This window comes from Pezoporus flaviventris, unplaced genomic scaffold (genome assembly GCF_033815535.1).
Source record: "Pezoporus flaviventris isolate CSIRO_AGI_PZ_B2104156 unplaced genomic scaffold, CSIRO_AGI_Pfla_v1 ptg000002l, whole genome shotgun sequence".
Lineage (NCBI taxonomy): Eukaryota > Metazoa > Chordata > Aves > Psittaciformes > Psittacidae > Pezoporus > Pezoporus flaviventris.
This window is the reverse complement of record NW_026892550.1, coordinates 88,516,368-88,636,572: the sequence shown is the minus strand read 5'-3', so window position 1 is coordinate 88,636,572 and position 120,205 is coordinate 88,516,368. Positions and strand designations below refer to the sequence as shown.

The following is a 120,205-nucleotide window of genomic DNA, read 5'->3' as shown; positions in this document are numbered from 1 at the left end:
CACGATCATAGATAGGTGCTCCTACCTCTTTTTTCTCCATTTTGTTATAAATAAACTGATCTCAGTATCATATGAAGTTTGTGGAGTTTAAAGTTTGATTTTCTTCACTTGGTTGGCCTGCCTCCAGGAAAGAAATAAATACTTCTTTTTGAATGTCTTGGGTTTAGTTGTATTCTTTCATAATGAACGGACTTCCCTGCCACACTGTTGCCATCCGTTCCTCAAAAAAAGCCCAGAGTAATTCCTGTAAAGGCAGCTTTTCTCTTTCATCTCCTGAGGTGTGGCCTGCTGTATGGGTAGTTAAGGATAGTGGTATCACCCCAAACTCCCTCGATCCCTTGGAAGACTTTCCTTGGCTGTAATAATTAAGACTAATATAGTACTTCTTTAGTCTAATTGAATTCTGGTGGCCAAGGGCCTATATTTTCATATGGAAATTTTGTCACCTATCTTTGCCTGCTTCTTTGTGAATTACTGCAAGAACAAAAAGTTTGGTACCGAATGCTAGTAGGTTACATGTAACAGAGCCAGGAAGAATTTCTTCATTGCTACTTCTGCCCTTGTGCAATAAGCCTGGAAGATCTGTCTTTTGAATGAAGGTGTTAATGACTCCTTTCACTGGCTCCTCATGAACCTGCACAGCAAAAGTAATCTGCTCTGAGACTGTAAGAATGCTTAAGTGCTGGATAAGAGATAAATGCAGCTGTACTCTTTGGGATGCCTTCCTAAATAAAGACAAGTGCTTTGAAGGCTATGTGCTTAGCAGCCTTCAAGGGCTTCTCCCATATGAATATTGAAGCCTTGCTGCATTAAATAGATCTGGAAGAAAGTATCTAGCAGCTTTGGTCCAGGCACATAAAATAATTTTCCTAATCTAATATAATCACAGCATAAGTCTGGGGAGTTTGTTTTTGCCATAATATCTGATGAACGCTGGATTTTGGCTATCTGTTCTCTAATTTTCTGCCCCATGGAACATAGGAAAATTTTAAATAAAGGACTTATACACAAAAAAGAAATGGAGAAAACAACCATTCAGAGCCCACTTCATGAAAACTGAGACAAAAGTCTACTGATTAGATTAGATTACATTAGATGGAGGAATATCAGTCATGCAAAAGGGTGTGATGCAAAGGCTACCTTCGAAACTTTCCATTCAGCAGTCCTTATTGTTGAGTCTGGATACATGATCCAGATCAGACTTCGATAGTTCTGATTGCTACCTAATGAGGTAAGATATGGTTTTTGACACTATTGCAACAGCTAGGTCAAAGATGAGGTCACAGATGCAGACTGGACTGATGAAGACAGCTGTCCAAGACTTCTACATCTGCAGCCTTATGAATGCTAAAAACAGCCTGCCAAATCTGCTGGGCATTTCAACAGTGTTGCCATAAAGGTATCAGCAAGCTCTTTCGTGAAGCCTGTAGCTTTTGGCAGAGTGTAAATGAGCACAGAACTTATGTTAGCTTTGGCTCTTGGTTCTCTTGCAAATTAATTCATTTTTATCAGTCTTGCTTTACATGAGCACCATTTCTGGTTAAGGCATTGAAAATGAGGATAAATGGAGTGCCATTTGTAATCTGCTAATTAACCCAGCCTGTTGAGGTGGATAGCCCAGGGCACATGGTGCCATCCAACCTGATCTCTGTGACACCCTTAACGTTATATCATTATATAGTGCAGACAGTTAATTCTTTCTGGAGAAGCTCATTCTTATTTGTTGTTTCACAGCAGTGCACACAAGTCATGGCCAGTCATTCAAACATACCTTGGCCCAGCTATAAGCACATATGTATTTGTGGAACTAAGGACAAAATTTAGTTAATACCTTCAATTGCTGGACAGGTGCTGACAAACAGGAAGCAGCAATTAGACAGACCAGCCCCACCAGTAACATATGTACTGAGTATTTCACAGTCGGTTCGTAAAAGCAGTATTTTTTTGCTGTTTACCTGCCTATTAAGTTACTGTCAACCAAAAACAGCAAGCAGGGTAGTTTTTCTTCTGCAAATGGCTCTTGAAGGTTTTTCCAAGGTAGTTAACATTGAGCAGATAAGCGTGACAGGAACAGAATATGATTTAAATCCAAGTAGAGTGGACAGATGCCATGGATTTTGGTAATACTGAATGAGACTTCTCATAAACAGCCTTCTTAACACAGCAGCTACCATGTAGCATGGTTAAGAGATCTTGTTTTCCCTCTGAGGCCAAATTTAAGTATCCCCCGTCTCTTTTCCTTCTCTCCAATGAATCTGAAAGGGGGACTGCTGTAACCCACCGCTCAGCCTGGCTCCTCATCTCTCCTAATTGCACCATTATCACCCATAAGGAACCCATTTATGTAGAAGAGGTTTTGAAACCAAAGCCTCTCTTTTCAGAGCCCCAATCTAGGAATGCTTTAAGGGTACATGCCAGCTCAAGAATCAGATTCATTTTGGTTCTGGGAATCAAACCACAGCCTCTGAAAAACAATGGAATTTGTGGCTCGTTCCAGAAAGTTAAGCAACAGCCTCAGCTTTTTGCTAAAAGAAGGCTAATAAGGTTTGATGTAACATCAGAAGAGCTAATTCAGATCTAATAACAATGCTTGGTTTTTGAACACTTTAGGCTTAACACAAACAATTTCTCACTTCATAATTTTCCTTCCTAGGGCCTTGTTTTTGGAATATCCTACAGGCAGATGTCCTACTTAACAGGACACCCCTCATATTCTGCCAATTTCCAGCTATGTTTAAGTATTTACTGACTGAGAACATTTCAACCATTAGGAAAAGAATCCTCTCTTTCTGTGTGGCATGCCAGATGTCAGCTGCAATAGGATCTGCAGAAAGACACACTGTCTTAAGGCTACCTGGGCAGCAGTATGATGGCCTTAGTCATTTCTGCCTTATTTGAGACAACACTGTCCCTATTTAGAAGTAGGTGTTGGAACATAATGATCCTAATACAAAGCAGCATGTTATGCACAGAGCTGGGTGGCAGAGGAAAACTAGCTTACACTGCAGCAGCAGAAGAATTACCAAGAACAATATGGAGAATCAAAAGGAGCACCAAACATAAAGTGATCTCAAGGGAATGGATATTTCAGAATGTGATTTTATTTGTATTTCAAGTTCAAAAATATTCATTACAAAATCATCTGCTTCCATTGCTGCAAATATAGACACAAGAAGTAGCCAGCTACTCTGACCTTTATAAGCGGCCAGGAAATAACAGAAGCCTAAATCATTCCAGTTTGTTCTAGGATCTTACACTACAGTCCTGATAAGGGGTGGTAGGTAAGTGGGTGGGGGAAAGATGACACCAGGTGGTATCCTTTAAAAAGAAGCAGGTTTAAAAATAAATTCAAAATATAGAGGGGGAAAAAAAACAAAACTTGACAAAAATGTCTAGGTTTCCTGAAAGAAACTGGCACCAGAATTTGTGTTTTGTTTACAACATCTGCCGTAAACTTGATTCCCTGTAGCTTCCTGTTTATACCCCTCACAGGTCCAGTGTAGCTGTACACAGCCGAAACAAAGCTGGCTCTGTGTGCCTATTCATGCACAGCCTTGGAAAGAACACAAGCTGTAAATGAAGTTGGTTTAAGTACAGGTTTTATGATTATACTCTAATTAGTAATGAATCAGCTGGTCTCTGCTCAAATTTGTGCAAATCTGAGATGAGTAAGTTAGTTACAAAAATATTTTAAAATCCTAGGAAGTTAAAGGCACCAAAGTGGCCATAAATAAACGCTAAAGAGTAAAACTAGATGTTGAAAAACAGACTCCCCAGATATGCTGGACAAAAGCCTACAAAAGCCTTCAAAAGTATTTTCTTCAAAACACCATGAACGTTAACAAGAAACGCTCTATTGGAGACTTCATAATAATTATCAAGATGTTGTTCGGTACCTTCTGTGTAATGTGTTGCCTTGTTTAAAGAAAATTATACGGCCAATTCACAACAGCCCAAAAATAAATGAGCAGGGCAGCACAAATGCACGCTAAAGCGTGAGTTCGGATTAGCAATGTTTTACATTAAACAGTGGTTTAGCAGTAGACTAACAGAAATAGCCCCCATGCAGAGTGTCTGGGAGATGAGAGTTAATACCATAGGTTTGGTTGGATGAAGTATGACAGCACATTTGATTGTTCCTATTGCAGCCCAGAAACACAGGTAAGAAAAGCCATCTCTGCCCTTTTTTGCTGGAGTCTATCCTCTTCCTGATTATCAACACATGTTTTAAGATTTCATTACATATTATTTAATGGATGGTCATTTACCTTGTGGTTCTTCCAACTGCACCAGAACAGTTGTCTTCCCTTTCCTCCTCCCAAGATCAGCACTAGTCCATTATTCTGTATCTGGTTTATTTCCAATTTCACTGTTTTTCTTTCATCTTTTTAAAGTTTTATTTTTTTTTTTTTTTATTTCCAGTGATGGGTGTGGGAGTCCTGACTTAGGTTTCTGTTTTCCCATCTTGTGATGTGAAGGATTCTTGTGCACTGATTGTGAGACAGATGTCAGCCATCAGCTGCTGAGTGCTTGATTTCCGTCATAATCAAGAAACCCTCCCTGCATGCACAGTGACACATCTTTCAGAGACTCCTACATGGTACCAGAGACAGGAACAGATCACCACAAACATCTTTCCTATGTAGCTCATTCCTCAGTGTTTCATTTCAGAGGCTCTGTTCCCCTTTAGTTCAGTCATTTTGCTGGCAAAATTCCTGTGTTCCCTATGTGACTGCCAAACAAGCTGGTATCTTCCCACCAGGAGCTACATGGGGACCTTTACAAGCATGATCTCCTGTTATCCCAAATTCTACACTGAAGATCCACAGATGGGAGAAATCCTTCTGGCTCTGACTGATCCACTGCAATCTGTGATCAGCTACCTCTTATCCAGGTCCTGTGACTGCAATTACAGTATGACTTTGCTCCTAGGAAACCTACCAGGTATTGATCCTTAGTATCCATAAACTGGAGAAAAAATGCTTCCTGCTGCCTCTATGTGATGTCCTGTTTAGTGTAATTGATTGTATATTCATTACAAGATAATAAAGAGTCCTTTATGTTTTTCTTATATTTCCACTGAGGCCAGCAACAAGCGGCATGTTCATTCCCACAGGCTCTGAGGCAAACTCCCGTAGTCCTACCTTTTCCTTCTCCTTTTTTCTTGTATGGAGACTCTCCTCTTTCTTACCCGTTCTCTCAGCTTCTAAGCCTTAGACCTGTTTCTGAGTCTGCATGTCTTGAGAGTAACTGGCAAAACTGACAAAAACCACGGGGGAACTGCTAGTTCTGTGATAAGGTCACATAATGTAGTATTCCAGATGGTGACCCAACTCTAGCTCCCCTCGAAGAAAATTGAGAGATCACTAATTCCTGTTTTGCCATGCCACTTAACTGGTACCGTGATTTATGGGATGCTTTCAACAACCCATCCATGATATTGGTAGGATTTTGGTTTCCAAGATTTCTGCTTTCCCAAGCCCCAGAGATATGCACAAAGGCAGTGTTTCTATTCTTTCTAGAAAGCTGGGAGAGACTTATCTGTCCCCAGTCCCAAGACTTGATGTACAGCACTTCCTTCTCGCTGAATTACTGTGTGATTAGAGAGTCAACTCCCTTTCATCCCTCGGTCCCTACTCAAGAAGACTCAGTGGTCTACCAGACTGATTTTGTTATTTTACTCCAGAAATTGTTATTTGTCTGTTTGTGCATTTTTCCATATTGAATTTTTATCTGGCAGCACAAAGAACAGTTTTCAACCCTGTCTTTCTTTAGTTTCCTCTCATTCTCTTTAGTCCTAACATTGTTAAATATTTTTGCAACCAGAAGGTATTTTTGGAGTGAATATACTGCCATGACTCTCTGTTTTCAATGGCAATGCTCAGTTCTGGCTGCCATAAGCAGACACAAGATGCCATGTAAAACTGCAAGTTGATTTTCAAAAAATCTGATTATATAATGTTGTACCATTCCTTTTGGTTGAAATTCCAGGAAAGTAGCAATAGGGATTTTGTATTGCCCTAAACAGTAAGCATGTTTTAAACTCAGTTCAAGACTTAAAAAGCTATGTGAATACAACAATAATATTCAAATTTTAAGCTGTTTGGCAAGGAGGGGCACTGTCAGCTTCACCCTTTGACAGCACTGGCAGTCACCCTTTAAAATCTGCTAGAATACTATAATTACCCCAAATATTTAGTTTAAACACTTTTAAGCTAACCAGCCATGCCAGTTGTAGGTAGGATTTCAGTAGAAAGTTGATTTTGGTGGGCAGTCAGGTCAAAGAGCACCCATGACTTACTACCTGTGTACATTTAAATTCCCCAGACATCAGACAGAGACCACAAAATGGAGGAAAGTAAGGCTAATTTGTTGACTGTCATGAAGAAAGATGATTTCTGGAACAGAATAATAGAAACCACATCCTAATACTAACAGACTAGGAGAGTCATTTGCCAACACAATTTGTGTGAATTGAGAAGGACAGAGGACAAAGGGAGAAATAAGAAATGGCACCATCTCCATGCCCTGAAAACCAAGAGGAAGCCATGCCAATGGAAAGCTTCCACACCCTTGAGAAAACAAGTGCTTACTGAAGCCTGGCTCTGGGTTCCTCAGTTGCATTTAAGACTCTTACAGCTATGTGGGGGCTTCTTGGATCTTGCTACAGTGCCATGATCCTTACAAACAATGGCTTTTGCACTGAATTTTGAATTAAATACTATTACAGGCTTAATCAAAACTACATCCTTTTGCAATTTGTGGTATCAGTTCTAATACCTCAAGTTTAAACACTTGAACACTCTATTTCTGTTCAGTAAGAAAACAACTTAGATTTAAGGAGCAAGAGCAGAACAAGTGGAGAGTCTTAGAGCTTTACATCTCCTCTAAATAGCTTACAGAGAAATAACTTATTTTCCAGATTCATCCCTGGGGTTATTCTGCTGACTCTGGAAACTACTTAACATATGCACTTGATGAGGAGATCAGTAAATACTAGCAATTAAAACCAGTAAAAGGCTTGAATCTGATTTTAGTTGATATAAGATCATAGAATCATAGAATCATAGAATAATTAGGGTTAGAAAGGACCTTAAGATCATCTAGTCCCAACCCCCCTGCCATGGGCAGGGACACCTCACACTAAATCATATCACCCAAGGCCTCGTCCAGCCTGGTCTTGAACACTGCCAGGGATGGAGCATTCACAACCTCCCTGGGCAACCCATTCCAGTGCCTCACCACCCTAACAGTAAAAAACTTCCTCCTTATATCCAACCTAAACTTCCCCTGGTTAAGTTTTAACCCGTTAGCCCTGTCCTGTCACTACAGTCCCTAATGAAGAGTCCCTCTCCAGCATTCCTATAGCCCCCCTTCAGGTACTGCAAGGCTGCTCTGAGGTCTCCACGCAGCCTTCTCTTCTCCAGGCTGAACAGCCCCAACTTTCTCAGCCTGTCTTCATACGGGAGGTGCTCCAGTCCCCTGATCATCCTCGTGGCCCTCCTCTGGACTTGTTCCAACAGTTCCATGTCCTTTTTATGTTGAGGACACCAGAACTGCACACAATACTCCAGGTGAGGTCTGACAAGAGCAGAGTAGAGGGGCAGGATCACCTCCTTTGAGATGACTTTTCCTTTCAGTAAAGGTTCTTATTTTCTATTGAATTTTGATCTTCAAAGATTAAATAGCTGTCTATAAAAACAGAATGATAATTCATCAGAAGGAATTTTTGTATATTACATTTTGTCTTATGATCAAGAGCTATCATCAAAATCAGTTCTGAACAGTAAAGATGAGATTTTTATGCGCAGTCCTAGTTAAAGTTCAAATCTGTACAAAGTTATATTTGTGCCTTTTGCAAAGAAGAAAAGCCCAATTATTTTCCTTTGAAAAATTATCCTGGGGAAGAGACTATCAATTGTATAAAACAATAATACAGGTAACCCCAAAGTAATTGTTTTTCACTTTCTCAGGTGACCTAAATGAATTAAATCTAGCACAGTTTATTAGGAAAAAAGACAAAACAAAACAAAACAAAACAGAGGCAGCCTAGAAATGCTGGGATATGACAAAGCCTATCTGCATAAGCCCCTGTTTCAGATAATTTCATTGGAGCATAGTCAAGGGGTTTGAGTTATTTCAGTTTGGATATTCAAGGAGGAAACCGGCTGATGTGAAAAAAAAAAATAAAAATCCTTTGGATTTGTAGTATTGCTCAAGAATTGCATCACCCAGTTACCCACAGTCAGAAAATAGTTCCAGATTCTAGCTAAAATGAACCAAGATAAAGAAGAGCGTTTATGAACAAAGACAGAAGCTAAGGCACATATTATATCTCATTAGCAGTGTTATTTCCTTTTTTCCTGGTTAGAATTTCCTTTCTTTTCCACAAGACTTTAAAAAATAACTTTAAGCTATTGACTTTTTGCGTGTTTCTACCTTTGCCAAGCAAAACAACATGAAATAAAACCCTTACTGCAGACAGATGATCTTCTCATACTGACCTAGCTCTGTATGGAACATTGCACACTCGAGTGACACTGGCTGTGACCACCTTACCAAGCTGATGTGGATCTGTGCTCTGCCACTCTTCTTCTTCACATTGCCACAGCAAAATACTCTTGAATAATTCAAAAGGAAAAAAGTCCATGAAAACCATCTAATGTGTTTCAACTCTTTGATGCAGTATAAAAGGAAGGAAAGTTAGCTCTTTACAGTATCTGCCAACTGCTAATATCTCTGATGGAAGCAGGGCTACAGAAAGTCTGTTCCTGCAGATCTCATGATGAAAGTTTAGATGTTCATCAGAGAAACCATCTTTGAAATGCGCCTTCCACATACAATGAACTTATGAGCGTGTGTTGGGAGAGGAGTCATGTTGTGGAGTAAGAAAGCTCTACCATGTTAAAGATATCTATCAATAACAAAGTATTCACACTTTCTTAAAGCACTTTATATATTTACATATATAAAAAAAAATCCTTTCCACATTTCACGAGAGCTTTTAGAGGAACATCTATGCTCAACATGGCTTATTTAAGACCAGAAATGCTGAACTTGTATTATTTCAGGTAAAATAACAGAAGTTCAGAGGCCTGGATTATTGTTACACTTCACAGAAGACATGCAAAAAAAGCTATCCAAGTCTTTAATTAGGCAAGGAAATAACTGAAAACACTCTTATGATATGTGAACAAAAGTGGAGTTTAGATACAGCAGCTGCCTTGAATTTTTTTTTACAACCTCACATGTCACTGTTTCTGGGTGCAGAATGGTTGCAATTTTGAAATACTAAAATCTTGTTCTTTGGCTCATGGAAAAAAGGTCGATATTTTCTTCTGATGACACACTGAGAACTGACAAAAAGCTGTTGAAGATACTGAGTAAAATGCCTCTTCTTTGTAAATAGGGTAGGAAAAACTTCCTAAAGGAAGTGGCTTAATAATGACAACTGCAGCTTGCGCCAGTGTTAACTTCAGCAAGTGTCTCCTCTGATTTAGACAAATGACTTTAAATATTGAAGTTGCTGTGAAACTACATGTTGCAGTAGCAAAACATATTTACTTAGATTAAGGCAGGAAGGGATGGCAAGGAAACTTAAATCTGACTTGTTTTCCACAAAGGCATAATAAAAAGATTGTTTAACTGGGTCTCCAGATGACTATTAAAAATATTTAAAACAACCTACAAAACTATTGTATTCGCTAGCCTGAACATGGAAAATAAACCCTGATCATGCGGTCTACTAGTGCCATCTATTGTGTACCGGGAAAAATACAGATACAAAATGTACAAGTTGTCTGTTTTCTCTTCAAAAGGTGAGAAATACTCTTTCTGCATCACAGTACCAGCTAGAAAACACAGTCAAAGATCATAAATTGACTTCTGTTGTTTATGAGATACAAATATTATCATTTATGTTATTACAGCAACACGTAAGACTACCCACTGTCAAGCTTCATCATGTCAGTGCTGTTTGTGTATTGCATGTAAGGGCCATATGGACACATACACACAAATGCAGTGAAAGACAGACTCAGCTGTGATAATTTTAGTCAAAGTGACAGAAATCTTACAAATTAAAACCTATTGCAATTGCCTTAGGTTATGTCAAATTTCTCCCAAATAAAGAGATGTTAGCTCATCTTCCAAGGAAATCAACTTTGTGACTTTGTATTTACAGAGCAGTTTAAAATACCAAGCTCTTGAATGCCTACAAACTTCATCCTGAAATGCTCAAAACTCACTGACGTATATTGCCACAATGCCTCTAGTCTGCTTGAAAGTTTTGAAACCAGTTTTACCACCAAATAATAAACCCCTTGCCAACAAGATTGTTTTATGACTGTCAGAAAAACCATGCTTCTGTCACAGATAAGGCAGTATGCAAACAGAGCAGATCAGAAATGAAAATTTAGAATACCTTTTGAGAAAAACCAAAAGTACAGTGCATGGCAATCACTGGCTGAGCACACATGGGAGACAAGAGCAGTGGGAGAATCAGTGCCTTACGACAAAGCGGGGTTTAGGTGTTTTAAGTCAATTTTCATCCTTACACGATTTGCAACACGTCTTACATGTGTGATAGAGGCCACAGTGGTAGTATTTCATCAGTACATCAAGCTGCACAACCGAAAAAAACAAGGCTTTGCACTTTTGGAATGGGTAGAGAAATGATTTAGCATCACTGCTAAAAATAACAATTAACTGTCATGTGGTTTACTGTAGTTTATGCAAAAGAGTCAATCACGATGGGCTGACAAACAGAAAACATCATGTGGACTTGACAACGAAAATATTTCTTGCACAGCTCCCATGAAAAAATAGCTATTTCTTGTTGCTAAGAAATGTGGAAATATAGGAAAAAGAGTCTGTTGCAAAGCAACAAAAGTGTACTGTGGCATTATCTGTACTGACCTCTAGAGATACTTGGTTGTGAAAAATTGAAGTGTAATTTAACAGAAGTTACCTACAGCTAAAATAGTGCACCTTGCTAGAATATTTTTTTTTAAATGCTTGCAACTTTTCAACCAAATAAATCGTTAGGATCTTGACTGAAAAGCTGCCTGGATCTAGCAAATAATTGAATTGTTTTCAATAGTTGTTCACCACACAAATGAAAAGGTAACGACCCATTGTCTCTATCTGCCTGTTGGTGCATATCAATGTTTTTAGCCTAACAAATTAAATAAAAGGCAAACTGTTCATAATGCATTCTTTCAATTATAAATGGAAATAATGAAGCTCAGAAAAATGGGAAGGATTTCTTTTGGTAGTTCTTCAGTACTTGAATTAACACATTGAATTCAGCAAACACGATTATCTTGATTCAGCCACTTTCTCTGAAAAAACCACCCTTTTTTTCTGCTTTACAGGATACTTTAAGCATTCTAAAGGTTGGTAAGCTGGCTACAATTCTTCCTTTGCGGAGGACAGAGTACTAAGAAATTAAATAAGTGTGAACTTGTTACAGGAGCCTAAATCAGAACAAAAATAATAATCCTTTTCCTGTTTAAATATACTTTCAGTGAAATGATTCGCTGTAAATACACAGTAACATTAGTTAAGGCTGAACTTCAAGGTTAACATAATTTCTTTTATCCATGTAAAAGGTTTATTAAATTGTTGAACTGAAAGCTGACATAATTTGAAATAACAGCTTCAAGCTCCTTATACTTTAGTTTAAGACTGCTAGGAATAAAAAGCCATAAAAGTACAATGTTCAATGCACTAAGACACATGGTCTTTTCTTAACACGGCCTTCAGAATTAATGAGATGTCACTTTTTGTGGTTGTTATACATTTTCTACTGAGTTTCTGATCTTCACTTGAAGGAATACGTGCCCTTTGCAGGATACCTTATCAGCAAGACAGTTTGCATTTAGTCAGTACTAGATTAGATTTTTAACATTATCACAACTGAAAACCTCTGCAAGATAACCTGAGTACTGTGGAAAGCAAATCTGCCAGTGAAAAATGTTTTAACTGTTTTTATTTGGAAGAATTTATAAAGAAAATGCAGACTCCTTAATTCGTGAAACAGCTGAATTTAATACAGTTTAAAATACACATTAAAGGAAATATCAATAGATGACTGTCTTCAGACACCACTCTCCAAAACACTTTTTTTTTTTAATCTTATGGAAAATTAGCAACTGAAAATCATCAATATTTCTGCATAAACTGCGATAGACCATGGCAAATGCAATTTTCAGAGAACTTGATTGATAGCCAAGTGGTTAGTGCACAAAATGGAGGTAGTGGATCAGTCCACAGAATAGCCTTTTGCCTCCAGATACTTGTAACATCTGTCCTCTCAATTAGTTCTTTTCCCAGACTTTCATTACAGAAGTAAGTTTCTAGCAGCAAATGTGCCCTATTTTCACTATGGAAGCTCTCCAGGATTTTTTTTTTTTCTTCAGTTTTACGTATATATAAAACTGATACACATACAACTGAACAACTGAGAACTTATAGTGCCGCCTCGTTTTCCATTTGCTCCCAGTGACTTTTGTAGGCCCTCTTCATTCTGTTTCAACTGTAGGTTGAAACTGTAGGTTGAAATACAGCTGGAAAACTTCTGCCTTCTATTAACCAAGTTATAACTAAGGTTTCTCTTTAGTAGATCGTGCATTTAGTACATCATAAATTTACTTTCTATTCCCACTTCAGTTTCAAGCTTCCTATGGCCATCAGTGCATGAAGGGGGAAAAGGGGTAGACTCTTACAAACACACAGTGCAGTGATGATTAGACAACATTTTTCAAGCAGCATCGTTTAATCTTCTCCTAGGATTTGTATCTGTATACAGTGTCCACTATCGGAAAGATGTAGCATAGTGTTGCCATCTACTAACTGCAAATTTCTAGTCTTGAAACAAAGATGCCCAGTTCTGCTCACGCTTTCCTCCACAGCCCTTGCCAATTAACAGAACAGGAATTCAGCCTTAGTGTTTTCTGTTCTTTTTAGACTTTCCTAACTATTTGCAAAACATACTTTCTCAAGTTTAATGTTACCAGTCAGACCACAGCAAATGAAAAGGTACGGATATGTCCAAAAGCAAAGTGCTAAGGAAATTAGGTCTTTGAATAACTTTCAAGTGCTTCTGCAGATTGCTTCTATTACAGTATTTTTAATATACCAAACAGTATAAAAATTACAAAATGCAGAAAAAGTAGCAGGAACATTGCTGCAAGTTTTTAAAATGATCTAGTGGATGCTGTTATAGATGTTGTGGAGTTAATGGCATGGGTTCTCTATACAACTTTATAAAACCCTGTCCCTCTGTAATATTTTCTGTGAGTAAAAAGAAACCTATAAAATATTCATATATATAAAATATAATTTTTTCCACTATCAGGAGTCTTCATATATTTCTGTTGATATCCTTAAAGAAACTCTCTAGAAAGAGAAATAAAAAAAGATCAGCTGAAGATAAATTGACAGTTCTATATATAAGACAGTTTCTATATATAAAATATAATGAGATAAAATAAAAAAATGCATTTAAGTGAAATACATATTGTGAAAAAATTCTAAAGAAAAGAGAAGAATTATTTTTCTTAGAGCTTGGTGATTCTTTTTTCCGAATCAATAGTTTGGCTTTCTGTGAGCCCTGGCTAGGACAAAAAAACAGGTAGAATTTAGATTCTATCTAAAAATTTTATCTGTCACTGTCAAACACCAACATTGGATTTCATGCTTATTTTTAGCCTGTAATTTAAAATGTCTGCATTTCTACTTAGCTCAATTCCATTGTTTCTCTTATTTATTATGTTCACAATAGTTATATATATAGTTAAACTTTCAGTGTTGAACACTTTGGGATCTGTGCTCTGAAGCAGACTTAGAAACTGATTTAGCTGCTCTAAGGACTACAGTGTCATCTTCAAGTATGTATCTCCAAAGGAAGAGTCTCACTTTTGATAAAAGAGACACTTTTGATAAAAGAGATGTCTATATATGTAGACATCAGAGAATGATGGACTGCATTTAAGATAATGCATTGAGTAATTTTGAACTATTACCTTTTTTCCAAAAGCGTTTTGTTCTTCAGAACCTATCTCTGGTTTTGGTTTTTGTTTTTTTTTTAATACTGGAAAGCCCTAAGGCCATGGTCTATTCAGTACTACCAATCAAAAGTAAACAGGTGTAGAAATTCTGCTATCAAGTTAACAAAAGATATGTTAACTTGGAATCCTTAGACAAAAACTGATTTCTGTGTATTTTTATAGAAGCTAAGTATAGGTTCTATATAAGTATCAATCACTTCCATGCTGATCAAGCATATAAATGGAGAAGCAAGTAAATTAATTACCAAGTTTTACATGATCTAATTTCAAACTTTGGTTTTATTCCAGAGGACTTAGACTATTTGGTTCTCTCTATTTTAATTCTCTCTAATTTTAAAAAAGAAAGGAAACATCTGTGGTTGAAATGCACTGGATTGTTATGTTCAGTTGCACCATTTATTTTGGTGATATGTCACCTTTAGAGGGTCTCTTTCTACAAAAAGCTTGGTAAATGAGTAGAATGTATTAATTTACTGAACAATTTTCAAGACGCCTATTAAACCGATTTATAAAACTTGACTTTTATGTATTAAAAGCCAGGGGAAAAATATTCATTAGGTAGATAGAAATCGGTTCTGGGACTGATAAAATTTGTTTCCGGATAGCTTTGCTATATCTAGCTAAGATAAAGAATGGTAATTTTCTATTGCATTTGTTATCTACAATTCATAGTGCTTCTCAGTCACTGGTAAAATATGTAGATACCAACCTGAAAATCTCTAATGAATGTTAAAAAGAAGAAGACAAAACCAAAGGCCACCGTCCATTCGCAGATTGCACTCACAACATGATAGGTATAATCCTGATGAAATCAGACATAAAACCAATTTTCAGATAAAAGGGTTTCGCAAATTAACTGTTGAATGCTATAAAAATAGCCATATACTTTTGTAAATCCAACAAATATTCTGTGATTTATAATTCATCTTCCAAATATGCTGTTCTATAAAAGTCAATTCAGATTTAGTTTTTACAGAATAGTAAATATACTGATCAAATTTGCCTATGTCTAGTGTGAGGCATCCTTGCCCATGGCAGTGGTGTTGGAACTAGATGATCTTAAGGTCCTTTCCAATCCAAACCATTCTATAATTCTATGATTCTATGTTCCATTAAGCAACATCTTGTGCACCAACATAAATAATAGTATCAGAAAACTACAATCAGCACAAGATCAAAGCATAGCTTGAATATAATTTGCTTCTGAAAAAAACCTAGCTCTTATGTGAAGGATATCAAAGTGCCCATAGTCAAGACTTTTACACAGAGCCGCTGTGTTCAGTAGTACTATTCCACCCAGTAAATTCTCACAATGTTTTAAAATGAAGGGCTACCCTTATTTGACAGTTCCTGATAAGACCCTTGTTTTCAAGCAGACCATCATAAAAACCCTATGCAATATGAAACAAGCAGAATGTTGGGTGTTTCTTAACATGCCATCAACAAATATGTCATCTGTTTCAGTAAAAACATTTGCTCATCCTTGCATCTGAAGTAAAAACCAAAACAAACTTTAAGAGGTAGATATTACTGAAATTATCTAACTTGTGAAGATTTATCTCATAGCTGCCTTGCCAGTGTTCAGTTGGAGTACATTTGCTAAGTCTGCTTTTATTAAGCTTTTCCATCAGGATACACTCCTGCATTATTCAACCTGCTTTTTTATGCCCCATGAGACAAAGTTTGTTCAAAAAGAATATATACCTTTCATACCCATAATTCTGAGATGACTGAAATCAATTCAAATACCTGATATTGACCGTAGTATGCTTCAGGTCATATCCCAGATGTTTATCACAATTGTAAAGACTATTTAATAAAGAATGATGAAAAATGTTACCTTTTCATCTGGAGTCCAATCAATTTTTGTCACGGAAATTTTTGAAGCAAACACAATCACTGGGAAAAACACAGCGTAAAGGAGACTATAAAAGCTCAGTGAGTAACTGAAAATGTCTGCTTACAAAAAAAAAAGACCCCATCTCCTCCTGCTGTAACACAGGATCCTGAACAAACAGAATATGAAATCAAAGTATTAAGACAAGTAAATGAAACGCACTATTGAGAGGTAACTGATAGCAGCAATCAAAACAATTTTCTGCACAAATAAGGGTTTTTGTGGGTTCTTCCGAAGTACAGAGAGTAAGGGGAGGCATTCCAAAACTTAGGACACATTCATGAGTGAGAACTGTGAGGGCAGAGTTCTGCATTGTTAGATGTTGTCTTCCATTGGTCCACAATAGATGCCTTATTTGTACAACTTTCTCTCAGGACTAGGACCCTCTTTAAAAGTACTTTCATAACTGCTGAAACCAAACGCAGGCTGTAGCTGGCTGGCTGATGGGATGAGATCTGCTGCAACAACTTTTTAACACTGGCAGATCACCTAAAGACCAATATAATCAATGGGGTGATTCTAATTTCAGCAGGCTGTGGGAAAAGACAGTAAGTGTATTGAATGTGTCTCTAGGGGAGGCATTTAACGAAGGCAAGTTCAGACCAATATGATCAAAAATATTTGCTTAGGCTTGACAGAAATCTTGTGTATGCCACTGTATTTTATATGTCTATGCGTTAGGTTCATATTAGAAGCAGTGCTCCCCTTTCGCAAGCTTTTCTCTGTACTGCCCTTCAAATGAAGGAGGTTGGAAAGTTGGTCTAGTTTTATTATTGCATGATCCTATGGATAACACTATGACATTTGATTCAGATATACCACTGAAAGAAGACAGACAGCTTTTTAGAGGACCCTGAGACTCATCTTTATGCTATTAATGGTGTCTTGACATGCTATAAGCATTATGATAGCAGAAAAATTAAAGACTCCTACAGAGACTGTAACCTCATTTGCATCTTTTATCAGCAATGGTTAAACTTAAAATAAAGATTATGAACACATAAAGGGAAAACCGTGGGCTACACCATAAAGGATACTGGGAATGAAAGCAATACATGATGTTACAGATATGGCCATCCTTATGTGACACACCAGGTAAGTGTTCCATTGTGGACAGGACTTGTAAGAGATTATAGATTGAAGGGTAATGTATACAACACCGGAGCCAAATGCCACCAAAGCTCCTATGTCATGGACACTGGGAACAGACAGCTCCTGGAAAGAAAATCAGTGCAATGATTAGCTGCTACTATTTGTACAGTGGTATCAATGAGCCCTAAGAAGATGGTAGACATATGCTGAGAGTACACAAGCAGTGAGAACAGTCGCTTCTCCCAACAGTCTACACAGGGAAGATGAAAGAAAAATCCATGCTAGGGCTGTTCAGCAGTTGGACTATTACCGGTTAATATTTCCACAAACAGGAACCAGCTTGTGTTTTTCTTAAGACATTCCTATACTTCCTTTTTCCCTCTACTCTGCCAAAGATTTTCATCCTTTTGCATTGAAAGGCTAATCTGCATTTGTGTGGCCCTGCTCTAACTAATGGTAAAGTTTCATGGAAGCTGTTCTAAAGAGTGACTGCTATAGGTTCGTCCTTCACTGTCCAATGGCCAGACATAAGGCTCCAGGAAAAGTCAGCAGAAAATTAGTTACTTTTTTTTTTTTAAAGTGTGAGCTAAAATAAGCTCTTAATATGAAGGTCTTACACTGTCAGTCATAAGTTATTCACCCTTCCTACTCTTCTTCACATCATCAGCTACTTTTATTCAAGTTCCACAACACGTGAAAGTGTGTATACAATTCCAGTAACACTGTATGTGGCCTATAATTTTGTAATACCCTACCAATGGGAGATTCTCTCCTTTAAAACACGAATAAGTAGAATATTCAGCAACAAAACAGATGAAGATTCCAGAGAAGTTATTGTATTCTATAAATGTTTCAAAAAATTACAAAGTTGTGCTACCTTGGAACCCAGTATCAGACAGGAAAATCAGCTTTAAAGCTCCTTTCTGTCAGCTAACATGTGCTATGATCTGACCTACAACACTTCTATTTTAGTGATTCATGGAAACATACTTATATTCTTTCATTACATATTTTCATATATTTCCTGCCTGGAGGCCACTGTTTTCTTTGTCTTGTGATGGTGATTATGTTCACATGCTCTTTTAAACTCTTTTTTCCCATGCTTTTCTTTCTACACATTCCCTTCGAACTCTGTGACCTATTAAGTTCTGTCAGATTTTAAAGCATGTTCCTCACACAGGTATTTAAGTGACATTTCATCTAGACTTGCATTTTTTATTCCTCTGTTCCACTTTTTGCTTTCCATATAGGAATTACAAGATTTGGTATGGAAAGTATTAAGCAAGTATAACTGTTGGCTTTTGTATTTAGCCCCATACACATTATACAGAACTTTTCTAAGAACTTTTCTAACATGGTCTTGCACCCGTGAAAATGCTAGTTTCCCTAAAAAGACCATCACACTCAACCTCTATAGAACCTGGGAAATGTTGCTACTTCTGCTATAGTAAGCCTTCTAAGTTTCCTACTCAAAGACAAGAAGATACCTCTTTAATCATATGCAGTGTCAAACAGACAAAACCAGACTTGCTAAGACCTGGTTTTTTGCTTTGCCTTATTCATTAATGGCTACTGGATTTTTCCTTCCTTATACAATTATCTTCTTAAAGCTAACCCTTCAGTGTCTTTCATGTCTGTATTTTAAGCATTGTTCTATGTAAAAAAGAGAACAAACACCTTATTCATGACCGTTACTTATTTTATCAGAAACTCTTTCACTTTTAGAGGATGCATTACTAGTGTTTTCTCTCACCTCCTTTATCACTTTTGCTAAGTATTCTGAGACCGCTACCATTAAACCCCCCCATGCTACCTACCATATCTTACCCTGAAAGAAGGGTAAAAAAAATTTCACTTCAACTAATTACGCTACTTAAAAGACTAGCCAGAAGTGGCACTAGATTTGAGTAAATAAAAGCAAATCTTCAATATTTCCAGTATAATTTCACACTGAAGGCTTTTTATCAAACTGAATATTTTCTTTTGGGGAAACAGAAAATGAACTGATGCCAAATAGTGTTAATCAGCTCCATTACAGTACGCGGGTATGGTGTTAGCTCACTTTGCTGGGTACAAATAAGTGTTAAGAAACAAACAGATAATGCATACGAATGTGAATTTTCTAAACAACCCACTGATTAGATGGACTAGACAGAACGCTAAAGAAACAACTTGTAATTCCAGCTTTGCTTTGGTCTCCTGATGTGAAACAATCACCTGATCTTGAGCAAATCTCACAGCCTCTTCATGTCTCAGTTATTCTAATGGTAAATGGGGATAAGAGTTTAATGTTTCCCAGTAGTATGCTATGCACTTAAATGACTGAAGACTTGCAGCCACCATTTCAATCTTCCTGGGCAATTAAGAATGCTCAAAAATCAGCTAGACTGGGTTCTTAGGCTGATTAGATCCTTACTGTGTTCTGAACCCTTCCTACAAACTGCACTTAACATGAAAAGTGAGATCAGAGTAGAGGAAAGAAAATTTAGGTGAGGAAGGAGCTTATGAACAGGCAATGAAAGGCAATAAAGATTAGAAAAGAACCAATGCTATAACTGGAAACTTTAGGGTCAAACTTTCTGCTTCCCTGACTCTCCCAAATTATTTTGCATTCCTGATTTGTCTTTTCTTTATTGAAGCAGAGTTTGTTTTCTATTTCACTCAAGCAACACTGTTCTCCATTTTCTAATTTTTTTTTTGGTGAAACATCTAAATCTAAAACCTGGTCAATAAGAGTACAGATATTCAAAAGTAGAATTGCGTGTTTAGATAGACTAATGTGCCTGTAGTGTTTGCAATCCAGTCACTAGAACTAAAAAAAGCAAGATAGCAGTCTAAGGCAGTTTTTTGTCTGAAAAGACAATGTCGATTACATGCAAAATTGTATTGACTGCTGAAGCCCTGACAATCCTTATTTTTATTTCTCCATGTGTTTTCTGGTTATTATATGAGCACAACAGTATTTACCAAAATGCTCCCCAAGGGAGGCCATCCTTTCAAAGGAACAATTCGTCTGTTTCCACAGATTTAAAGGCAGTATCTCAAACTACCTGCCAATTAAACTTGACTTGATTCTGAGCTAAAGTTTGGAGAGAAGGGTCCAAATACTTCTTTGTGTTACAAGGTACCCTATTACCCACTTCCACACTAGAAAAGGTGAAAAGAATTCAATAAACCTTTCAATATCTTTCCTCTCTGTTGAATTTTCTTTCAGACACTGCGGGCTGGACTTCTTTGGTTTATAATAAAATGTCTTACCCTTTCTGGTATTGTAACTGGTAATTCTACATGTCTCTTTCAAAAGACTTTATATGTTGTTATGCCATCTCCTGCACATTCAAAACAATGGGCAAATATTGTGCTCAATGTTCTAACCTGTCAGATAAGTCTAGTTTATTCTGTAGAAAACGCTGGTAGTGTGCAGCTAAAAATACAGGTGCTTTTGCTACTCTAAGCTATTCTGCCCTGTAAGCAAACTAAACTGTGAAAAGCAAAGCTTTTTTACAGAAAGATTTTCATAGTAAAAATGACAGCAAAATCATCTATATCAAGTTTTTTTCTAGTGCAGACATGTTACAACACAAGCCCACACAAACTCCCTTACTAACATCACTGCACAAGCAAAAGACCTAGTATATAGGAAGAAAGCAAAGCTGTCTTTTTAAAGCTACTGAAAAAAGACAGGAGCAAGAAAAACATTCTTATTCCATTTGCCAAGTATCCACACTGCGATATTTGCCACTCTTATAGTTCTGATTTTTTTGAACTGGTAAAACAAATTTAGTTTCATTTATGATATGAAATCTACGGTCATACCTGAAAAGTTGCAACTATGCCCATTCCAGTACAGCCCATCAATCCAATACATAATGAAAACACATTGCATGAAGACCTAATAAAGTGCGACGACTCATTTTGCTTCTCTATTAATAAATATCTGATGCACATTGTAATTACACCTGAAAAACAAAAATTATGGATTCTTTTTCAGTGATGATGTATTGCTTATATTTAAACACCTTGCCATGTAACACATTAACATACAGAAAATAATACTGCCTTTAACTCTGCTGGGATGATGAAGGAAGGTAGTGAATTTCCCGTGTATTATTCCATATAGAACTGTCTTAACATCTTAGTCTTAACTTCACACGTTAATGCTATCTAGAAATCACTGCACAAGCAAAACCCTAATTTAAATCCCATTCTCCTGTGCATTTTAGGCGCAGAGGCATTTACATTCCACATCAGGAATAGATGTTAGAGGCAAATGAACCATAAACTGGAAGTAGGATATTTACTCTGCTCCTTATAATGGATGCTCTGATGAATTAATACATTTTTGAGGAGTGTAAATAGAAAAAAATGTAACTAACTGTGTATCCAGAAAATATTTTCAAAGCTTTTGGGCCAATTCTGGCTGCTCTTTAGTACAACAATGTCCCCAAACCACCAAACAAAGATTTTATTCCATCTGATGTGATCTCAATATGCCGGTCACTCCTGACAAGCACCTCTGCTGAATTAGAACATCATGGTTCATCAGGATACAGTAAGTTGGAGACTGTATTCCACAGTTCTATAGCACAGAATAGAGTTTCAGTCTATTTACAGCTGGAAAAATAAATCAGGTAACTTTGTCCAGGTGCCGTAAGATTATATGAAACACACCAATATAGTGACTGAATGAGGCTCTTAGAAAAGGTAAAATATATGATTTTTTTTCTTTGCATGAAGGCCATCATGGACTAAATGTATACAGGGACACACAGCTCTTGGTCTTCCATCCCCTAGAAGTAAATAGACTATTCCAAACTTCCTGATTCAAGGCCAGCAGATATTTAGCAGAGGAGTAGGCATTTTGCAGAGGAAACCAGGTGTTGCTTCAATACTGTTCTTCCCTTTGCTGCAGCATCCTAAAATCAAATGTCTTCCTATGCCAAAGATACATGTTTTGGCAAGTAATTATACCTTCCTTCTTCCAATTTTTATTTCCATATACATTGACTACTTCAGACAGATGAGGTGCTCTTCAGATTCGAAGTGCCTCTAAGCTTTCACTTACTGACTTTAAGGACCTGGTCCTCTAAATACTGCTTCCATCTATCTGATATTTCCATCTATCTGATATTACCATTTAACTGTGGAGCAATTTTTCTGCAGAATATTGTATGGAGAAGTAGTTTTTTTCCTGCATAATATTGTATGGGCTACAATGTAGAGAGATAGTTTTTGCTAGTTTTCATTTCTTTGTTGTGTTCAAACAAAGTACCTTATACATACCTAAAAGTGCTGAAATATTAATCATAAAACCAAAGATACCGCTCTCTGGAGGTTTAGTTCCAGTGTCACTAAAACAGGAAGAAAAAGAAATTAAAACTTAGTTGAGCTCCGTGAAACATAAATGAGATGTACACATGAAACCCCAAGATAAATGTAGCTTGTATAAAGTGCTGCTATGTGCACAAGACATTTAAACATTTGGAACAACTGGAACGTCATCTGCTGCACACTTTTCTCCTTCTTAGTAGCTGGTGCAGGGCTGTGGTTTTGACTTTTGGCCTGGGAACAGCACTGATAACAACGATGGTTTCAGTTGTTGCTAAGTCATGTTTACTCTGACCAAGGACTTTGTGAGCCTCATGCTCTGCCAGGGAGGAGGGGAAGCCAGGAGGAAGCAGAGACAGGACATCTGACCCAAACTAGCCAAAGGGGTGTTCCACACCACAGCACGTCATGCCCAGGATGTAGACCTGGGGGCAGTTACCCAGAAGGGCTAGATCACTGCTCGGGCGGGCTGGGTATCAGTTGGCAGGTGGTGAGTGGTTGTATTCTCTCCCCTTGTTATTTCCCTTATCATTATTACCATTGATGGCAGCAGCAGTGGTTTGTGTTATACCTTAGTTACTGGACTATTCTTATCTCAACCTGTGGGAGTTACATTCTTTCGATTCCCCTCCCCATCCCTCTGGGGCGTGGGGGGGGGTAGGGGGGGAGTGAGACAGAGACTGCGTGGTTCTGATTTACGGTTGGGCTTAAACCACAACAATCTCTATTTGCAGTATTGAATCTTTCTTTCTAGAAATAATTTTTTTTTTAGATCATACTATTTGAACTGTATTTCTTCTTTTTCTGTATGCAATATTTAGAGAAATGACAGAGTGATACTTTACTCATGAATGACATAAATGATCACATAAATGACATTTTAGAAAGGACATTTCTTTTATCTGCCAAATGAACACTGTGATAGAGTAAAACATAGCTAATGGCCCTCAGTATTCTAAGATATGTGAAAATTGGGCTTAATTTCCTGATTTGTTTGAAAGGACTATATTCCAGGAGAATAACTGCATTCCAATGCTTGGGAATTATCCTAGGCACGGTTTTATTTACTAATGTAGATACAGCTTAAGAGTACTTTAAACCCAAGGTGTTGTAAGTCTCTTCTGCTGAAGCAATTCACCCTTATAGGGATTAATTAGACATTCACTGGGACGGACCAATGGTGCATGAGCATGAGAATATCTACAGAATTTATCTGCACACATACATATGAAAACCAGCATATATAAATATATATTATGTAGAAAATGGAGTACCTTCATCATAGAATACTCTTCCCTCTTTTCCCTACATATGTGCCATCACCTATCCGCAAGAATGCCCTTTCCTGGCAGGAAGGACATACTCCTAGGAGAATATTCCCTCAAGCAGGACTCTTATACAAAATGAGTACTTCAATGACAGAAGAATACTGAGATGTATCACCTCTTTTGTCTAATGTAGAACCAGTTGACATCTATTTGATCAGACTCTGTTGGTCAAGCTAATGGAAAACAAGTAACTCAGAAGCCTTTACGTAATTTGGATGTGAGCTGAGTTTTCAGTTACTCAGCAGTACCAAAAGGCATGATTGTGTGTGTAAACAGAAGCACTCAAGGAACTCTGCAGCCAGAAACAAAAACATGTAAGCATTTTAGGTAACATCAAAGTCCAGTGGAAACTAAGCAAAGATTCTGAGGAAAAAGCTTTACTTAGGTGTAAGATGGGACAAGTAGGTACTAGCTAGAATTTGGGGGTTTATGCAACTCAAGGTGAATGCTCTTCATTCCAACAGTGAGGGTGGATTATTAGTTTTTGGTGCTAAACTTCTGAACCTCCCACTAAGTGCAGCCAAAACGACAGGCGCTCAGCATGAATGCTGTACTCTTAACACCCAAACAAGAAAGCACTCTCTACATAAGCAATCATTCTCAAAGATTTTGACAGTTTTGTTAAATGCAAGCCAGAAGAGTCTGACCATAACAAAAGATATATTGTTTTAAAAATTAATATTTGCTCTCAAATGCCTTCTATGTTACAGAAACATTTGTGTAATCAGTTGCTAAAGTGATATACCAAGAATGAAAGGAAGCTTAGGGTGAAGGAAGAATACTTTCCCATGAAGACTATGCAAAAAAATAGAGGAAAAACTTGAGTTTGATTTTTGGGGGGTTCGGGTTTTTTTCATTGTTGCTGTTGGTTGGGTTTTTATAGCAGATTGTTTCCAAATTCTCAGACAGCAAAAGCCTGGACCAGACTTTTAGACAAGTTTTTACAACTCCTCAGACATTAAGAATCCCTGTTCATCTGTATTTTCTTGCTGTAATGCTTTCTGAAACTTGCTCTAGCTTGTACTCCGTATTAGTCTTGTTACTCTTTGATAGTGGAATCAATGAAAACAGTACAGTGAACCTTTTTTTTTAATTTAAAAATCATTTTGACAATTAAAATCATTTAAAATCAACTTAATCCATGCTTCATTTAACACAGTTTCTAACCTTGAACTTCACAGCTTATCCTTACGTCTCTGGAGTGCTTTCATAAATACAACAAAGGACTCCATTTAAAAAGTGGTCAACTTGTGACCATCTTGAAGGACTTTTTCAAATCAGAAACTGCTCTATGCTAAGTACCTGACTGTAATCACTTCAAAGCTTTTGAAGGACTTTAGGTGAGAAGAAAATGAAATCAGCACATGCAAAGAAAGCCATCTGAAGTTCTTGGAACATTTCAAAACATAAGAGCAATCCAAATAACATGAAATTGCACTGAACTCCATTAAATCTTTAATTAAAGCTTTTCCCAAGCTAAATAAAGTTTAAGGGTGAATTTTGCTATTGTGTATTTTCAAACTCAATAATCTTAGATGTCTGCTTTCAAGAAACTTGAACCTAAGAATACTATATCATATCTACAATGTATTTACAAAGTTCTGCACTGCTGTATTGTCCCTTAAGGACAATCTTTTTAATGCCATATTTTCCACTATAAAATCCCTGAAGCCAAGTGAAGACTTAGGTATATTTTTGTTCTGCTTCTGGTCTCCTGCTTTGAAAAAAAAATAAAAAAGAAAAGAAAAAAGTATTTGTGACAGCTAATCTTTCATGAAAAAGAAAAAAGCAAATGGCACATATGAAACAAAAATGTGTTCATTTATTTGCTATGGCACATAGGTGAGCACAACCACCATGGAAACCACTGTAAAACCCTGCATGACAGGACTTGTGTATCCATCTCATGTAGCAGAATTCTACAAACAGTCCTCTGAAGAACGGAAAGACAAGAAGTCAGAAGAGACAGGGAATAAATATTTAAGGGCCAAAAGATTCATCATCATAACATTTTCTTCATAGCCATCATAAACTATTTCTCTTCAAACTGAAGTCCCAATTTTTTGAAGTGGGAGGGTAAAATTCTGCCTAAGGGGATTCTGATTGATCCAGAGGTACCATCTGGCAGCAAATACCTCAAGGAAAATTCCCTTACTCTTTCCCTGAGAATTCAAACCACCGAACAGCCACCCCAGCACATCCAAATTAGTTTGGATTGTGAGTAGTATGAGCAAAAGGACTAATTTGGGCATAACCTGACCACTTTTTATGCTTCAGCTGCTAGAAAACACAAAATCATATTCATTTTTATCTACCCAGAGATGTATTTATGTGGTTTACTTGACGAGACATTAGCACAGTTTCAATGACAAATTTAGATGTGGTCTTTCTCTCACTGTGACAGCTGTTACATGGTAAACAAGTAAAATTAACAAGTTACCTCAAGGCACAGATTGGTTACTTCAGGAATGCAAATAAGAATTACAGAAACTTTGAAATAAAATTTGTCGATTTTTTTCTCCTTTCTGTAGCTGGAATTTCCCCGTATAAGCTCTAGGTAATTTTTATAGTTTATTTTAAGATATTGCACAACTGATATGTTGCAACATTCTTCCTCTTTTTTTATCACTCTTAAGTTTCACTAAATCACATTCTTAATCCCATGATTCAACTTAGGCTAAAGAAATGACCTGCACAATAAGCATACGAACTATGGAATGACTGAGCACTCTAGAAGGAATCATCCTATTTCTCCCAAGTGCACCTTCAAAGAAGATTATATGCTTAGACCATGTGGCTTTCGAATTATTACAGATTGTTCACCAACAGTCAATGTATATCCTTAGTCCAAATGTGTTAAAAGGACACAAGACATCCATATGTTAAAAAACTTTATTAGCAAATGCAGAGGCCTGAAATGTGACTGGGTTATTGTTTGTTGTTTATTTGGAGTTTTTGAATGACTGACAGAGCCTCATGTATCTTGGGGGGGTTTAAAGTATGTGGACATTTATTGTGATCCCTTATTTAAAGCATAAGAATGTTGGGGGTTTGTTTTCAGTGAGGTGTTCTGTTAGACAGATATAACTAAGGCAGCTGTGACACAGTCATCAGAGTTATAGGTTTGGTCTACCTTTTTACATAGAATGACACAACTGAGATATCCAGGCTGTCAAAAACTTGCCTGCAAAAACAACTATACGAAAAAACCCTCATCCTATTCTCTCATATATTTTCTTCAAGGACATGGCTTCAAATAAGAAACATCTGTCAAATTTCTTACTAAAGAATCCTTCTGAGCACAAGCCATGTGCTAAGCCTGGACAAAGTTATATCAAATGGTTTCTTTTTCTTGGTTGGAATGAATAAATTACACTGGTTACAAGCACTTTTGTGTCAGTAAAATTGTGCATGCAACCAAGGAAGAGCATGAGTATAACCACAAAGGCAGTAGGGTATTTGTGCATGTACAAGAACAAGGCTTTCCAAGAGCCGAGTCCAGATTTGGGCAGATGATCTTAAAAAGTTTTGCTAACATAAGCATGAAGCCCAATTTTCTTTGGCTCAATTTGAATGAAGGTGAATTTTCTTCTGGGTTGCAGTGTCATTTGCACCATCTCACTTGCTTAGGATAGATCCTACTTTTCAATCAAATTTACGTATATGCACAAATCAGGTTAGCAGTCTTCTGGAACTCTGTGTGTTCATAAAGTCTTTCAAGGAATTAGGTCTAGATATTTCTTGAAATATGTAATTTAAAGTCTATTTTAGATCTTCTACGTATCAAACCACTTTTGGATTTCTGGTTTACCTTTAATCTACTAAGAACTGAGTAGTAGTGATTTCACAGCTCAGATTTAAGTGTTAATATCAGCAATGTATAAACACTTGTTTATGTAGAATTGTGCTTAAATGACCAAGGTTATAAAAAGGAGATTCCTTTCTACAGTAGAAAAGGCTCAGGGAGCCTTTTACACTCATTGCTCCTATGCTGAGATTTTAAAGATGCATTTTCTTGGGTGTGTATATCCCTCACAAAAGCTGTTGTAAAGCTTTGAAACCTGCCACCATCTTTGGCCCAGTTCTGGAGTTACACAAACAAAACCACATTTCCATCATTTACTCCTTAAGTTTTGCTAGTTTCGGGCCTGCAGCGTACTTTGGCTCCAGCAGAAAACTGTTTCAGGTTCCTTCTACCACGTCCATCCGCATTTGGTTACTGCTGCTCTCAGAGAGGCCTGGGTGCTGGAGCTGTGATGGGTGTCAAGCGCACACAGCACAGCGGGTCCCTGTTCTGCATCCCCTCCACTGCCACTGCTGTATCTCCCCCTCCGGGGAGGCCCACAGCCGCGCTGCGGCGGGAAGGAGCCGCGGAGCCGGCGGTGCGGCTGTCCCCTCGGACTTCCCATGGTGAGGCGCCACCTCATAGCTGGGTGTCCGCCGCGGCACCTCACCGGTTCCCACCGCCGCCCCAGCCTCACCTGATGTAGGGGACGAGGGGCTCGACGTGCCCCGCCAGCACGGCGATCACATAGGATGTGATGAAGGCGGCCGAGGACCAGCTGACGAGCAGAGCGGGGACGAAAGCCACGCCGGGCATGCAGCACAGCATCGGGGGCTGCTGCCTTGCCCGGGGCACCACCATCTGAGGCGGGAGCGCCCGTCCGGGCTCCGTGGCAGCGCCCTGAAGTGACAGACCGTGGCCGAGGACTTTGCGGGACGCATGCAGCGCACACACGCGGCCCGTTCCCCCACGTGTCTCACCCGCCAGGCAGCGGCGCTGCCACCTCCACTGGCGCGGGGATCCCCCGGAGTCCGCAACTTTCCCTTCGCTTTCGCTTCTCCTCAGCGCACGGCTGACGGGCCCCGCCCGCCGCGGCTAAAGCCAAAGGCAATCGTCCCCGCCGGCTCGCCTGTAGCGGCACCTCGAGCCGCTTCTGATGGACGACGGAAAGGCTCCCCGCAGCCGCGGGCCCGGCCCCCCGGCGGGCTCGGTGCTTGCCGGCTCTCGGGCTCTCACACTCCCGTTCGGGAAGCGCTCGGCGGAGTTCCCGGCGGCTTATGCGTTCATACTCATCTTTCAAAGAAGAAGGGCTAAAAATGCAGCCCGGTGCTCGCGTTTATCGCTGTGGGTTTCGTAGCTTGTGCTCGCTGAGGTGCCGGCGGGGCAGCGAGCCCGGCTAGCTGAGGCACAGCCTCCACTACTGGGGGCACAGGAGGTGCAAAGTGCCTCAAAAACCCTGGGGTCTGAATGTCTCATTGTGGAGTCCCACATGGTACAAAACCTGGGCTTGCATTTCAAACACATAATCTCACCCTTTATTTACAAGTCTCATGGGGGATTCACGTTTTCACACGCTCAGAGGGAAACCTCAGTTTAATTCAAAACCGCGCTGCATTCAGCATTTTCGCTTTGGTTTAACCTGTAGTTGCGGACAGTCTGTCAGGGTTGTTTCTATTATTTCCTTTGACTATTCATACTTATCTGCCTTCCAAGCTAACATTCAAATGCATGGACACCCTTCTGAAACAAATATGTGCATACTCTGCCTCTTTACCTTGTTTCCTTGAAAATTTATTGTGAGTCTTGTTTTGCTACCATGAGTATATAGTCCCTGTGGTGGAAGTATAGTAAGTTGGGTGAGTACTTTGCATGCCCTTTAAAATGTGAGGAGTAATACCTCTACTCCTCTCTCATGAGGCAGCTGCATTCAGCTCTGGGGTCCCCAACACAAGAGGGATGTGGACCTGCTCAAGTGAGTTCAGATGAAGGCCACAGAGATGGTCAGGGTGCTGGAACACTTCCTATGAAGACAGGCTGAGAAAGTTGGGGTTGTTCAGCCTGGAGAAGAGAAAGCTCCAGAGAGACCTTAGAGCAGCTTCTAGTACCTAAAGGGGGGCTACAAGAAACCTGGAGGAGAACTTTATACAAAGGCATGTAGTGACAGGACAAGGGGGAATGGCTTTAAGCTCAAAGAGAGTAGTTTTAGATTAGATATTGGTAAAAGTTCTTCATTAAGAAGGTGGTGAGACACTGGCACAGGTTGCTCAGAGAAGCTGTGGCTGCCCCATCCCTGGCAGTGTTCAAGGCCAAGTTGGATAGGGCTGTGAGCAACCTGGTCTAGTGGAAGGTGTCCCTGCCCATGCCAGTGGGTTGGAATTAGATGCTCTTTTAAGCTCCCTTCCAACCCAAACCATTCTTTGTTTCTATGATTCTATAAAAAGAGATAGAAATTTAATAAAATGACTTGGAACACTGTATTCTGGTTAAGTACAAAAAAAGTAATCACACAGATTTTTCTACTGCTAAGGCTGGAGGTACTGTACACACTATGCGTTTGAGCAATAGCATGTTGCTCACGTGCTTAATATATAACTTGAGTCTAATAGTTCACTGATTCAATGTTTACACTTGAACACTTAAAAAAAAGCCCATCCCTTTTTATAGTGGCCAATATTTTGGTACTGCTCTGAAAGGGAGGTATTTTAGATGTGGGAAAAGCAAGGGTTTGGGAAAAAAATCACACCCCCCCAATTCATACTTAATCTTTTCATAGCTAATCTTAAAGATGCAAAATTAATTGAATTAAGGTAATATTTCAGCTGCCAATATATGCTGATTTAAAGCATTTTGTTTAATTACCCCTTGATAGCAGGTCTCCTTGTTTTTTCTCTTGAAAGTGAAAATTGAAAGAAATACTGTAGAGGAACTATATCTGGTCTCTTTGGTAAACAAATGAACTGCAGAAACTCATTCATGTTCACTACTGAAATAGAATTTGACATCTGTGTGTCAGTAACACAGTATTCTGTTCTGGTTCCTTGTAGAAAGAGGATAGGATGCACTTTATTTTACTGTATCGACATTTAAGTCACATTGTTGGAAAAACGTTTCATCCACTGTTCTCCAAAATCCCATTATATTAAATATAGTTTTTGTGAATAGTAAATAACTCAATCTTAAGTGAGTGTTGAGTATTTAAATTCCTCACATGACTTTCTGCAGTGCCTGGACATTATTTGGAGCAAAAGAAAAAGACACTTCTTTGGCTTAAGCAGGTGGTAGCTTACTCTTTGGCAATCACTAGCAAAGGCACTTTGTTGCTATGTAAACATTTATTACAGCTCACATGATGTTTCTTTATACTTTTATTGCAGGAGGTAGTCAGTAACAACATATAATTTGGGCAGTGATCTTGAATTTGTTTTTGCCAGCAGCATTGTATGTTGTTCTTCAAAAGATTAGGAGCTGCAAGGAGTAACAAACGCATGTTGCTCACAAACTTGGGAGGGACTCATTTTATTTACTGGATTTGAGAACATTACAGTGATATTTCAAAGATCTATATATTTTTATTTATTGTGCTTTAGATAAATCATATTAAAACACTTGTAACTATGAACTTTATTGCGGCTTCACTGGATTTTTGCAGATGGAAGATTAGATATGAGCTGGCAATGTGCACTTGCAGCCCAGGAAACCCAGTTTCCTGTCCCAGTTGCGCTGCATCAAAAGGAGTGTGACCAGCAGGTCAAGGGAGGTGATTCTCCCCCTCTACTCCTGTCTCGTGAAATCCCACCTAGAGTACTGGATCCAGCTCTGGGGACCTCTGTACAAGAAAGACATGGGTGTATCGGAGCGAGCCCAGGGGAGGGTAGTGAAAATGCTCAGAGGGCTGGAGCACCTCTTCTGTGAAGATAGGCTGAGAGAGCTGGACTTGTTCAATCTGAAGAAGAGAAGGGACTGCAAACATCTCAAAACATATTGCATCTTTTCAATACTTAAAGGGGGCTTATAAGAAACACATAGGGAGATTATTTTGCCAAGATCTGTAGTGACAGGACAAGGAGCTGCATTTATTAATATGTAACCAGACCTAGATATCCAATGGGTTCCACTATAATGACATACCCTTTGGAATTCACAAACTTATGACTGCTCATAAGCAGAACTAGGTCTTCTCAGGGAATAAAATGAGGGAGAAGAGGAAGAATTTGTTGCTTGTAAAGAGTAAAGCAGCATGTGGTAAAATAAGGAAAGGAAGGTGTGACAGCTGTGCAGCAGTTGGGAACTGCTGTGGTAAAGATGGTATTGGCTGCAAAGAATGAAACGGTTGCCAGCACACGTTGTGCCAGAAGGATGTTTACTGGAAGAATCAAACACATTACCTGTAATTTCTGCAGATTACTGTGTGAAGGGTTCAAATTGGTTTGTGGTATCTCTTCCCTTCCTCTTTAGTCACATGCGGAATATCTATAACCTTCTCTCAGTAACTAAAGCACATGTAAGCTATTCTCACTTCTGACATGAAGTTCAGAATGGCAGTAATAACAGCTTACAACATCTTCGAAGTCTTATGCTGTGAGGTATTTATGGTGTTGCATTAATACTTCTGGCAAGTAATGTGATTTACTTGTGTTACTGCTGAAGTGAAAAGATGGTTTATTTTGCTCTATTTGATATATTTCTCTCTATAGTTAGCTAGATTATAGTATCTAACCAAATGTCTAACCAAAATATAAAGATGTCTCAGCTGTCAAAAAGAGCTGGCAAGTCAAAAATATTGACAACTCCCTTAAGAATGAAGAGAGGTAACTGACAGGTTGAATTTGAGTAGTTTCTCGCCAGAAAAAGGATAGAAGTTTCCTGTGGTGTGGCACAGATTTGGATCAATATCTCCCAATAATGCTGAGATCTCAAAAGTTTTTTTTGCAGAATTCCTAGAGAATATTAGCTCTCAAAACATATATTTTTAACTTCTGTGCTTTCTGTTTTCACTTTCTTTTCAGATGATGTTTTTCAGAAGGAAGTGTTTAGTGGGAGAAATATTTGTTTCCAGAATGCTTACACCTGTAGACTGATGTGGGCTATAATGGGCAAGAAAGAAACTGTTCAGTTGCAGATGAGCCATTCTGTAGTGGCTTGTTCTCCCTCACTCTAAGTGAGGTAGCCAACCCACTGAAGCAGCTAGTAAGAGAATTTGGCTCTAGTATTTTAATAATTTTGGCAGTACATTTTTAGAAAAGCACATTTTTAGGGAAAAGGAAATAACTCAAAGCAAAATTGTAGCTCTTTGTGGCCTTGCCATCTGAGATAAATACTTTTGCAGCTTTCTTAGTGGAACACAGTAACTGATGCTAAGTTGCTTTCTGAAGAGGAAAACAAAGTAACAAACCTCATGAACTTGAGTCCAATTAAGATGTGAAGTGGTTAAAGGAATCAGAGTCTAAACAGAAATTATGATCAATCCTAGAAAAGCTACTAAAATTGTCTTTTTCTCAACATCAGAAGAGCCTAATGATATATGTCCAACATAAAATCTCCTGGAAATGGAAAGTACCCACTGCTGAAAAATCAGTTCCTTATTTTCATATGTTAAACTAGATTTGCTGTAAAAATTTACAGATGTTGGTTTGTCTGCCTTTACCGCAGCATACAGCAGAATCAACAATTTCTTCCTGTTTATACTATGTTTTGCACATTTCTGGCTGCATTACTGTTTGCTCCTTTCATGAACTTCCTTCTTTTGTGTCAGGTCATAGCTGACTCCAAGGTCTTAAGATCACAGAGAGCAGTTTTGTATGCTTCAGGGTAGTATTATGAAATCTCTTTATGTTGGTACTTCTGGTTTCAAGCTGATACAAATGTGACAAACAGACTGAATTAGTAAAATGCAACTTTACAAAATCTAACTAAATATTTTGTCCAATTTCATCTTCGAACAGACTGTTTTCCATCCTTCCTTGGCCTTTGCCAATGTCCTTCATAGTTCTATATCAAAGATTTGTGCTGTGTAGGAACTCTGCTAAGACTGCAAATAATACGGAATAAAGACAGAAAGATTTTTCTTGTTCAGTAAAAGTGCAGTGAAATCAGTATTATGAAACATAAGCAAATACCCATCTGGCCGTGAGCACTGATAACCTGTGGGAGAAGAGCACCACTGCTTCTTATTTGGATGAGGAACTTTGGATGGAGGAAAAGCTGGTACAAATCTGGGAGTCCCAGAGAAAAGTTCATGAATTATACCTGGGTCTTGTCTGTACCAGCTTTTCCACACTCATGAATGGGAGTGGCAGATAGAGGCATCAGGTTTTCCAGTGGTTCGAGTTGCGCATTGTTGCAGGGTTCAGTGGGAGGTGGGTAATGGTGCCATAGGCACCACCTGAGTGGGTTGTTCTATATCATAGGGCCACCTGCTACTGCTGTGCTGGAGAAAACCCCCTTGGTCCTTCATCCTACATGGGCCCAGGGGGATTTAGATTGTTCCTTGGAGGCTCATGGAGCAAGAATTCAAAGTCTTTTTTTTCTGGGGATAACAGTAATTCACTGTAGGTGTAGGGTACATGCAAATAAAGAACTCATGATGAATTCTTGTCATGCTCTGGAATAAAATAGGAAAGCCTATTCATGAAGAACATGAACAGGCTTTCCAAAAAGATCTTGTAGTAATTATTTCCACTCTACTCTTTTAGGCTTTTTCAAACATAGAAAGTGTATTTCCAAGCAACAAAGGAAATTGTTCATCCTAAAAAGAACCTTTATCTGTTTCATCCTCCTGTCTGATACTGTCATCCATATCAGGTGACTGAGAACTAAGTAACCATATTAAAAACTCTTCTGATGTTCTCAGTTTCCATCTTGCTACTGTCATGTAAAAAGTATGTACCATGTGATACAGCCATAAAATCTTCTTGACCACTGCTCATCACTAAAGGCACTTCCATTCTTTTTCCTGCAAATTGCACTGCTGATCAGATTTAAAAGACTACCCTGGCCATTCTAACCATCAAATCAATACACTTTGTTCTCTATGCTACTACAACTTGGTAGGAGAAACAAAAGAAACAAAAGAAACATAAATTCCAGCACTCTTATGTAACAGTGACATCAATGTACTAAAGGCGTTTTGGTTTTAGTGTTAAAATACAAAGTAGCTTTTTACTCTTTAGAATAATCAAATATTTCAGAGAACCAGACTTTCTGTTCTATTTTGTTCTGTTTTGCTCTGACAGTTGAATATCAAGGATCATGAATTCTAACTGTATATTTCCCAAAATCATGATGAATTTTAATATTTTAAAAATAAGAGCATATCTATATAAAATCAATTTCAGCATACATATATATATATATTAAACAATGGCTCTGGGAGGCTCTTTCATCCACCCCATTATGCACTTTGGAAACAGACATCCAGATATGATTTGGTCTGAAAGCCACGATTGTTTAAATTGCTGTTGCCTGTTGCTACAAGCATATCCCTTTAAAAAGCAAGGATGTGCTATAAAAAAAGCCCAAAGCAAACAAAACCAAACCAAACCAAAACAAGAAAAATTCCAGACTCTGCACCTGGGACAGAGCAATACCTGGCACAACTATAAATTTGGAGAGGAGTGGCTGGAAAGCAGACCTGCAGAAAGGGATTTAGGGGTACTGGTTGACAGCAGACTCAGTAGAAGTCAAGTGTTCCTTGGCAGCCCAGAGGTGTTGGGGTGCACCCTGGGGTGCATCAAACACAGAATAACCAGTTGGTCAACAGAGGTGATTGTCCTGCTATGTTTGCTGTTGGTGTGGCCTCACCATGAGTACAATGTGCAGTTCTGGGCTCCATGAAGAAGGATATTAAGGTCCCTGAATGTTTTCAGAGGAAGGCAACAAAACTGGTGAAAGGGATGGAGAGCATGTCCTATGAGGAATGGCTGAGGACTTAGAGCTTGTATAGTTTGGAGAAAAGGAGAATAAGGGGTGACTAAGGTGCTCTCTCTACAACTTCCTGTAGAGGGGAAGCAGAGAGAGAGGTGCTGAGCTCTTCTCCCTGGTACCCACTGACAGGACACATGGGAATAGTTCAAAGCTACATCGGGGGGTTCACACTGGATATTAGTAAGAGTTTCTTTACCAAGAGGATGGTTAAACCCTGGAACAGGCTTCCTAGAGAGGTGGTTGATGCTCACAAGGCTAAAATTACTGCAGACTGATTTAGAGATAATCCATTATAAGACATAGCATCAGGGTCTAACATAATATCTAAGAAACTGATGAGTTACATTTATTCTCTATTTTAGAGGTAATGTCAGTGGGACTGAGTGTTATCAAAGGCTAAGATCCCTATAAATGAGTCAAAATGAGATAATTTTCTTGAAGGATAGAACACTGCTCATTCACTGTCTTCGGCGATTTAATTATTGCATTTGATAGACAGTGGTACTACCATGTTCACTGGGCTGTAATGAGCTACTCATTCCAAGTCAGACAATTTCAGACACATTGATACTGATATTAACATTCAGACATAGTTTTTTTGGAGGTGGAGGGGTGGGAAGTCCTAAAAGGACCTATTTTTTCAATTTTCTTTCCTAAAAAATGTTAATGCAGCTCTTCAAAATACTGACAAGCATACCAGCCTGGTTTGAGTGCTGTTTATGACCTAGCCTTCTGCAAAGTCCTCTTTGGCTCCTAGGTGCACAGAAGTTGCATAAATTCTTAAAGGAGCTGTTCCTTAAGAGTATGTTAATATAGTTCATAAGCATGCAAGTGTAGCAGAGAAACCTCTGAAGAGCTTTGGCAGCGAAGAAATGGGCCAGAGCTGTAGAGAGGGGCTGTATATCCTTGTTTTTTGGGTCAGCAAGTGCACTCAGCTGCTAAACTGTCATGTTGCAACTCAGCTAGTTTTAATACAGCTGCTATAGGTCATGTTAGTTGTGAAGATCTGGCAACAGGGCTTTCACTGTGGACTGTCAACTCACATGCTTCTTACCAGGAGCTCACATAACCTGCCCTGAATTCCACACTGGCAAAGCTTCACTACTAGTCATCTTCTGCTGAACAGGACAAAACTACCATTTCTGCATGATATAGAGATGTGATTTTAATACTAGGTATTGACAGCCTAGGAAAAATTTATCTTTACAGTTCCTTCCAATATAAACCATTCTATGATTTTATGATTCTTTGATTCTGTCGTTATGTTTATGCTAATAAAAATGCTTTTTTTTTTTTTTTTTTTTTTTTTACTTAAGTGTTACTGAACAGAGACTGTTTATACCAGGTGCTCAAAAGTAACTATGTAACAGGCATTGAGGCAAGTGTCTAGATTGCCACAAAAATTGGTAGGAATTTAGACACTTCAATAGGAGCTTTTGAGGACCTTAATACATCTGAGGATTTGCATTACAAGAGTGAGTGGTGCAATAATTGGCTGCTTTTTTCTCCTCTCCATCCTTCAGTGCATGGGGCGAACCTGTTCACAGCTGTGTAGAAGAACTTCGAGTTCTTTTACAAAAGTTCTTAGAAAATCTTTTGTGAATAGGGCAGGAATAGAAATTATGGCTGCACAATTACAATAAGCCAATATAAATTTGTCAATACCTTTGCTGCAAGACTCTTCTATGATGATAGCCAAATTGCTTCAAATAAACTTTCCACAGGTAAGTCATTACCTCTAGGTTCTCTACTTTTGCTTGCCTGACTTGAGACACCTCTGAATGCTCAGAAGTCCTGAGCATTTACAAATGCAACCAGAGTCCCTAAGAGCAAACTGCTGAGCCTTCAGACTGCTAAAAGTTAGTTCCTGTGCTCTGGAAAATCAGTCCTAATGTGGGAGCTGGCAGCAAACAGAATTTCATCTTTGTCTTTGTGCTGGGTAATATTTGTTTCACAGGGGTGCTACAGGATTAATTCATGTTTGTGAAACAGACCGTACAGTGATGAACACTGGAAGTGTTCATAAGGATGTTAATTTTATTTGCTTTAGAGCAAGATCCATGGAGTGTGCAGTGAATATTATTCTTGGCTAACAGAAAAGCTTGAGAGGTGAGTTTGATTGTTTTCTGGTCTTCTGCCTCAACAAAAAGATAATTACATTATTGTAATTACATATTTAGCTCTTACCCTTCTCCCCAGTAAATTAAAATGCAAAAGATTGTGAAAGATTATTCCACTATACTTCAGCTTTTCTAAGGAGGGAACAGTGTGAGTGATTGCTATTTTCCCAGCGTAGACATGAAGAAGAGTAGCAGCAATTCCTGCTTTTCTCAAGCCTTTGAACATTACAGGATCACCAGTCCCACTTAAAAGAAATAGTTATTGCTTTCCTTTTGAAAGTAGCTTCTACCTCTTAGAAAGAAGGCCTAACTGTAGCAAGAAAAACACCTCAGTTTCAGAGAGTTTTCTGAGCTCTAAGAGCTAGAAAATGTTGAAGAAGGAAACTTACAGAAAATCAGGATCACGATAAAGTGTGTTTATAATTATTTGACTGCTTGTTTAGATTACTTCATATTCCACAGAACACATGCTTTTGCTTTAAGTGCTGCTACGTGCTTCTTCAAGTTAATGCAAATACAAGTACAGCTAAGTAGATTATTCCAAGATCCCAATAGTTTACACGAATAGTGATTTGGCAAGGCCCTTAAATATAGTTGGATTATGACAGCAGCGTCTAATTTTTAGATATCCTGACACCTAGTGGAAGTTATTGCTCCTAGCAGAATATGTGAGTTCATCTGCTTGCACAGTGACTGGGGAGCATAGAGAAAGTTAAGCATCCTGTTCTTGGATACAATAGCAAAATATTCACCAGGACAGCTGCCTAAGAAATACATTAGGTAAAATGTAAAAATGAAGAATTTGGCCTGAGCCCTACCCATTTCAGACATATGCTCACAAAGCTGGCTGCAAAATGATGCGAGGTCCGTGATCTGGTTTCTGGTTTTGAGCTTGGAAAAAATTTCTAGTGACAGATGTAGAACAATCCACGCAACTTGGATTCAGATTTTCTCAAAAGGGATTTGAACCTGCATCTACTATGCGTACCTTAATAGCTTGTGATTAATTGGCCATATTTTCATTAATTTTCATGCCTTTCTGCGTTGGATGGAATAATTAAGCCTTTGATGGACTGGAGACAGCAACAGTGTATAAACCCAGGGCAAAATGGGAATATAGGGGAACATATGGAATATAGAGTCCTGTCTCATGCCACAAGCTGGCTAAGCTTGTGGCTAAGCTTTTGACAGAAGACAGGAGAACTTGTTTCTCAAGTCTTGATAGATATTCCTGCTATTCCTATTTCAAATATATTCCAGAACCTGTTTTTCTCTCCTTTTTGTTTTGTTTTGATTTAGCTGGTGACAGCATTGCATTTAGTTTAAATAAACTTCTGATCTTCACTCCTGTGATATGAAGAAACCAAAATCTTCCAGTGTTTTCTCAGAAGACAGGATCGATCTGGTTGTCTTTTTGGTGCATCTGTTTCAGTTTAAATATATATTCATTGAATATGAGTATTCTACGAGCAAGAACAAATACAGTCCCATCGTGATTTTTACAGTATCTTTTTACATGTGTATATCTACTTTGGCTGATACCTTATGGAATCATATAAAGATTCTGTGACTTTTAATGGCTTTATCATGTTGGCATTATATTATTTATTAGTCTCTATAAATGTATCACCCCACTCTGCACTAATTATTAATCCACGCCTTGAAGTCATTCAATTTTCCCTGACTTTTTTCTGTTTCTTATCTTCAGAACATTTTAGTCCATTTCTGCATGTATGCTGTATTCTTGAAAAACAGCATATATGCACAAATATACATATTATAGCACATACAGCGTATATACAGAAATAATGGCTTGGTTTCCATAACCTGCATACATGCATACCTCAGTTCTCAATGAAAACCTCAGTCTGCTGTCTCAGAATACCAGGGGTCGCAAGTACTGCAGGCACAGTGCTGTAGGCAGTGGTAAAAAGATGCTGCTATTCAGTAATAATAGCTCAATGTTAACAGGACAGGGATTGAACAGGAGGTGCAGGTGAGGGAAGTACCAGCAAACACCTGAAGATTATATTCCTCCAGGGTAGTACTTTGGCACAGAGAACATGTGAAGGAAGAAGACTTCATATGTCAGGGGAAAGTGCTGATTGCGTACAACAAGTGATACAAGCTCAGCTAGGGGCTTCTGCATATGGAGACTCGAGGGCTGGGTTATCATGAAGGGCAAAATAAGTATAATCAACAAATCACTGAATCATTAGGGTTGGAAGGGACCTCTGGAGATCATTCAGTCCACCCCCCCTACCAATACAGGGCCACCTAGAGCAGTTTACACAGGAATATGTGCAGCAGTTTTTGAATGTCCCCAGAGAGGGAGATGCCACAACCTCCCTGGGCAGCTGGTTTCAGGGCTCTGCCACCCTCAGTGTAAAGAAGTTCTTCCTCATGCTGATAACACATGATAAGGAGATGGAATACAGCACTGTGTGGTGGGCTCTAAGACTCTGATGATAGCCACTAGTGAATTTCCATCATGTCCCATGGCCCATTAAGAAAGTAAAAACTGTGAGACTTAAAGGGTAAATAGGAGTAGGGCTCAGTGGCTTGGGAGTGCTGTGCCAGAGAGCCATGCACTCTTGGACACTTCTTAGAGAAGTACAATGAGGTGCAGCCCTCTTACACCACAACTATGTAAATATACTAGGACAAACTTCTGGAAATAGTCAGGCATTGTTACTTTATAGAGGGAAAAGTAAGAACATAAGGATAATGTTTGTTACTCAGAAAAGTCACTGCAGTGAATTTAAGAACTACTTAGAAGACCTCCTGATGCAGGCATAAAGGACTACAAAGACAGGTGCTACTGTCCTTGGCTCCATGAGGGTCTATGACACCACATTTTTTTTTGCTCTGGTATCCAGAAGAGACTCTGCCTGATGAAATTTTGACAGTAGCAATACTAGCAGTGTTTTATGTAGGTGGCTGAACTTCATGTCAGAAACCAGACTGATGCAGATTAAGGACATGACAGTGCTGTCAGGCAATGACCTCTAACTAGTTTCATGTTATCATGTTTTTGTCTCAGGAACTGTCCTTGGAGAACTGAAAGAGGGTAAATTTACATTAGCTATTAGGAAGAAATCTTTTACTATGAGGGTGGTGAGGTGCTGGCACAGCTTGCCCAGAGAAGCTGTGGCTGCCCCATCCCTGGCAGTGTTCCAGGCCAGGATGGATGGGGCTTGGAGCAACCTGGTCCAGTGGAAGGTGTCCCTGCCCATGGCAGGGGGTTGCAACTGGACAAGCTTTAAGATCCCATCCAAACCAGCCCATTCTAGGATTCTCTGATGATTCTATAACTTCACAAATACCTTCTTCTAGACTGGTGGCTCCCCTTTCATGAACCTGTGCCCCTTCATTTCTGTACTGAAACACTCAGAGAAAGCTTAAATTAAATCTCAGCACGTAGCTCTGCTGTATCTTTAAGATATCCAAGAATCCTCTGGATCCCTCTTAGCTAGGAAAAATAAATTTGCTTTGCAGCGTACGTGGAAGCATGGCAGGACAGTGCAGCTCTACCGCCCACAGCTGGAGAGGTGTTTACATGTGCAGAAACCCTGTCTTGAGGGTCAGTAATTTTAAGATCATCTACAACATCGCACATCAAAACTCTTATATTTTGTTCAACAGCCAGTAGGTCCTATGGGAAGAGTAACAAGTACGATTATGAAGTGAAACTCGTGTGACTTCATTCCTGGCCACATATTCTCACGTGGATGGACTCACTTTCCCTGTGCCCGGCAGAGCGCTGTCAGCAAAGCGCGGGAGGTGTGTAGGTCTGTTTTGTGGCCCACCTGCTGCAGACACAGCCCTGGATCCGGATTTATTCACCTGGATGACTTCTCACAGCGCTGCAGGGACAGTGTCTCCTCCAGCGGCTCCGCGCGGTGAGGGGCCTCGAAGCCTTGCGCCTGGAGCGCTCCACGCCGCGAGCGAGAAGCCAAACTAGTGACAACCTCACAGTCCGACCCCTTACTGCCTTCGGGTACGGAGCCCTTCGGGAAGGCACAGGAGAACCGCAGAGAAGCTGCATAGGGCTCACACGCCGCGCCATGACGGGAGCCCCCGGCTCCCCCAGGTGCGGCCGCGCTTCTGCCTCAGGCGGGAAGCCGAGATGCGGGAGTTGCCTCGAGACGGCCACCAGGTGGCGCCGCGGCGCTGCCGGAAGCGGGGCGGGCGCTGAGGGCGGTGGGACCTGCCTGCCCGCCCGCCCCGGCGCACGCAGCGCGCTGAGGCGAGGCGGGCCGGGGCGGGCCGGGCCGCGCCGGGCGAGGCGGCGGCAGTGGCGGCCGCCGGCGGGCCATGCTGCTAAAGCTCCTGCAGCGCCAGACCTATACCTGCCTGTCGCACAGGTATGGGCCCTGCCTCTGCCTCGGGGGCCTCGTCCTGATGATCGTCTCCGCCCTGCAGTTCGGTGAGGTCAGTACGGAGCCGTGCCGGCGTGGCGTGGCTGTCCCGCTTCCCCTCCCTTTTTCCGTCCCTGCGGGCAGCCCCGGCCGAGCTGAGTCGGCGGGGACAGAGGTGCTGCACGGTAGGGAGCGCGCTGGTGCGTGCTGGATGTATATGTATATATAGATATATGTATGTATTTACGACAAATTGAAACGATAGCGGTGCTCCCTTCTCCCTCTGGGTCGTTATCCATCGTGGCAGAGAAGCGACAAGAAGCTGCCCCGCCGTGTGTCGCGTTGCGGGAGTGAACAGCTGTAGGCCTGCCGTGGGGACGGGGCTTGTTCCCTGCCGCCTCTCGGTGCGCGGCGGCTCTCCCTCTTCCGTCAGCCGCGAGCGTGAAGTGACCCCCTGGGGGACAGGTGCCTTCCAGCAGTTCTGGCTGGCCCTGGCAGAGGGGAGCCGGGTAGAAATCTCCGTGCTCCACTAGGAACTGGTGATTTTTTTCTCTTGTGCAATTTTTTTCCCCTTCCCTTACCAGGTGATTTATTGGTGCTGTGGGTTTTTTTTGTTTCTTTAACTCTTTTAAAGCCTGTGCTGGATGCAGTCTCCAAGTGGAAACTGGGAGTGACAGGATCTTCCTCCCTTCCGGAGTTTAAAGAGTTAAATATAGCCTCTCCCCAAGCTGCCTGCAGCTCAGCAGTGTGTATTACATAGCTCCCTGCGTATTACTGTTTGTCTGCTATTTTGTAAATGATGCAATGCAACTTATACTTTTTCTATATGTGATTTTAGGTATACTGTGTTTTAGAGCTTCATTTCATGTTACCCTGTCTATTTTGGAAGTCATCAGCTAATGAATCTGGAAGAGGAAATAACACCAGTCTTACTTCAGTGTAGTGTTAGAGAATATAGTGAGTATTCAGGAAATTAAAGTATTTTTGTTAGTGTAAAAGGATGGTATTGCTAAATGTAAACAGACTGGAATTTCCTGATTCCTAAATTGTTAGGGTTTTTTCTCCCCCTCTTCCTTTTTTTTTAGTTCCCTGTTTTCTTTTGATGGGCTCTTTCTGATATAGAAAAAAAAAATGAAGAGCTGTAAAGAGTATTACTGAAACTCCTGAGTGTAACACGGTCAGAACTTTATTTTGTGTATCTCTACATCTTCTGTGCATAAAGTGCTTCATTCCTGCTGCCCTGCAGAGTTCACAAGTCCCTGAAACACGTGAAAGCTATCAGCAATACTTTAAGGCAGCTGTTTGTACATGACTACATGATTATCAACTTGGATTGGTGTATGTGTCTTGGTGCTGTGAAACTTTGATTACTTTCTTCAGAATTGGGAATGAAACCCAACCTTAGGGTTTCTTAGAAGCTTGAAGTTTTTTTAAAACACTTCAGTAGTTGTCAAGGTTATGGCTGATTTTGCTGAGAATCAGGCAAAATCACTGCTCAGAATTCCTACTAAATCTTAGTTTGCTACTTCCATCCTTTTTAGATCTGTTTGGAAAGCTTACATACTATTTAGACATTGAACAAAGAACTGGCAGACTCATGTAGGAGTAAATCTTCAAAATTATATGTTAAGATAAAAGTGACCAGCAGTGTTTTTCAAAAAGCCCAAACAAACCAAAACCCCAAGAAAACCCCAAAACCCCACCTTTATGGATTTTATTTTTGTTTTTTACAGGGGTGGTAAATGACCTTGGTAAAAGTTGTCTGCCTGCAGTTCGATTTTTACTTCTGTGATTTGAAGTGGTCTGTTTTCATAAATAATGGTAATTTAAGGATTTAGGAAATACTAAGCTTGTGGGAACTAGCAGTCGGACTTCTTCTGACAGCTGTAGTGGGAAGAGAAAACACTTCTCCAGTACAGAGTCTGCAAGTCAGCAACTAATAAATAACTAGTAATACAAAATAATAATATATAAATAATAACTATATAAGACTGTTTTGAAAATGAAACCAAGAACTCTTTCTACTTATTATCAGCTCAGTAATTTTTAAAATAATTTATAGGGAACTCTCAAGCAGTAAAAAGTAGCATGAGACAACGTTTTGTCAGACCCTTCTGTCTGAGCAGCATTTGCAGTTCTGCTTTTCCTCCACACCCTGGGCCAGCTTTTTTTTTTTTTTTTTTTTGTCCTAGTAGGCAAAATTAGATCTGCTTGCTTAGATTGATGCTAATACCAGTATTAATGGTGGCATAAAAATAGATGGCTGGGCCAAAAAAATTGAGATTAGTAATGGTATCCTCATAGCCTGAAGCTGAAAATGAGTTTGATTTCAAGAAAAAAACCTTGAGCTTAACAAAATAACAGTGCATTAAATTTTATTCAGGAACATTTCTGCAAAAACATAGAGGGTAGCTAGGTCTAAGCCAGTGCTGTGTCCTAGTTGTAAGATAGAGCTTTAAATTTTAGAACAGTTTGGTTGCAAACCCTTGTTGGCCACCCTTCTGTAGGTCGCTCAGCTTTGTAAAATATAACTGAAACATGCCAGACTCACAGCTACTACCTGTCTGATACAGTATCTCCTAATAGAGGGTATCTCTCACCCTCTTTTTGATGTTGTTTCCTTTGTGGTTTTATAATATCAGTATGTAAAGTTGAAGCAAAGCAGCCTCCAGGCATTATTGCAACATACAGAATGTGACAAGAGGAATTACAGAGGAAAAAGTATCAGGTGGGAAGAGCTTACCTTTTTTCCTGAATGTGTTTCTAACAAGATCTGTCCTGGGTCTTTTTGGTTATAGCTGCTTAAAGGTAAAAAGCAAAGGCTTGAACTGTTAATGTTTTTCTCCCAGAGAGCCATGTTATTCATATAATAAATTACATTCTTACCTGAATACTTCTCTATTCTAGAAGCAGATCAGTGTGTGTTAATTCATCAGTATCAGTAGTAGTAATTGTTACTGCATGGATATCTTTCAGTGTGTGCTGTATTAAACTAGTGTATTTGGCTGAAGCACGTAATGACTTGCATTTGAAAAATTGTGATAGTGTGTGGCATTTAAAAAAGTGTGTTAAAGGAAGGGGACTTTTATACTGACCTGGGAAATCATGTCCTTTGTTGTAAGGGGAATGAACTTGTACAGATGTGATCTTGGTTACAAAGAGACCATGTGCAGCTTTGGCAGGAATTGTGTGTATGCATGCACTTGTCATCCAGCCATATGATGTGGCTTCCCTTCTCTCTAGAAGGCTTTAATTTGCTTTAGTGGGCATGAGAGTATAGAAGTATATCTCTCCCTTCTTAAAAGGGAGTGTGGTAGTCTTTATGTTATGGTTTTAAATGCTACCTTAGAGAAATGGTATATTGCATGGTTCCAGTAATACAAGAAATAAGTAATAGTAAAATTAAAATCTAGGAATAGTGGTGTAAAGTAAATACTGTTCTTTTTCTAGTATTTTTTTTTAACTCTCCAGTACATATAAATATGTACTTAAACAGGTAAATAAGCCATGACACCTTCATCTCTAAAGCAGCATAAGATGCCCCTGTAGTTTTTAAGGTTAGACTTTTACTATAAAAAATACCATAGCAGGCTTATCTCCGAAAAGAACCTAAGTGGTTTGTATTATTTTGGTTCAAATTACTCATCCTTTTTTTTTTTCTTTTGCTATGTCAAAGCATATTAAGCATTTTTAGTGTTGAAAAGTCAGATTATTTTGTTGTTGTTGTTTAGAACCATGCTGTAAGATACTTTGTTAGTAATGGAAACCTAATTATGGGCCTTTATTTGTATGTGTATGTACATTTTGGAATGGAAGTGGAATGTAAAGTTGCAGCTTTCCAAAGTAAGACTTGGCTCGAGATTGGTTTCCCATTTAGTTAATTTAAGAAAATGTCCAGGAATGGGGATGGCTGGCAAAGGGCATTTAAGCAGGGCATAGCTTGACATTTTGGCTAAGCAGCCTTGATGGCTGGGAGAAGGTGGGGAATACAACCCTCCCTTCAGCTGTGTGTTCCCACCATTTCTTGTGTGCTCCAACAACCAATTAGAGGAAGATGAAGTGCTCTGGTTTTTGAAGGCTCATCTTTCTGTTTATTTAGCTCCATGACTTGGCTCACTGCAGGACAGGTGAACTCATTTCGAGCTAAAGGCAGGTGGCAGAAATGCAAGGGGATGGAAGACAGTCTGCAGCCTGCCGAAGTGATTTGCTCTTGGGTTAGTCTGGCTGCAGTATAAGATGTCACCTATATTGGCCAGGTCAATTTGCATAATTTGGTATGCCCTGGCCTGGCTGTTTGTTTGTAAAGCTTAAATTTCAGAGGTGTGTATACTTCAGTATGTTCCCTGTGAGAATAGAAAGGAAGACAAGCAAAGTTATGCTGGGGGGGTAGGGGTTCTCTGCTTGTATTGAAGTTTATTTGTTTTAGGTCCTATTTTTGAGAAAACATTCCTGAATTTTTAAAGGCTAGGAACAAGGGGGAGGTAACCTAAATGAACAGTAGCTTAAAAAATGTGTCCATAAAACATGGAATCCTTATTTGCAGAGAAAAAGCTAAGTTTAAGTCAAATGTGCTCTTAAGTTCTAGGTCTGATTGTTGGCTCAGTGTAATAACTTAATTTGGATTAAGGTCTGGTTAGTTGTGTGTTAAGGCATAGATGAATTTGAACAAAATTGATTGTGATTAAATATTTCAAAAAGAAATTTAAATGTCTAATTTTAGAAGGTGGTGACATTAAGTGTTTTTTGGTTTGTTTTTTTTTTCTTTACAGGTTGTTTTGGAGTGGAGTAGAGATCAGTATCATGTTCTGTTTGATTCATACAGAGACAACGTTGCTGGCAGATCATTTCAGAATAGGTAAGCTTTACTTGCATTTGACAGTATTGCACATTTTATTGTTGAATGAATTTTCAAATATTTAAATCAAATATTTTAGATGTAACAGCAACATACAGTTGAGTAGGATCTTATTGTAGGGTCTCTAAATCTGCAGTAAATTTAACACTTAGTGGCTTTAAAATTGTGAGTTAGTGCTTAATATCCGAGCTTGGAGGATGTTTGGCATTTGGAAGCTGTAGTCATATAACAGAGTTTACCTTTTAAATGCATTCAATTCACCCAGTCTCTAATGAAACATCAAAATGGTGATAATGTCAACAATGAAGGGAAGACATGATGTGTTCTCCATATTAAGATAGAAAAATATAAGTACTGTACTTGTGCACTTAGAATTATAACTTTCAGTGTTTTCAAAAATTATTTTTAATTTACATTACATTTTTCCGTCACATCTCATGAAGGACATTATTTAGTAAAGAAGTCACAAAGCTAATAAGCTGCTTTTTAAAGCCAAGTGCATGGGACATGTCAGTTGCAGCAAGTTGGAAACCGAGTCATAGGGATATTTGTTTCAGTTGTGTTAACTGCTACATAACTTCTTGTGGTTTCATTGTTTGTGTCTGAATAGTCATGGGGTCTGTTGCTCACGAAGTCAGTGGACTGAATTGTAGGTGGAAGAAGCTACTAAGGAGTACCATCTGACTCTGAAGTGTTGCTACACTTGACTGGAAAAACCCTGAGAGCAGACGCTTAATCTGCCTTGAGGTTTGTTGAATCACAGGACATGAGAAATGATCAGATTGGTTTGTCAATTTTTTAGCTGGTGCAAGATAACTGTAAAAGTACATTGTGTGGTATTAGTGAATACTATGCACTTTTATAGTCTCATCTCTTACTTCCCTCCCATTTTCCGAAGGGTGGCAGATGAAAGCAGAGCGATAAAGCTCATATGAACGATTAGCATAGTATTTACATGTTTCTGCAGTGCTGAAGTGAAAGCCTGGCAGTTTGTTCCTGTCAGTACTAAAATACCTAATTTTGTGATAATTAAGTACAGTGCTCTTATAAAAATGAGTTTGTCCAAAACAAAATCACAAATCTTAATGTTGTGATGTAGGTATAGCCACTTCCTGTTTCTGCAGTTTGTTTTCTTCATTTTGGTTGTGTAGAGTACTCCTTAGCTAGCACTGATTTCTGTTAACTGTGAGCAAAACATCCAATGCCTGGGAGAGATTATTGGCTGCCTGAGCAAAAGCTGAATGTTTTCATAATGGGTGCTTAAGTTATTCCAGGTCACCCATATGTCTTATGGCAGGGAGGTTTGTTGTGATGTTTGTGTGCCGATACCAACTTCACGTTGAGACTTACTTTTGGAAGTCCCTTGTAGGAGGTTCAGTTTGTTTTTTATTATCAAACTTCATGATTGCAGTAACGGACCCTGCCTTGTAGTATGCAGTGTATCGTCAGTGGTTTGATGAATTTAAAGCTGGTGTCAATGCAACATGTAGGATGTCACATGGTTTTTACATAAATTGAGGATTATGGACTTCCAGGTTTGATCCTAGCTTATCCACGGATTTTAATAAGTTCTTATTTTAGTGTTAGAGGAAAATGTTCAGAATTGGAGAACAAGAAGCTTGTTGGCTTGGAAATTAAGCAGTCACTGCGTAGTAGAAAGCGAAAGCTGTACAGCCTTTAAGAAATATTAATGGACCTTCAGATGAATTAAAGTAGTCTTATCTTCTATGAGCTTTGCAGGGGAACATCTCTATTCTTTTCAAACAGTTGTGTTATGAACTTTCATAGAGAAAACCACAGTGTAAAATGTAGACAAATTTGTGCATGTGGGCACGCTCCTTATGATTATAAACTCAAAAACCTCTTCCTGAGTGACACAACACCAGTGATGTTGCTAGCATCATTAGATACAGCTACAGAGTGCAGGCCAAGTTGCCTTGAAGTTTAGCAATGGCTTTGGTTTGCTTTTCCCTCCTGTCACTTGTCCTTTGGCATCCCAGCTGCTATGCTTTCCAGGTGGTCACACATCAGCTGCTAAACATCCTACTTATGTTGCCCATGCTCCTTTTGTAGCTGTCTCATCCAAACCCATTTTTGAACGCTTGCTTAGTTTTGATGTGAAAATAAGAAGGGAGAGATGGAAACTAAATAATGGAGTTGCTTGCATGAGCGTCTTGGATGAGAAATGTATGTTGTTAGTTTCCAGCAAATTCTGCATTTTAGCAAATGCTTAAGTGTAATTTTGCTATTTCAGGACCTGTCCAAGTCATATTTAAACTCCAGAACATGTACAGAAGCATAATGTGAAGGAACAATTCTCAGCTTTTAAAATGTACGGGCTGATTTCAGTATGGTACAGAAAGTGACAGCCATCAGTGGTGAGGGAGTCATTAATTGCTGAGCAGAGTGAGAGCAGGGAGAGGAAAAGACATGCAAATTAGGGAGCCAAGAGGTCCTGGAGCAGGAATAGCAATGGAACAGCTAAGTTGCTGTTGGTGGGTAATCACTGAGATGTAACAAGCAGGAGGGCTCAGATGTTTACAGCAGGGAGCTTAAGGGCGTAACAGACTTGTACTCATTCATAAAGAAGCTCAGCAAGGTTGAGGATCACCGTATGGTATCTTGGGAGGGATCCAGAGGCTGCTGTACTTCAGCAACAGCAGATGCTGAGACAATGAGGCTTTGTTTTCTAGCTGCAATCTGGGCTGTGTGTATGGCTGTCGTATGTAAACAAGCGTCATGGGCATGGAAAATGCTTCCCTGCAGGTGCATAGGAGAGGTAACGTGACAAGTCTCCTGTCCTGTCTGGAGAACTGGTGGCTCTGGCTTTGCCTTCAAGAAGGATCTTATTGATGCTTTTACAAGTAAAAGGTTTACAAGTAAAGATTTACAAGTAAGAAATGGGTACGTTTTTGAAAGAGGAATTTCCAAACCAAGCCTCAACTTATTGTCTGGAAGTTTCCAAGGAAGTTTCCAAAGCCCATGTTTGCTGTAATTAAAATCAGTAGCGAGTGGGGAAACTGATGATTTTCTGTAGAAAGGTGTTAACATAATTCTTATTTAGGCAGCCAATTTTGGACTTAACCTGTTTGACAGACTGATATTTATGGTGAAGACCAAACCTGTAAATCCACATGAAGGAGGAACACAGCTACAGAATTTGAGGCAGAAAGTTTTTTATCTTTTCTGACCTTTAACTACTTGCAAAAGGCTCTGCATAGTAAAAATAGTCTTTTTACTAGTCTGAATTACCACTGGTAATGAAGAGTCAGCTTTCCATGACAGGGTAAATTCAGAGTTAACATGCCTGCATCCGACTAAAAATGCCTTTCCTCTGTGGAGTTTATTAGCATTTGGCTGTATGTGACATGATTTTAATAGTAAAATTTTAATAATAAAAATTACCGTAGCAAATAGTTATATGTGCTATTGAATAAAATCACACTTCTAGCAAATGATAAGTTGCGTAAAGCTTCACAGGTGTCTAAATGATCTAGTACCCTAGAAAGAGTTGGAGTTGAGGTTTTTTTGGGGTTTGGATTTTTTTTTTTTTGACATTTATGTTCAGTGAAGCCTGGAAGACCGAGGGTTGGACATTGTTGAAATTGGCTGACTTGAGTCTGTTTTTTCCACCTAAACCACTGTTGCCCTGGCTGTAGCATTCAAGAGACTCTTGATACAACAATTTAACTGATCACAACAAATGTACAAAAGCTGGAAGAGCTCCTGCTATTGAATTTCTACTCCTGTGGAGGAGTTCTTAATTCAAAACATGCCTTGTGTTGCACCTGTTAATGAACCAGAAGCTACTGTCATCTCTTGAGAAAGACGTGAAATAACTGATTGGAAGGGCAGTTGTGTTCAGTAACTGGTTTTGTTTTTTTGTTGGTTTTTTTTTTTTTTTTTTGTCAGTTGAGAGGATAACCTTCTGCAGGGTGTTGCATGTCAGAGGTGAGAGACTTTCTGGGTGGTGCTGCTGGGGAAGGCAGCCCTGCTTCTGTCTCAGAATGATGCACTGTTACCCTCTTACATTTTGTAGCTCAGGAACAGTGCTGAATTGAGCACAAAGTGTTCCTGTTTATTGTGCTGTTACCAGCTGCTGGCTGCCCTTTTACCAAATTTTGTGCTTCAGTGATTGAATCTCAGCCAGTAGCAGATGAAGCTGGGTAGAAGCTGTCTGCGTGGCATATTGTACAAGGGAAGGTGGAGGAGATGCTTGCCTATAAGCTCTATCTCTTTTTGAATGCTTTTTGAAGGATGCAGTGGGTGTGGAGGGAACACCTTTCCCTGGAAACCTTATTGTGTGACCCAAGGGATCTTAGCATTAGAGAAGTGCTCAGTGTTTGCTAGGCTATCTTTGGTTCAGGAAGGTATTGAATAACTTGAAACTAAAACTTTTGAAGATAATAGTTGGGGCATCCTCCTGCTATCTGGGACTGAGAGATTTAACTATGGCAGCAGCCTGGAGTATGCACTGAAACAAAGCTGTGGTCCTTGGAGAGATTATCATAAACAAATAGAAGAAAGGTGCCCAACCCCCTTTATTTTCTTCTGCCCCAGGTATGCTAGGAAATCTGTAAGGGTCTAGAAAAATCTTCAGGATATTAAATTGTGTCAAGAATGAATTTGAGTGCTGTGTCTAGAGTCTAAATTCATGTACCCTACTTAGGTTGTTTGCTTATGAAATGCTCTGTTAGTAGAATCTAAGAGTCATTCCTATAATAGAGACTAGGTCCTGCTGAGATCTTACAGGCTCTGTGAAATCAAATAATAGCAAGTATGATTTAAGTAGTTATACTTTGTGCTGTCCTGTCTAATTTAGTTGGTGAATTAAGGATGTGCCAGTTCTGATTTGTGAAGTATTTTATGGGTTCAAAGGAGTTGGGTTATAGGATAATGTGTGAAATTCAGAGCTTAAAAGTTCAGATTTCCATTAGTTAGTGAACTGTTATAGCCACTGTATCCTTTTTTGGTCTTATGTCTGTGATGTTTTGTCAAAAGCTTGTGTATAATTAAGAGATTATATGTATGGCTAAAGAGATGCTTTTTGCTTTGTCTTGTTTGCAGCTAAGACACCAAGTATTTCTGTTGTTAGACAGAAATTGCTATTGTAGGATGCCACAAACACTTGTAATATTAAACAGCTCATGTAGCTTTCATTTGAATTATGTAGGCTTTGTTTACCTATGCCAATTGATGTGGTATACACCTGGGTGAATGGCACAGATGTTGAACTGATTAAAGAATTGCAACAGGTCAGAGAACAGATGGAGGAAGAACAAAGAATAATGAGGTAATAATCTTATTTATTTTTTTCCCTTTAGCCAATGGAAGCAGTCTAATGCAGTACTAGTTGTCTTTGGTTTTCTCCCATGTTACTCAACATGGAAATTCAAAGCACGTTTTCTCACTCCTTCATTTGGTTATTCTCAAGTCTTGTTTCAGTTCTATGTTTAGCTATGATTTCCCTCATTGGAAAACTGTTTAATATACAAAGCATAATAATTTAAAGAATAAAGGCTGTTGTCTTGAATTTGCAAAATTCCATGTAAAAACCTGTGCTTTGTGTATGTCATTTTACATTGATTTCTATGACCTCATTTGTTAATAATTATAATGAAATTGTATCTCAGATGTGTAATCTGTCTTCCTCCTCAGCCCCCCCAGTGTATGTATATATATATATATTTTTTTTTTCTAACTGACTTAAAATCTTAAGCGTGTTTCTTAAAGGCTTTTTTTAAAAGTCAGGTTTGTAATCGGTCTCCCAAACACTGAAACTGAGAAAGAGGGAAAATAATTCATTCATGTTACAAAGGTATGAGTTGGCCTTCTAGCTAAAGAGGAAAAGATCTGTATTGATGCATTAGGTGTTATAGATTGTGCTATACAGTTCTGCAAAATTAGTGATCTAAGGCTTCAAACAGGCTGCTTCCAAGATACCTTGGATTGTGTCTTGTAACCATCTATATAGTTCTTAATTAGCAACTTTGTAGCCACATGATCAGTTTAGGCTAAATGGAAGAAAAAGTCTGCATTTTAAGGGTTGTAATATATTCAGAATCTGAAATCCACAAATGAGCAGATTAATCTGATTTTTGGCATTTTATGACTTGCAATTTAGGTAACACTGACAATGTAATAACAAGTGAAATTCTGGATTTTTTTTTTGCTACCTATTAGTAGAACTGGTAGCAAGAATTGGTTTAGTATTAGTAAAACTTTAAATCTTTAGACTTTGAAGTCTAGACATCTTAAACATGGACTTTGCTCTGAAAAGCTTTCAAATTTATACTGATCTTTCCCTAGCAGTTCATATAGCAAATAGCATGAGCGATGACAAAGCTAAAACCACTGATGTGATTCCCATTTTACAAAGGGGAAAAACATTTCCTCCTACCTCCCTTCCGCCTCCCATAATACTGATATGGAAAGTTGATATCAAGCTTATGAGTAAGACTTGTGTCCGTGCCATGTTCATTATCTACAGGGGCACCTGATTCTCTCCCATGTAGATAATTTTTTTCATGTGCTTTGAAATCAGCACTGTTGCAGAAAGAGGTGTTTCATGGGATCAAGATACTGCAAATCTCTGCTGATCAGTGTATATTTTTGTATTGCATAGAAAAACTCAGTAAGTTGTAACTTTGTGGTTGATATGCCTGAATGGAGTTAGTCATGGTCCAGGTGCTTTATTCTTTATTGGAAAGAGTAGCTTGCTGGATGGTGGTTCTCTTTCTTTCGGTGTGTGTAGAAGGGGGCCCTTCTGATATTACTGCTTAGTATCAGTACTTCACTACCTTTACATTAATCCTTATTATCTTCTACGTGCACATGGTAAATGCATGATAAACCTTGTCAGAATATGTATGTTAGGCAAAACAATCAAGTCAGCCTAGTTTCAGGTCACTTCATCCTGGTTTCTTACCACTGTTTTTCATATCAGCATCAGTTTTGTTAGGTAATCTAATAATAAGCACTGAAAATCCTGTTAGCAAAGAGTCCTGCTGCCACAGCTGTGTGCATAACCAAGAATTGTTGAGTTCCCCTGCACAAGGGTGAGCAGTGAGGGGCATGTGTTGACCTGTGCTCACCTTGGCAAGGTTAATGGCAAGGCAGTTTTATAATTTGTTTATCAGTGCATTCACAATGTGTCCCTGACTCAGTTAACAATCTGAAATTAGACTAAATTTCTTCCTGTTAACTCCAGTGTCATTTAATGACGTTGTTTTTAACTTGGTTATAGGGAAATCCTTGGAAAGAATGCAACAGAACCAACAAAGAAGAGGTGGGTTTTTGTGGGTTTGGGCATAAATTGGAATAAATGATGTCCTACTCATTGTTAGCTGAAAGCAGATGCTGGCTGGGAAGGTCATTTGGTTTTCTATAGCCTGTGAATGCTTCACTTCTGTGTTACTTCAAGAAAAGTTGACAGCATGATAATAGAAGTAATGTTATTGTGATACATATGAGTGAGCTTCTTAAAATGTGACAATAAGATCAAAAATTTGATCCTTGTCTCTGGTTAAGCATAGTACCTATTTTGAGTGGATTAATGCATATGTACCTGGAATTTTATAATTCAAAAAGCTGAAAACATTTTCAGCGTTGCTTTCACCCACCATTTGTATATGTGGCACTGCAAGTAATTGCTGTGAGGGCACAAGCCTCTTGCAGCTCTGCTGCCAGGAAGTGGCAGGGCTTGGTCTGTACCATTTGTCATTTGGCTTGGCTGTTGTATTATTTTAGAGATCTTTGTAAGGCCGTCTTTGTGGGCAAACTTTGAAATCTTGGATATGTTTGAAAAAAATTTAATGGAAATGAATAAGTAACAGCCAGATACTCACCTGCAACAAAATAAGCATGCTCTTGGTAACTTCCCTCTGCCCTAGCAGATGTTACAAGTAATTGATTAGATTTTACAAAAACTTCTCTCATTGCGTCTAACATTGATTTTTGTCTTAAATTTTCTACTGTTGTTAGATTTATACCTTTGTTATTTTGCTGTAGCGAGAAGCAACTGGAGTGTTTGCTGACACATTGCATCAAAGTGCCAATGCTTGTTCTGGATCCTGCGCTGCCTACCAATGTCACACTGAAAGACCTGCTGTCTATTCATCCTACTTTACAAGCTGCTAATAACATGTTCTTTGTAGCAAAACCAAAAAATCCTTCTACCAACGTGTCAGTAGTTGTTTTTGATAGCCCCAAGGATGGTAAGAATTTATTTGTCAGATTCCAGCTAGTTTTCTAGAGGAAGATTTTTAGTAAGCTACTGTGAATTTGTTTTTTTCCCTCCAATACTGACTGCCACTAAATTTTCTGTCTGACTTTAGCAAGTCATTCATCACCTCTTGCCCTCAGTCTGTTCCTCTAAATGATGACATTAATGATACTGTTTGCTTACCCCCCAGGCAGTTCATTACAGGTGATTAGAGTTTCATGCTTTAAAAAAACTATTGCAAAACAGGCTTGATATCTGAATATCTGTGTTGCACTGATAATCTCCGAATGCTGAGGTTTAGGCTGAAGAAGATTAGTTTTAGAAATCCTCTTTTAATTGCTGTGAAGTCTAGGTTGAATATTGTGCAATAAGTTCTGCCCTTGCTCAAAGGATTGCATACTTAAAATTATCCATGTGTTCAGCATATATAAGATTTTAGAGCATTAGATTTTGTTTAATATGTAGTGGCAGACCACTGCCACCCACTAGCCCAAACACTGGTGTTTGTTTTACCACCAAGAATTATTTACCACTTAAAGACAACTGTTCATACCATAAATACCCAACTTTTCTAATTTGTAAAAATGTATCTTGTTTACTAGAATATACAAAAGAAGTGACTTTCAGTTTTTGATTTGCAATGAATTTTATTTCTTCTAGTTGAAGCTGCCCATTCTGGAATGTTAAAAGACAACAGCAAACACATAGTGTGGAGGGGTTATCTGGTATGTACTTTTAAAGTTGATTAGCTTTCCAGTATCTTAAACTTTTTGTACCATTTTAAAAAGTGTTTCTGTGATATTCTCTTTCCAGAGTTTGTATGTAGTTAGAAATGAAAAGTTTTAAGATAACCCTTATTTCAATTTTGAAGCTTGGGTTAAGTGACAAAATACTCACTATTAAATCTGTCACCTAATGAAGGACTGATATATAAACTACTGTAAGTTTAAAAAGGTCTTTATACTCTGTTTTCTTGTTTCTAGACTACAGACAAAGAAGTTCCAGGTCTAGTATTAATGCAAGACTTGGCCTTCCTTAGTGGATTTCCAGCTACATTCAAAGAAACGAATCAGCTACGATCAAAACTACCAGAGAGCCTGGCCTCTAAAGTAAAACTGGTAAGGGTCTGTAGGAAAGAGTAACTTAGTTGTATTGATCTTTTGTAATGGTTCACATATGGGATCTCATCTACCTAGGAGATTTAGGATATTTCTGATAGTATTCTGCTTTTCTGTGCGACTCTTTTCTTGAGTTGTGAAGAGTAGTAAGTAGTGACTGAGATAGTTGCCTTCAAAAGACCAATTGACTGAGGCCAGGGAGTTTGTGGAGGAAGAGGAGTTAGCATGGATAAAGGGATGTCAGTCCATAAGTAATCTGTCATTGTTAGTTTGCCCACCTGTAGGATGTACTAATTCACTTTACAGCTTGTTCTTGGAAACAGTGTTGAGTAACCCCTAGCTGCAATTTAACACAAGCTGAATTTCTTCTTTCTTGTCCCAGCTCATGTTAGCAGGCTGTCTTAGAGGCTTGCTAACAAGTAAACATACCTGTACCTCTCTACAAGCTCTTAAGAGATAAACGGCTTAATAGAGAGCTCTTGAACAGTTATTTAAGCTTAAATAGTTCTTTTGTCACTGTTTATACCTCTAGTGTATTCATAGTGTGGCTATGGCTCTTCCTAGCCTTTGTTTTACTAACTTAATCAGGTAATGCTTATCCAATGGCATTGACTCTCCATTTCTCTCATACTTCTGACAGCCCTTCCCCACCACTTCTGTCATGGATTTGTCTGCCTTTGTCTTGTCGTGGTTTAAGCTCAGCTGGTAGCTCAGAACCATGCAGCCACTTCATCACTCCTCCCCTTTCCCACTCCCACTCCTGGAGGGATGGGGAGGAGAATCGTAAGAATGCAACTCCCACGGGCTGAGATAAGAACAGTCCAGTAACTAAGGTATAACACAAAACCACTACTGCTACCACCAGTAATAGTAATGAGGGAAATAACAAGGGAAGAGAATACAGCCACTCACCACCTGCTGACCGATACCCATCCCAACTCAAACAGTGATCTAGCCCTTCCAAATAATTCCCCCCAGTTTATATACTGGGCATGACGTGCTGTGGTATGGAATACCTCTTTGGCTAGTTTGGTTCAGGTGTCCTGTTGCTGCTTCCTCCTGGCTTCCTGTGTCCCTCCTCACTGGCAGAGCATAAGACTGAAAAAATGATTGATCAGAGTAAACATTACTTAGCAACGACTAAAGACATTGGTGTTATCAGCATTGATCTCAGACTAAAGTCAGAAACACAGCTCTGCACCAGCTACTGAGAAGGAGGAAAATAACGGCTACAGCTGAACCCAGGACAGACTTCAACATGATTGGCTGGAATTTTGTGTGAACCATCTACAAAACTTGTTACACAGTGAAAAATACTGTAGCACATAGCTAATGCAAGGCTGGCAGACTTGCTGTGTGTTACATTATGCTCATTCCAAATAGTGTTGTCACTTTTTTTACATTACCTCTGTTGCATCCTTCCTTCCTTGCTGTGTATTGTGCTGTTCATAAAAATTGTCTCTTGCTATCGTGAATCTGTTGCTAATCTGGGTGAGAGATGGCAGATATGCTCTGGTGCAACCAGAGCATCCTTCCTTTTGTTTCTTAGTGGCACATTAGTTAAATAACTGTAGATATTCATATGGTGAGCTTGCCAGTCTCTGCTTGTTATATGGGCTATCGGTATTTTTTTTAATTGCTTTAAAGAAATGCTGCTTACTGTGGAGAAGTAAGATTGTTATCCATCAGGAGATGGTACTTCAGTTTTGCTGTCTGAGATACTAGGTTCTTCATTTCAAGCTGGCACAAGGAATGTTTTTAGTTAAATACTTCCTGACTTTGAGCCATCTGAAGAATCTTCTTTGAGTGCAGTCATCCATTTGCTTTTGGAGCCTTTTATAGTTCCTTACCGCAGCTTAAGTTACAGGTTATGGGTAGTTTTAACATAATTGACTTAATGGAGCTGAATTGCTCAGAATTCCTTTGACTTCAATTACCAGCTCTTTTCATTTATTAAACTTGCCCTTTAGCATTTAAGAAATTTAGGAACAAGATATTCCTTAATTTTTTTTTTCTGTTGCAATTAGCAATTAGAAAATCAATTAGCCTATGTTTTCCTAACCTAGGGTTATATTCTAGGAACAGCTCTTCTGTAACATTCTCATTAATTACCGAATTGGTATCTGAAATAATATTGCCTCTATCAATTCAGATTATTTGGTGGAAGAGAAAATCAGTTTGCTTCCTCTTCTGGGAATATATCAGAGCAACATCCTAGGCAATGTTTGTTCTCTGGCTGAACATCATAGGTATAAGGTCTCATAGTAACGTAGTTGTGAAGAATGTTCCCCACTCAAACAACATTTGGAATTTATTTTCCTGGCCCTTAGCAGATGTTGCTTTATACTCTTTTTTTTTCCCTGATTTTGACTTGAATCAGTTTTATTATCCATAGTACCCCCTTTTTTTTTTTTTTGGAAGCAACATCCTTTGCCTGTTATCTTTCTACATGATTTTTCCTTACCCTGTCTTGGTTGTGTTTTTCAGTTTGCTGTCAGTCATGCGTCATCCAGTTGGTTAAAAAACTGTGCAAGTTCTCTTTTCATGGTGTGTTCTTATCTTTTTTGTGAAGATTGCCACTGAGATCAACTCATTATCTGTTCCTAAGAGCTCTTCTTACGCAATATGATTAGGCATATCATTTATACAGAGAAACTCTGTATAAACAGAGAAACTCTGTTTCATAGGCATATCATTTATACAGAGAAACTCTGTATAAACACTTTTTTTTTTTTTTCCATAGGTATCCACAGCATTCTGCAGTTTCTCTCTTCAGTCATCAGTGTTCTCTGGGTTTCTTTTCCTGGTAGTGGATGCTTAGAACAATTAAATTGGGATTATTGGTCATAGCATTGGACTCTTCCCCAACCCGTTCTCCACTCTTGATAGCAGCAGTTAATTTATATTACACCTACAATGGAATATATGTATATGAACGTAAGAAATGTTTTATTTGCAAGGATTAAAAATTTTTATGTATGAAGTGTTGATGAGGCCACTTCTGTAGAAGCCTTTACCAAGATCCTAGCTCAGAATAAGTTCTTCATTCAGTGGATGTTGTAGGTATGCAGTTACGGTAAACATAACAAAGTGTGGTTTTCTTTTTGCCAAAGTGATTGATGCTAGGTTAATGCTCCAGTCAAATAGATAAAAGGTTGGTTGTTTACAGCCTCCACTGAAATTTGCAGCAATTTCTCTGTTGTTATCACTTCTGGAATCTGACATCTGTGAAGTGATGTGAGATGTGAAGAGGAAGAGAGTTGCATCTGGGTTTAGGCTACAGTCGTGTCTCACTCATAACTACCTCCTGATGCCTAATGGGTGTTTGCATGCTCTAAGGGGCTGTTTCTTACCATAATGCTGGAAGTAAAGAAATAATAGTAAAAGCAGGTCGAAGGAGGTGATCCTGCCCCTTTGCTCTTGTGAGACCTCACCTGGAGTATCGTGTGCAGTTCTGGTGTCCTCAACATAAGAAGGACATGGAACTGTTGGAACAAGTCCAGAGGAGGGCCACGAGGACGATCAGGGGACTGGGGCACCTCCCATATGAAGGAAGGCTGAGAAAGTTGGGGCTGTTCAGCCTGGAGAAGAGAAGGATGTGTGGAGACCTCATAGCAGCCTTCCAGTATCTGAAGGGGGCCTATAGGGATGCTGGGGAGGGACTCTTCATTAGGGACTGCAGTGATAGGACAAGGGGTAACAGGTTAAAACTTAAGCAGGGAAAGTTTAGATTGGATATAAGGAGGAAATTCTTTCCTGTTAGGGGGGTGAGGCACTGGAATAGGTTGCCCAGGGAAGTTGTGAATGCTCCATCCCTGGCAGTGTTCAAGACCAGGTTGGACAAGGCCTTGGGTGATACGGTTTAGTGTGAAGTGTCCCTGCCCGTGGCAGGGGGGTTGGAACTTGATGATCTTAAGGTCCTTTCCAATCCGAACTATTCTATGATTTAAAAAAAATTCAACAATGATGCTATTAGGAGGGGAGAAAGGGAAGAAAATAGCTGTTGCTGTGTTGAATGTTGATAATGTTGTTTTAATTGGATTGCTTTAGTTTGATTGAAATAACTTCTAAATGTAGAGGACTAAAAATTGGTCTGACATCTGGGCCAGGTGTTTCTTCTAAAATCTCTGAGAAAAGCAGCTGAGCTCAACAAGAGGGTGTTAAATTGTGAAGATTTAATATATAATGAATCAATTTCCAAGGTGAATTATGCATGTTATGAACTACTGAATTTTTGTACTTGCGTCCTGCGCTCTAATGTAATGATATGGAAGTTTATTTCCAGATGAAAGGAAGCAGCAGTGTGTCTGTTAATTACATTTGTTGTTCTGTATTGTGTGTATTATGACAGATGTGGTTGAAAATTATATTTGGCTGCTTTGTATTTTCCATGCTTTCTTAATGGTGCATTCTTAAGCCACTAGATGGAGGTGTTACTCTGGTTGTGCAGCTCCCTCCTACTAAGCCGTATTTCTTTAAAGGCCATAAAAACGTTACGTTATGCCTATATATGAAGAACAATTGAATTTATTTTTTTTTTCTTTTCACTTTTCCCTTCTCTCCTTATCTAAATTTCTAACGAAAACTATTATTGTTCAGCTGGGGCCTGCGCCTTCACTGTGTCTTTTCAGCCTGCTTGTGTTAGAAGCAGAAGGTTGCCTGATCATACTGAAACTTGTGCATCTATCTGCTTGTTTTATTTTTCTGTTCTGTTTTCATAACATCTTTGGATATACTGACCTGTTTTGCCTGGATGAAGATATTTTCTAGAAGGTAATAAATATTTCAAGGGAAATTGCATTCCCACTGAGAGAGGAGGTTAATACCTGTGAGACATCAGAAAACCTGCCATGGAAGAATTCCATTTTGACTGTACCAGCAACAAAAAGCTTAAAGCAGAGCTTGCAATTCATTAGTATCTAGTTAGTTGTGTCACCAGATAACTTCACTGAAATCTAATTTTATTGATAGCTCTGCTTATAAAAAGGCTTATTTCTTAAAGAAAGATATTGATGGAAAAAAAAACCATAGGTAATAACCCCTGCACTGAACAGATTCTTTTTATCTTAACTTCGATGCTGAGCAGTGGAGCACATTTTTCCACTACTTTGTGTTTGTGCTTGAACTGTTACATATTTAAAAACCTAGAGCATGTATACTTTGTTAGCAGGGGGAAGGGGGAAGAGTTTGCACTAAATTTAGTTAAGAATCTGTAGTACAGGTACCTATTTTGTCGAGTTTGGTGGAAACATGTCGAAGAGAAATTACATGTTCTTAAATTCTTTCAGAGCTCTAGAATGGTAGTATTTTTTATACGTTGTGTTTTAAATGACAGATTCTGAGGGACTGTGTGACACTGTTGTATTCCTAAATAAAGCACATACCCGCTGATGGCAGCTTTGCAATCTGTAGCATTCTGATACTGATATTTTTGGAGGTTGCTAGCTGCAGTCCGTAACTATACCTCAGCCATTTAGCTACTGAAGCCATCCTTTCCACACGTAGGTTCAGATGATTCCCTGGAAGGTCTGGGATTTATCAGATTTTTCTAATGGCAGGCCTCATAAGTCAGATTGAAGGATCTCAAATAGCATATGAGTCAAAGCATCAACAGCTTTAAAATGTCACAAGTGGGACAGCTGGTCTTGCTAAGGAAAGGCATGCTAACTCTGGGACAAGTGTTGTTTGAAAATTAGCAGAAAGGGTCAGATTTAATAAAAAAATAAAGAAATAAAGAGTATTATGAGATAAACTGATGGTTTTGCTGGTTTTGAACATGACAGTATTCAAATTTCATTAACTTATGAATTGCATTTTAGATCTTGTGCAGTTGAAAATCTAGTAGATGTGCTTATTTGTCTTATGTTGCATGAAGGAACGAAAAATAAACATAGCACCTAATAAATACTGTTGATGGTTGACTGCATTTATTCTCAATCTGACTGTTGAATATATGCATTTGGAGAATCAAAGTGCAGTCCTGCATTTAGCTTGTTTGTGTCTGCTTACACTACTTGATACACTAAACACTGTGTTTTACTGGGTTATGCTATATTTTGAGTGAAATGTTTTGGTGCCTTGTAATTTGTAAATTATACTAGCTGCTCGAGAGGGTATGTAGTGCAAGCCCCTTCTTATCCTGTGCATTATGAAATCTGATACACAGGCTTACTCGTGGCAAGAGATAAAAACAGCAAACAGATCAAACAGTCCACAAGTAAGAAATGACCTTAACAGCGTATTGGCAACCATCATTAAGGACTTGGAGACCCACATGGATTAGTTCTGGAGCCCTTTGTATCTCGGGTTTCTGAGCTGTAGGTTGATCTCCAAACCATTCTGAAAATTTCATGCTCCTGACAGCAATGATGAATTGGTGGCCTTAATTTTCTGAGAAGAGCATTACTTAAGACTGAAAAAAAGTACGATTCCTTTAGTCATATAATAAAATTGTAGTAAAGTATGACTTCTGTTATTGGGGGTTGGAGGGAATGCCTGGGGACTTCACTACTCACTCCAGAAATACTTAAACATGGACAGCTTTACTGTTGCTAGATCATTGTGTAAAAAAAAAAAAAAAAAAGCTTTGGAAAGTGAAAACTAAACATCTAGAAATGTTCTGTATCTTTAAATGTTTTTAATTTTCCATTTGACTGCCCCCTTTTGTGTTCTTACAAAATTGTAATTCTTTAAAAACAGTGTTTTCCAGTTATTCTTATTAGTAACTCTAGTAAGAAAAATAATGACTAAAAGATGGAATTGGCAAAGACTGCAAAGAGGTAAACAGAGCGCTTCTGTGCTGCATGCCAGAAATTATTTTCTCTGCTTGTATAGTTGCAGCTCTATTCAGAAGCCAGCGTGGCTCTTTTGCAACTGAATAACCCTAAGGGTTTCCAAGAACTGAGCAAGCAAGCAAAGAAGAACATGACTATAGATGGAAAAGAGCTAATGCTTAATCCTGCTTATTTACTGTGGGACCTCAGCTCTGTCAGCCAGGTAGGTAAAATCTGTTACAGCATGTAAAGGTGTTACTTAAAAACTGCAAGTAGAGGCTAACTAGTCAATGACAAGGGACATGGGATTTCTTCCAGAAGCTTGGAAGTGTTAAGAATCCAGTATTTATTATGTTGTAAGAAAACATTACAAGAACATTGTCAAATTCTGAAATCAAGGAAGAAGGGGGATGAACAGGGTGATGTTTAATTGAAATTTTCATGTTCTCCACTAAGTGAAAAATTTTGCCCTCTGCTCTGATAAATTTGTGTGCTGTCAAGTCCTGAAAGGCTTAAATGATACTGACTGGCAGATAAGTAGTCTTCGGGGGGAGGGGAGCCTTTATTAAAATGATATCTCCTTCCTGGTATGTTTCTTAAACTTTCTTTTTTTTTTTTTTTGCTTTGAAGCATAGTATGTGCTGAGTAAATGCTAGTTTCTTCTCTTACAAAAATTTTGAAGACCTAGAATGCAGATGTTTGCAGTGAAAGGTTTACTTTGCATACTTTTGATGCAAGCAAGGATTTTTAGTTTAGCAACAGGAAATAAAATACCAAGGTGTCTGTTTGAAGATAAGATCTTGTAAAATCTGTTTCTTTCTTTCTCTCCTCCTCCTAGAATGTTAAATTCACAGTAAATGTCAAGTGGCATGAGTAAACTAAACATGCCTTCTCCAGTAAAACCTTCAGTCTGCATCCTGTAAACCTGACTTTTGTAGAGCTTTCCTTCTTAATACAAACCCTGAACTCAAACTTCATACTTCTCCATGTTGAAATTATGCATTATTTTGTAAATGGGTACTTAGCCAATGGATGCTGGTGTTGCTGAGATGTTTTCAGTTATGTTTTTGAGAACACATAAGCTGTGTTACTGTACATACTAGAAAAGGAGAAGATTTATTTACAGTTTGTAGAAGCTGTAGTGAAAATGTTAATTGTTAAATGTTCAAATTTTTTCTTGAGTTTCCTGTTTCAGTTGGTCATACTTCTGTTAGAAATGTTCTTTTTAGGCAGCCTTAATTGTTGTTTTTAGAAGAGGCCATTAAGCTCTCATAAATGGGAGAAGAAACAGATGATACAGCATCATGTAACCTAATTTTGTTATTTGCCTGACGAGTTTCTAATTAAAACATTTTCTTTTTAATAAAAACACGTGGAAACATTTAGCTATTCCATAGTGACTGTTAGGCTAAGTTTTGTTAATTTTCTCCTGCTTAAAGTCTTTAAAATAAGAGTGGGGGATGATTGAAGAGCTGCTACATCTTGACACTTTCACTGTATCTATATTAGATGACATTTATATATGGCTTATGATGCTATATTCTTGGAAGGCTTCAGCCTCTTAAAACTGGATTTCTGAAAGGTGATGTTACTGATTCAAAATGCATCTTGGCTTTTGGTTAAGGTCAGGAAATAGAGACTAATAATCTCAGGAAAGAAAGAAAACAGGAGGGTGTGGGTTTTTTCCTGGGGTTCTTTCTTCAAGAGCTGGGATCGCACAAGACACTGTTATCTTACAGTGTAGTCAGCAGATATCCTAATGACACTAGGTGGCCGGCCACTGATGTCAGAAGATTGCATTGTTTGCCTTGGTAATGTGGAAGAATATGGTCCTTTAAAAGAATAATGGCACTTGATCAGTGTATTTTGTACTTTCAAATGTCTTAAGTTCTCAAATGTTTATGCCCCCATATGTCAAAGCACACTGTTGTTACCTAGCTGGATCAGAGCCGGAATGTTCTATTTAAAAATCTAAGAAAGGATTTTCTCTTTTTATAGTCTAAACAGGATGAAGATGTTTCTGCCAGCCGTTTTGAAGATAATGAAGAGCTGAGATACTCCTTACGATCAATAGAGAGGCATGCCCCTTGGGTGCGACGTATTTTCATTGTCACTAATGGGCAGATTCCTTCCTGGCTTAACCTGGATAATCCTCGAATAACCATAGTGACACACCAGGTAAAACCCAAACAACAACAACAACAACAAAAAAAATCAAACAAAAACCCCCACCAAAACCCTCAACAAATATACCAGCATGAAAGTGCCACTAGTAAAGATTCCATGATTGCTTTGGAGTGCAGTTATCCTCTTTCAGCCAAAGATTGCATTTATTTGGAAGAAGTAACAGTTACTTCCCCATTTCATCCATATTTTTTTAAACTCCAGTATGTCTTTCTATTTTGGCGAAGCAGATAACTGAATATATATCAAGTCTTTGTTTAGTCCACTTTTCCAAATACTGAAACTTTAGCTAATGTACACCTGTGTCTAATTTCCTTATAAAGTCTATTTCTAAAAACACTCAAGAGGAAAAAAATGTAATCTGAATCCATAAACATTCTCTGAGTACCAGTAACAACCTAGTAAGCTTGCGTTGAGACAGGATGAATTGCAATTACTAGGACTAAGATGATGGCTGCAAAAAAGTAGCTATGCACCCTAAAAATCTTATTTAAAAAGAGAAAGGGAATCCGTCATGCTTTCTGAGTAGGTGAAACAAAAATAATAGCTTCTTACTACAATTTGAGAGTAATTTTGGTATCTGGATGTGCCATAGGAGACCTGAGCAACCTAAACGGTAACAAGATACTGATTCAACTTCTGTTGCTGTCTGCTTCTGAAGTTACTCAAAAGAGATGAAAGAATCTTGACATGCTGAATGCTGGAACACATTCAACTTGCTTGAAATTTTGTGCAGCCTGTACCATATGAGAATTATAAATATCTGTACACTGGGCTGAGCCAGTACATGGTGGAAGAGGAGTTTGTGTTTTTGCATTGAACCAGGTGCAGTTTCTTAGTTAAGCAGCAGACCTGAAAATGGTTTTGTGTGGGGAAAATGAATAGCAAAGTTTTTGTTTTTGCTAAAATATTTTCACTTTTCTTTCTGTCCTTCATATCTTTCCTTGTTCTAAGAAATTTTTGTTACTTTTTTTAGTAGATAAATGTCATGTATCTGGTGTACCTGGCCTTTTATGGTTTGGGCTTTTTCATGTATTTTTGCCTTCTGAAACTGCTTTGTGTTACTGGGGCTTCTTTGTTTTAGGAAATCTTTCAGAATGTGAGTCATTTGCCTACCTTCAGTTCACCAGCTATTGAAAGTCACATTCATCGTATCAGTGGCCTCTCTCAGAAGTTTATTTATCTCAACGATGATGTTATGTTTGGGAAAGATGTTTGGCCTGATGATTTTTACAGTCACTCTAAAGGTCAGAAGGTAAGCCATTATCACAGGATTTTTTATTTCCCCAGAAGCAGATGTACAACTTTTCTATGGCAATGTAATGTAATGCAAATCAAGGAAATCAAAGAAATGCTACTTTGAAAGGGAGATCAAATATAAGATTTTCTTTTGCTTCCCCACTCCTCCTTTTACCTCTAAAGATTTGTTGTTCTTAACTAGACAATTGTTAGCAAAAAATGCGGGGCGGGGAGGCTCTGTCTCTTTCTGTATGCGTGGGTTGCAGAATCACTTTTTTTCCATATATGCTCACAGGTTTCTGGTGGTATAATGGTTTCTCTGTCAGGCTTCATGCTTTAGTTTCAGTGTCATTCTCTAATTCTGCCACTTCCTGTTGAAGCACTGGTAAGACTGATGTGGTGTTTGGCAGCTGTCAGTCTTCCCTCCCTTGTAAATTCTTTTAGTGGGAAATATTCAAAGCAAAACAGAATCAATTCTTCTGTGGGAACACAGAGGACAGATTGCATTCAAAATTTACCATTAATTACCTCTGTTCCAGACACCCAAGTATCTTTGCCCATTCTAAATATAATAATATACATAACTACTAAAAGATATATTGTTGCGTGTTCATGAACATCAAGTTTTTCAACAGACACTTTATAAAAAACTGGGGTTCAGCTGAGGAAACATTAATAATAGCTGTGCATAAGGACTCTGGTTGCCAGCAGAATTTTAATCCATGAACTTGATCTACAAGAGTGACATCGAGCAAGAAATCGGATTTGTATTTATTATTTATATTAAAGCAATAAGTACACAAGATGCTAGAGACCATGGAATTAATTCATGCAGGCACATGTGAACACTTGTGCACACACACAGAAAGGTTGTACGAAATTAGTTTAAACTACCCTAAAATTACTGTTTCAGTAGTTGAGGACATTAGGAGGCTTTTAATCACTTTAAATCCTTCTGTGTGCATATAATTATAAAATCATATTGTTCCAGCATTTTTGTTGTTCTTCAGTTATTCCTCTGAGTTATGATGATAAAGTCAGCTTAGATGCAGTGTTGTTTGAAACACTTGCTGATCAGGTTATCACAATAGGAAATGTGCTGCTAAAATGTTGAAGCAGTAAGGCCTGAAGGAAAGTGTGTATGGTTTTTAATGTCTCCCCAGTTGAAAATACACCCCCACACTTTTTTTTTATCTTGTCTAATTCTTAGAATTATTTAAGTCATAGAGAGCCAGATGCTTTAGGGATTATGTTCAACATGTGCTGCTAATCTCATGACTGGTTCGTAATAAAGAAACCTTTTGAGGCAGGAGAATAAGTGGACTGCAAAGCTATTTCAGAGTTTAAGTTCACCCTTCTTACCTGAAAATAATATTTTATCTTTTGTCACTGGAATACATTTGCAGAAGTAGATCTGGGGAGTCCTGCTTTCTCTTTCTGGCCATCACTGTCTTGTTGTATGGCCTTGGGAATTCTTCAGTTTTTCCTTGTGTTTGAAAGAGAGAACATTTATTTCACAGGTGATAGTGTTTAAATGCTATTTGTAAAGCTTTGTGAATACTTAAGGCACTGGCAGGAGTTATTTTAAGCCTCTGTATTCCAAGAAGCAAGCTCAGCTGACTTTTATTTGCCAGTCCCTGTCTCAGGCTATAATGTTGTTCCAGGTTTACTTGACTTGGCCTGTGCCAAACTGTGCTGAGGGATGTCCTGGCTCATGGATTAAAGATGGTTACTGTGATAAAGCCTGTAATAACTCAGCATGTGATTGGGATGGAGGTGATTGCATTGGTAAGGCAGCAATGTTAAATTTAGAAAAAGTGAACTGTTTGTTTTTTCCTACATAAATAATTCTGAAATTTGTCATTCCATAACTACAAAATTTGCTTCCCTTAACAGTAATAATAAAGTTGGCTTACAGATGAAACCCTTGTTTCTTGCAAGTTACAAATGTCTATGGAAAATGATAGCAAATAGTAGGGCATATAAAATCTTTCTTTGGGTACCAAGTTTGACTATCTGAGAAAAAAAGGTTTTTAAATTTAAAAAAAAGTATAATATATATACAATATTATGTAGTATTTGGACTCAGAATCCAAATAGTAACAGGATTGTGAAGCTGCACTATTAGTTTCTAGATCAGATTTTCAGGACTGCGAGGTAGGAAAATTAAGTGGTACTTGAGTGAGAAAATGATACCACTGTCGGGGGCTATAAGGTCAAGACTATAAACACAAGAAATAATAAATCAGTTTCCTTCCTGCCTCTTTGAAGTTAAGAGAAAATATGTTGAAGATTTTCTTGCAATTTTAAGTCGGTTCCTAAACTTCTACAGTGAGGTGGTGCTTACTATAGATTTTATGGTAACTCAGAGAGGTCTAGTTAGCATTTGCCCCATTTTAATTTCACTGGTGATAAATAAGATTGTCAACTTCAGTCTGCTTTAATACTGTGGCTTAAAATGTGCCTTTCTTCATGAATAAAGATTTCAGATGACTGGGTTTCTTTCTTTTTTTTCCTTCTATCCCTGTAGGTAACAGTGGGGGTAGTCGCTATGTTGCTGGTGCAGGTGCAGTTGGAGGTATCGGGAATGGACCACCGTGGCAATTTGGTGCAGGCATAAGTGGTGTTTCATACTGTAACCAGGGCTGTGCTAATTCCTGGCTAGCAGACAAGTTCTGTGATCAGGCCTGCAATGTCCTCTCCTGTGGATTCGATGCTGGTGACTGTGGCCAAGGTAGGTATTACACATTTCTGATGAGCTTGCTGTAGGGATTCTCTTGAATTGCCTGACCTTTTTTGTTCATCATTACTCTTGGATTGGGCTAAGATATCTCCTACAGCATCATGGAAAAAATCTGCTAGCAGCTGAAAAGTCAGATGCTTCTTATATTCACTAATCACAAACTGAATCAATATATATATATATACTGCTTTATTTAATGAAACAGATACCAAGCATAGGTAGGGTGGTCGATATTTTATGCAGCAGCAAGCATCAAACTCCTTGCCTCAAGAGGCTTACATTTTAAACAGAGAAATTACATTTCAGCTATGCAAACAGTGTTTACTAGAGTAAGGACAGGTGACTTGATGCCTGTAGTGGTTAAGAAATTTAAAGAACTCTTTGATGCGGACAGTGTGAGTTCTAGTCTAGGCTCTTGCCAAAGACTACTTTCAGTAACCTGTGAAGTTGTCTGAAGTTTATTTTGTTACATAAGACTGGGAGGAGTGAATGAAGCGATTGAGAATGCTGTCAGGTATAGGCAGGGGACAGAAATGAAAGAACTTGGCCTTTTTGGAAGACTAGAGCGCCCCCTGCATCTCAGCTCAGACAGATCAATTACTGGCAGTTCCCTTGATGGCAGTGAGGTTTTGTTCATGTGAGAGTTACTGATAATCTCTCGTGTGCTGTGGGAGGGAGAAGTTCATTTCAGCCTGTCTGATTTGGAAGCCTCAGAGATGCTGTGCAGCAGTGAAATCCAGCTGTTGTAACATTCATCTACTAAAATGTGCCAAAAATCTATGGGCATGTAATCTATGGCAAAAAGTACAGGCATGTTACTTATGACTGATACATAAATTTCAGTGATGTGTGATAATGAGCCGCTTAAGCTCTTCAGGTGGAAACTGAAAGAGGGTTAAATTATACCGGCTTTTAGAATTATCGCTGGAATGTCTGGCAACTTAATATATTCGAATATGTTCTAGTCAGTTTTATTAAAGATAGGTGAGCAAGAAAATGGAGGCTACAGTAAGTATTCTTTCACAAAGCTGTCTCCCTGCTAATGTAGTGAATCTAGTTGGGATATTACACTTCAAAAAAAACCCAAAAGACTGAAAGCTTAGTGTCAGACTGCAGACTGACAGAAATTTGTTTCTTGTTTTTTTTTTCCCAGATCACTTTGAAGAGATGTACAAGGTGACGCTTCAGCTTAATCAGACCTACTATGTTATTCCCAAAGGTGAATGTCTGCCCTACTTCAGCTTCAGTGAAATAGCCAAGAAAGGAATTGAGGGTTCGTATAGTGATAATCCAATTATCCGACATGCTTCAGTTGCTAACAAATGGAAGACTATCCACCTCATAATGCATAGTGGCATGAATACAACTGTGATCTATTTTAACCTTACATTTCTAAATAAAAATGATGAAGAATTTAAAATGCAGGTAGCTGTTGAAGCTGATACTAGAGAGGAACCAAAACCGAACACAACTTCCACACAAAAATTGAACTCTGATTTTAAAACTGTAACTTCCATACCAGAAGCTGAAATGATATTTGAAGATATTCCTGAAGAAAAACGCTTTCCAAGAGTGAGGAGACGTCGAAATGGCACAAAAGAGATTATACATGAAGAGGTGATAATACCATCAGTAAACATTTCTCTCCTTCCTGAAGATGTTCAACTAGCATTGCAGAAACTGGACTTAAAACTATTAAATGGTGATATCACTCAGAAAGGATTTAACCTATCCAAGGCTGCTCTCCTGAGACCTTTCCAGTTCTTAACTACAGTAAAGAGTATCATAGACCTGGAAAAGAAGGTAGTGCATAATCGGTCAGAAGATCAGAAGAACCATGCCAGCTGGCAGAAGCCTTCTAAAGATGTAAACAATGGTAAAATAAAACCAGTTAAAGCAAATGAAGAAGTTCCTTCAAGACTTAAAGGAATAGAAGAAAATGTTGTAACAGTGAACACAAACCAACCTATATATAAAGTCAAGTCAAAATCCACACTTCTCTCCCAGGCCATGGGAAATAAAAGTGAAACTCGAGAAAAAGTACTGAATGCGCTCATATTAAGGGAAACCCAGAAATCAAAACATACTGTGAATTTAGATACTGGAGAAGATGCACAAGGAATGGAAGGAGGAAAAGGGCATTTGCAGATAGATACAGATGTAAAAGAGAGGCCAGTGGGAAGAAAACTACAGTCCTATGCTGGAAGTTACCAAGGCTTTTTGCCATGGGAGAAAAAGAAGTACTTCCAGGACCTACTAGATGTGAGTATCTTAATGTCATTGCTTATTGGAATACTTGCATCTTTCTGCATTTAATGGAATACTTCCAGTGCGATCTATACATTTGGAATGTGTCTTGCCTTTGAGGCAATTACGAGTTGTTTTTGTTTTTTTTTTTTTCAAAGCTTCTTTTGATTTTTTTTCATGTAAAATCTATTTTATGATCTGGGCCTCTCTTAGCTAGGTGAATAGCTTTCTGTTCCCTTTCTACTGCCTTTTTGTTGTTGTTGTCATATTCTCTTTTTATTCATTATATGTTGGCACAGTGCTATTGTTCAGATGTATATAGCACTACAACTGAAACCTTAAATTTTGTTTTGAATGTATTTATGCAAATATGGATCCAGTTTATTAAAAGAAAAAGTAAAGAAATGTGTATAATGGTCACTACTTGAGTTCTGAAATTTAAATTGAAAGTCTGCCAACAAAACTGAATATCCAGACCGTGTCAAGAAAACAATGCAGGAAGCTTCCTCTGCTTCCAGCCAAAGCATTTAGGCAGTTTTGAAAACCTCTAGAACATAAGGTAGATAACAGTGCTTCATTTGTTAGCAACTGCCTCGCACTATGCCAAATAGTGAAGGGGCAGTATTTTTAACAGTAACTTTTTCTGTTCATCTGAGATTGGATTTTGCATGCGGAATCTTCATATTTACAGGATTTCAGTTATTCCAATACGGATGAATAATTAAAAAAGGTGATATTACAAATAAATCTGATGGCAAACAGGTTAGGACCTGGCGGAAATGTCATTTTTTTTTTCTGTCTGCTTAATGTTTTTGTTCTTTTAGGTAATGTAACTTTGATTTCTACTTGTCCTTCTGTTTAGGAAGAAGAGTCATTACTCAAACAAATGTCATACTTTACTGATGGCAAATATTTTGGAAGGCAGCTGAAAGATACATTTGCTGATTCCCTTCGATATGTAAATAAACTTTTAAACAGCAAATTTGGATTTACATCTCGAAAAGTCCCTGCTCATATGCCTCATATGATTGACCGCACTGTTATGCAAGAGCTACAGGATATGTGAGTATGTCTGTGTTTGTAATAATGTAAAACTCCAGGTAATTCCACCTTTCAGTTGATGCTTTGCTATAGCTATTTCCAGTGTATTGATGGGTACTCATTAAAATTGCATTTCGCAAAAGGAAATAGGGAATTTATTACAACATGACAGTTGTGTTAACATAAAGAGACTTTTGAGGACCTCTTAAAATTCTGGTTGAGAATGTATTTTTAGGTAAGGAATGTTTTGCTTTAAGAAACTGGATTACTAAATTAGTTTATATTCTTACGTAGGTTTCCTGAAGAGTTTGACAAGACATCATTTCACAAAGTGCGGCACTCAGAAGATATGCAGTTTGCTTTTTCATATTTCTATTATCTTATGAGTGCAGTTCAGCCACTGAACATTTCTCAGATCTTCGATGAGGTTGATACAGACCAGTCAGGCATTTTGTCTGACAGAGAGATTCGCACGTTGGCCACAAGAATCCATGAATTACCATTAAGTTTGCAGGTACTCTTTCCTTACCAGTAACTTCTTGAGTAACTTCAGTTTTACAGTCCAAACCTGTTAAAATGAGTCAGATCTTTATTTATCTTTGCTTATAGTTTCTGTAACATTTGGCAATTCTTAAATTTTACCTGGATATAATAAAAATGTTCTACCTTAACACTATTCTATGGAGTCAACAGTTAAACTGAGTTCTAGCAGCATCAGAAAAATGGATCACTGATGTCAGAGTTCAAGAAAGCAGGTAGCGTGAGTTTGTCAGGAAAGCTGTTCACTGGTAAAAGTCACTGTGAAGAGTGGGATCCTGCTGTGCTTGCTCTTGCTCTTGCCCTTGCCCTTGCCGTAGTAAACCACTTCTTGCCCTGAGGAACTTGTGGCCTAAAGAAAGAACTGAGAAAAAGGGTAGCAAAGAACTCATACTATGACCATATACAAACCCTCACACTTTTGTTTCTTTAGGAACCTGATAAATAGAGACATAGTCTTTGTAGGACTTACTTTGTAGGACAGTCGGTAGAGAATGAAGTGTACTATCTCTGCTTTACAGAGAGGAATTAGCACAAAACAAATAATTTGTTCTTGAAACACCACAAAAATCATTGGCGTAGCTGGAACACAGCCTTGCTTTAGTGTGTTCCTGGCCTTGGTCAGAAAATCATCTTCCTGTCCTTCCAATTCACTTTTCTGTTTGTTTGCTCAATTTGGGATTTAATATGCCATTGCTGGTTTGGGAATTTTGTACTGTCCTGACATCATCAGTAAAGGGGTGTTTTTCATTTAAAAATGAAAATGACATTGTCATGCTTTATCTAGTCTCAGTTCAGCTATGCATTTCCTGTTCAGATGTATGGGGAGTCACACTGACATCAGCAGTTACTGAATTGGGTGCTATTGAATATTAAGTCTTCAGTTTTTGACAGTAGCATGAAAATTTCTTTTGTAGATACCATATGCCTGCGCACCCTAGATTTTTAGAACTATGTCAGTGAGAAAACAGGATTCTTTTTTTTTTTTAACCTCCTTTTCTTTCTGTTAGGATTTGACTGGTCTAGAGCAAATGCTAATAAATTGCTCTAAAGCTCTGCCTGCCAACATCACTCAGATACATATTATTCCACCAACTCAGGAAGCATATTATGATCCCAATCTGGTAAGAAACATTGGTCTCAAAAGATGCTTGGTTTCTTTTCTGAGCGTGTATTGACTGTGCTGGTTTGTTTTTGTGTTTACAAAAATTTCTACTTGTATGTACATGATGTAAGTGTTAGAAAATGAAAATTTTACAGGCTACTTCCTAACTTAAAAAGACATTCATTTGCTTCAGAAACAGAGAAAAAGGAGCTTTAGAATATTGTTTTATATGGGATTCAAAAAGTCATCGTTAGGAAAATTCACTGATGTGAACAAAAAAAGACAGTAAGCCTTTTGACTAGAATTTTCTGATAAGTCTTTATCTGAATTATAACCCCTGTTTTTAAAAACAAAACAAAATCCAAAAAGCCCCTAAAACCATCAGATGGATGGATTCTTAAGAGGTTGCTTCCGATCTAAACCATTTTGTGAAAAGTGAGGTCTTAAAACCAGATGTTCCTTAAGATTTAAGTCCTTATTTTCATTTTAGTGGTTAAATTCTCATTAAAACCTGCTGGAATGTAGGAATCTAGCATCTTCAAATCTGATATGAATGATTTTTTTTTTTACAATGAGAATTTAATTCCTGCATCAACCTATGCATTTGAAAAAATATGTGTGTACTCTGCTAAATTGATGACCTGGTGCTCTCTCACTTCAAATTAATACTGTATCAAAGCAAAAGTCATTTTGGTGAGTACAGATCATATTGGTGAGTATAACTTCTGGGTAGTATTTCTGGGTATATTATTGATCTCCAACACATGCAAATTATAATACAGAGATCTACAATGCATGTGTAGATAAATGTGTATGGACATGGACTTTTTTTCTTTTTATTTCTTCCCTCTGGACATCAGTCCTGCCTTGTATTCTTACCAGGTTATATTACAAGGTTATAAAAAGATTTTCCCTTAAGTCTGAATTCCAGCAAAGTTCTACATAAAGTCATTCTGTTCAGTCAGATTTTAAGAAATGGAAGTGTGAATTTGAGAGCCCTGCACAGTCTGAAAACATTACATCCAATATAGCTTGCCTTCATTTTGTCTTTTTATGCCTCTCAATTCAAACTGAGAAATTCTGTGAAGTAAAAACTTTCAAAAGTAATAATAAAGGATGGCTGCCATGAATATGTTTTAAGGTTGGGTTAAAAATAGTCTCAGTGGTTGGTGACAGTGTCAAATTACTTTAACATTTTTGGAGAGTTAGTAAAATATTACTAATCTAAGCAGTAATGCCCAGTGTACTAACAATATCTGTCAGGTCAGATAGTCACAAAATAGCATTTGTGCTTAGCACAAAGGCCTAATTTATTTTTCTGTTGTCTGCCACAGCTATATTTCTTAGAATGAGTCTACTATGACAGAAATATACCTTGAGAACAGGGATTTTACTTTCCAGAGTAGTTTCATCATAGGCTGCGATAGAAATAAGGCCTTGTCTGTATCAGCTGCTCTGCAGAGTTTGCCTGGCCAGTGTGACTGCTGGCCTCTGCCAGAGGAATGTCAAAGGCAGCTGTCAAATGAGCTAGAATTTCTGAATATCTTACTGACGATGAAATTTAGAAGTTGCAATATTTTTGCAACAAACAATCTGTTTTTTTCATATAATATTTGTATGCATAGGAAATTGTGATATGATGCACCTGTATCTTTTTGGTTTTGTTTTGTTTGGTTTTCCCTTCAATGGTTGATCAAGAAATTATCGCTTTTCATTCCAGGAGAGTAAAGCATATGCAGGCCTTCCTAGCTGTAACAGAACTTTTCTACAAAGTACATCTTTATAACAGACTAATTTTCAATAACCTATAATCTAAACAATCGGTTGTTTGGGTTTTTTCAGCCTCCAGTAACAAAAAACTTAGTAACCAATTGCAAACCTGTGACTGACAGGATTCGTAAGGCATACAAGGACAAAAACAAATACAGGTATGTTGTTAACAGTATGTTGTTTCAGTGCTAGATTCTGTAAAGCAGTAAGAAGAGATAAATACGTACATGTTAAAAAATTGTATGTTAACATATCTTAGCTCCATTTAACAGTGAAATTGAAGAAACATACTGATATCTGCTAATGTTTCATTTTTCAGAATGATGTGATTTTTTTTTTTCATAATTTCTTACGTAGTTGTCTAAATATTTCCATGCTACTTCTGTCATTGGACCAGATCCTAATTTCTGTTGTACCATAGTCAGCCCGAGTATCTTTAGATGTCTGTATAAATTGACTATATGTAGTGAGTGAGGGCATTCAAAGTAGCATAAACAGGAGAAAAGAGTCTGTTCTGTACCTAGAAGTCGTAAATCTGCTTCATCCTTCTTTCTGCTGATGCTTAAAAAGAGAAAAGCACTTTTAACACTACCTTGTAGGTTTCCTGAAAGGAGGAGAAGTGACACAGAGGTAGGGAGGCAAGAAAAGGGTTTCCATCCTGTTTTGGAAAGGGCAGGACAAACCATGACCATGACCATAGCTTTGTTTGAATAATTGTATTTACATAGATCTGCCTGAGATCAAGTTCTCTCATATCTTTTCTGAGACCTGCAAACCAATTGCATGCCACTGAGGCTGTTTGCTGGTATGGAGCTTACTGTCTTGTCTTCTGCCCATCACCTTACCAGAAGTTGCCCCAGGAGGGACTACAAAGCCAAATAAAGCTGTAGAATGAAAGAAAATTACAGGTGCTGCTTAGGGCAGCTTTTGGACATTATTATACATTAATACATAGCACTTCAAGTTGTGCTGTAAGCCTTATAAATAATTCCCTTCCCGGGGGAGAGTGTAGGTTAAAACTGAAAAGCTGATGCAACACATGAGATTGACAAATGTTGGAGTGGGGGCAAGAATTTGCTGTACTTAAACTGATTGCTAGTAATGTATTTATATCATTAGGATATATGCTCCTCTTTTGTTCTGTTGAGCTCTAATACTAAATTAATTTTGTGAGCTTTATAAATGCAGTAGGTTCTCAGGCGAGACTTCAAGAACAGGAGGGTTATTTTCTTGTAGCAAGATAAGAAGGGTGAACAATGTGGTACCTCAAGTAAGACAGCTACACTGGGGTCAAATGCTCCTTCAAACTCAAGACATCCTTCAGAGATGATATTATACTTCTGCATTTCATATACTTGGTTTGTTTGCTATTGATTACATGGGTTAGAGGTTTTCTTTGTATTTAATTTTGTAGTATTATATACTCTCTGTAATTCTAAGATTTTTCTGGGGTTGGTGATTGGAAAAGAAGAATGTTTTCTCATATCTGAAGAGTAATTATAAATTGCAATTCTGAATTTTGTTTAAAATACAAAACAAGTAAATAGTATGGTGTTATGATTACTCTCAGCTCGACTGTTGCTTTTATGCCAAAATTCGTAATTTATATACTTTGCATTAGAATTCAGTTCTTTAATTTTTGGGTGGCTACTAATAAATCAATAGGAAGCTCGTTCTGTGCAAGAGCATTAGCTGAAAAAAAGTAAATACAATGATAGAAAGCAAATGGCAAATTCTATTGGAAGTTGGTCAATCAGATTAGAAACAAGTTATTGAATAGAAGATTAATATTTATTGAACCTGGCTTTGCATTGCTTTATTAATGTAGAAATATTATTTGAACAATAAGGTTTGAAATCATGGGAGAAGAGGAAATTGCCTTCAAAATGATTCGCACAAATGTGTCTCATGTAGTTGGGCAGCTGGATGACATACGAAAAAATCCCAGGTATCCTGTTTCATGATTTGTATGAAGTTTTGAGGTGGTTTTAATTTCCTGCTTTGATTGTTTAAACTGTGTGTTGAAAAAAAAAAATCATTGCTGTGTATTTCTACACTGTGTTACAGGGCAAGACCAATTCTAATCAAAAGTACTTGTGATGTTTTCTATTTAACTAAAGCTAAGTGACGGCATTCTCTATGGTAGGGCTTATCTCATTAATTTTTGTTACATTTTTATATATCTAAACCCTTTGAAAATTTATGGATAAACGTCAGCTATTTTTGAGGCTCTTGTTTTTGCCATTCTAGAGGACTTACAGTTTATATTTAGGCAATTTTGTTTTAAAGAAAGAGCATTTTGATTTGCTTTATGTAGCAATTTTAAAATAAAACTTAGGTGTAGATTTTGTTCAAAAATCAGCTTTGCTTATCCATCATGTTTTCATGCTCTGTTACAACATGGCAAGATGTCTTAACTTTTTTTATTTTTTTCAAATACTTGGTGAGAAGCAGTCCAGAGCTGGGAGGTAGGCCTGTTTTTTCATTCTGCAATGGTGAAAGGTTTAAATATCCACATGTGAGAGTAGGCACTGAAGTGTTGAAATTAGGCTTCTGAAATAACTGGGATAAATGGGAAAAATAAATGTCGCGGACTACATTTCCCAACAGTGACCTTGGAAAGGAAATGATAACGTATTTGAGACTTCAGTCTGAATCTGCTTTGCAGAAGCACTTAACTGTAGTGCTGAGCCCATTGCATAAGACTGGGATTCAACCAGATGTGGTGAGATAATTTAATAGCTAGCTGACTAGTGAGACAGTGCTTCCACTGGTCTCCTTTCCTCCCTTGCTCTTGGTTGCACACTTCTACCTTGCATCTTGCTTCTGTCTTTAGAAAACTAGAGAGTTCTCTGCCAGTTTAATGAGTTTGGTTTCAAGGAAGAGTCTGACAAGTGTCAGAAAACAGAGCAAGGAGGAAAGTACATAAAGAGCAGTTTTTCACTTGCCTCTTACACTGTACTACTTGCTAGGTCATTCATTCAGAAAGCGGAATGCAAGCTTTAAGACATTTTGCAGCTGAGAGTGGTTTGTATCTCTTGCTCCTCCTTACAAGAGTTGCCACATAACCCCTGCATTCCGGTTCCCACTGTGACGCAGTTGAAAGGAAAAAGTGGGCACTGCCCTAACTCGTCCTGCTTCCTCTTCCTTCTCTCTTTGTATCTGTTTGTTTTAAATGTGAGTGTGATTTCAAGCAAAGGAGGGCATGTAACATGAGCTTCTCAACTTCAGTCTTCAAGTTCATGCTTGCAGTCACTGGCTTCTTATTTTGACGAGTGGTTGCTGATGTCAGGCTTTATCCTGATGCTGTGCTGGTTGTGGTATGAGTATGCCTAATGGATTGAGGCCTGCTAACAACTTAAAATGGAGCTGCCTGCTCTGTGGAGTGATTGCATCCTTAAATGAGGATGTGTTTGAGTGAGGGTGACTTATTTTGGGAAGTTAGGCATACAAGATGAGGCAGGTGAGCTGGTTTGCCTTGAATCTTCTCTGTTTTTCATATAAGGCTCTGGCATGCTGTTATGGACTCAGCTTGAGACTCTGTATATGCATACCCTTTTGGTTTTGTTTGGTTTGGTTTTTGTGGTGTTTTTTTATTCCTCTTAAGAAACACGGTGTATTGTAGACCCAGACTTTTGGCTGACTTGGGAAGTGAGGTTGCATCAATTGCTTGGGCTGTATTCCTGCTAAGTACAGTGCAGTACTGTAGCCGTATCTTGTTAGCAAAGCAGAGCTGGCATGCTTATGCAGGCATGCTATTTCCATCTCTTTGCCACATTTTCCCTGAATATAAAACAATAATTATACACAGTCTCTAAAAACAGATATTCAATGTCTCTCTTGGGATGGACTAAAAGTATTGTTCATTTACTGACGTTTGTTTAGTGCCTTTAAAGAAAAGTGAGTTTTAATTGTCTAAGCAGTATTCTGGAATAGCCAAAGGAATATCAGGTTTGGTTTCTTTTGGAGGGGTTAAAACAGTCTTTCCATTTGAAACTGGTTAATATCCTCATCACTCCTACTTACTGTGCTTTGGTTTGCTACGTGTAGTGTATTTCAGATGAAACTAACCAGGGATATATGTTCCAGGAGAGCAGCTAGTACATTCCCAGGGCTAATGAGCTGCCAGTCCAAGGGACAAGGTCAGGGATAGTCCAGAGTGAACTCCCAAAATGCTTGCAGTGTAGACATGATTGCCATAACCAGCTGCTTTGCATAGTATTACTTGATAGTGTAGACATAGCCTGCTGATCTTTGAAGAGGAGAGGCTTATTTTGTTCTTCTTAGATGTAGCAATTTGAATGACTGTTTATAATCTGCACATAATTGTCTAGAGCAAGGTTACCAGTTATGCTAGGTTCAGGACAGGCTGAGGAAAAGTGGTAATGCCCTGTGTAGGCCAGTTCCTGTGCTCTAGAATTCTGGTTATTTCCAGCTTCATGTAGGAAGTCTGAACTTTGCTCTTTGAAAGAGCACACCATAATATAGTGAATACAGCTGACCAGAACAACTTATTTACAAAGGTTAGCGATTACAAGGCATATGTCACCAGATTCAATTTCTCCCTCTGGGAAAAATGTAAGGGTCTTGTATCTCACAATATAAATAAAGCACATAACCTTGCCCAAATGTGGGAAAGGGAATTTTTGTTGTCAAGTACCAGGTCAGAGTGGCACACTAGCTGCTACTTTAGTTTCCGTAATTTATAGTAGCTTAGATAGTTTGTGTTTCTTATAATAGAAATAACTCTCTGCAGAGGCATTACTGGGAGCATGCTTATTTGGTCAGAGTGATTTCCATATAAATTCTAGCCAGGTGGTGGTTGTTTGTATTTTAGTTGACTATACACAATCAGCTTTGGGTCTGTGATTCAAGTCATGTCAAGTCATATACAATTTATATAGTGTTCTCAGTAACTCAAAGCCTGGCACCAAGCTTTGCCTTCACTTGTACAATCTTCTGTAGTTTTTATGTTGACTTTCTCTAAAGAGTGCAGCATACACAGTAAAATATTAATAATTTGGTATGTTTATGTCCCACAGTGAAGCTCACTTTGTTACTCATGATAATTTATGTAAAACTATAAAAGCCCTTACCCAAATTATAATGCTGGCCTTTTAACTTGCTGCCTGTATCCAGTGGTAGGCTCCGGGATAATGCGTACTAATGCCCATTAGATGGCAGCATTATATAAATAGAAGAGAGAGAAATGTGTCTTGGCATTGGATTCCTCAAAGGCCTTGACTCACTGTCAGCCTTGGTGTTCATAGAATTAATATCAAATCAATTTAAAATAATGCAACAATTAGAAGCTGATTGCCAGTTTCAAATATATCAATTTAGTTTTAAAAGGATATTGTATCGATTTTGTGTAAAAGGATTTTTTGTTCTTGGTTTGCCAATACCTATGTTATATTATTAAAGAAATATTCTAACAATGACTTCTTGTTTTCTAGAAAATTTGTTTGCCTAAATGACAACATTGATCACAATCATAAGGATGCTCAAACAGTGAAAGCAGTGCTTAGGGATTTTTATGAATCAATGTTTCCTATACCTTCCCAATTTGAATTGCCAAGAGAATATCGGAATCGTTTCCTTCACATGCATGAACTCCAAGAATGGTATGTTACACAAGTTCTCTTCAAGTTACTGTAGTGTGGTACCATAGAATTATAGAACATATCAGTACAAGCAGTCTTCCTCCCTCCTTTCCCCCCAGTGTTTTCATGAAGGAGTTAAAGGTGAAAATAATGTGATGAGATTTGAATGGACCACAATTTGAGATTTAAAGGATTTGGGTTTTTCTGGTGCTCCTGAAGTCATTAGTCATTAGCTTTTCATTGATTGACTCTAACCCACTTCAAGAAAAAGTTGTTTGTATGGGTGGCTATAATTTTAAGTAATTCAGGAATTCTGGATTTCTTTAAGCCCCCACTATTTGGAATGCCTGTTGCACAGGAGCAATATAAACTGTTCAGTTTCTCATTAAGGGTTGTTTTGGGTTTTTTTTTTAATCTGTCAGCAGTGATCAGGTGGATAATCATCAGAAAAGATACATGTGTCTCATTTTTACATAATGTGTGAAAATTTTGTGTTTACCACTTGCCATTTTATAAACAATAATTTCAGAAACTTCAGGGGCAGTTGATTTGAGAACACAAGCAAAAGGTTAGCAGGTAGAGTGAAAAATGAGACAAGAAGACTAGTTTAGTAATCTTGTTGCTGATCAGCAAATTATGAGAAATGAATGTTAGGAGAGAGAGAGAGATGAACCGTACAAAGAATCAGAACGACTGTAGGTGACAAGAAGAGGTATGGATTGTAGTGCTACAAGCTGTAGCAATGGCAGAACGAGTGGGAAGCAAACCCATTTCAGCAGTTAATCTCTAGAAATTTGTGCCGGAAGAGTAGACATATTGTTGGCTCTCTGAGGACATCCACTGAGACTTTGTTAGCTTCAAAAAGACACTTTATTTTGTTTGTTCATAGCCAAAGATTCCTACTAGCATGGGTTAAAGCATGCTCAAGTGCTGGTGGAAATCCATGTTTATCAAAACATTTTAGAGTCATGAAAGAGCTCAGGTCAGAAGGGATCTCAAAAGATCATCTGGCCATTTTGTGGGAAAGTGAGCCTAGATGAGATTATCTAGTACCCTGTGCAGCCATGTTGCGAAAACCTCTAGTGATGAGAATTCCGCAATGTCCCTGGGAATTGTTCTCACTGTAAAAATAATTATATCAAGATGAAACCTCTCCCAGTCAAATTGTACTTGTTGCCCCTTGTCCTCTCCGTGTGGCTGTGTGAAAACAGAGCCTCCGTCCTCTTCTAGCCATCCTTTCAGCCCATCTCATGAAAACTCTTTAAAATTTATATATTTGTATTTAAAATATATGAACCTGTTTTACTGTTTTTCTGTTTCCTTCTTTCTTTGTGCAGGAGGGCGTATAGAGACAAGCTCAAATTCTGGACCCATTGTGTTCTAGTAACACTTATTGTATTTACAGTCATCTCATTTTTTGCTGAACAGGTAAAATTAATACCTTATCAAATCTGTAGCACTTAATAAATTGGTGTTATCTTCAGAATATAAAATATTTTTTTTAAATGGGTTTTGAAGAGTATCTAGGATTTTACCTTCATAAAGGAAGCAACAGTGTTACATGACTAATGATTAGGTTGCTTTAAGTCATCATGTTGAAATTCCTTGAAAAGAGTCACATGGGGGGAAGGAAAGCAGTATTCCCTTTTCAGGTGCCTTGTGGCTGTCAGGACCATCATCAGTGTGCCAAATTTGGATGCTCAGAATCCGTAATTGTTTTTTAAATTCTTGGTCTGTTAACAAACATATTGGTAAAGGTTCAAAGTAAGTTAATGGGAAGGACATTTAAGTAACAACTATACTCTAGTCCTGAAGAGAATCTTAAAGTATCTAGAGGCCTTATCTAAATTTCATCCCTAAGTAATTGCAAAGACTTCAGTTGAATTCAAAAGGTTATGAATCTGACACAAAGGAAAAAGATGCTCCACTTCTGCAAGCATAAAATGGCTTTCTTGAACATGATTAATCCTGCTGAACTAAGAGGGACACAATGGAACAAATTGTATGGGTAATTCTTTGCAGGTTGGGGCCTTAAGTAACACTTTCCGTGGTCTGATGAAGAGGGTGTAAATCTTGAAAGGTTGGCTTTTAATTATTTTTTTCCCACCTGTAACTTTTGCATGAATCTTTCTCTTGATTTTTCAGCCTTTTCTATATATTAGAAAACTCATCCTCTGTTAGTAACTTGGTTTTGGAAGGGGGTCCTCAACTTTGTAGTACAGCTAGGTGTATAAATAATGCTTAAGGTGCCAGCTTCATGTTTATCTTTTAGAAACTGAATATAGCCTGGTGTTAATATAAATACACAAATTATCTTTTAAATAATCAGAATATAGGCATACTGTATTACTTACTTTCTGCTTGTATTCTGGTTATTGAGAAGTCCATTGGAAATGGGCACGCCTAATAGATGAAATGGAATAAATAACTTTTTGTGCAGTGTTGTCCTAATGACCATGGATGGTACAGATTTTGTAGATTTTAGGATGAAAGCCTGATCGACTGTGCACCTCTAGCCCAGCAGAAAAGTAATTACTGTATTTTTTGTTTTCTCTCATCAGCTAATTGCACTTAAAAGAAAGATATTTCCAAGGAGAAGGATCCAAAAGGAAGTTGGTCATGAACGAATCAAAGTATAGAAGAGCTTTATTTTGGAGATCAGTCTACCTCAAAATGTGATAAGCATTTAAGATCTCTCATAAGTGTCTTTTATGGTTTGATATTTAACTACGTTGAGATGAAGAAAAAAAATCATGCCTCTGCAGTTAGAATCTCTGCAGTACTCTTCATGATATACAGGCTGCTGGAGCTGTTGACAATGCAAAATGATGAAAACAAATACTTGCAGGAAACCTGTACTTAGGCAGTTTTCAACAGATCTTACTTTACAACTGGTAGTTCATGGCCATTTTATCCTTTTTTATAAAAAGGGTTACCTAAAGAAATTTAACTGCATTTATTGCAGTGGATGTTGCCAACTAGAGGAAACGTTGGGAGGTAGAGTTGTTTGGGATCAGCTTAACAGGTCCTTGATCTTGCATTCCAAATCTTTTTGCAAGTTTCTGTCGATGCTGCTTTTTTTTAGCCCTAAGGGAAAATTGAAGTTTATGTAACTCATTTAGATTTAGTATACATTTATTAATGTTGACATTCTTTAAAGCACAGTGTGATAATTCATCCCCCTATTTGTAGTATTTAATTGGGTATTGGAAGAAATATATGCTAATAAAAATTTACACAGTAACAGAACAAGTAATGGTTATTTGAAAGATACTTTATATCTGGTGTATTGTATTCCAAAGAATACCGTGGTGTTTTTTCTTGGCTTGATTACAAAGGGAGGGTTGTAATCAAATGAAAATGATCAAGGTATAGCATTTTACAAACATTGTAAATATAAAAACAAAAGTGCCTCTATATGAATGGGTAATGAATTGTTTCAATGTAGCAATGTATGGGAGCAGTGTTTCACTTCACAAAACAATATTTGTACTAACATACGAAGCTTTGGTGTTTTTAATTTAACAGGGTTCGGCCCTCTATTTTGCTGAGACGTCAGAATAGTGCAGTTTTATGTGGGAAGGGATACTGAATCTTTTCAAGCAGAAATTTTTGGTGTATCTTCAGCTATTTGTTTTAGCAGCAAAGAAAAAAGCATTATTTTTTGTAATCAGATGATGTACAAAACGTGTGCATATGTATTGTAAGATACTTGGTTTGCTTTGAAATGAACTAAAATGTGATAAAAGTTTTGTCTGTTGTTTCTGGTTTAAAGTAAACAAAAAGTCACCTATTTTGATAAATTAGCTTATGAATCATTATGTTAAAAGCTTTTTTCCCTTAAAAATCTTCCAACAGTAATAGTTTAATCTGAAGCACGAGTGAATTCTCAAAGTATAGCCGAACTTTTCAGCATTGTAAAAATGCAGGCACTTATAATTAGTAAGGTTATTTCTTGCTAGCAATACATATTATGCTGAAATGTAGAATATAAGTAGTTTAGATCTACAGTACTTCAGGAAAGCTAACTCCACCCCAGCTAGACCCAGTGAAAATGTAAAACTTGGTTAAGGAAATACAAAGAAGTTCTCAGATGGTTGAGGCTAATGAGAACACTAAAAACTGAAACAGCGTTAGGATTTTGTTGTATTTAGATTTTGTAGTTTGTCTTTATAAGTGAAGAGTAAAATACTTTAAGTGGCTGAGGACAGAAACTCCTGTGAGGACAGCAGAAAAAGCTGGAAAAAACAGAACCAACCCAAACAAACAAAAAACCCCAACCAAAACAAACACCACCACCCCCCAACCAAAGCAACTCAACAACTGAAATAATAAAACATGTAGTTTGTGAAATTGATCTGCCTTGAGAAATATTGCTGGTTTGCACTGACTTTAGGGAAAAGTTCTCCTTTTGCATCACCTCCTGGCCTACAAACACTAGAACAACTTATTTTGCGGGCTTTCTTTTTCTTTTACTATAAATTAAAGCCATTTCTATTAATAAAGAATGAAATCAGATAAAGGTAGGTGAGGTTAACGCTGAACCTGCACGCCGTGCCTGGCCCAGACCGCAGATACCGCTCCTGAGGGCACCGGGTGGGGGTGTGGTGTTAGTGCGCATGCACTCGAGCCCTGTTGTGCGGGCCGTACGCTTTCCCGCCGTTTCCTCAGGGAAGGAGGCTGCTGAGGTGGCAGTGCTCCCTGCCATTCCCGGCCGTCTCTGTCACCGGGAAGGGCGCGGGAGCACAAGGAACGCGAGAAGTTCTATAAGAGCCAGGGTGAGGGGTTTGGGTGCTCGCTCTCCCTGCCGCTTGGTGGGGTCCCCTCCTTGTGCGGAGGCGGCGGCTGTGATGAGTGCTGTGTGGGGGTGAACGTGAAGAAGGGGCCAATGCAGGGGATGGAAGGTGTTTGGGTGGAGAGTAAGGAATAAGGTTAGGACACCACAGTGGCTTCCCCCCCAAACCTGGTGTGGTGTGGTGCAGGCTTGTGTCCCTTCCTGCCCTGAGGTAGGAACAGGTGGGCCCCATGGTGAAAAGCCCCACACAGGAAATGCACACAAATGTTGGTTTATTTTATCAACTCACCAGAGGAGGTGAGTTTCTCTGAAAAGTAGTTGTTAAGTACACAACTGTAGATTGAAGATACTTGTTTAAAGCAGGTAGCTACACAGGATAGGTGTAGGATATGTGGGGTTGTGAGGCAGCAAGTTCTTTTACAGTCTATGGGGGGCTCAGAAGTTCTGCTTTGTATATTGATTTTCAGTACAAAGGAAACTATGTCAGATAAAATATACGAATGCGCTTTAAAGTTGCACTTTGTTTAGGAGCACAGAGACACACAGACATAAGAATGTACATAATTTACTTCCTTGTTTTTCAGCAGAATCAAGTATGTGCCTACTAGCCCTGGTATTTATTCTTAACATCACTACTGATGGGTAATCCTTTGGATTACCTTGAAACTAAAGTATTTTGACTGCTTGAGGGTCCTTACAGGTGAAAACTGTTTACAAGGGTGTCTATAACAGGGCAACATAAGCATGGAAACATAATTTATATTATGGGGAAAGGTAACAAATACAACATACTGCTTTGGTAGGAAGAAAACCTTATTATGGCTCCATCAGGAAGAAAGCATGGAGGAAAAGCTAGTAAACCAGCACAGGAAGATCAAGCCATACCTGCCTATGACTTTCAGGAGGAAAGAAAAGAGCTGAGTGGATCAGAGGAAGATACTAGAAAAGGTGTTTATGTAATTTTTTAGTATTTTTTTTGAATTTGAAGTTCATAGTATTTCTGACTATGAATGAAGAGACTTCTGTGTTAGCAAGTGCTTGTGTAAGCATGGTTCATGTTTATTATGAACCTATTGCCGATTGACCTCCTAGTATATAGTTTTAATAGAATTTTGAAGAGAACAAAGTAGAATAGCTCTGTCTATTGCACTATTAATGCCTTGAAATTACAGGTGGAGTCTTTAAGAGTAGGATTTTGTTACGTGATTTTATTACCTTATTTTAATGCCATATCCTTCTGTCACCTGGCTGCCTAGAGCATTGTGAGGTGAGGACTGAACAGAAGAGCTCCGCTTCTACGGAGTGCTGAGTTGGGTATGGTAGTTGGAGTCTTAATGCTGGCAGGGTTAAGAGTATTTCATGAAGAATCTGAGCTGAAGAAAGAGCATATAAAGCTGAGGAAAAAAAAAATCAGATTCTTGTTGAGTTTTGAGGAAGTTTCATATAAAAAAATGGATTTTTCTTAAAAAGTTCTCGCTCATCACGATAGGTTTTTGTAAAGTTTGATGTAACTGTTTCTGGATTTTTTGTCTTTCAGCAGTTATCTCTGTGTTTGTTTCTCATAGTTTCTCCCCTTCTTCATTCAGACTAAATGTTTACCAAGTCATTAACAGAAATCTGACAGCAAAGGATTTTTTTTTTGAAAGAAGTTACCTTCTTTTTTTATATCTGTTTTTTTATATCTGTTTGTGATTTTAATTTTTTTTAAATGTCAGACTACAGAATCTCAATGCATATTTTACAGTAGCATGAAATTCTTCCAGGTAAGTCTTTTTCAATTTTTAGATTATTTTACCTTTCTGATGATTGTTACATTGTGAGTTGGGAATAATTGTGTAGTTGTGGACAAAGAAACTGCAACTGGTTGGGATCAGCCCAGAGAAACTCAAGGCAGTGCCGGCTCAAATCTAGCCTTGCAGAATAATTCACCACCATGTCAAATCCACATTCAAATTTTAGGAGCTGCATGTGTTATGGATGGCAACTGAGATCCATGAGACATTCATAGAAGTGGCATTACAGAAAAGTAACTACACTTTTAATAATTCAAATAACCTCAAGAAAATATAAGATATTTTTGTAAATCTTTTTAAAATCTGTATTAAGGTGAAACACCAGTAATGGACAAGCATGGAAAGAAAAGACCTTTGGTGACTACTCATGTGGTTCCAGATGATGTAGGGTAAGGATTGTTAGGATTTGTTTGTTTGTTTTTTTATTTCAAAATATGCAAGTCTTAAATAGGTACCAATTTCAGTTATTCATTATATCCTTTGTGGTATTTGATTCAAAAATCAGGTTACAGATAATGCAGTAGATGTAGGTTAAAAAGAAAAGGAGTACTTTAAAATGAGTAATTTTGCAGTTTCTTTGTAGACACTTTTGGACATGCATAAATTATATGAGAATTCTTAAAATTCTTGTTTCTTTCAGAAGATGATTTTAAGTTTTATCTGAGATTGCTGATAATTTCATTAATTTTCTCCCCCCCCCGATCTTAGTTGTCAGAACATACTAACAGTACTTTAATCCAACTATTGCATGAAAAATACATTCTATTTACAGATAAATCTTATGAAATGCAATATTTATGGGCAGTAATGTAAAAAAAGTGTATGTTGAAATATTTTTTAGCAAGGTTATAGCTGTTGAATTTAAGATCCCTTTTTTTCCTTTTTGAAGAGTAAAAAAGAAGCGACATCCTGTGGAGAAGATGATATAAAACAAAGATAAACATTTTCTTTACCCACCATGACCCTTTTTGGACTTGTCAGCTATTGTACCGGTGTCTTACACACTGGTGTCATAGATTCATAGAACAGAATCATAGAATCATCATCTTAAAGATGTTGTAGAAACAACCCTGTTATTACTTGTCTTGGATTTTTCTTACTATGCCAGTCATGATAACTATGATGGACTTGTTTTCATTTGATGTTCCAAATACTTTTCGTGTAGAGAATGCTCTATTTTATTTACCGTCCTCCTTTACTCAAGACACTTGAAATACCTAATACTGCCTTTTTACAAGAGAGTAGGTTAATAGATTAGTAATTCATTTTTTTTAAATCAGATTGGTCTAAAAAAGAGACCTCTCACAGGAGAAGAAAAGGAGTTCCATTTTTCAGTAGCAGCCCTTTCACCGCTTACAAGTAATAGGCATGGGAATAAAACGAGTATTAAGTATATAAAGCATCCCTTATTCTAAAGTCAGAAAATGGGCCAATAAAAATTTTAAACACTGTTTTGTAGGGGTGAAGTGCAGAATATGCTGGAAAGATTTGGAGGTAAGTACATTTACATTCCAATAAATTAAAAGCCGATTCATATTTAAGTTGCAGAACTCGCACAAATTCCTTACCATAAAATAAGTTTCAAGATTTGCATCAAATGACCAGACTTTGTAGCATTTTGCAGCATTTCTGAAAAAAGCTGGTTTTCAGGAAAAAAAAAAAGTTATACCTACGTAGAGCAAAGAGAAAGAAAATGTGGGAATAACAACATATAAAGTGAGATATACTAGTGTAGGTAATTACAAAGGAAAAAGTGCTTTTGATTATCAATTCCAATTTTAAGGTGACAGTTAAGAGGCACTGATTATATTGTAGAGAAAAGGGACAATGTGAGTAAGAACTGTAATTCTTACTCATCTTTTTGTTAAAACAACATAAAGGGACTGGGGATTGCAAGACATGAGTGGGAAATAAGGAACATGTAAATTTCAATATAAGCAGCAAAATACAAAAGATAGTTTTCATTTTAGACAAGGAATTTTGGCAGTAGTTGTGATACAGAATGAGCTAGAGAGTAGTCTCTGCACCTTCATAATAAAGAAGCAAAAGCTGAATCACAGCATGATAGGTTCTAATTGGTGGGGCCCCTGAGAGAGGTGGGACTTGAAGCAGATGCTCAAGTAGTTGGTGGGGCTGGGTAAGGAGCAGTTGCAACTCCAAAGGCCAAGTGTTGGTTAGAGCATACAAGGGGCTAAGGGAAGCAGCAGTTTCACCAGTGCCAACAGCAGGTGGAGGAACACCTAAAATACAGCAGCACCCAGATTACATTAGCTTCTTTGCATCAGAACACACTTTGTTCTCTTTTCCAAAGTGTAACTTTGCTCTCATCAGCAAATGCTCTCATCAGCATTTTTGATAAAAGGCCCAATGTATCTCAGTAGGCTGAAGCTATAAATATTCTTTCATTTTTAGCGGACATTAACAAGGCTCTCTTAGCTAAGAGGAAAAGATTAGAAATGTATACAAAAGCCTCACTAAAAACCAGTAACCAGAAGATTGAACATGTTTGGAAAACACAGCAGGAGCAAAGGTAACACCCTTGTTTTTCAAACCTGTGAAATCAAGTTCCCTTTTGTGTTACAGCATGGCTAGTTGGTGCATCTTGCAATTAAATAGCAAACAGTGTATCTGCTAGTTAAATGATCCTCAGGACAGTGAGAAGAGCGTGCAGCAAGCTCACTGCCCTGGACTTCAAAAGGTCAGACTTTGGCCTCTTCAGGAACCTGCTTAGTAAGGTTCCATGGGATATAGCCCTAAGAGGGCAGGGGGGCCCAAGACTGTTGGTTGATACTCAAGGTTCACCTGCTACAAGCTCAGGAGTGTTGCATCCCAACTAGAAGGAAGTGCAGCAGAAGGGCCAGGAGACCACCTTGGATGGATAAGGAGCTGCTGAGGAAAATTCAGATGAAAAAAGAGGCTTATAAAAAGTGGAAGCAAGGACAGGCAGCCTGGGAAGAATACAGGGATGTTGTCCGGGAAGCTAGGGACCAGATTAGGAAAGCCCAGTTAGAATTAAACTTTGCTAGGGGTATTAAGGATAACAGGAAGGGATTCTACAGGTATGTAGCAAATAAAAGACAGACAAGGGAGAACGGAGGTCCCCTGAGGAAGCTCTCGGAAGAGCTAGCTACACAGGATTTGGAGAAGACTGAGGTTCTGAATGACATCTTTGCCTCGGTCTTCACTGGCAAAGGCTCTGACCAAACCACCCAAGTCTTGGAAGGCAGATGCAGGGACTGTGAGAATAAAGACCTTGCGCCCACTGTAGGAGATGATGGTTCGAGACCATCTTAAAAATCTGAACGTGCACAAGTCCATGGGTCCTGATGAGATCCATCCGCGGGTCCTGAAGGAGCTGGCAGATGAAGTTGCTAAGCCACTGGCCATCATATTTGAGAAATCATGGCAGTCAGGTGAAGTTCCCAATGACTGGAAAAAGGGAAATATAACCCCCATTTTCAAGAAAATGGATGACCTGGGGAATTACAGTCAGTCTGATGTCATCTACCTGGACTTGTGTAAAGCGTTCAACACTGTCCCACATGACATCCTTGTGTCTAAATTGGAGAGACATGAATTTGATGGATGGACTACTCGGTGGATAAAGAACTGGTTGGATGGCCGCACCCAAAGAGTTGTGGTCAATGGCTCAATGTCTGGCTGGAGACCAGTAACGAGTGGTGTCCCTCAGGGATTGGTGTTGGGACCGGTCTTGTTTAACATCTTCATCACTGACATGGACAGTGGGATTGAGTGCGCACTCAGCAAGTTTGCCGATGACACCAAGCTGTGTGGTTCAGTTGATACGCTGGAGGGAAGGAATGCCATCCAGAGGGACCTCGACACGCTTGTGAGGTGGGCTGATGCCAACCTCATGAAGTTTAACCATGCCAAGTGCAAGGTTCTACACCTGGGTCGGAGCAATCCCAGGCACAGCTACGGGTTGGGCAGAGAAGAGATTCAGAGCAGCCCTGTGGAGAAAGACTTGGGGGTGGTGGTTGATGAGAAAATGAACATGAGCAGGCAGTGTGTGCTTGCAGCCCAGAAAACCAACCGTATCCTGGGCAGCATCAAAAGGAGTGTGACCAGCAGGTCGAAGGAGGTGATCCTGCCCCTCTACTCTGCTCTCGTGAGACCTCACCTGGAGTATTGTGTGCAGTTCTGGTGTCCTCAACACAAAAAGGACATGGAACTGTTGGAACAAGTCCAGAGAAGGGCCATGAGGATGATCAGGGGATGGGAACACCTCCCATATGAAGACAGGCTGAGGAAGTTGGGGCTGTTCAGCCTGGAGAAGAAAAGGCTGCTTGGAGACCTCATAGCAGCCATCCAGCATCTGAAGGGGGCCTATAGGGATGCTGGAGAGAGACTCTTCATTAGAGGCTGTAGTGATAGGACAAGGGGTAACGGGTTCAAACTTAAACAGGGGAAGTTTAGATTGGATGCAAGGAGGACATTCTTTCCTGTTAGGGTGGTGAGGCACTGGAATAGGTTGCCCAGGGAGGTTGTGAATGCTCCATCCCTGGCAGCGTTCAAGACCAGGTTGGACAAGGCCTTGGGTGATATGGTTTAGTGTGAGGTGTCCCTGCCCATGGCAGGGGGTTGGAACTAGATGATCTTAAGGTCCTTTCAAACCCTTAACTATTCTATGATTCTGTGATTCTATCTGCTCAGGTTCTCTGTTTCTGCTGCCTCCAGTTGTGTTCACTTGGTTAAACTGGCAGTAATTATAGACAATTACTGCATAGTGCTTTCTCCTTTGTATAGGGAAAGTTAAGATTTGGAATTTTGAGAGCAAGGTGCTTTAAAGAGCTGGGTTTATTTCTGTTTTTATGGAAAATGGCCTTTGATGTTACTTTTGTCCTTTAAACAATCATAGAATCGTAGAATAGTTAGGGTTGGAAAGGACCTTATTAAGATCATCTAGTTCCAACCCCCCTGCCATGCACAGGGAAAACTCCCACTAAACCACATTGCCCAAGGCTCTGTCCGGCCTGGCCTTGAACACCACCAGGGATGGACCATTCACAACTTCCTTGGGCAACCCATTCCAGTGCTCACCACCCTCACAGTAAAGAACTTCTTCCTTGTATCTAATCTGAACTTCCCCTGTTTAAGTTTGAACCCGCTACCCCTTGTGCAACCACTACAGTCCCTAATGAACAGTCCCTCTCCAGCATCCCTATAGGCCCCTTTTAGATACTGGAAGGCTGCTATGAGGTCTCCACACAGCCTTCTCTTCTCCAGGCTGAACAGCTCCAACTTTCTCAGCCTGTCTTCATATGGGAGGTGCTCCAGACCCCTGATCATCCTCGTGGCCCTCCTCTGGACTTGTTCCAAGAGTTTCATGTCCTTTTTATGTTGAGGGCACCAGAACTGTATACAATGCTCCAAGTGAGGTCTCACGAGAGCAGAGTAGAGGGGCAGGATCACCTCCTTCAACCTGCTGGTCAGTAGTTGTTTTTTTTTGATTTCCACTTCACTTGGAATTGTTTTGTTTAAACTTGAAAACTGAGAAATGTTCAGTAAAACTTTTATACTATTCTGCTTAACAAAGGAAAATTTTAATTTTTGCATTATAAATAATTTTCACTCTACATAACATTCCTCTTGCCTCTGAAGGTGTATTTAATTACTATAGCTGATACTAGAGGTGAAGCAAACTGAAAAATGAGACCACTAAAAACTGGAAGCCAGCAATACTTGTAACTGTCTTAGTGTTTTTACATGCATATTTTTGAAACTTACATTGACAAAATGTAAGTTTACATAGAGAAACTAGAGTAGAATGAACTAAAGAATGAGCTAATCAATTCTTTCATTAGAAACCCATGTGTTAAGCCCAAGGTCTGTAGTTAGGTTAGAAAAACGCAGTAAATACATCTATACTTACTATATGTATATGTGTATTTAATCTACATTCACTCAGTGTGTATGTGTATGTATATTTATGTGCGTTCAGTTTTTCAAAGCGTACAGTATTCAGTTAGGGCCTGATGTCAAAATAGCCTGGGTTTTAATCTATGCCAGCTCCTGTTATTTTACCCTGTGTGTATGTTGACCCTTAGCTTCCCTTGCAATTCTTCGTATCATTTGTCATTCTTACGGGTTGTGTTTATAGGCAGAATCTCAATCATGAATTCTCCCAGCAGTTCCTGACTTTATTTCAGCAATGGGATGTAGATGTGCAGAAAGCAGAGGAGCAGGAAGAAAAACTAGCGGTGGGTTTCCAATATGACTTTCATGGTATTTTCTCAAGGAGGGAATACTGTTGTTCAGACACTCATGAAATGTAAAACCACTTTATGTGGTTTTAAAAAAAAAACCCATATGATTGTTTGCCGCTTGATAAAAAAAATTCTTCCAAGTTTGGTGGCTCTCAGGGTAAATACAAGTTTTGGGATGTATTTGAAAGTGAAGAGGGGTGCCATTTATGAACTTTACTGCAAGTTTATAAATGGCGACTAGTGATGCCCTAGGCTAGGAATAGATTGAGAAAAGCCAAGACTATTTATGGAGAAGAAAGTTGTATGCTGTTCCTGTGCATGCATAGTCTTTGGGTTTGGGGAACACATGAGTAAAGGAGAATAGTTGTTTTCACATGCACTTCTTAAAAATATGCCTGTATATAGTAAATGTATGAGAATTTGATCATTGAAAGGGGATAGGAGCTATTACGATGGAATGTAATTGCAAACGTTGGGAGTACAAATACAGCAACATCAGGCAAGTTTTGCTTTTCTCTAGTCAACACATTTCCCAGGGATACCCTCGAGAACTGTGCTGGATAGCAATCCTTATAGTGTCTCACAGGGATAATTCAGGTTGGAAGGGACCTCAGGAGGTAACTCAGGGCTTAATCCAGTTTTCAGTCTTTCTTTCATTAATAAGAACAAGGATATCTCTTCAGGCAGAGATCTCTATTACATGACCCACATTTCCAGTGAAGACATAATTTATGATTCTGATAAATGACATTAGTGTTGCTGTCCAAGCGTTTTTGGCTAACTAATGCCATCAGTTTTTTCTTTTGCTTCTGCTTCAGAATATGCTTCGTCAGCAGCAAAAAGTTTTTCAACAGGCAAGAATAGTACAAAGTCAGAGGCTGAAAACCATTAAGCAGCTCTATGAGCAGTTCTTAAAGGTACAGTAAGTTTTCTTCTTACAAGGTAGTTGATCATTATCAATTAAAAAAGCTGTATGAGTTCAGCCTTTATGACATTTAAGAGATTTAAGGCTCATTTAAGGAAAATAATAGCCTTGCTTGAATATTCATGTTAGTATCTTTCCCTTATTTTCTGTGAATATAGCTTGTTCTCTCTATACATGCATAAACATTGCATCATAATTTACTTAAATGTGTTCTACCAGGGCTCTGATTGGCTTGCCTGTTTCAAATATCTAAGCATAACCCTCAGAGCACACTTTCTAAACAGAATATGGTTTTGTACCAGTTGAAAGGTTATGTAGGTCAGTTAAATCATCAAGATTTTTTTTCTTAATTATTCCCTTAGATTTTTTGGTATATATTTAAACCAGTGAAACTTGACAATCTAGTAAAAATACATCTTAGGCTGCAATTCATTTGGCTTTTATTACTGCTGGCAGGTGTATCCCCCATCATGAGAAATAGAAACCATTTTTTTTATGTCATTAACCTTTCTAGCTATTGCTGCTTCATGTAAGAAAGTGACCCTTAAATTAAATTGTAATTCCCTTAAAATTGACCAGTTAGAACTCCCTTCATCTCTTCCTAAGGAACATTCATTAGAAAGGCTGTCGCTTTCTGTAAGCTTGGTATTCAAGGTAAGCATTCACTACAGTGTTAACAGGAAGAATCTGATGAAATTAATGCTTTATGGTGAAAACTTGCCCAGCTGGATGGATTGCCCAAAACTTGCCCAACTTTCCTGTTGCTTTATGCATATTTTTTGTATTTGCTGGGATTCCCTACAAACACCTTTTGTTTGTTTATTTTTGGATAGTGCTTACAGAGATAATGTATTTCAAAGGTATGATTCATACCAATCAACTGTAGTGTGATTTTTTTTTTTTTTTTTTAACAAAGTAACTAATATACTAGACAGAAAAAAAAAACCCAAAACCCAAAAACGTAACTACTAAAAAGTTTGACTTCTTTGCAAGAAAAAGTTTCCTTGTAACTTTACATTAAGAACCAAACACTTTGTTCCCAGAACTTCCTTCCACCCCTAGTTTTTCTAAGTAAGCTATTAGAAATCTAAACTGTGAGGAAAGCAAAAGTGCTTTGAATTTGTTTTTGTAACAAATGCAGAGGCACAGCACCATAGAAACACTGAAGGGCTGAAGTTGGAAGAGACCCGGATGTCATCTGGTCCAGCCCACAGGTGGTTCAGCCAGATTTCCTAGAGTTGCTTGTTCAGGACTTATGTCTAGAGAGTTTTTGAGTTATCTCCAAGGATGGAGACTCCACAGCCTGTATGGGCAGCCTGTTCAGTGCTCTGTCACTCTCACAGTAAAAAAGTGTTTCCTGATGTTCAGTGGGAACTTCCTGTTTGTGCCCATTGCCTCTGGTGCTGTCACTGGGCACCTCGAGCTTGGCTCAATATTTTTTGCACATCCTCCCTACCCCTTCAGGTACTTCTGTATATAGGTAAGATTCCCCCTGAACCTTGTCTTCTCCAGGCTCTCTCAGTCTGCTCTTGTAAGAGATACGCTCCTGTCCTTTAATCATCTCCATGGCCCTTTGTTGGGTTCTGGTCAGATCCCAGAACTGGACCCAGCACTCCAGATGTGGTCTCATCAGGGCTGAATGGAGTCAAAAGATCACCCCTCTTTGCCTGCTGACAACACTCATCCTAATGCAGCCCAGGAGGTCTTTGGCTGCCTTTGCTGCAAAGGCACACTGCTGGCTTCACCTGTGTCCTCCAGGAACCCCAGGTTCTTTTCTGCCAAGCTGCTTTCTAGATGGGTGGACTCCAGTATATACTAGTGTTCAAGTCTGCCAGTTTCTGACAAACTTTAATTTCTGTTCAAGTAATTTCCTAAGTGGTCCCTTTTTGAAATTGTAGTTATGATAAATATGCCTGGGTTTTTTTCAAGTCAGGTAGCTTGTAACAATAAATCTGAAATAGAGCAGCTCTTACTTCAAGATAGTTGAAGTGTACAGAGGATATTACAGAAACATTAATAAATTATAACTTCCAAAATGTCAAAAACGTCTTCATCAAAGATTAAAAAGTGAACAGAAGGTCAAGTATTACTTTTCAAAGAAGATCAAAAGGCAGAAATCAAGCCTCAAATAAGCTTAACTAAATACAAGTCAAGGAAAATGCAGCTACACACATACACAGAGTTAGGCATAATTGTACATACAGAGGGAAAGATAACCAATGACCTTTACTTGGCTTATTTGGGCATAAGTCTGTAGAGATGGAAATTTAATGGGTTTTACAGTCCTTACTTCAAGTCTCCAAGGTTGTATTAATACCGAACCCCTATCATTCCTGACAGATGTCTGCTTAATCTTTTCTTGTAGAACTCTTTATTGAAATGCAGGATAACTAGCTGAGACCTCACATATGCTGAGGGCCCATATTATTTAAACAGGAATGCAGATGGGAATACAAAGTCATGTATGATTTGTCTGTCAAGTTTGTGACAAAACTACTCAACTATCAGTGACCACTGCAGCTGTAAAAAATTGAACTGTAGTAGTCTGAATAGTGGTTTATTTGTTTGAAATAAACCCTTTGACATTGAAGAGTTTTGAGTTAAGATTATCCTTAACTTCAGAGCATGGAAGAGCTGGAGAAGAGCAATGAAAGTCATCTAGCTGGTGTACAAAATGAACTCCGCAAAGAAATGACTATGTTGCAGAAGAAGATTATGATGGACACTGTAAGTACCAGATGAAAAAGTTAGTTAAATGCAAAAATAGAACATTCTATAAAAAAGTCATTTGACATTCTTTTAATTGGCTCAAAGGAATCATATTGGTATGGCATTTGTTCAGTATTATCTCCCTTTCTTGTAACAGCAACAGCAGGAGATGGCAGCTGTTCGCAAGTCTCTTCAGTCCATGTTATTCTGATGGCTCAATGGAGAAACAACTTGTACCTAAGTAACATGATACAAGTATAGGCATTAGCCATAGAGAAATATGTTAATATTTAAATGTTTTAAAGTTTCTATTAAATGCTTTCCTGGATTGTTCTAATCTTGTGTCTGATAATGTTATAAATAAGTATCTTAGTAAATTTATTACTTGGGGAGGGGGGGGGGAACACAATATGGACCTCAAACCATTTACTGTCTGTCCAGTCTTTAACTGACGAATACTCACTTTCAATAGCACTGAAGAGTTTCAATTGCTTCACTTTTCACTTTTTATAATGACAAATTGTAACAGTGGGCAGAATTAATGAAAAATGGATTACCCAGGTTTGAAGCAATAACTTTAGGCCTTTAGATACATTGTACAAATAGAAGCATTTTTCACAAGCTGCAAACTTCAAGATTTTCACAGTTTCAAAATTTAGTCTACTGACATATTAGCAGTTATAAATGTTCACAGAGTATGACGTAGTTCATGTAAGATTGTTCAGTGATGTGTATTATGGTAAATTAAAGTAAATTTTGTTAACTCTTTTGTTAGCCTAGGCATTGTAATAACTTTGTACTAGTAAGGGATTTAGTAACTGCTGTAATTTGTCTCAAAAGCAGGTTTCTTCAGTTGAATTACAGCTGAGTATCACAGCTTTATATTACACCTCCTCAAGAAAGCATAACTGGGGTGCATATTGGGGTGTATAGTTCTTCTGGAACCACCATTAGAATTAATTCAGCTCATTTAGTTAGTACTAGTTATTACAAGCCTTTGAGGTGGAATATTACTTCTTGCAATTCCAAATGACTAGCAAGTTAGAGAGGCCTAAGTTTTAAGGATAAAGCATTTATCTTTCAATGTAGCTCATTACAGTAGATCAGTATAAATTAAAGCTTAGCTTGCATGCAGTTTTTTTTTTACAGAAACCCATTATACCTGAATATCCACCTTTACAAATTAGGAAGTTCCTAACATATTTAATGCTTAGACTTCATACAATAGTAGATAAAACAAAAACCATCCACACACCCACACGCACAAATGTGATGTTTTTGTAACAATGTATTTCAAAACCAGTCCATACAGATTCTTCTAGTATTTTTAGTTCAGAATCAAGCCATTTGATGATGGTTCTCCAGTTCTGGGAGCCAGATTAGTGATGGCTAATTTACATACTAACGTCAGCTATTAGGTTGCAGCTGAAGTTGAACAAGCGACTAGTATGAAGCTGTCTTTGTTCTGTGTCTGCTAGGACTCAGAGAAGGAGCAAACACAGAAGTTACACTGCTAGAAGGATGTATGAGGTAATATGGGCCTCTGGTATGTAACAGGTAACTGCTGCTTTGTAACAGTGCTCCTGAGTCTCAGCCCTCCAAGGATAATTAGATGATGCTGTGAAATACAATTAAAACTTCCTGCTTCCTATCCTTGGTGCTAGGTTGGTTGTTAGTGTTGCCTCATGTTTCTGGTTTTGTTAGTATTGCCTCATATTTCTGTTTTTCTGACCGATCTCTGCATTAGTTTCCTATCATCCCCATACTTCAATCATATCCTTAAAACTTACACCTACTACTGGATGACATTTTTGAGCATTCTGGGGAGCCAAACCTTCTCATTCTAAAAAAAGTTGCCTATATATTTTCCTTAAGTGGTTAATTTGTTTACAGTATTCAGAAAAACTGAACTGGTCTTTACCATCTTCTGCTTCCCCATGGGCTGGGCTCAGGCTAAATTCCTTTATATATGCTCTGTCTTTCACAGCCTCAAACAGTAGGAGTAGTAGGATTCATCTGGGATTGATACTAGTCACTTGGAGTACTGGTCCTTTAGCATTAACTGTTACAGTTATCCCTCCAGTCTATCAGCATATCCTTCTTAGGCAGGAGTTTGGTAGACGGTATTTTATTCCCTCCAAATTTACCAGACAGTATGCCACTTTTAAAGTTCCTTGAACACCTCAGGAAGTCTTTTTGAATTAATGTGCAACTAGGAAGCTGCAGTGGTAATATTTTTAAAACAAATCATAGCTGTCTATTTTACAGTTCAGGAAGGACTTTATGAACTCACAGCTCAGCTACATATCAGCAACTGAAAGTGGTAACAGACACATTCAACAGCTTTTTACAAAAATCATATTCAAAACGTACCTTTTTAAAGGAGTTTAAGTTTATAGGGTTTGCATGCAAGTCATGATTTGCTCATGCAGGTGATAAGCTACTTTCACGCAGCTTTTCTCTAATGCCAACAACAGCCCTTTAGCTAGGTACATTATGTTAGCCAGTCAGTCTGTTCTTAAGGAAAGGGAAAGGCTGATATTGGGCCTGAATTCCTGTTTTGGAGATTTTTACTATACATTTGGTTTTAGCTCAGTGCAATTTTGTTTGGATAATGTACAGTGACAGCTACAGAACAGATTATAAGATAGATGAACACAGCAATAGCAAATATACTTCAGAGGGAGTTACGTATGGATGGGCTGCATTGTCACAGTCAGTCACAGTCATTTATAAATGAACTTGGTCATTCACTTGTATAGTTCCAGATGCATGTTAAGGTAGGTAAAGTAAGTGCCCCCAGAGTACACAACTACCTATAGTCTAGATAATGATGGAGTACAATGAGGCAAACCTTACTGGGACCACAAAACCAGAAACTGGCCTTGAAAGAAAACACAAGCTAAAATTGTATTTAGTCATGTAGGTTACGTACTTAGATACTAGAGAATCCATGATCCTAAAGGCACTCATAACTTCATAGTACTTCATAGTATTTTGACATAGAAGAAAATTTTCCTGAGCTATACCTCCTTCATCGTACTGATCCAGTAGCTTTTTCTTTAGAAATACTGGAACAGAGATTAATGAGTAGTTTTACCTCACCTATGCCTCATTTTACCAGTCTTAATAATGCAGTACAGTATTCACTGATACATGACTACCACTTCACAGCAGTTCCAAGAAGACTTTAAAAACTAACAATAGAAGATTAGGGAAAAGTTAAATTCCTCTTGGAATTCTGGTTCGTAGCACCTGGGTTTGCAGCCTGCATTCACCAGACCAGAAGTACAAAATTAAGGTTACCTAACAGGAAATGGCAAAAGTTTCAAATGCAGTATTCATGCTCTAAAACACGGGGGAAAAATACATCCTGGTTCAAAAGTAACAATCACAATAGAATCTGCAGGACTTTGTACTTCGTAACTCTAACACCTGATAATGTCTAGGATAGAGTGAGCTTTCTCATAAAACTGTTTTCTTAAAAAGCTTAATCTCTTCCCCCAAAAAAAGACAGGCTGCTTCATTCAGCATTCCCCTAACTGCTTCTTCTTTTGTTCTTGACCTATTTAATCAGTCATTATGGTTTTGAACCTGTTCAGGAGCTTGATGAGATGAAATTCGGAAGACATGTATATGAAGATGAGCAGCAATCTGTAGGCATACACCAGTGGCATATCTCAGCATATCAAACAAGGATATGAACTTCAAAAGAACAAAACAGAACAGGTTAAAAAAAAATAAATCTAATTATTTCTTAAAATTGTCCCTACTATAAATTCATCTGTACCATAATCAGAATCTATCCAAATGACAAGTTTAACAGCATTTTAACATAAAGATACAGGGTGGTTTAGAAGAAAAAAATGAAGCCCCAAAACCCCAGCACTAAACAAAGTGCTGTCTGATAAACAAAGTTTAGTTTGCAGTTTGCAGAATAACTTTAAAGAAACCACCTGGACTAAAGCATAATTACAAGATACGTCTGTAGATTTACTTTCACATCTCTGTTCCAAGGAAGCCAGTCAGCTCCCAAGGTACATGTTTACATGGTACCCTGCCACTCCTGCTGCAGCAAAAGCTGAGATCTGAGCAAGTCAGAAATGGCAGAGACAGTTCTCAATCCATTCCTTTCAGTATGTGCCAAATGAAAAGTACAAACCAAAATGCTTACCAATGCTATCCATAGAACAATATATTCATCAATGAAACTATTGAAGTACTGATCCAAAACTAGAAGTCCTGGACCAATATATGCAGTGTCCTGAAGACAGATTTTACTTTTTGTCATGTAAGCCACCTATGTAAAAGAAAAGAGACACAAAAAGGAATCACTGCAAGATGAGTTTAACTACTAGCAAACTGGCATGATGCCCTTGCCCAGCCACAGCCTGCTATCCACTGTTCTTAAGCAGGCACGCCAAGGGCTTCACAAATGCTTCAGGGGCTGATGCTCTGTAACAGTTTCTTTCCAGGTTATTCAATCAATATCAAGCACTTTAACCAGTGGTAACCACTGTCTGAATTATCAGCTGGTATTTGCTGGCTTTATTATATAGGATCCAGAGCAACCTCAACAGGCTTGAGAGGTGGGCAGGTGCACACCTCATGAAGTTCAACAAGGCCAAGAGCAAGGTCCTGCACCTGGGTCGGGGCAATCCCAAGCACAACCACAGGCTCGGAAGAGAACTGATTGAGAGCAGACCTGTGGAGAAGGACTTGGGGGTGTGGATTGATGAGAAGCTCAACATGACTCAGCAGTGTATGCCTGCAGCCTAGAAACCAACTGTATCCTGGTAAGGCACTGGCACAGACTGCCCAGAGAAGCTGTGACTGCCCCATTCCTGGAAGGCCAGGTTGGATGGAGCTTTGAGCTCTATGATGATCTTCACAAATAAAAAATATGCAATAAAGCCGATCTTTTTTTTCATCCATTGATGAGGTTTTTAATTACAAAAGAGATAAACAGTTTATCTCTTCATTTTAATGATTAAGGTAAATTCCTGTTTCAGGTAACTAAACCAGAAGCCACAGCACTGTTAGTAGGGCTTGAAGGACCAGAGTTATGATGTTAAAAACAGCGTGTTTCTAGGAGTAGGTTAAAACTGAAAGCTGTAACCAAAACACTCAATAAGCATGTGTTTGCATCAACGTCATATATAATCTCTCTGTAGGAGCCTGAACCTAGTTCAGTGTCTTGGTCATAATGAAGCTGGTAATACAGCATCAGAGCAGAATGGGAAAACTTTCACGGCACCCACTGACCCAGTAAACATTAAGCCAAGAACCAGTTTAGTTTTAGGAGGTTTAGGACCAAAGTGAGATTCCTTACCACCAGCTTCTGTGAGATTTTGGCATTCACAAACCCAAATGTCAAGACATACAGGCAAGAATGTTTTTCAAATAGCTGAGTTGTAGACTTTTTATAGATCATAACGGCCAGCGTGAGAAGTAGTCCAATGTGCAGGCCTGGTGAAAGAACACTTGTTCCCTGAAATAGAAATTGAAAGAAAATTTCCATTCTGAGGCTTCAGTCACACAGTAAGGTCCACATTTTACATGTACTGTAAATCCTATTAAACAAGACCAGAGTAGTCAAAGCTCAGGGAAAGCCCTTGACCAACACTATTAGTATCCTTTGCAGTGACCAATAATCAATTTTCTAAGAAAATTCATTGCTGGTTCCTGCAACAGAAGAAATCTGGTAATGTGTAGACAGAAGGTAGATAATGACATCCAACACTCATATGCTTGTCTGCTTAAATACTTAAATAAATAAAACCCTTCTGATGATACAAAATGCAATAAATTATGGGCATATATTATTCAAACTGCATTTGGATCTTTAAAGCAACTTACTGCTATTGTAGATCCATTCTTTCCAATTCCTCCACCAAAGATGACACGGAAGTAACTGAATGAAGAAAGTGCTGTTCCACATAATATGCCAAAAACTGCAAGGAACTTCAATTCTAAGCCCACCAAAGGGACCTTAGCAAGAAAAACAAGAGAAAAATATTAAGGGTAACACCTTTTTTAAGAAGTGATTAAAAAACCTCCTGATACCTACTAAACAATTGTTTTATTAGAATTCTTGCTCAGAGGGACAGTGTTTGGAATTTGTTTCCTTACTAAGGAGACAACAAATTTCTTTCGTAATGTTAACTTTGGAGTACTTCAGTTCTGGTCTTGAAAATCCAGCTAGATCTTTGCTAGATCTTAAGGACTGTTTGTCCTTACAACGTCTTCAAATATTTTTACTAACAAAACATGACAAACTACAGCACTGCGAGACATGGGAAGCGGTAGAAGGACAGTTCCTTCTGTTTCACAGGGTAACACAACATTGAACCGCAGGAAACACAAACACCATCTGCCTTCTTTGTGTTTTGGTACATGTTCTTTGTATGCTGTATCTTTGCATTCAGAACAGTCTCCAGATACAAATTTTAATTAAGCAGTTACCTTTCAGAATCAATTGCAGTTTCAAGGAAACTTCCAAAGGCAGCAGAGGATTAAAAAAAAAAAAAAAAAAAAAGTAGTAATAAATTGAAACCATTGACTATATTTTTGAATAGATTGTTTTGAGATACAGCATAACTACCACAGCTTTTAAAACCAAACATCATTAGAGTCTGATTTGCCTACTTTGTTTTCCAACATGAAAATAAGTTGTTTGAAAACAGAACAAAAGCCTCTTGCAGGATAAGAAAAGGAAACAAAATTGCTGAGTAAATTCATGAATTAATTTGAATTACTTGGTGGTTTATATTTAGGTTAATTTGCACTGGTTATCAATAGCATGGAATGGTCTCAGCTCCTCCATGCACTATGACCAAGCAGAACTAGACGTTTCTGAGTAAAGACCCTAGAAAGAATGAAGATATCAGTCTGATGTACTTTTGATGCTGTCCACTAAAGTCACCTTTAAAGAGAAGAATAAAAGCCAGAGAGAGGGAGATGCTTTTGGACAGAAGTAAATTCTTTAAATATAGATATTTACATTTATGTCAGCTGTGACATAACTGTTAAAAATCAGTACATTTCTAACAGCAGGTAAATACGGATTAGTTAATCAAAAACCCCTTAACTTCATCCCATGATTTTGTTGGATTAAAGCATTTTATCTTCAAATTTAAAACAAAGCATCCTATAAATCATTTAAGTAAACAGAAATGTATGTCACAAACAAAAGAAATAAAACTAGAACAAAACCCAGTTGTTAAAGCTTAAGTATCTGCAGAGTACTAGTTCCAAATCAGAAGTTTGCATGTGGCAGATGGAGTCTTTTTTCCTCTATGCAGTTCTAAATTTGTGCACAGGAAGTCACACTATTATATCCAAGTTAACTACAACATAAGAATAACCAAGTGTAACATAAGCTGAAACAGAACATTAGACAACTAGTAGGGGTTGAGGGTACTCACACAGGATAGCTTCAAATACCACAGGAACTGTGAACACTCAACAGGAACTCTGAATACTTAATGAACTCACCTTAGAGTCCCATATTGCTGTTCCAGCATATGCAGATGTCAAGAGCAGCATTGTTATGGCTATCTGAACTTCAGTTACATCAATTCTAGGAAGGAATAAAAGAGACATTTAGTTAAATAAAAGGTCTTTTTGCTGCAAGTAAGGCAGTGTGTGTGTGTGGGGGGGGGGGGGGGGGGGGGGTAATAAGAAAAGTGACTTTAAATTATCTCCTTTAAAGTACTTCAGATTACATCAATCTGTATATAAAACATGATTTTCCTTGACTGAGAAAGCTCCTCTATACAGAAGCACACATCTCTGGTTTAGATCTAAAATTAAATCTATACCCTTTACCTAGAGCAAGCCACATACACTTTTAATAGGGGGAAAATCTTTAATGAATACATTGTTAACTGAGAATTTCTGTACATATTTACAGACTTGTTGATGTGCAAGTATGACATCAAAATTTAAGGCAAGCTCACAGTAAATGCAATCAGACATTTCCATTAAAAGCGTATCATATAGAAGTATGGACTGTAAAGAGCACACAGGGGCAAAAGGGATTTTTTTAAGCTCTCATATCATGATAACTTGCTAGATAAGAACCTGCAAAAAGTGAGGGCAGTATTTTGAGGACTGAGGCCGCGGGTAGCTGAGCATCTGTCCTGTTTTAGAGGATGTGGGATTGAGATCTTGTTTATTTCCATAAAAACATTTTTAACATAGGTGGCCTTGTATGCCCTCTAAAGTCTACACTCTGAATTCCACCTTTTTTGTTCTCAGACAAGACAGCCAGTTCCTTATTACTGTATTTGATTGATGAAATGTTTTGGGAAGACCTGAATACAGAAAAAAAAGTTAAGCAGAAGCTTGAGAGAAAAAAAAACTTGATACTTTCAATAAAGCTTTAAAATAAATAAAATAAAAAGATACACACATCTAAGGTACCTTTTATGCTATCAAAGTTTTTGAGACAGATACCTCATCTTCTACTGAAGTTAGCAGCACCCAGTAACAACTGATGTTTAAAATGCAACTTTTCTTCAAGTAATTAGAATAAATTTTCTGGCTTAAGGTATTATGACCAAAGTCAATGTGTACTGTTATTTGCTTAACACATTATCTGTTTGCATGGGAAATGGCGTATTTTTAAAGACAAATAGGAATCAGCTCTTGGTTAATGGAAAACATTAATCTGATCTTCATAATCACAGCAACATTTCATCACAAGCTTCAGGCTCAGTCTTAGAAGAGCCAAAGTTTAAGCTTCAACTAGATGATAAGCTGGAGTGCTCATCACTGCTCAAAACCCTGTCAATGGGTCGTCCTCTCCTTCCCACACCTCTGTGCTCCCTCACTTGTGGTAGCTGCAGTGCTCTTCAGAATATAAGGTGCATCAGTTCAGCTTGCTAGCCTTGGGTTGTGTTTTCATCTTCTGCCCATATCATGAACCAACTTGGGGTCAAGTGCCAAAGACTATGCAGGGATGGAATGGGACAGTGGTGCTGAGAGTGGGCTTCTCCCTTTCTGCCAGGGATGAGGTGTTAGAACTGCACAGGCACTGCAGCGGCTGCACATTAAGCCTGTCAGTTACATCATACAAAAGCATCCATATGCAGGTGCAAGTGTTCAGAGGTTGTGTTCTGTACTAGTAAAACTTAGAGCTCTAAGCTGTACTGCATTTGCTGTTGCTGGTAGTGGGAGGAGGCTCAAACTTCAAGTTGAATCATTCATACCAAAGTTTAATACCAAAAAGGGCCTACAGGAAAGGCTGGAGAGGGACTTTTCACAAGGGCATGTAGGGATGAGAGACAAGGGGAGATGGATTTAAACTGAACGAGGGGAGATTTTGATTAAGTATTAGGAACAAATTCTTTACTCTGAGGGTGAATTCACCACTATGAGGGTGGTGGGACACTGGCACAGGTTGCCCAGAGAAGCTGTGGCTGCCCCATCCCTGGCAGTGCTCAAGGCCAGGTTGCACGGGGCTTGGAGCAACCTGGTCTAGCAGAAGGTGTCCCTGCCCATGCCAGGGGTTTGAACTGGATGAGCTTTAAGGTCTCTTCTGACCCAAACTGTTCTGACCCAAACTCTTATATGATTCTGTGATTCTATGATACTTTTACGGAGGCTCAGACTGTTGGTTGCAACACAGCCCAGATCAGAGTACAGAGATTTTAATCAGACACTATGAGGTATTCTGCATAATCTGAGAGTACCCAGCTGCTCTGATCCTTCCTGGCCATCAGCACTAGTACTCTCATCCATCACTTGACTTCTAAAAATCTATTGCTGCTAATTCAGGATCAGCATCAGTGAAAGCTTCCATCCATGTTATTCTGTATCATCATATTTAGAGCAACATACTAATGCCTTCACTTAAGACTCTCACCTCTATGCTTAAAAGAAATAAAATTGCAAGCCTTGAAAAAACACTGACCTATTTCCACTAAACAGAAATAAGTTATCTTGGAGAAAAAGCTGTGTCTGTTTAACTTCAAACAGTAAGCACGGAACACCAGGCCATTCCAAACTGCTTGTACTAGGCACTATCACTATATTTACATAGAAGTTGTTAAGTTTTTAAGGAAGAATTTTTTCTGTGGTATGGGAGTGTCAGCACCTTCCTGATGTAAGGGGGTCATTCTCACATTTCATGCAAGAAAGGAAGGCACAGTAAAGCAACCATGTATGCAGAGTCTCAGAGCTCATGACACAAACCATCTCCCTTCAGTGTAGTCCAGTCATGTACAGAAATTCTCGTATTTCAGCCATCATTCTAAAGCATCTATTTTTGTTTACAGCACAAGATGTCCTTTAATAAAAGCAGGATGGGTGGGCAGGTAGAAGACTTATAGTTTCTGTGGTAAAATGTACTATCAGCAAATAAAACAGAGCTCTTAGTGTTACCACAGAGGCTGCTTTCTTTTGATACAGATATTGAACAGCATGCAAGGACAGCCCATCACAAGGCTGTGTGCCGAGCGATGCTCAGATTTGCTAAGGTGCTTTTTGCAGGTCAGAGCTAAGTAAGACTATAATAAGCAGGTGACGTAACAAATGACCAGGATTAGCAGAAGGACAGCCTTCATCTATCCCTCTGCTGCTGCAGAAGTCTCCGATCATTTCTTCTTTTCAGAAATCTTTACTGGAGCACAGGTTATTGTTCAAAAGCAGCAAAAAGGCACAGCTAGGCATCACCACAGCTGCAGGAGGGTAAGCAACCTCCATGCTGAGCTACTGAAATTAAACTGAAATTGTTTTCTTCTACATGAATGTCATGACTCCTCCTCCTACACTGTAGTGAGGGCAGATGAAATTTCTGCCAGGTCATGAACAGCAATCTCTAGAACTGTGACCTAACACGAAACCTAAAGGACATCAAAGCCAGTATGAGCCAGATCAAAAACAAAGCCTCCACATAAACCTGGGACAATAAACCTGCAATAAAAGGAGTGTGACCAGCAGGTCGAAGGAGGTGATCCTGCCCCTCTACTCTGCTCTCGTGAGACCTCACCTGGAGTGTTGTATACAGTTCTGGTGCCCTCAACATAAAAAGGACATGAAACTGTTGGAACAAGTCCAGAGGAGGGCCACGAGGATGATCAGGGGACTGGAGCACCTCCCGTATGAAGACAGGCTGAGGAAGTTGGGGCTGTTCAGCCTGGAGAAGAGAAGGCTGCATGGAGACCTCATAGCAGCCTTCCAGTATCTGAAGGGGGCCTGTAGGGATGCTGGGGAGGGACTCTTCATTAGAGACTGTAGTGATAGGACAAGGGGTAACGGGTTAAAACTTAAACAGGGGAAGTTTAGATTGGATATAAGGAGGAAATTCTTTCCTGTTAGGGTGGTGAGGCACTGGAATAGGTTGCCCAGGGAGGTTGTGAATGCTCCATCCCTGGCAGTGTTCAAGACCAGGTTGGACGAGGCCTTGGGTGATATGATTTAGAGTAAGGTGTCCCTGCCCACGGCAGGGGGTTTGGAACTAGATGATCTTAAGGTCCTTTCCAACCCTAATAATTCTATGATTCTATGATTCTAATTCTTCAACCACTGCCATAGATCTGAGGAGCTCCTTGCCAAAGGATGCCATGGATAGAGAGTGTTATTTGAAGGAAGTCTGGAGATGTCTATGGAAGGGAAACCTACTGGCAAGGGAATTTCTCTCAAAATGCATGTGGTTCAGAGTCCCCTGGGCTGAAACTGTTCTGTGGCTGGGAAGTTACAAAGGGAGGTACTGTGGATACTTGCTCTGTCCCTACTCCTACACAGAGCACTTGCTTACACTGCAGGCAAGATCTCTCTGGCCCAAGCCTGCATGGTGCTTGCTTCTATGGATTCTAAGAATAAATCTGCAGACAAAACAGCCAAACACATGCAAACAAGCACATAGAGCTGAAATCAACTGTTAAAAGAACAATTCCTCTACTCAGTGTTATGCAGGGTTTTAAAGTTCTTGCCAAGTAAAACACAATTCTGCTGGGTGGGAGGGACATGAAAAAGGAGGCAAGAGGAAGACAGCAAGTCAAAAAACAAGAAGAAAAGGAAATCAAGTAGCTAGCAGTCTCAGACATTAAGCCACGCATACTTCTGAAGATACCTACTTACTTTCCAAATCTTAGTATGCCTGATACATATGTCTGCCAGTGAGCAGTATAGAACATGAACAGTCCCACAAAACAACAGAAAAACAACCAGTCAGGATTTGTTCCTAGTCGGATTGCTATGCAGGATCCAAGGACAACAAAAACTGAAAAGCAGAAATGAACATGTTAGTCATGTACCCTCTTTGCTTGTAGTTAAGAGAAATAAAAAAAAAAAATCACAAGGCATTTTATATCACTTTAACAAAGTAATGATATCACTGATACTTCACTGTGTAACTAACCTCAAGGACAGTCCTGGCAGGACAGACCTAAACATAGGACTCCCTTTCTTCCAAGCCTACAGTGGTCACTCTCCCTTCTGCTGGCCTTGTCAAAGCCTGTTCTTTGCAACATTGACAGCTTCAAGGGAAAGGTCCAGCTCAGTGGTAGCTGCACTTCTCTGGGCAGTGTTCCAGCTCCCTGGGCAAATGTTTCAGCTCTTAAGCTTAAAGTACAGGCACCGCCACCAACAGCAGCTAAGTTACAGAAAGCAAAACTGACCAAAGCTTACTTTTTAAGGACTCCAACACTAAGGAGTATAAATTATCCTTCTCTTATGTGCCAGGCTGGATGCTCTGTTACCAAACTTATTTTGGCACCTCACTCCTAAAGCAGAAGCCTTAGTTTCACATGTCAGCATCAGTCTTTTAGGTCCTTAAAATCCTTTATTAGGCATCACCTGTACTCTACTGGAAAACACAGGCTACCTATAGTAAAGAGTCTCTAAACATGCTCTCACCGAATTCTTTGTTTACCATCTAGCTCACTGTAAGAACACTACATGAAGATGCACAGTAAGTTAAGAGCAGAACACATTACCCAACATCTGCCAAATGTTCTTCTGAAATATCTTCCCTGATAGTGGTCAGGGATTCAAAGGTCAGGGGCAGCCTTGACTGCAACACCAGGAGATGAGGTTATCCTAAAAGAAGGGAATGTGCTGACCCTGCTCTGAGCAGGGGATTGGACTAGATGATCTCCAGAGGTCCTTTCCAACTCTAAGCAATTCTGTGATTAATCAGCTATTCTTGAAAAACATTAAGTTTTTTAAAGGTAGAATGGGTAACAACAGTAGGTTAAGGCTACCTGTGGAAATAGAGTCGCAACCATGATCAAAGAGCTCTCCTAGAGGAGAACTACTGTTCGTTCTTCTGGCTTGCTTCCCATCTATGGCATCCAGAGACTGGTAGATAAAAAGTCCTAATGCACCCAGAATGTATGCCCAAAAAGGTGCCTGAAAGAGAGTCGCACAAAAGGTCACTAGGCAGTTCCCATTTCTTAGCTGATAATCTATTTTATTAATAGATAGAAAATATTGTTCTAAACTATATACATTGTGCTATTTGTGACTTAGTTAATGAACAAACCAAATTCCTTGCACTAGTCTACATGAATTGTAGTACCTACTTTAATGAACTACCCCAGATAACACCAGTGGAACACAGGTCCTTCTATTAAAAAAACTAACAGACACCCCCCTCCCCCCCCAAAACCCAAACAAAAAGACCAAAACCTAATCTCTCTTCTGTATCAACTGACTTATTTTTCACCTTAAAACCACACTATTTCTGTATTTGTATTCTTTGTGCTGAAAAATGTTACGAGAATAAAATTAATCTTTAAAAACAAAAGATGTACCCAGGCACTTACTAAAGTTCTCAGCAGTTTATGTGATAGAGGCTAGATGGGTGCTCAGGTTTTCAACATATGAATATAAAAACCCATTACATTTTACTAAATAATGACTTCAACTTTTTAGAGAAAGAGATTTTTCCAACATACCAAAATTCACTACACAGGCACTTTGGACAAAAGTTTGAAGAAATTAAGTCATTGACTAAATATGAAGGAGCAACTATCTACTTAATATAGGCCATAAGAGTTTCAAAACAAGATGTGAATCAGTTACCTTAGCACAAGGCTTAGGTTCAAAGGAACTGTCCTACAGTGTTATCTTCCAAAAGCATTATTTTCATATGCACAGTCAGTACGTCCTGTCTAGGAATTAGTTTTTACTAACAATTACTTGTAACACTTTTTGAACAAAAAGTTACAGATAACTTGTTTGGCCTCAAGTAGTTTCCATCTTAACAGTTAGAAGCACTGTTCATGAAAAGAGAGTAAAAGTTAGGTGCTGGAAATGCAGCTTGCAGGTTAAACAAGTGAACAGTTCACAGGCAGTTGCAGAGCTGAATCCTTTCCAGCTCCCAGGTAAGGGCCAGCTGCTGTGGTTCTGCCCGCCTGCAATTCCTCTCCTGCAGCACAAACAGACCAACATGATTACGTGTATTTCCTAAGTCCAGCAAAGGCTATTAAGCAGATTAAGACAACAGATGAAATCTCAGTGAGCTGAGATTTGTTCACACTCATATAAACCCAGTGTCACTGCTGGAGAAAAAGGAACAATGACAGTTGCCAATCAGTTCCTAGGCAGGGACAGGAGAAGGCAGTGGTGAGAATGGAGATGAAGTGAGCTGCTCCTCCACATGTTCTGTTTTCTCATCATAGTTATACTCACTGCTTCATTATTCTTCCAGTTAGACTGATCACAAAACACATTCTTCCCAAGACCCAGCATGCTTAAGGGAGCTTCAGTTCTGAACAGCTTTTTTTTGTTGTTATCTAAGACTTCCTCGAGGATTCAAGGCTGTCTGATACAATGTGCTATCACGTAGTTTTGTGCTTTTAATATGGAAGCAATATTGCCAGAAAATTTATGATTTTCCTGCTACCCAGTATTTGGTTAATTTCATTAATGAAACACACCACCATTTAAAGTCAAAGGGTTGGCTGCTTCACCCAGCTTTGAAGCAAAAGCAAGTCAAAGAATTAGGGATGTCAGCTATAGGTGAGAAGTCTGGATTTTTATGTACATAGAAATCTAGAAAACTCCAGAAATTCTTCAAAATTGGCAAGGCCATCTTTCCCCATAATCCAAAGAACTAAGAAAAATTGTAATCACAGATCATGTTGGAAGCCTTGAGCAGATGAAACAGGATGTGTGGATATTCTCATTCCAATATACACTTAACATACCAGTATCTGATAATCCCCCTCCAAAGACCACCCTTTAGAAATCCAGCTCCAGTGATGACAGCAATGAGTGCTTCATGTTTACCAGTGGAATTAGACAAGTTATTTAGCTTTCTTCTCCCTTTTAATCCAGTTAAACAAAGGGATCTTGTGTTGGGGGATGGAGTTAAACAAGGAAGTAAGTCTTTTGAAAACGTTTCTCTCCTCTGATGGAGGGGGAAGGACAGAGCCTGTGGACAACAAGGAGCCTACTGCCATCCATGATTCATGGATCACGAAGAGCCATGTGGAGGAACAGATACTCAAGTGCCTCTCGTGGTGTAAACTCACTTGATCAGACATTGTGCAGGGAGGCAGCAGCTACCCATTGGCCCCTGTTCTCCCTCTCCACCTTTCTGAAACAGAGTGCTGGCAGCCACTGCTCAGGTATTTCAGGGCATAAAAGCACAGTTAGGACCCTGTTGAAGCTAAGCTCATTTTACTTATGACACAATCCACACACTAAAGTCACAGTATCTATACCAGCTTTTGCAGAGTAACTTTGTTGCATGCAGAGTAACAGATATTACTGATATTGCCAAGCAAGGCAGCTCCTGACACAGACCTAGGAATAAAGCATTATGAGCAGAAAGGCTGGAAGAAACCACTGGTTTCACTGTAGTCATTTGAAGTAGTATTGTAAAGACATTTCCAATTTCATCACCAATGTTCCTGTGAAGTGCCACAAATGTAACCTGCAGTGTTTTACAAGGCGTTCTCACTGTGGTATACTTCTACTGGTTACAAAAAAAAAGACAGCTCAAGAACTATCAAAACTTGCCATCTAACCCTTGGATTTTTGACAATCAAACCAGGACACACCTGGCAGTTCTGTCCAGGACACCACTGTTTCTTTGGCTGCATTAGGCTCATCTTCTTTTGCAACCCTCTGCCTATAACTGAAATAGATTTTAGTGCTTTAAAGTCATCAGGTTCTCCTTATCACAGACAAAAGTAGACTACATCCAGTGCTAACTGTGCTAGCCAAATTCCATACCCAGTCTGAATTCACACACATCCCCACAGTATGGGGCACATCACCAATAAATTAAATGCCAGTGTGGACAGTTTCCTATTTAACTGGATCATTTCTATAACTGAAACACCAGCCTGGAACAGAAACCTGTTATGGCACATTTTTTTTATCATTAACTGTAGTGCTGTATGCTTGGTATTATCACAGTCTTTTGACATGCAAGCTCCATGAAACAGCCTCAATTCTAACTAAAAGAGAAGGCTTGCAGGCTGGTTACCGTGATCAGTTCATGAAAGTTTCCATGACCCACAGAACATGATGCAAGAATTCTTGCTCAAGATAACATCATCTACGTTGTCAAAACAGGTGTAACATGGTTAAACATAAAAATAAATAAATCAGTTTCAACTCAAACTTCTCTTATTAGGTTTTTCTGAAAAAGTAATGGCTTTTGTCAAGTTGCAAGTTACAGTGTAGGTACAATCATTAGGGCTGCTGATCCAGGTCTGTTTGCATTAGCTCCTGCTGGGACAAATCAAAACAGTGTCCCCAGATGCCAGAACAAAAAGTGCTCTGCTCCTGGATGATCTGGAAAGGAGAGGAGAGTTTTCATCCTCTTCCCAGTAAGGATCATCTGTACTCATTAACACCTGTAATGGATGCATCTATATCCCCTGTTAGATCTTATCACATCCCTTACCACAGCTGTGGGGAAGGGATGAATATCCTAGTAAGAATAAGGGAACAGGTGTCTGAGAGAGCTTAGAAATAACCATCTGGAGCATTTCATCCCTATGCTTCCAGTTCAAACTTAACCCAAAGTGCTAATAATCAAAGGCCATTTGTGATCAACTATGCTTTCAGCAGATTAAATGAATACACTTTTAATCAATAAAATACAGTTTTCCAAATCACAGAAGGTGCACAGAGGTTTCCAAATTTCCCAGTAACCACGGACTCTCTCTGCTACCCGCCCTCTCAACACAGTTACAGCTGCCATCTTCTCCGCCTTCTGATGTGCCTGGCTCTCCTTCCCGGGATGTCCCCGGCTGGCTTCCCACGCTGGACCCAAGTAGTTTGCAAATTAGAGAAGTGGGAGCGTTTGAGAATGCTGACATGGCTGGCAGATGCAGCAGAAAGGTCAGGAGGCTCCCAGTAATCATCAGCTTTTCACTGATGAGGTGTTTATTATCTCTGCTCAAAGTTATATCCTGTCCAAGCAAATGTATTTTGGCCAGAACTAGATGCTATTCTCATGGAACTAGAAGAGAACACAAACCTCGGGGAAGGAAGGGGGATGCTTCTCTCCCTCAGTTAAGAAGAATGTCTGAAAGATGATACAGCTCCAAAATCTTTTCACACACAGATTTGGTACAGCAGGTCTGGCCATCTACTGAACCAGAAGGTGTCGAAATAAAACCACGTGTGCACAGTGTTTGACAGGTATGCAAGGCACACTGTTCCTTCAGGAAAAAGTATAGGTTTAACAGCCATCCTTATTCTTCTGCTCCTGTGATTCCACCCCACCAAAGAGCATGAACAGCTGCAAAAGACTACTTGTACCTGGGAGATCCCTTGACCTTTTTTTCAAGTAAAGCTCTCAAGCCCAGATAGTTCACTGGCCCAAGCTTTTGCAATATTTAAAGATTCAGCTCCCCTTAATTACTCATCACATTTAGTAATAAACTTGCTTCCTCAATCCACAGCTACTAAATTCATCCCTTCTCTGGAACAGATCCAGAAGAGAGGCACACTTTTTACTGGACTCCCTCCCTCTCCTTTTTACTGGACTCCCTCCCTCTCCCCCCAGAATGTGGATCATTTCTTGCACTTCTGTTCAGCACAAAGCATTATATACAATTGTATTAATAACAGGAGAAAGAAAGGGGCTGTTTAAACCTGCATTACAGCAGGGACAGAAGGCAGGGAAGAAGTAAAAATAATAAATAATCATACTATACCCAAGTGCACTTCATGCACACCAGAGACTCCCTGCATTCCTTTAGCATCCCCAGCAAGCTCCTGCTGAAAGAGCTCCTGTCTTTCTGTGTTGGTGTTCCTGAACCTTCGTTGCCTGTCTTTGTGCCAAATACCTCTTTCTTCCATTCACCACAGAGTGCTCCACTTTTCACACATGGGCATTGGCTGGATTCCCCACCCCACTCAGTGCTTCACACTTCTTCAGCAGGTCAGGGGTTTAATGCTTATTCCTTCACATTGCCAGGCCTCAACTTCATACCAGCTGCTCCAGCTCACCCTCTTCTTCTCTTTCCTCTCTCCCACAAAGCTCAGTTGTGACCTTACTGTTTAAATAATGTCATGCCTTGTCAATATCTTTCCCTCATTTATCCCTGTGACAGGAAAAAATAAAAAAAGAAATAAAAAAAAAAATCAAGACAATCCATCTTTCAGTTTAAAAGGTGGTGGGTTTTGGGTTTTGTTTGGAATTTTTCAGGAGGGAGAAGAGGGTTGCTGGGTATTTTTTAAGGAAGTTTTTTTAATAGAGACAGAGAAGCAGAGACAGCACCTCACCAATGTTTCTCTCCCTGCAAACAGTTAATAGTGGAGCTAGCTAGAGTCACCTAGACACTCCCCCACTTTTTAGTCTCCCTAGACTAAATCCATCACTGCCCAAACTGCAAATCCATAGTCCACACTTTTCTCCCTGTCTTCCTCCCAGTAATCTCCAGGTTATTTTAACCAAAAGGTTAAAAAAAAAACCAAATAAATCAGACATGATGGAACCTAAGAAGCTGAGAGCAAGCAGGACAAGTCTTTATCACTAGATAAAATCTACTCTGATCAGTTTGAGGTGGGCTGTTTGCTTAGATCCTGCCGTAACTGCTACAAGATTCTTTTTTTAATATATAAATTCAATGTAAAGTAATAATTATTGTTAGCTTGAGCTTCTGTCCTAAAATTCTAGCTTCCCATGGTATTCGAGAGACCTGTGGCTGAGCTTGAAGGATTACCAAAGCTAGGCCCCTCTATAAGCAAGCAGGATCAGAGTTTTCTTTCTCCCTTTTACAAAGATAAATAATTATGGTTAGCCAGTTTTCTTCCTAGTGTTGATGGAAGGGGAAAATTAGTACGTCAGTTTTCCCCAGAATGGGAAGGGGTACAAGAGATTAACCTGCAAAGCCTAATGACTTAACTGTAGCTACTTCAGAGAAGTCAGTTAGCAGTAGAGGAAAACCGATTTACTGTGAAATAGTGGTGATAAAGTGAAAATCCTCACCTAAGAAATGCTCCCTTTTCACTGTAACACAGCAAATTGGAACAGGTTGCCCAAAGAAGTGGTAAATGCTGAAATGAGCAGGTAGTGTCTTCCCCACCACCACATCTGGTATAGCAGTCCTGTATATTATTCCTATAGACTACTGTCCTAAGTTACAAAAAGTAAGAAACTGGACAAACACTCCACAAATATCTACACGTGGATTTTTGTTACAACAGTGCTTTAGGGGTGGAGTCTCCTAATGGCTTAGCTACAAGAAGGCTTATGTTGAAGTGTGCATTTACAGAGGACCGTGGTACAACCCTTTATCTTACTAGACAAGGAGACATTACTGAAGAAGACAATCTTTTCTAAAGCCAAAACATAGCTAGTCAGTAACAAACTGGCTACTCGTGCTGATGAAGATAAAAGCAATAGTGTATAAGGAAATAATAGCTACACGTTAAGAGAATAAAGGAGCATTGCATGGATTTAGACATTGATTGCATTGTCTGTCTATGTAAGTATTACTGAACTGTGGGATTCGCTGCAATAGGACATAATGAAAGCGAAAAGTACAAACAAGTTCAAACTGAATAATTCCAAAGGCAAAAACATGAGCTGGAAGGTGTCTGTGGGGAAACAGATCCATCAGTTGCTGTTCTAGCAAGTAACCCGAGTAGAATCCCTTCTCAAGAAACCCCTAAACCAGTCTTTTGGCAACAGGAAGGGTTATCAAAGGAAGACCTCTTTTTCCAAGCACCTGCTAGCAGCTGATCTCTGAGAGATTTCAGCTACCAGTCTTACTTGGTTTGTATGGTTTGTAAAAACATCAACACTTCAGTGTTTTCAATAAAGGACTTAAGACTGGTTAGCAGAAAAAAAACACAAACCACCTCATTAAAAAAACCCACCGAGGCCCAAAACCTGCTTCTGATTTTATCTGAGTCTTCCATCAAGTGCTCCTACACTTCCACCAGGAGAATATAATCAGTTCTTGTTAGTCCAGCAGGTAATCAAGACTACTTGTTCATGAATGGAAAAGGTGGCTTGGCAGGATAGCAAACACAAAGAAAACAACAGCCACCCTTCAAGATATTTTACCCACACAAAGCAATTTTCCCCTGGCATTTCACACCTTAACTACCATGGATACTACAATGGGGAACTCCTAACAGGCTGGAAAGCTCTGACAGACCTCCTTACATTGTCAGAGAAACTGTAGGCAACCCAGTTTAAGCATCAGCCCACGTTAACAAGCCTGTTTCCCCTCCAGAAGCTAAAGCAATTAAACGTTTCCTACACAAGCAGGGGAAGCATTTGATCTACCGTCAGCTAACACAGCTGCGACACCACTGAACCTCAGTTCTGAACTAAGTGATGCAGAAGGGATGCCAGCCATGCCCCGTGGCCAGCTCTGCCCTTTTCTTGGGCACACCCCGCACCCTATCTCCTGGCTAACAGCCATTTCTACTTTCAGGGCCTCTCTGTTACAGCCTTCCATCTAAGAAGGGAGTTAACAGCTTTCACCTCCTTCCCAGCAGGCTGCCTGAGCAATGTCACACACGTGGGATGTAAGATGGTCCTTGGAGGAGGCAGGGATCCCACGCCCCAGGGTGAGCCCAGCTATGCCTTCGCTCCACAACATACAGCACAGGCCAAGTGCCCGACTCCACCCCTGGCCTCACGGGGACTTCTGGTCAGGGAGGTGAAAGGAACCTACTGCAATTCGCCTTCCTCGCACTGAAACCTGAACGCTCACATCCACCTTGACCCCTGCTACCCCAAAGCCTGCCTCCGCCTCACCTCTCCTAATTTCCCAAGGCAAAGCCGCAGCTGTACCTCAGCCGTTCCACCCCTGGGAAGGGCCACGCATTACCGCCAGTACCCCCGGCTACTGCCAGGAGGTGCCCTGGCGGCACCGCACCGAGGAGCTCCAGTACCCGCTCCCGGGACCTCATGGACGGGAAGGGCGACGGAGGCCCCCTGGGGCGGTGGCCGGGGCAGCGCCGCCAGGCTGAGGCGAGGCCGTGGCAGGCGGGGGAAAGGGTCAAGCTGTAACGGAGAGGCGGCGGCGGGCCGTGGCGGGTGGTACCTGCTCGGTGGCGCTGGGGCAGCAGGCGATGAGCGGCAGCGCCGTCAGGCAGTTCAACAGCAGGCCGCCCAGGGTGATGGTGTTGGGGGCCAGCCCCAGCGGGACCTGCTCTACCAGCCAGGCCCAGTACGGCTGCAGCCACGGCTCCAGCAGCGAGCGCCCGGCCGCGCTGTAGCGGTGCTGCTCCAGGCGCTTCAGCTGCGCCGGGCTGAGGGGCGCGGGCAAAGCCCAGGGCACCGTCATGCTGCCACTACGGCCCCGCCGCGCAGCCGGAGGCACGGAGGTCAGACCGCCACCGCCGCTCGGGGCGGGGCTGAGCGGAGGGCTGCGGCGGGAGGCGGAAGAGGCCGACGCCCAGCGGCGACTCTGCTAGCGGGGAGCCACCGCCCCGCGACGGCTGACGTGCGCCGCGGGTTCCTGCGCCCTGGGAGCACGGCTCCCAGCCTGCCCGCAGCAGGGGCCCGCGGCTGGGCAGGTAGCCGCGGCTGGCTGTGGCAGCCCTGCCTTGAGAGGGTGGGGATCCTCGTGGAGGGGTTGCCCCCGGGAGGGCCCGCCCTGTATGCTTCCCGTTGGTGCTGGGCATCGGGGCCATGCCTGTCACTGCTGGACGTGGGCAGGGTGGGTGGAACATCCCCTCTACGCTGTGGTTTTCCTTATTCATCTTATTATAAGACGAAGAAGGTCTGTATGAGCCATCAGTGTGCTCTTGCAGCCCAGAAAGCCGTCAGAAGGATGCAGGTTGAGGGAGGTGATTCTCCTCTACTCCCCACTCCTCTGAGACCCCACCAGCACTACTGCATTCAGCTCTGTGGCCCTAAGCACAAGACGAGTGTTGAGCTGTTGGAGCGACTCCAGAGGAGGGCACGAAGATGCTCAGAGGGCTGGAGCGCCCCTCCTATGAAGACAGGCTGAGAGAGCTGGGCTTGT

At 39.1% G+C, this 120,205-nt stretch overlaps 4 protein-coding genes across 10 annotated transcripts; 2 read left to right on the top strand and 2 right to left on the bottom strand.

Moving 5' to 3' along the window:
- Positions 1–12,547: 12,547 nt before the first annotated feature.
- Positions 12,548–28,585, bottom strand: DRAM1 (DNA damage regulated autophagy modulator 1). Of its 2 annotated transcripts, none has more exons than XM_061444992.1 (7): positions 28,199–28,585; positions 22,345–22,412; positions 20,878–21,020; positions 17,007–17,184; positions 15,913–15,980; positions 14,782–14,874; positions 12,548–13,401 (listed from the first exon to the last, which is right to left on the bottom strand). In XM_061444992.1, exons 1-7 carry the CDS (start codon positions 28,360–28,362, stop codon positions 13,357–13,359), a joined length of 759 nt encoding a protein of 252 aa, XP_061300976.1. In that variant the 5' UTR covers positions 28,363–28,585; the 3' UTR covers positions 12,548–13,356. The 2 variants fall into 2 exon arrangements, with proteins under 2 accessions (XP_061300976.1, XP_061300977.1); XM_061444993.1 differs by having other exon boundaries at positions 15,913–15,971.
- Positions 28,586–41,801: 13,216 nt separating this feature from the next.
- On the top strand, positions 41,802–87,090 carry GNPTAB (N-acetylglucosamine-1-phosphate transferase subunits alpha and beta). Of its 4 annotated transcripts, none has more exons than XM_061444980.1 (22): positions 41,802–41,978; positions 46,675–46,760; positions 51,934–52,053; positions 54,007–54,048; positions 54,771–54,976; positions 55,645–55,709; positions 55,968–56,102; positions 62,937–63,098; positions 64,874–65,053; positions 66,144–66,314; positions 67,963–68,086; positions 68,829–69,032; positions 70,195–71,303; positions 72,151–72,350; positions 72,624–72,843; positions 73,877–73,990; positions 75,814–75,899; positions 77,591–77,689; positions 81,198–81,365; positions 82,682–82,772; positions 83,367–83,424; positions 83,906–85,096. In XM_061444980.1, the coding sequence occupies exons 1-21, from the start codon at positions 41,862–41,864 to the stop codon at positions 83,412–83,414; spliced, it is 3,747 nt and encodes a 1,248-aa protein (XP_061300964.1). In that variant the 5' UTR covers positions 41,802–41,861; the 3' UTR covers positions 83,415–83,424; positions 83,906–85,096. The 4 variants fall into 4 exon arrangements, with proteins under 4 accessions (XP_061300964.1, XP_061300963.1, XP_061300962.1 ...); XM_061444979.1 differs by lacking the exon at positions 83,367–83,424 and adding an exon at positions 86,943–87,090 and having other exon boundaries at positions 41,803–41,978; positions 83,906–84,019; XM_061444978.1 differs by lacking the exon at positions 83,367–83,424 and having other exon boundaries at positions 41,803–41,978.
- Positions 86,955–98,130, top strand: SYCP3 (synaptonemal complex protein 3). The gene is made up of 8 exons (XM_061444985.1): positions 86,955–87,087; positions 88,246–88,321; positions 89,392–89,426; positions 90,345–90,462; positions 94,054–94,153; positions 94,978–95,076; positions 97,707–97,811; positions 97,951–98,130. Exons 1-8 carry the CDS (start codon positions 86,958–86,960, stop codon positions 98,002–98,004), a joined length of 717 nt encoding a protein of 238 aa, XP_061300969.1. The 5' UTR covers positions 86,955–86,957; the 3' UTR covers positions 98,005–98,130.
- CHPT1 (choline phosphotransferase 1) lies at positions 97,626–119,609 on the bottom strand. Of its 3 annotated transcripts, none has more exons than XR_009741796.1 (9): positions 119,279–119,608; positions 111,005–111,152; positions 109,881–110,022; positions 105,291–105,375; positions 103,653–103,784; positions 103,126–103,284; positions 101,968–102,093; positions 99,715–101,498; positions 97,626–98,030 (listed from the first exon to the last, which is right to left on the bottom strand). XR_009741796.1 is itself a non-coding variant. In XM_061444982.1 (9 exons), the coding sequence occupies exons 1-9, from the start codon at positions 119,519–119,521 to the stop codon at positions 97,986–97,988; spliced, it is 1,191 nt and encodes a 396-aa protein (XP_061300966.1). In that variant the 5' UTR covers positions 119,522–119,608; the 3' UTR covers positions 97,626–97,985. The 3 variants fall into 3 exon arrangements, 2 of the variants coding, with proteins under 2 accessions (XP_061300966.1, XP_061300967.1); XM_061444982.1 differs by having other exon boundaries at positions 101,388–101,498; XM_061444983.1 differs by lacking the exon at positions 99,715–101,498 and having other exon boundaries at positions 119,279–119,609.
- Positions 119,610–120,205: the final 596 nt, after the last annotated feature.

Coding starts and splice junctions, on each gene's coding strand:
- GNPTAB (XM_061444979.1), top strand. CDS start 41,862: ATGCTGCTAAAGCTCCTGCAGCGCCAGACCTATACCTGCCTGTCGCAC. Junction 63,099..64,873: donor ACCTCAGCTCTGTCAGCCAG/GTAGGTAAAATC, acceptor CTCTTTTTATAG/TCTAAACAGGATGAAGATGT. Junction 75,900..77,590: donor AAGGACAAAAACAAATACAG/GTATGTTGTTAA, acceptor TTGAACAATAAG/GTTTGAAATCATGGGAGAAG.
- SYCP3 (XM_061444985.1), top strand. CDS start 86,958: ATGGCTCCATCAGGAAGAAAGCATGGAGGAAAAGCTAGTAAACCAGCA. Junction 88,322..89,391: donor GTGGTTCCAGATGATGTAGG/GTAAGGATTGTT, acceptor ACTGTTTTGTAG/GGGTGAAGTGCAGAATATGC. Junction 94,154..94,977: donor AGCAGGAAGAAAAACTAGCG/GTGGGTTTCCAA, acceptor CTTCTGCTTCAG/AATATGCTTCGTCAGCAGCA.
- DRAM1 (XM_061444992.1), bottom strand. CDS start 28,362: ATGGTGGTGCCCCGGGCAAGGCAGCAGCCCCCGATGCTGTGCTGCATG. Junction 14,875..15,912: donor ATTGGACTCCAGATGAAAAG/GTAACATTTTTC, acceptor TGATTTCATCAG/GATTATACCTATCATGTTGT. Junction 13,402..14,781: donor CATTCATTAGAGATTTTCAG/GTTGGTATCTAC, acceptor TTCTCTTTCTAG/AGAGTTTCTTTAAGGATATC.
- CHPT1 (XM_061444982.1), bottom strand. CDS start 119,521: ATGACGGTGCCCTGGGCTTTGCCCGCGCCCCTCAGCCCGGCGCAGCTG. Junction 110,023..111,004: donor TTGCGACTCTATTTCCACAG/GTAGCCTTAACC, acceptor TCTGCTTTTCAG/TTTTTGTTGTCCTTGGATCC. Junction 105,376..109,880: donor GGCATACTAAGATTTGGAAA/GTAAGTAGGTAT, acceptor ATTCCTTCCTAG/AATTGATGTAACTGAAGTTC.